The sequence below is a fragment of the Diadema antillarum genome, unplaced genomic scaffold (assembly GCF_040938485.1).
Source record: "Diadema antillarum isolate AM-2024a unplaced genomic scaffold, OU_Dant_1.0 seq00000483_RagTag, whole genome shotgun sequence".
Lineage (NCBI taxonomy): Eukaryota > Metazoa > Echinodermata > Echinoidea > Diadematoida > Diadematidae > Diadema > Diadema antillarum.
In genome coordinates this window covers 651,826-774,728 of record NW_027271446.1, presented here as the reverse complement: position 1 = coordinate 774,728, position 122,903 = coordinate 651,826, and the positions used below count along the sequence as shown (strand labels likewise).

The window sequence follows — 122,903 nt, the reverse complement described above, 5'->3', positions numbered from 1 at the left end:
ATCATTTTCTCTTGAAAACTTCTGTGATGCCTGTAAAATATTTCTTGGCAGATTCATATCAATATTCTAGACTTCAGATTATGACACGAATGGTACAAGTTAAGAAATTTAAAAAGTCTGTAAAAATGGCCTTATTCCCTGTTCAAAGTCCTTAAAGTGTTGGTGTTTACTTTTCCATTCTTTTTTCCCTTTTTATACTGATGAATCCTATTTGTTTCATTTCATAGTATGGCTTTGTGAGCACTATAAATACCCTTTTAGTTAAATGTTCTAATGATGTTATCTGCCCATTGATTACCGGTACTGTCAATTAAATGGTCAGAGCTATGAATCCCAATTAATAGCTACTTTGGCGACAGATCTCCTGAGTACGTACATTAATATACTAAATGAATCCTCAGCCACAAGATTCTGATTGTGGCACTACACCGATAGCCTTTGATAGAGTTGGACTCATCTAGCTTTCACATGTAATGAGAGTGCTTGATTTGAAACATGATTGTAATGCGCGCGGCATCACTAGAATCTTGTTTCAAATTAAGTATTCTTGCCATGTGAGTGCAAACTGGAATTGCGGAGGGTGATTTGAATCGTAATTCCAATCGTATTTCAAATGACGGTCAAGGTGGAGCTGCTTTCCAATCACATTCGCCAGAACTAAGCAGCGAAACGAGTGAGTGTAAGGCCACGTTCATGCAAATTTCGTAGCAAGAATCACAAACATGAATCATGATTCAAAACGGCGTTTCAAATCACGGTCTCAGCGGAAGAGCGTTCATGCGGGCTTTCGCAATGCTGATTCTGGCTCAGCTCATCCTTTGCCATCGCGCAGCGCACTGCGCAGTTTGACCTTGTCTCTGCAACTCGAGCCAGACCTCCTTATTCCAGCTGTACAGGCCTTTACGTTTTTATTTAGGTGAATACTTTCCGATACACTGCGTGGCTATTACTTTTATCAACTCAATCGGAGAGTACTTACATGTATTATTATATTAAACAGTTAACGTTAGATACTAGCATAGAATCGGTGTATGGCGTTGATGTAAACAAACAAGAGCAAGTATGGTACCAAAACACACGATTCACAAGACGTACACAAGCGCGCGAACAGAACTAGAAGCTGTGCATGGGATACTCCATGAGACACGCATGCGCACAGCGCACAATGACGTCATAGAATCATGATTGAAATCACGGTTGCGTTCATGCGGTTTCTGCGATCGTGATTCTGGCAGAATCATGATTCAAAACGCCCTTTTTTCCGTGTTTCAGATCGGCGTTTTGAAACGTGTTTAAATGGAAAAATCGCATGAACGCAACGCAACTAAGCACATTTAGCGACTAAATGTGTTTAGAAACGCAATTCTAGTTTCGCATGAACGCAGCCTAAATTGACCTCTAATCGTGTTTGTGGGGCGGAGCTTACGATGACCTTTCAGCCACTTCCAAAGAAAGACTGCATTCCTCAAACGCTCACACTGCAGTCAAAGTGCGTGCTTCTTACGGCTCAAGAGTGATTGATGGGAAGTATAAGAGAGAAGCCAAACCTCTTCTCACTCTAAAATTCAACCCTGCAGAATCTGCAAAGCCTTCCCCATTCGTATGAAAGGAACGATGATTCAAGTTTTAGTTGCAATCCTGTTTGTAGTTCAGCATTCAAATTAAGCACTCTCAGTATGTGTGAAAGCAAGGATAGAAATTGCAGTTTACTTCAGTATTTGTGTGCAGAATGATTCTGTATTTGCACTAGAGGAGCAGAAAATAACATTGCGGTGGTAGCTGTCTACGTTAAAAAGCTTTGAATGAGACACAATGGCTCTTTTTTGGGGGTCAGCTCTTGTGGTGACCCAGGGAAAGAAGAGACTGGTTTGTTTTGACAAGGGAGGCAAATCAAAGCATTGGTTCAATCTGTGGCACTGTGTGTGTTTGGAAAAATTGCGCATCAATTCATACTTAATGATTGAACACTTGCTCAAATCCATCAGATTGGAAACGAATCTCCTGTTTAGACACAAGCCAGTTTAAATACAATGTACCAAACTCTATATTAAGAGAAACAACGTATAAAGAATCATCGTATGGCTGACAGACCGTTCAGATGCTAATCTTGACTGCTCTGGAAAACGTTGTACAGTATATACAGTTAGATAATTTGCAGTTTCCCACTGTGCATGCTGTCATCAAATTGTCATGAGTGACAGCTATGGGGTCACCTTTCCTGCGCACTCCCATTAAGCCCCACCAAGTTATACCGTTCTATGATTGCCATACGTTCAGACACACAATGGACACCATGGATTGCTGATTCGTTATCGAGTTCTAGTTCGAAATGATGCTCTGACCGTTGTTTATTATACAGCGTATGTTGTTTCGTTAGTCAGTATTCAGATACGTATAAAATTCATGATGAACTGATACCGTTCTAGTAAAAAAAAATTGTGTCTGAACACCCTGTTATGATAAAGCTGAGAACTTGTTGCATGAGTCTGGGACTGACACAAACTTTACAAGGAGCCAAAAATTCATAGAATGCTGCAGCATGTAAAAGTTAACTTACAATCAAACATTTGTTATGATTGGTATGGTGTTATTTCAAAGATTTAATGATGTTTAATGAATTGGTTGTGAAAGAAGTGCTTGACTGGTGGAACAGGTTTCTTTGTACTTTCGAGATATATATTAGAAAATTTTAAAAATCTATTCAGTTAAAATCTTGAGTGGTGTACACTGAATCATGTACTCAACTTTATGAAACCACAAAAGTGCCAGCTATTACTGTAAAAAAAAGTACTTGTTTTGGCTACATTTGACTACAACTGTTGGAGCCATCTCCAGTGTCTTTCTTTTGACTTTTGATTGGCATCTTGATGGAGTTCACAACTCTTTGGTTTGTCATGTGTAACATTAGAGGTGTTCAACTGAAAAACAGCCGTTCTTTCCACTCATGGATACGATTCATTTGACATTTTATTTTAAAGTCGTAGGAAAATTCCATGCAGAAGTTCAGTGTGTATTGTTATCGTGACTTTCATACACCGTACATTGCCACGATAGCACTGATTGTGAAAACCTCCTTTCAGGTCATTGACAGTTAGTAAGTGTACAAAAAAATATTTTGTCAAATAAAAAAAAACAATGAAATGCCTTTGAATGAGAATAAATGCACCCAGTTCATAGACCATAACATTAAGTCATCTTTATTGTCTTTATCTTTAATTTTCATGGCCAGTTCTTTGGCATTCACAACATGTTTCATCATGTGTAACATTAGAGGCGTTCAACTGAAAACAAGTTTTTTAAAAAATTTGTTCAGGAATATTCTGTTTTCTTTCTCTCTGATTTGTTTTACCATTGAAGAAACATTCCACGTAGAAGGTACTTTGTGCATTACATTACTATACACTGCTGTGATGGTGCAGATTTTGAAAACTTCAGTCACTAGGGTGAGTGCAAAATATTTCTTAAAATGAAAACATGTGCCTTTGAAAAAAAAAAAGAACAAAAACAGATAACACCTGGATCATTACTGAAGCTATCTTTATTTTCTTTCATTTCATTTTTGATTGGCATTCCATAGACACCTTGCTTTGTCATATGTCATATTAGAGGTGTTAAACTGAAAAAAATATTTTCCCTTAACTCAGGGTTGTTCATTTTATCATTTAAAATTCGTACCATGAGAGAAAATTCCACGGAGGAGGTCATTGTGCAATGTTATTGCGACATTCACACATTGTCCTACTAATGGTGCAGATTGTTAAATCTTCCCTGTACATTGTAGGTCACTAATCTAAGGTGTGCACAAAATATTTCTCAAAATGATAACGTGATGTCTTTGAAAGAGAATAAATACACCTGGATGGCACAACCATGACGAAAGTCATCCCTGAGGGCTTTCTTTTGATTTTTGATTGACATTTCTTGGACACCTTGGCTTATCACGTGTTATAACACGAGAGATGTTCAACTGCAAACATATTTAACATCAACTCAGGGTTTTTCACGCATGTTATAACACGAGAGGTGTTCAACTGCAAACATATTTACCATCAACTCAGGGTTTTTCACTCTTTTCTTTTTTCTTGAAACATTGGAGAAACTGTCATTGTTGAAATTCAATGTGCATTGTTTTCACAATGCAGTATGTCTCGCAAAAAAATTACAATCAGATTTTTACATTGATAACTCCCAATGTGATTTAACTGTTTAAATGCTACGTTGTACTTTAGGGTCTTGAAGTATAACATCTTATCTCTATTTTGCAGAAAATGTGGATTGTTGTAAAGCATGTCATGGGTCAGATTCTTCAAAGATTCTTCCAAGATAAGCACTTGGATGCTCTTGGAACTGCATATCAATGTGTAAAGATAATGGACAAAACTTGGAGGAAAGAGATTCCTGACATGCTCTACAAAACTCCTTATTTCTCTTTGACCACTGAAGCAAATCGAATGGGGTTTTCTGTAAGATGTGGGCAATGAGTTATAGTTTTATACCCTGAAATTATATTTGGGTTGATTCACTATATGTATCTCAAGTTATCATTGCGGAGATTCCCATTGTAATTTTTTTGGAGACATACGTTGTACGGTATTCCAACATTGCTGTGATGGCAAAGTTTGTGAAAGCCTCCCTGTACAATTGTAGGTCACTAGAGTCATGCACAGAATATTTCTTGAAATAATAATGTGATGCCTTTCAAAGAAAACATTTGAATACACCTGGGGGTGTTTCATAAAGCTGTTCTTAGGCTAAGTTTAAGAATGACTGGTGATCAGTTCTTGTTCTGAATTATTGAATTCATCAGAATGTGTTCCAGTCGTTCTTTCATTCGTAACTTTAAGAACAGCTTTATGAAACACCCCCCTGGGGTCCATTTCATGAAGACATCATGTAAAAGTCGTTACATAAAATTCAGAATGGCCAAAGTCGATCATTTGTAGCTATATGAGACTTTCAAATCCGTTTCATAAAGTCTCTCATAAGCGTGTCCTTTGAGCAAAAAGTCTCTCACAAGACTTTGATGAAACAAACCTCAGGATCATACGACCATGACTCAAATCATCTTTATTGTCTGACTTTCAATCTGTGATTGATGTTTCTTGGACACTTTGGTTCGTCATGTGTAGAGGAGTTCAACTAAAAACATATTTTCCATCATCTCAGGGTTACTCCTTCAATATCTTGTTCTTTTTAAACCTTTTGAGAAATGGTTCGTGCAGGAGTTTAGTGCTCATTGTTATCATGACATTCAACCATTGTCGTGGTGACAAAGATTGTGAAAACTATGTTGTAGGTCATGATGGTGTGCATAAAATATTTCTCAAAAAGATAATTATAACTATTGTGAATGCCTTTGAAAGAGAATGGAATGCACATTAATATGGTTCATGTGACCATAACTTAGGTTGTCTTTATTGTCTTTCATTTGAGGTTTGATTGACATTTCTTTGGAGTTCATTCCACTTTGGGTTGTCATGTGTAACATTGCAGGTGTTCAACTGAAAAACAAATGTTCTATTTACTCAGGGTTATAATTGTATTTTCTTTTCAGTTTTTTTTTTTTTGTACCACTAGAGAAAGAGTCCAATGAATGCAAAAGTTTAGTGTGCATTGTTATTAATGGCACAGATTGTGAAAACACAAAAGATTTCTCATGACGATAACCAAGATTGCTGTGATGCCTTTGAAAAAGAATAAATGAAATACATTGATCTGGTGTTGGGTTACCCAGGTTGTTTTGGGCTGTAGCACAATCACTCCCGATTGTCGCAGCACGTGCCTCTATTTGCATGAGAACGAATCCTTTCAGAAAAGAGTGAGAAACCTAATAAAGAGGTGAAATCAGTGTTTATGTTTTTGTGTTATGCAAAATGCGTGTAAGTGTATAACTGTGTACGTGGAGGTGTGTGGGTCACACACAAACACTATACACACACACACACACACACTTTTTATGTGCGTGTGTGTAGTATTTGGCAATTAAACATCTGAGTAAGCTCATTATGGTGTGGTTCCCCCCCCCCCCCCCCCCCCCCCCGAACACCACCGGCCAGTTGTTCCACCGGTGCCCTTCACCGTGTATCGTTTGCCTCCATTCCTTTGTAGTAATAACCTCTTTGTTGTATGTCTTCATGCGCAGGAGGGGATCTCAAAATAGGAGAGGATTTGGCGGGACTTTTTGTTCGATTCTCTACCTCCATCTGACCTGTGTCTCCATCACCATTTTCTGTTATTTTGTCCTCCACCCTGAAGTCTGACAATGGTCTAGCTCTCGTGCCGATGCAACGTCCATGAAACGGAGAAGGTGAGTGCGTGAGCATGAAACGCTTTGTTTGCGTCTGGCGAGTTGTCCCAGATCGTGTCTTGTGTGTGTCGAATCAATGTGATTGTGGCTGCAATCAAAAAGAGCCTGCAACCTGGCGAAGATTCAGTTCTAAACATGTCAGATTTTTCTTTGTGAAATGCAGTGTTTGTTGAGCCTCTATGAAGAAATGTATCATGTACAATTCATCACTTGTTGAATACCAGTACTCCTCCAGTGTGTTGTGTACAAAAATACATGTATGGCTTTTAGTATCACCACAATACATCAAGGTCCTCATCTTTTTAATTTGCTTGCCAAGCTTTATGAAGAACTGATAAAAGATGGTTATCACCAAGGGATTTGAATTATGTAATATGCAATGCGTCAGCTGTGAGTAATCTCAACATGTACATTGCATCGTGGTGAATGTATTACATTCTAGATTGTAGTGATAATGTTGTCTGGCATGTGAGAGCAGTTTTAAACCATTTTAGTGTTACAATTGTACCATCTTAGTATTCAAAGCCAATGATAATGTATGCTGACAGATTGTCAGTAGCATCAAAAGGGATACAGATGGGGTTGTGGTGGTCATGATGAGTTGATAGCAAATTCCATTTTTGCAGTGATCATATCATGTCATTAAAACCATAGCATTGATAAGGATGACTTGTGGACAAAGAATTTAACAATTGTAATAAACTAGCAGTGATGATGACTTGAGCATGTTTTCGCTCAATGCTGATCTTACTATAATGCATTCAAATCTTGATGCATAGATTATCCCAGAGGACATGGCCACTAGCTGCTGTACATTAACATGTAGTTCCTTGCACCTATCAGAACTATGATACCTGGAATCCAGTTTACATGCATTATATTAGTTGATGCTATGTTGGGCAAACCACAGGCAAGCTTTCTGGTTGTTAGGAGCAACCACCATTGTTATGATAACATGCATACAATTTGAGTATGGTAATGACTACTTTATAGTGAACTGGTCTATATTAAAGATTCTGATCACTATGACAAGTGTAAAGAGTGCTGATGATAAAGCTTGAATGATTATTAATAGTGATGGTATCACTTTAAAGGATAATAGTTTACCTTAATAGTCGTGACTTTTTAGGGTGCAGGAGTGTAAAGATCTTGCATAAATACAGCCTGTAGATAGACCTGTATTTCAAGTCATGGTTACTGACACCACATGTATAATAGAGCTTTGTTGTATGGTACTGCATGACTTTGTACCAGTGATCTATCCTCTGTCCTCTATTCTATGTACATGTATCAGAACACTCCCTTATCACATTCCCTAGAGGCCTGTGTGCATTATGAGTTGCATTATGGAAATTATTCCCTGGGAGTCGGACAGAGCATTAAAACAGCTGACACCATACCGTACATCTCCTCCATGCATCAACCAATATCATGTAGGGCCTGACTGTTCGTAGTACAGTGTACATGTTTTGAATTGACCATCGGACATTTAATGCATATGTACAGTCAACCTCACCTGAGTCGAATTTGTTTGCACTGAAGAAATAGCTTCGACTTTAGATATTAGAGAAAATTTGACTTATGAGGGATAAAAATTGATATAATATAAAGAGAAGAGGACTTGAAAAGACCTTTGACTAGGGTGATTATTCAACTTAATGCAAGGTCGACTTGAGCAAGGTTAACGGACAGACTGTGCCAGTACTCTAGTTTAGTACATTTGTTCACATACATGTACAACATGTACAATTTGTAGGCCTACATCATGTACCATACCCCAGGGTTTCAGGTCTGAACAGAAATTTATTCGGTATAGAAACTGAAGCTATTTTCTTGTGATCAAGAGAGCTACAACTGTACGTGTACAAGAAGTGTGGAAAAAAGCAACATTGAACAATTTTCAGAAATTATATTCAATTATTAGAAATCTGGCCTCCATATGATTTTTTTGTTTTGTTTTCTAAACATCAGCTGTGCACAATTGATATTCATGAGAGGAAAATTCACAATCTGAATTATAAAATTCTGAAAGTAAACTACACGTTTGTATACATTTCAAATGAAAAACCATGTCTGGTGTGGAATGTCTAATGGTCAGTTGACACATTATTCTAGGGCAAAATTTAAGAGAACTGCAACATTACTGGACCACAATGAATCATTTTTACCTCGCATAACCTGAAAGAGCTCTTCTAATAGTCATGAGAACCTGTGACGTACATTGTACGTAACCCTGGTCACTTCATAGTGTGGCTTGTGCGTGTCCAGCTTTGAGGGCCAAACTCACCATTCATCCAGCAATTTCTGAGGAATTTTTAGAATTGCCTGACTGGAGGTTTGTTGGTATCCTGGACACACTGAACAAAAGATCCTCAGAGAAAGACCAAACCAAATGTAGCAATGCAGCCCTGGGTCCATTTCATAAGATTTTTTGCTCATATTATGGCACACTTATGAGAGACTTCATGAAATGGATTTTGCTTCTCTTTAAATGTCTCTCATACATAAAGTGACACTGTACTATACAGACGTACATGTTAAATGTATGTGAGTGAATTTGGCCATTCCGAGATTTATGTACAGTTGTAAAGACTTACAATTGTATGTGATGACTTCATGAAACAGACTCCAGGTGTAAGGAAGGCAATAATAAAGTTTTTGACGGATGCACTTATATTACATGGAGACACTGTTTAACTTTAATATGAAAGAGTAGGCCCTTGATGCATTTTGATCTGTTGATATATTCCTCTGAATATAACACAACAGGCATTAAAATCATGCTTATTAATGCCTTTTTTTTATAGCAAATGTTAATTTGTAGACTACATCATGTCAAAGATAAACTACACGTGTAGGCCCTACATGTATGTGTCCAAGCAGTTTCATGCTTGTCTGCCAGTACTTTATTGTGGACTTGTAGATGATCATGGGCTGATGGATCTGAATTTAAGTTCTATGATTGAAAACATGTACCTCTGACATGTAATTATGCAGTGTTGAGTTGCCTGTGTTGTGCAGCAAGTCCTTAAAAAAAAAGACTGTTTGACATCTTTCAAGAAATCAAGACCCATAAACTTTGAATCCAAAGTTTTCACTGTTTTTCTTTTTTGTTGTTGAAAGTCCCATAATTCCATATAAAAAAGAGTCTGAGTGTTTCAGACAACTTTGAATGTCTGATTGCCAGCATTCAGAATTTGTGAACAAAACCCTACATTGAGACACTTTTGTTCGCTGTACACAAAACATTTCTCACCGAAGTTAGGTTTTGTTGTTGTTATTGTTGTTGTTGTTGTTGTTGTTGTGATTCCCCCATAGTACCTTTCAGGTGTCATGTTTTCTGTGAATAGTGTGATTATTCAAGGAAAGCAGATTCCACAGTAGACTTTCTTTTACAATGGTCAAAAACTCTATCCTGGTTTGGGATGTTTCATGGTCAGTTAGCCCAAACTTTGTCAAAAGAGATGTACATTATATGAAAAAAAGGCTGTGGACCATGATTAATCAGTTAGCCTGAAAGCTTATTCTGAGGATCAACTGGCCTTCTGTTAGAAGTGAGAGGTGTAATTGTGGTCTCTTTGTATTGAGTCACTTGTGTCCTGTATTGAAGGTGAACTTTGTCTTTAAAAAGACAAAAATCTCTGTTTGTTGCTCTTACAAACTTGTAGTCCCCAGCCATTGCTGGAAAGTATTGATTTTCTCTGATATTGCATGGGAGGAGGGGGGGGGGGGGGTGTCCCCTTTTTTATCATGGACAGCCGCTTCGGTGGAAGACAACACAATACATAGTGCAACTTTTAATTATAAACCACAACAGAAACCAGGATGAGGGCATATTCCAGCTCTTTGTGATTAATATTTTTGTTTGGGACAAAATGCATTCAAACTTAATGTTGTGGACTTCCTGTGCTGTTCTTCATCATGAGTGAAAATTTCAAAGAATTTCAGGAGGAATATACAGTGTAGTTTCAGGAGTTGTTGTAAAGTATATAAGCAGGAGCTCTGCGAAACCTGTCCCTAGTTTTTGTGACGAACTGGAGCAAGTCGGAAGCTGCGCGAATTTTTCCTATCCTTTCTCAAAGATGCAACGCTGGCTCCTCTTTGATAGTGCAACCATGTACAAGTAAGTTTTAAAGGGTTGGAGTTATTGAATCATTCTCAGTTTAATTCCTACATTTGTATACTTTGTATCGTATGAAACATGCCTGGATGACTCACTGTCACACAGTGTATTGTCACATGTGCTTTAGTGTAGTTCCTGTCTTTTTTTCTCTCTTTATATTTTGCTGGACATGATACCTTTCACACATTGTTGCCCACTGGAAATGCTCTGCAAGTGATGCGACAGAGCTTAACAGTTTTTCTGTTCCTTTTCTTTCCTTTAAATTTTGGTGTGCAGACATGCATGAAGTGTGCGGACCATACATTGCATCTGCTGGGCCATTACTGTATTAGTGTGTAATTCATTACCACCTTACCTACAGTATTAAGTAATGCATCAATATCAGAGTCATTGACAATTGAGTTAAAAAGTTTGATAATACTTCTTTCTCATGATTTTTGAGCTTTTCTTCTTTCTTTCTTGTATCTTAATCCCTTTTTCTTTGAATGCGTCTTGAGCATTTATTTAATGGATTTACATTTGAATAGCACAATACAAATTGCAACCATTATCATTACTACAAATGTTGTATGGTACATATCATACAGTTAAACAGCATATGATACTGTGAATAAACCTCAATAGTACAGAAGACTTGATATTAGGGAGCTTTTAGATTTTAGACGTGCGGACGTTCAAAGGAAAAAAACATGCTCTGAGCGTGCGCAGAAGCTTGCGTCGCCTGAGTTTTTCACTACGCGTACTGGGCTATTTTTACGTCCGCACAGTTTGCAACGTAGAGAACTACTTCATGCACCGATCATATGGGGTGCGATTTTATTTTTTATACGTTGCGTCCCAGCGTAATCTAAAGCTACTTTCAACGTGACGCAGGGGAGAGGAGAACGTCCAGCGCACTTGTTGTCTCAAAAGTCTGTGCGTCAAAATCTAAAGCTCCCTATTAGATTGTTGCGGTGTCAGTATGACAGAAGTACCGTATGTTACAATTTGTGGACGATAAAGAAATTTTGTTTAGAATCAGTGTTTAAATGCAGCAAGTCAAACATGCAAATTAACACACAATTTTGCTAGGAATTTTTAGAATATCTTTCAATTTCAACCATCAAAACTGAAAAGGTAGTATAGAAATGTATATGCAATAACTGTTGCAGGACTTTTTAATATGTACTGTATAACCAGAAATTTTCATATGTTTGAAACTTTCCCAATCTATGCAAGGAGCCAAGATTTGCAATTAAAATTCATGTTAAAATTTTGCCTACACAATGCATTGAGTCCTAGAGGCAATTTGCAAAAAGTTTTATGCCATGAAAAGGGCCATCAGCTCTAATTATACACGAAAGTTTCATGCCACGAACATTCTTGGTTAGAGTATTTTGTATGCTTACCGTAGATGCTGGTATGATTAATTATATTCTGGCATGTAGTGACCCTTATCATTATGAAATATACAAAACAAATGTGCATTATATTAGGAACAGAAACAGGAAAAAGTAGAAGTGGAAAGGTTGGGAGAATAGTTATGTTCTTAGTGCAATGTCAGAAGTCATGCCTGTAGGATATGATTTATATCTTTGGCAGGAAGGGAAGGATGTTACAAAGATTGCACAGATCTCAGAGGTATAAAATATTTGATGAACTTTCATTTTCAGGAAATTAATATCTGTTTGAGGGTCGGGCCACTGGTGATTTCTTCTTTTCCCTTTTTTGGAAGTTAAGTGTACTGGTACATGTGTACGTGCCCACATTAAAGTACTGTAACTATAAGTGCCCATATTAAAGTATAATATGGATCTGATGAATGGAGTATGTGTGTACTTTGTGATCCTTTATCTAATCTACCCAGATGATCTTGACATGTTTGTAACGTCATATCAGTGGGCCAGGATGCATCTCACACTACATCATCCCCAAACTGATCATGGTATCAGAAGGATAACAGAGGACATCCTCCTCCCCCTTTGGCACTCAATGCCGGTTGCCGTGTGACCCTAACAAGGATGACTCACTGTGTGTGTAGAGGCTGGGCACAGGAGGTGTGTTTTGGTCACATGACCTGCACAAGTACCCTCCCATTTGACAATGTTTACTTGTATATAAATTGATCGGCTGTTTTTGATCATGACTGTTTAATAGTGGGAACTGCAAACACTTTGACAGAGCTGAAGAGTACAAGTTGTTGTAGGACAGAATTTGTCACCGACATGGCACGTGGTGTACATCATGGATAGCCGCATCAGAAATTCAACTTTACCTCTCTGTTGACAAGTAGATGCCATTTTTTGAAGAGATTTTATTTTGCCTCACTGTTTATGACCTGCAGACTTCTTTTTGGATGACAAGATATAGGTGTATAGGAATATATTTTGAAGTATGCCGGAATATATCATCACTGTGTTGAATTAGCGATATAAAGTCTTCAAAGGAATCATGTCATCGTATTATCGCAGACTCAGGTAAGGTGCTAGAACTACCATTATCTCTCAGAAAATTTTGTTTTACTTCACACAATATACAATTTTGTAAAGCATACTGCTTTTGTGTAGTAGCCAGAATAAAATACTTTTTTTTTTTTGTAAAGCAATAAAAAACAAATATAAAAATATCACTTGCATGTTGAAATTTAATCCGTACGACAGTTGTGCTTTGCTGAGTACAATATCAACTAAAATTGCAATTTGATATTGAATGGAAGATTTTCATGTAATATTTAAAAACATGCGATTCTAATGAGTCACCATGGGTGCAAATTCCCTGAAGCCAATCTTTGCAAACTCTGTAAATTAAACATTTATAAATATGAAACTTCAATTCTGTTTTTCCACTTTTGGATTTGATGGTCTTGGGAAAGATTTTAGCATTTATCCATCAGCAGATGATTTTCTTTTTTCCAAGGGAAAAACTGCTCTTTGTTTTAAAGAGCAACAGTGATCTACATTGTATGCTGCTCATAATTGCATTTGTGAAGGTGAAAACTATGATTAATGTGGTAAACATCTCTAGAGAACTTTTATTCTTTGAAGTTGTTATTGCAGCATGTTTTGATCAAGATGATATTGTGTGCGTTTTTCTCTCTCTTTTTTTTTTTTCTTTTTTTTTTTTTGGGGGGGGGGGGCAGACTATTTCCCTGAACCGCAGTTTGTTAAAATTATGGTTTGTTCTTTATTACACCATCTATTGTATAACAGACCAGCTGACGGTGTGTAATTAAGTTTTAACAATAAACCTACCAAATGTGCGTGCATCCATGCGTGGAATCTAGTATCCGGGTGGATCCTGTCATTTCTGACAGTCAACGACCTAACCTTGTTTTTTGCAAAGCTCTTCGCACCGGTGTATTCCCCGCCCACATCCCGAAATTTTGTCAACAAATCCACTTTTGTTTGATCAAATGTGTGATAGACAAAAATGTTGTCATGAGTAGAGCTCAAAATTTACATATAGTTCAAGTATGAATGGCATACCTAAAATATTTGTCAGCTTGGAATTTCATATTTTGAGCTTTTCAAAGCCAAACAAGTCTGATAGGTCACAGTATTCATTTTGATGTTTGTTTTGCAATGAGGAATCAACCATATAAACGGCCGAAAGGTTTTCATCATCTGTGTTTACGACAAATGGTCTACAGAGTCTGCGGACTTGTTTTTCAGTGGAACAGTTGAGGTGAAAGCACTATTCCCTATTGACGACAGACTATATTTAGTGTCGTTGATGCTGGGTTGAAAAGTTCTACTCAAAGCTTTTGCTCCAAGTTTGTGTTCGTATAAATTTGCAATCTTTTTTTATTGGGCTTGAAGTATGCCTGAGATATTTTTTGAAGAGTTGCATGAAATCTACCAAGTTGACATCAGGTGAGTAATATTTTCTTTTTTTTTTAGCAGAAAGTACCATGGAGTACAACTTGTACAGTGTACAAGTACACTGCTGTACTAGTGTAGTGTGTATTTGTACAGTACCGTGGTAAGTCTTAGTCTATGAGAACAATGTTCCAAGGTACCTATATTATGTGACTGTATAAAATCAGTGCATTGCACATAGTGCTAGCATACTACAGCTTCTAAAGGGATCATATAGTTTTGGTTGAGACCTGATTTTAGGTTTCTAACTTTTTTCGGTGAGATAATGAGAAACCCCCTCTTATAAAATATGAAAGAGCGTGTAATTCCATGAGGAATTCAATGTTTATTTGACGAAAATTGGTTTTGAAATGGCTGAGATATCCAAAACAGAGCAATTCTAATATAAAAGTGTGGGATCCACCTTTTATTACTATTGCTTTGTTTTGCTTTGTTTTTGGATGTTTCAGTCATTCCAAACCAGATTTTCATCTAATAAACTTCGAATTCCTCTTAAAATGATATGCTCTGTACTATTTCATAAAGTGTTTTCTTGGTAATCTCGCAAAAAGTTAAAGGCCCAATTCTCATCTCCACCAATACTGTATCATCCCTTTAATAGTATCCTTGGTGTATGAGAACAGAGTACAGAGTACAATGATGTAGGGCCCTATTAGTGTATGAATACAGTGTACAGAGTGGTGATATGTGAATGAGGTTGTGTGCTTGACCTTCTGCTTGCCTGATTTTCCTTTCTACTGGTCAAGCATGGTCACTGTCTTTGTCCAGGATATTCATGGCAATATACAACTGATTTTTTTTTTTTCCTGCATCAAACAGACAATGGTCATCTTCCTCTTGGCAGGGAATATTCAAACAAAGAACAAAAACTTCGATGCGAAAAACAGTGTTTTGAATTGAATCGCACATGTTTTTATGCCTCCGCCACGAAGTGGTGCCGGAGGCATTATGTTTTCGGGTTGTCCGTCCGTCCGTACGTACGTACGTCCGTACGTACGTACGTCCGTCCGTACGTCCGTGCTAACGAGAGTATGCTTGTGTGGCTAGGAGAACAATAGTGCACAATAGATGGCCTTTATTCCGTCAGGCTTGTGTGGCTAAAATTTTTGCTTGTGTGTCTATTTTATTAAACAAAAGGGAGAACAAAGGGGTAGACACACAAGTATATCACCGTAAGGTTGTCCGTCCGTCCGTCCGCTTTCGTTTATGCGATAACTTGAGTAATATTTACTGGAATTTTACCAAACTTGGTCCAAGTATGAAGTATGATGGGGCAATTATTTGATTAGATTTTGGGTGAAACCGGCTAAAGGTCAAAGGTAAAGGTCAAGGTCAAATCATGAAATTCTATCCGTTAACGCGATAACTCAAGACTGGATGGAGCAAATTTTACCAAACTTTGTTGGAGGATGATGTATGATGGGACAATTACTCGATTAGTTTTTCAGTGAAATCGGACAGAGGTCAAAGGTCAAAGATCAAGGTCAAATCCTAAAATGTATCTGTTTACGTGATAACTCAAAACTGGATGAAGCAGCTTTCACCAAACTTGGTCCAAGGATGATGTATGATGGGACAATTAGTTGAGTAGATTTTAGTGACATTGGCAAGAGGTCAAAGGTCAAAAGGTCAAGGTCAAATGCTACAAGTGTTGCAATTTTCCCCATATCTATGCAATGCCCGAAGGTATTTTCTTGAAACTTGGTGTGGACATGTACTACTGCGTAAAGATTCTCCAGAGAGAGTTTCATGTCATAAGGTCAAAGGTCAAAAGGTCAAAGGTTAGGTGAAAATGTTGCAATATCACTTTTCTCGCAAATGGTTCAATGTATCTTCGTGGAACTTAGTACATATGCATGTACTGTCTGGCAGGGATTATCTAGGGAATTTAGGGGTCATGGGTTAATAGTCAGGGGTCAAAGGTCAAGGTCAAGTCCTCTAAATTTTACTATTTCCCTCATATACTAGTATATGCAATGCTTGCATTATTAGTTTTAAAGCTTAAAGGCAATCGGTCGTCGCAGGCGATTCGCAGCTCAGTAGAAAAGCACGACAAGCTGCTCCTCCCGTTATTGTACCCCCGTACGTACCGAATGCCGAACACGACGCTACGCAGCGCACCAGCGAAAACCAGATGGGGCACGAGAGCCGTGCGAGCCGTCCACTGTAATTTCAACATGGACGCCCGAATACCTACCGAATGGGGCCGAATGGGTGCACGCACAAAAGCGCACAACAGCCATGTGCATGAAAATCTCTCCTACGGGTCCCCGTCGCGACACAACAGTAGAGCTGTGTGGTGTATGTACGTACGTATCTGGCTGCAGTCTCTGTTTATTTGCACTATGGTGCCAATTTCAGCAATCTAAGCAATAATATTTTAAAATGTCTGAAAATATTATATAACAATATTTTAAATCATTCATATATTACGTTGTTTAATATTTGGTATTTATAAATATGCTTTGATGAAGAAATATTAAAACTCTAAACTTCATGTATAGCAAGTTGCAATGCTCATGGCCATATGGCGGGTTGTTTTGATCTCATTGGCAATTGTCTGCTGCGTCAGCTGTGTTACAGTATGTTGGGCCGGATCGGAACATAACAAAGTTGGTATAAAGTCGTCGGTACCGGTATGTCAATATCAATAATGTGTGTGGTATGCGTGTACTGTTTCGGATTAGCCTTGGCTTTGGTTTAGTAATGAAACCTCACAATGGAGATCAAAACAGCCGTCCAACTCGAGTAAAACGTATCTACTTGTTTGACGCTATCGACGAGTGGAGAACGCAGAGAGACGTGTTCTTAGCATGCTTAGGACAGGGAGGTTTCCTCTCACCTCCCTGCTTAGGACAAGTAAGAGACCAGTGGCAGAGGGGGAAGCTTCAGCGTCAGCGTGCCGATGAAAAATTTGCATTCCACTTGCTGGAGTTGCATGAACAGTTTTGCAGGAATTTAGAATGTGCAAATTCGTGTTACGGCATGCACGGTGGAATTGTAATGCCACGGCTTACGCCAATCAAGCAACCCCAGCTGACCAAGTCAACAACTTCAAGGAATCCAGATCCAGATGATGTGTAAGTAAAGTTAGAAGTCTATTACATGAATCAATGATTGAAGTGGAATGACTTTTTCTAATCTATCTTTAACTGCTAGGGCCTTTGCGTTTCATCGACAAGTAGGCCTATTTTTCTATGTATAATTCCGCGAAAAACTTCTCTAAGTTCTCATTTATGTCAAATTATGATAACGCCGTAATCGAAATGACATTTGCTGGGTCAGTTTATCGCTTCTTAAAGGACAAGTTCACCTTCATAAACATAAGGATTGAGAGAATGCAACAATATTAGTAGAACACATCAGTGAAAGTTTGAGGAAAATTGGACAATCGATGCAAAAGTTATGAATTTTTAAAATTTTTGTGTTGGAACCGCTGGATGAGGAGACTACTACAGCTTGTGAGTCATATGCGTACAACAGTATAAAGAAAATGTAAAGAAAATTCAACATATTTTCACATTTTTCGCATAATAATAGAGCACTTGACTTGCCTCTTTCTAAAGGCAGGGGGAATAATATTACCCATAACATTTGTAGGTAACGAGTCGGGGGAATGTGTACTTTTTTCAAAAGATGAAATTTTGTGAAATTCTCTTTATATTTTCCTTATATTGTTGTACGCATGTGACATCTAAGTTATTCACACACTGCAGTAGTCTTCTCATCCAGCGGTTACTGCACAAAAACTTCAAAAATTCATAACTTTTGAACGGATTGTCCGATTTTCCTCAAACTTTCAATGATGTGTTCTACTAATATTGCTACATTCTCTCAATCCTTATGTTTATGAAGGTGAACTTGTCCTTTAAAAACTGACCCAGCAGTAGGCAGCAAATGTCATTAGTCAGGGAATCGCAAGTAGTGATAAGTTTTTTGTCATCACAGTATTGAGAATTTAAAGTATTTCATGTGCAAATGTAGAATCTAGATAGATACAGAGAGGTCACTTTCCTGAGCAGCTAGCGTCAACAATCCAGGTTAAATTTGCATAGCCAGATTTCATGGCTGCGATTCAAATACTGTTTGTCCCCATTAATTTAACTGTATAGCAAAGTCTCCTCTTTCATCATATTTAGGGGCCCTACATTTTAAGTTTGGTTAAGGAATTTTGATAAAGATTGTAATTTTCATAAGCTTGGCAAAAGTTTCAGGCATCTATGTTGCATTTATAGTCAAACTTCCAATGCATTTGGTCCAATAATTTGAAACCAAATTCAAGTGATCCAGTGAAGTGTACATCTTTTCATGTGAATTTCTACAAGTATGTTGAAATGTAAATTCTGAAGAAAAAAAAATTGATCCTTTACAGTTGAAATTCGTTAAAGTTTGGTTACACCGACAGTGTCAGGTCAGTGGTAGTAACTACAGAGTTACAGTAGTGTACGTACAATACCCTTGTACGTGAAAGTTACAGTTTTATCTACCTTCACATCTTCATATAGGAGTGTCTAATAGGGGTGTTGATTGGTGTGGAAGTTGTTGATGAACAACAGTTCATAAGAATCCATTGTTTTAATTCTAATACAGATATTGGTCATAGGTCAAGGGGCAATATGAACCTATCAGTTTGTAACATGCTAATATGCACAGGTATGAGCTTCATCAAGTACGATTAATTGGTATCTGTGGCACATCCCTTATTTGTTGATCAAAGGTACGCCTCTGATTGGTATTTTAATCAGTGTTTGGTAGAAAGCTAACCCATTACAATGGCTTTGCGATGTTACACTGAGTTGACTATGGACAAAGGTCTACTGTCCGCGATTTTCATTAATTTGTAGGGCATTTTTCACACATAACCTCAAATACTGATACCTGTGATAGGTTTATTTATAATGGTTATCCTTCACACTGTATTGTTGAGACAATAGTGTTCTGTTTGTTTGTGTAAGAGGGAGATAGACAATAATTTCTTTATGCTCCTGTCTGAAGAAGGCATTACATCTTATTTGTCATGTACTTATCTATGAGTTTTAATGTTCACTTTGTGTGTGTGTGTGTGTCTTTTTTTTAAAGATTATTCACACCAGGCTAAGCTGACAGAACTATAACTGTGAGTTTACCTAGTCAAATGAAAGGGTTTCGGCATTGCTTCTTACATATAGTATATTCCAGGCAGGTGATACAACGCTCACCTTCTTCATATTAGTTAGTAAAACAATGAAGAGTGCAAAAATACTGCATAAATGTGCAGTGCAACTGTGGCCGTTGGCCGTTGGCCCTGCACGGGCACAGTCGCTTCCCCGTCCTGAATTTATGTACACACGCCAGGGCAAGTACATGATACAGGCAGGGTCTCCGACCCAATCGTCCGCGTTCAGAATAGACAACTCGGCGGTAATATCCGCTACCCATGACGATGTGTCATCGTCCATGATGGCCACCCAATCTATTATAATGTGGTCTGCACTCACTAATCTGATCTGATCTGATGATTACAGTATAGTTGACGAGTGACGACGATCGACGATGCGATGAAGAGAATGCGTAGTCGTACGAAGTATACGCAGCTAGCTACTAGCTCATGCGAACATCACTCACATTACACAAAACGTACTGTCCCGCGCTCAGCAAGCGATCGCGAGCAATCGAGATACTATAGCGCGATACATTGCTTTAGGGATGTCTTGCGCACACACACATTTCGCTTCGTAGCAACTTCGGAAGCGAGTTTACGTGCTGCCGCCCGCGGCTGAAATATGTCCATGTATCCTCGCGACTGGGTGTCTTTAATGTATACATGTATTACCTAATTAATGGAGATTCTCTAGGAAATTTCCAGCCAGAAGGTCAAAGGTTAAGGGTCAAAGGCCAGGTTTCAATGCCTCCCCCCCCCCAAAAAAAAAAAAAAAAAAAAAAATCTATTTTGTACCGTCATCACACTCTTTCTTCATACCTTGGAAAGAAATTACTCAATGCATAAACTTCCCCCAAATTCCCCAAATATGTGTACCCGCATTCTTAGAAAATTTTAACAAACCCAGTTCAAGACATTTCTGACAAACCTGTCATTTCAATATTTTGCCAGTTATGTGAAACTGTCATGGATCACACATTGTGAAGACATTGTACTATACGCCTATTGGGAGAATCATGCAATATGGCGGAGGCATCAGTCGCCATAGCGACATTTCTAGTTTTTTTTTTCTTTAAAGGATTTTTCTGTTTGTATTATGTACAAAGGGTATGTTGTCTGATCTATTCTACCCTTCTCAAAAACATGGACATAGATTGCACTGAGTTGATCCAACTTTGGAGCATGCCGTTATTTCTGTTTGTTCGTTTTTATTTTCTGTATTTAATTAACCCTGCTTGTATGTATGTTATAGTTGTTTGAAGTTCCGGTACAACTTGTGTGCATACTATCATGTGGTATTATTGGATAATGGAATTGTGTTAAATTGAATTGATGTAGACTACAGAGAAAAATCAAATTTTTGTCAATGTCCCCAAAGGTAAGAAATGAAAGAAACTATTGTACATTTATGAAGTGTTCACCGTGAGAGGACCGACATATAATAAAAATCAGCATTTCTTCCTATTTATTTCTTGGTCGCAAATTGTGTGTATTGTGATCCATAATGTTGTGTATATTACTTGTATTGAGCATTAATCTTTTTCTTTTATAGAGACTCTTTGATCTTTGTTTGTTGAGACCTTATTTTCTTCATGATAGGGGTATCTTTCAGGAGAAGGGGCCAAGCGAGCTGACATCTTACCCTCGTCCCACTTTTCTGTTCCTAGTCTCGACCTCCTCTTGAGATGACAGATAGTGCCGGTGTTTGGTATTTGTCTGACCTGACCGCAGGCCAGACTTTCCGACAAACTTAAAGTTTAATCCGGAAGCCAAGACTAATGGTTCCCTTGATATCTGAAATGTACTAGGGTTCACCCTGCTGTGCAGATCTCGGTCATTGGACTTCCTGTGTGTTGACCTGTAGATGGAATTCAAAGAATATCAAGTGTTTTGGCTGTTGTTGCTGTTTTTCTGTTTTTTATTGGTTGTTGAGGTCTAAAGATCCATGTGTGCATGGTGAATTGTTTAGCGAAACTACATGCACCCAAAAATATTGTATTTTTGTCACTGTGCACCTACATTGTATGTGTGTGTGTGTGTTTTTCTGCAACTGACCATCTTACCTCATCAGAGTTTCACCTCTTCCAACCAAACTTGCTATGAACAGGTTAATTATTTTCCCCAGCAAATGTTTGTAAAAGACAACTGCTTTGATACCGCAACCATATTGAAGCACTGGATGACATGCCTCTTCAATAGAAAGTCAGAGTTTAACACGCAAAAGGCTTGTGGCCTACACACGTAATGACATCCCAATATAAAGACTTGTACCCTGTTTATACTGCAGCATGCAGGTGGGTTTCAGAGCCTCCTGAGGTGTTTCGAGAGCGCGCTCAAAAAAAACAATCTCTTGTCTATTTATACTGCTTGGGCTGGTTTCGCCCAAGAAAGCCCAACTGGCTCTGTTCCCATGGTAACCGAGCTCCCCTCTGATACACGGCACAGGCTTTTGAATTTCTTACATAACGGCAAACATGATTGAGCACGAAAGTGTGCAAGTTGTGCGTCATTTAGCAGGGTGGTTGGTCATGATGGCTGGTTTGTAAACGTTAGCTGACGATGACCTGTGATAACTTCTGGGTTGGGAAAAAGCCGCTTCTCGAACCCTGTAGCATTTATACTGCTATAGGAGGCTCTAATAAAAACCACCTATTGTAGGTGATTTCAGAACCTTAATATCCGATCGCATCTCCTTTTCTGAATTCTGTGTATACCAAGCTGAAAGGCTGCTATGGAAGGCTTCAGAACCCTCTTTTTGCTTAGTGTAAATGGGATATCGGTTTTAATACAGGCATAGCCTTATGAAGCAGGCACCTTCATATTTTCTTTAGGAGGCAAATTGCCAATCAAACAAAAAATCTGTCTTTTTTTTTCGCCACACAAAATGGGGAAGCTGAGTGGAAGAATCAAGCATTTTGCTTGTACAATTGTACAGTGCTTGCTGTACAAAATTTGTACAATCCCATTTGTATACTGTATCTTGATTGCTGATGTATCCAGGAAAGATAAATTGTGTGTGTGTGTGTGTGTGTTTGTGTGTGTGTATTCTTATGTGTTGACTTTAGTGATTAATACAGGATCCTATTTTCTAGGGAGGGTTTTATTACTCCTGGTTCTGCTTTGAAAACACTGTAGCTCTTCTCATCCCTGATATGGTTAGAAAAAATAATAATCCTACATCTGTCCTTTCTTTGATGTACATAACATATATAAAGATGTGTAATTGCGCAGAAATGTAATAAAATGTTGTGAAATTGATTGTTATCCCTGCCAGGAATCGTACCATGGAGTTGGGGCCACTGCACGTCAACACCACCGGCAACCCCCGCGGGGCGTCGTGCGGCCCGTCGTCGGGGAGTCAACGACCCAGCTCCGTGCTGGGGGTCACGACCCCGTCCCCTCTTAGCCCCACCCACTCCTCCCAGTGCCTCAGCCCAGGCGGCAGCAGTGGTGGCGGCAGTGGGGGAGGGAGCGGCCAGCCCTCTGGGGGTTACACCATCCACCACGCCCAGCGACATACCAATGACTCCTTCCTGGCCATGGACAGGATGCGCCAGCAGGGGGCGCTGTGCGACATCGTGCTCAGGGTCGGCGACCACGAGATCCGGGCGCACAGGCTGGTTCTGGCGTCGTGCAGTGCGTACTTCCACGCCATGTTTACAAGTAAGCGGCAACGTGTGACCTTTGATCGCTGGAATTCAGTCATGCTACGATTATTGATTGGGAAATGTTGACAGATATTTTGATTGAAATTTAGAAGTCAAATTGAGTTCCTGAGTTAATTTTTACAATCTTTAACATCATTTGATGAGATTCGTGAGAAATAGCAACCTGTTTCAAAGTAAGTCAGAATCAGCTATTTATATCGTTGAGAGATTACTGTATGTCATATTTCATTCACAGATTGTAGTAAATAATAAAGGTTGAAACTTAGCATCCCAAGGTTGATAACACTTCTTTTTTAAATTCTCCTTTTTTTTCTTTCTTTTTGACAGATGATATGTCAGAATCTCACAGGTCAGAGGTCACGCTCCATGAAATCGACTCGGATGCCGTGGAGCTGCTGGTCTCCTTTGCCTACACAGCCAAGATCGTGATCGGGGAACGAAATGTCCAGGTATAGTAAACAAGTTGAGGCTGTGAATTTTCATCAATTTGTCTTCCTCTGCAAATGATATTTGTAAGATCGCAACTGCTGATCTGTAATTCATCAAACATGGGGGGGGGGGGGGGGAGGGGAGACACGTTGGGGAAAAAAAAAGAACTATGGGACTCAAATCTGTCATCTACTACTTTCTGGGCAGCGACACTACCACTAGGCTATCCCTGGTTGCTGGCAGTGACACAATGAACCTGGAACAAATACCCAAGCTCAGTTATTTTGACATTGTTATGTCTATAATTAGTCCAAAACGGAGAAGGCATTAATAATGAAAGCAAGAGATTATTAAGCAGGGGGGTGAAGGTTTAATGATATGTGCTCTGTGTGAGTTTTGGCTGTTCCTATTCTTACACATGAGCACAGATGCAGAAATGTTTGGACTTTCTAATAATACTGTACATAATTCTCAAAATTCTTTATGTCACACATGCTCTCTTGTGACTCTTACAATGAAATTGAAAGCTGATAAAATGTATTTATAATCTGACTGTGAAAAGTATACCCTTCAAGAAGTGAGTATGTAAAATTATTTTCCTTGGCAAGGGTGATAATAGTTTGGCTGTATTCAGTTTGTTGTTTGGACATTGTTGTTAAATTGAATCTTCTGTGTGTTAATGGGCTAAATATGTGTTTTATTGATTTGAAGGTTTTTCACAAAATGTTAGTGGTCTCTTGTGTTTGATCTCTCTGTGATAGAGATTTCCTGTAAGATGTCATCATGAATCTGATAATGATTGTATCATTATCAAAATCTTGTCTCTCACTCATATTACTTCATTCATGGTGGTTAAACTGGACTCAATGCTTATATGTATCTAGCAAGTCTAATCTCTTTGTGTATCAGGATTTCCCGACAATGTTGTGAGTGGTTTAATTTGCGATCGTGAAGTATAGCAATGGATAGAAAAATGTACGCAAGTACGTCACATTCATGTGAGGATCGGAGTTAATATTTTCGCCCATTGTTAGATTCACGAATAGCACCCATACTGTGAAATTCGCAAAAATAAAAACCCCTGGTGAAATATATGGTGTATACAGTATCTATCTAAGTCTTTCCCCATTCCCTCCCTACCCATCCCTCTCATCTTGCCCCACCCCTGGATGATGCTCCCAGGCCCTGCTCCCCGCTGCCAGCTTGCTCCAGATGGAGAGTGTGCGGGACGCCTGCTGCAAGTTCCTTGTGGGTCAGCTGGACCCCTCCAACTGCCTGGGCATCCGACGCTTCGCCGACACCCACGGCTGCTTTGACCTGGAGCAGTCCTCCCGACAGTACGCCCTCCACAACTTCTGCCACGTGGTCAACACGGAGGAATTCCTCCAGCTTCCCTTGCAGGAGGTGAGTTCGTTTGAGGAAGAGAGGTTTATGGTAACACCATGGCCCGCATTCACGAAGGTGGTACAAATGAAACCATGGTTTAAACCATGGACAAAAACCATGGAGCGCCAAGTGTCGCAAGGAATATTTTGTGACGAAATTGGTCATTTCGTCGACAAAATGACCGTTTCGTTAACGAAATTATTATTTCGTGGACGAAATATTCATTTAGCTACAAAATGTTATCATTTCATTACAAAATAATAATTTCATCGACGAAATGACTGATTTCGTAACGAAATGTTCCATGCGACACTTGGTGCTCCATGGATTTTGTCCATGGTTTAAACCAGGGTTTCATTTGTACCACCTTCATGAATTCGGGCCCATATGTCTAACTGAGCAATGTTGTATCTAGTCATACGGACCTTTCTGGTAAAGAGGCAAAACACTCTGTCCCTCAGATAGGACATAAAATGGAGTTCCTGTGTGTGAGAAAGTCACAACTCATGCATATAAAAGATTCCACTTCATTCATTCATCACTAAGTGCTGGGTGCATAACCAGGGTTCCCACAGTCATGGAAAATCCTGGAAAATCCTGGAAAGTCAGGGAATTTCGAAAATTTGTGAAAAGTCATGGAAAGGGGATTGTGGTCATGGAAAAGTCATGGAATTGCATTTACCTCTTGGCTATGGCAGCTTTCCAGTTTGTCGCAACTCTCATACTCTGTGATCATACTCTGCTATTATAATTGGTGTTCATGATTTCCATTTTTCCCAGTTTTGTGACATCCCAAATTCTACATAAGTCCCGGGACATAGTTTCCAGTGGAAAGCTGACCCTGGTCAGAAACAGCCCATATACTAATGATAATAGATGTACATGTCATGAGTAAGATAGTGGGTGGAACGGATGGCTTTGAGGGGAGGTGGAGGCCATCATAACGTACTGATTTTGGAAATCGTGCCAGAAAGGAAGTCATGGAAAGCAGCAATTTAGTCATGGAAAAGTCATGGAAAAGTCATGGAATTCTGTTTTCAAATTTCTGTGGGAACCCTGATAACCAGCCCTCACACCCAACTGGACCCTATGGAAGACCAGCTACTGCAGCTGGGCTTGTCCAGCCATTTCTCAGATGAAAAAAGAAATAAACAGTGTGTATGTAGTCCTTCATGAGAATTCTCCTGAAAATATTAAGAACATGCTTGTAGAGTGAAACGTCTAGAGTGGGTAGGCTCTTTCAGGGCTACACACAAACCCAGGAAGGAATACGTGGTGCACCGTAAAGACCTTTTACTACTAATGTTCTACCGCCATGAAAACCTTCAAAGATTTTATCAACTTAAACATGGTGTAGTATTGGACTTTAAAACCTCAGTGTGTCACTTTTCTGTTTACAGAGTGCACTGTTCATATTGTTTTGCAAGCACATGATGGAGTGGCATGTGCATATTTTTCCACGGTTGGTAGGCATTTATTGCCTATGATACCTATTGATACTGATGGAATGAATTGTGCCCATAACTTTTATATTCCCTTGTTATTATTAATGTTGAAAAAAATCTTGTACTGGAGTAAACTACGTGTACTAGTACAACTGTGATTTCTCTGCCGCTTTGAATAATCCAAGCACTGGAACATTAGCAATTTGGCTTTACTGAAAACTCAGTGAGTACATTCAGTGTTAAGCCTAATTAAACCGTAACTTGCCTTGCTTTAATCGAAACCATGCTAAAAATCTGACAATTTTATGAGCCACTACGATGAGTTGACACACAGCATAACCTTGTGAATATCTCCCCAGGATGTCGGCAATGTGTTAATGAGAAAACGGATGGAGCCAACTTCTTTTTCTGCTGCATCCACTCCAGCAGAAATTAAAATATTATAGAATCATTTGAAGAGGTGCTATGATATATGATTGCATGGGATTTCAAATATTTGAAAAGGGGCCAATTGAAAATGATGAAAATTTTGAAAGAAAAATTATTGGAATTTTTGAGGTTGCCAAGAACTACAGTGTAAACTAATTTTTATGCTACCAAAGGCTTGCAGCTCTGCAGTAAAAATTAGGATAAAGATACCTGCTTTTCAGCTTGATATATCTTTTGAAGTAAATTTATTCACTAAAATTCAGCTAGTTTTCGTCTGTTAGCCTTTAACCCTGAGTGTGTTTAGAGTCCTGATTGGCACTAAAAATCCCATAGTCTTGTACACACTGTCCAAAGTCACTGGTACAGAAAGGGTTAACAAGATTTATTCTCTTTGGTGTGATAAAGGTGGAGCAGATGGTCTCCAGTGAGCAGCTGAATGTGACGTCGGAGGAAGAGGTCTTCAATGCCGTCATCCAGTGGATCCAGTTCAACGAGCAGGAGAGGAAGAGCGCCATCAGTCAGGTAATGGCAGCAATTCATTGGGTTCAAAGGTTATAATATGATGCGGTGAGGTCATGGACATGTGTTTGATGATCATTTGGAATGGTCTTTATATGTGCCAGAGCATTAAAATTTACACTCAAATAAATCCATCCACATAGATTCATTTTTTCATTCTTTTTATTTTATTATTATTATTTTTTTATTTTTTTTTTTGGGGGGGGGGGAGAATTGTGTGATAAGGTCATTGCCTTTTATGGTTTACTACCAAAGAAGGCTCACCGAAATTTGGTGAAATTATGTGACTGTCTAAAAACTCCTTATCATATAAAACTGATCTCTGCAATCACTCTATATTTCTATATTTGTTTACTTTAAGTTGTGTGTCCAGTCCTTCACTTAACTCAATGTAATACATTGTGATGTGCATTAACCTGCACTCCTGTACAAAGTGGACCTGTATGTTTTATTAGAAAGTTTACCATGGGCTGGCTCATTCATATATAACATAGCTGTTTCACTGTTGCCAATTTCCAAAGTATTTCATCTTCTTCATGCCCTTTATATGTCTGTCCCCTGTCCTCTAGCTCCTGAGGTATGTACGGCTACCGCTCCTCAACCGTGAGTTCCTGGTGAGCCAGGTGGAGGCCAACCCGCTAGTCCAGGGCTGCAATGGCTGCAAGGACCTGCTGATCGAGGCCATGAAGTACCACCTGCTGCCCGAGCAGAGGTCCAGCATGCAGACCGCTCGGACCAGGCAGCGGCAGAACCCGTCCCAGGTGCCCGTCCTCTTTGCTATCGGTGAGTTTTTGCAAGTCTCAAAGAGTTAACTAGAAAAGCACTCGGAGAACGCAGACCTCAGCCAAGCCACCAATTTATTTCCATCCATACATGCATGCAATTTCAGAATATAGAAGCATTTTGTTTGCCTCATCAGCTTTCAGCTGCACAGCGCCTTGCCCGAGCAGAGCTAGTGCTTTAGTATATGTGTGTAAGCCTCTAGTACCTGCATCTAGAAATCCCAAGTTCATTGACTTTGTACGCTAAAAGAAAAAAAAGATCCTTCAAAAATTCATAACAATTTCTGGATCACAACCAAAATTGAATCATCTGTTCCTTGTGTCATTATGCACTTTTCCTGCAAGTTTCATTCAAATCCGTTCACAACTTTTTGAGTTATTTAGCAAACAGACTAACCACTACCAATGATCAATTAACCTCCTCCTTCCTTGGCAGAGGTACAATGTAATAAGTTTTCTCCTTCTTCGTATGGCACAATGTGCCTGGTTGATACCATTTGCTGACTATTGCTAGTAACCTGGGCGAACCATGAGGGATCGGCATCATTCACATGTTTTCTAGTTTGGGTGTGTGGGTTGGATCACAGCACCCTGCTCTTTGCGGAGGTACTGTCGTGTTTTCGTTTCTTGTATTTTCTTCACACCGACCTGATCTACCCAGCTGTGTTGACGTGAGATCAGGCTAGGGAATACAAGTGTATGCCATCTGCCCTCTTGCAGTGGGCAGAAACTTATTGAGCTCCCCCGATGGCATTTTTCTTTAAATTCCTTAAACTTGGCTATATGGTAAATTATACAAACTCACGCAGATGCTATAATGGCACATACTCATGGGAAGGCAGGACAATTCACAACTCATTGAGGGGTGACTTTCAAAACATCTGACAAGAGAGAAAAAAAAATCTATTATGCTGCGAAATCTCACTATAACAGAGTTTACCTGGTACCTGTAGTCAACTCAAAACATTAAAGGAAATTTACCAAATTTACCATGTTCAAAGCAGTAACTCACAAGCCAGCTCTTTTTAACATGGTTTCTCCATAGAGAAAAAGATAGCATCTTGATGTTAAAGAAACCCTCTTTAAAAAAAAATAAAATTAAAAATTAAAAAAAGATGAATTGATGTATGTGTAACTGGATGGAAGATATTGAATGAATGCTAGGATAAGGTGAATTGTACGAATGAGCAGGGATATGTATGAAGTAATCCACTGAGTCCTACTTTGTTCACCTTTAGATAAGGCTTTCCAGTTTGATGCATCCACATTTACTTTCTCTGCAGGTGGTGGAAGTCTGTTTGCAATACACAATGAGTGCGAGTGTTACGAACCGGCCCTGAATTCCTGGCGTGCCATGCCTACTATGAACACCCGGAGGGCAAGGTTAGGAGCGGCGGCCATCGGAAAGATGATCTACGCCATTGGAGGGTGAGTTTTTTGAAAAAATAATTTAACAAAGTACTTTCAAAGTATAAATCACAGGGATGCCAGTTTTCTGGCAATAGCCGGAATTCTGGCTTTTTCATATTTTGGTGTCCTTTTTCCGGCTTCGTGATATTATTTCCGTCTGTGTGGGAAAGCCGGAAAACACAAGAAAGAAAGAAAGAAAGAAAGAAAGAAAAACGAAAAACTATGATCATCTAAACTTACGGGACAGTCACTTTCACGATTTCCGTAGTATGTTACGCATATACTTGGGCATGAGAATATCACAAAACGACTGTCGTGCAAAACTAGCGCGATGTTGCTGCATGGTGCTAGCTGGGACATGCAACACGTGCGATGATAGCAATCGAACAGTGTGTGGTGTTTCTATGTGATGTACTATGTGCGGTCGCGGTGCATGAATCATACTGCGCTCTGAGACGGTGTGATGAGTCGATTGAGTCAGCCGAACGAAGCAAAACTACGGATTTTACGGCACTAGGACTTCTTTATTTTTGCTACAAATTCCATTTTTTTTCTAGAATACGACCACATTATTGTCTGGAAAGCGTTATACCAGCACGTGCGATCGCGATCGAACAACGTGTGGTGTTTCTAGGCGATGTACTATATGTGCGGTGCATGGATCATGCTGCGCTCTCGCTATAGCTACAGCGCTGAGAGAGTATGGTGAGTCGATCGAGTCAGCTGAACGAAGCAAAACTACGGAGTTTACGCCACTAGGACTTCTTTATTTTTGCGACAAATTCATTTGTCTGGATGAGATTTGAGGGAAGAAGAGCCCTCAGAAATGCTCAGATTGCACCAGAGAGCATCTAAGAACCCCAGAGCTTCCAGGGCCCTTGAGCGGGCCCTGGACCCCGGCCGAAGGGACTTTGCGCTTCGCACTCGTGATGTGCGCTTTGCGCACATCAATTTCGTTCACAAAAAAAAAAATCCGTCCCAAGAGCAATTTGCCACTGGCATCCCTGAAATCATCTTATCTCCTCTCATCGGGCCATTTGTAACCCTGAAAGTAACGTAACATTTCTCAAAACAGAGCACTTTGTGAGTAATACGAAGGTCTTGTTGCCATGGAACATCAAAAAAATGGATAGAAAAACAAGCACTGCAACCCTTGTTTTCTTAAATGATATACTCAATCACAAATGTCATCTTAAGTGTTATACTCAATCACAAATGCCAGCCACATTCTACGATCATTCCTGCGAACCCCTTCCCAATACCCAATCTGGGAACTGTTTCGGCTATTACCAGAATAGGCACTGTGTAATACTTCCCTAGTGACCTTTACAACTAAACTTTTTACCGGTCATTGTGTATTGCCAAAGGGTTACCATGGCAGCACTGATTATTCTGCGGTTTAATATCCATGCAAAGATGATAATCAGGTGTCTCTTTTTGTGTGTACACAAGAACCTTATTTCCGTTTCTAATTTTCATTCTTTCCATGAAGAAACTGGTGTTTGTTACCATAGTATGTTAAAGGGATAGTACAGTATTGGTGGAGATGAGAATTGGGCTTTTAACTTTTTTCGAGATACCAAGAAAACACTTATGATATAGTACATAGCATACCATTTTAAAAGGAATTCAAATTTTGTTTGATGAAAATCAGGTGTTGGAATGACTGAAACATCCAAAAACAAAGTAAAACAAAGCGATCGTAATAAAGTGTGGGTCCCACACTTTATTAGAATCGCTCTTTTTTGGATATCTCAGCCATTTCAAAACCAATTTTCATCAAATAAACGTTGAATTCCTCATAAAATTACATGCCCTTTCATATTTCATCAGAGGTTTCTCAGTATCTCACCAAAAAATGTTAGAAACCTGAAATTAGGTCTCAACCAAAACTGTACGATCCCTTTAATTTTAGTGCTGACTATTAAAGTTGTCCAAGGTATCTGAGAGTTACATAGGTTGCATGACATACATGCATCAATGGAAGTGTGTATGTCAGCAGAGGTTAAAGTTTGCGTTGCTTTCATTCTACAGGTACGACGGATCACATGACCTGGCCTCAGTGGAGTGTTTCAACACCCAGACCCATTCCTGGTTTGACGTGGCCCCCATGGGCACCAAACGGAGCTCTCTCGGCATTGCCGTCCTCAATGGGCTCATTTACGCTGTGGGCGGCTACGACGGCGCGTCTTGCCTGAATAGCGTGGAGCGCTACGATCCTCTCACCAACACGTGGTCGTCGATCACCGCCATGTCGACGAGGAGGAGATATGTAAAAGTAGCTGCACTAGGTAAGGCATTACAATTATAGAATTGATCAAGAATACATGTAGGTATGGTACAACATTCCCACCTGTCCACAAAGTTTGCTGTATTGATGTGTTATGCGTTTCATTTTCTTTTGTCTCCAAAGACCTTGATGTTCATTTTCTGTTCTTCCTTCTTGCCAATTGAAGGTTGTTGTGTACCTGCAATGGGGTGCTCAAGAAAAAGATGCTTCTTTTAGTGTAGTATTTGTATGTTGTTGGGGTTGAGAAATCATGCGGTACCATGTCAGAGCTAAAACATGCTCTTCTTTTAAGTCCAACATCACTGTGATATTGAATACAAGAAATAGGTAGTTCTTCATTTCAAGTGAAACCAAAAAGCTGTCTTCTTAGGTAGACACAATGGGTGAATTCAACTTTGGTGCTACCTCTTAGATCTAGTGCTAGTGTCCTCTCCTAAACAACTGTGTTAAAATCAAACTCCAACACTGATGGTCAGATTAAAGCAAGCGTTATCAATCACAGTTATCGATCCCCATTGCATTCTTTCTTTTTTTTTACTCGAACTTTCATGCCAATTTTGTATCCCCCTTCCTCCCCCCCCCCCCCATGGCCACACAGGTGGTTGTCTCTATGCTGTAGGGGGTTACGATGGTTCCTCACACCTGTCCAGCGTGGAGAAGTACGACCCCCGGACCAACTCCTGGACCTCGGTGCCAAACATGATCAACCGGCGGGTCAGCATGGGCGTGGCCGTCATCGGTAACCAGCTCTTCGTGGTCGGAGGCAGCGACGGGGCGATGTGCCTCAGCAGCGCCGAGAGCTTCAACCCCGAGATCAACCTGTGGGAGCCACTCCCCTCCATGTCCATCCGCAGGTCAGTGTCCAGTCCCTCGGACGGAATTCTTGTATCTTGACCCATCAAATCACACAAAACATGTTTCTGTAGTGTTCATGCTGCATCTTTTTATTGTAATTTTTACTATGTATTGCTAGCGTTTCATCAGGTAAAGTGGGATATCGTCTTGCATTTGAGCCCTGTGCTGTTCATGTATAATTGTCCGTTTTACTTGCGGAATTTCAAAAGCTTATTAATTGCTAAATTTATAACTGATTCTCAAAATTGGCAACACAGTTTAGAAGATCAAAGCTTCTGTTTCTCTCTCAAACTGGCCAAGCTTTCTAGGTTTCTTTTCTGATTTTATGCAGATTTAAAGAATTTAACAATTCCATCTTGTCTCTCTGCAACGAAGGATACACAGTAATAATTAGAGTTGCCAATTTAATCATCAAAATGATAATTTCTGTGCATCTTTCAAACTTGATTGGACAGCACAGTATGTCTTGGATTGTATTCAACCTCACAGAACTTTTCATGGACTTTTCCTAGTATTTTGTATTTTTTTAATTGAATTATAGCAATTTTAGAACTGAAATATAAAGTGTAGAAAATTTATTTCTTAATATTTTCATGGAGCATCAGGGATGATTTTGTTAAGATTATATGATGCTCATTATCAAGAAATTGAAGTTTTGGTTCTATTCATGAATTCTGTTTTCACTTCCTCAGAAGCACACATGACACAATAGCGCTGGATGGTCAACTCTACGTTGTCGGCGGCAACGACGGCAGCAGCAGTCTGAACAGTGCCGAGCGCTACGACCCCAAGACTCACCGGTGGACGACGATATCGGGCATGTCGACCAGGCGGAGCAGCGTGGGAGTCACGGTCGCCGATGTTGTCGTCTCGTGGAGCTCCCACAACAGTATGATGGAGCAGCAGTTATGATTTGGGGCTCAGCGAAAAGAGATGACTTGCAGTTTGTGTGAACGATACTCAAAGAGATACATAGTGGAACAGAAACCATTGCTTGAAGAGTGAACACAGTAAAGTTTTTGTCTATTGGATCAGGACCAAAGTTCCTTCGAATTGCGCGTAACTTGTTCTGCATCATCGTGTGCAAAAGAAGGAGCAGGAACGTCAGCTTTTCAATAGGGGCTCATTCATGATCGCATCAAAATGGTGGCTTTTTCTGCGAGCGAATCTGAACAAACAAATGCCATTGCGTCTTTGTATTTCATTGGAGAGGCCCTGGCGTGACGACACGTGTGTAGCTCGATGGTAAAAGTGCTTGTTGGGAGGGTGGTATTTAAGCTTATGTGCTCTGAGTGTGTTAGTGTCAGCCATTTTATGTGTCGATAATACTGCAGTATGCAATATTAAAACAGTGCAAGCTGTGTTTAAATGAGTGCAAAATAGACTGCCGTAAACAGCGTTAACATAGTGATTGGCGTCGAAAGTCTCAAAGTGTCACTATGTGTTGTCTTCTCGGCATGTGCTTTATGTCATTGTGTCATGTATTGTGTAAAAACATGCTACAAAAGAAGTCATGCCAGTGTATACCCGAATGCGTCTCATACACTAATTAAGTGTATACTCAAATATTGACGCAGAGAAGTTTTTGTTGTTGTTGTTTTTTTTAGTCATGATAAACCTCGTCCGTCACTTGAAATGGGACTAAATTTGCCCTCTCTCCTGGATCTATCAGAGTATTTCTCCTTTCATTTTGTTTTCTCCATGTGATCTATGCATATCGTTTACGGAATAGTGGTAGTATTTGTAGTGTATGTGAGTGCAACACATTCTTCATTGTTATGACACCTCAAGAATTGATAAAGAGTCCAGTTATTTGCACCTTGACTTTTCCCAGAATATATCCAATCGAAAACTTAAATGTGCTTGAAAAGCACTCGTGATAATTGTGCTGGTTTAGTAGCACACCTCACACAGTACTGAGTTTGCAGCTGCCACGCACATGTAATGAAGCTAAATGATAACTGCTGTGATATACTGCCATTTGCAACTAATATCAACAAATACCATCTCTGTTTGTTTGGTTTTTTGATAAAAAAAATAATCAATTCCAGTGTAATCAGTAGAAAACAATTCTTTTCTTTTTTATTTCACACACAGATCATGTTTAAACAGCTCTATTTTATTGTCGGGTGGTGATTCAATAATCATCTTATATTTTTTTCTCATTTGAATTTGAGGCGATGTGATACAATACTTCATGATAATTCAAGATACAGAAAAACAAAATCTGGAATAAGATGATGTTCAGATGTTACAGAATGATAAGATAGTCAAGCATAGTTGACTTTACAAATTTTACTCAGGAGCCGCGCTTGCTATCTTAAAGAAACACAACAGCAAAACCAGAAATGAGAATGACAGGTTCAATGTCAAAGGTTTTTGGACTGTCTGCGATGTCAAAAATATTGCGTGTGTGGTTTGGAGCTTCGTGTATTAGTGAGAACAGCATGCTCGAAACAAAACCTCAGTCAAACCAGTACTCATGCTTTCATTAATGATGTGTGACCTGAAGTCATCTTTTGTGTTTTTCACAACTGGTCTGTCCAGAAAGTTGTCAAAATATTTTTGTCTTTTTTTTCCTTTTGAAAACGTAAGTGATATCCGATTAAATGCAATATTTTTTTGTTCCCTAAATTGAAGTCGTCAGACTGCCTATTAAAGTAAGATGGTCCGCACAGGTCTAAAACAGTGTATATTTTAGAGAATGGTATCCATTGTCATTAAGAATTAAGGGTAATGTGTGTTTCATTAGATTGATGGCAATGTTTTGTTGTAATTTTTTTTTTTTTTCAAACAAGGAAAAAAAGTTTCAGTAAGTATACAATTATATAATAGAGTAACAATTTACAGTGCCTTTAGGGTCAGCCAGTATTTGGGCAGATATAAGTATGCAATCACCTTGCTACTCTGGGTTAAATGTAGGTTACTCCTTATCATTGTATTTGTTTCTGCAGATGGGTCTTTTAATGCTGTCTCTGTTTGGTTTTTTTTTTTTTTGTGTGTGTATTTTTGTTTAAAGTGCAAATACCATTCCCTCGACTCTCATTCCGCACATCATGCGTACCATGTCCTCTTTTCCTTTTTTTTTTTTGGGGGGGGGGGGGGGAGGGGAGGGGGGTTCATCCATAGGATTCGCACAATGGGAAGAACATCTTCACCAGTTGTGATGGAATGAACCATTGATTGGACCATGGAATCTAGTAACTTACACCAGCTATTGCCACGGTGTAGATAGTCCAGCACTCTCGTGTGGCATTTCCTTACCTCATGCATCTTACCTCTGTGCAGTAGTATACAACGCCTCCCTGCTCTCAATGTTTTGTTTATGTTTTGTTTTTGTTTTTTTACATAGAATCTGTATTTAAGTAGAGATTCAAAGACTGTCAACCACATGGCACATGAAAGTTATTGGCAAGCATAGCAAAGATTTCATGACATATGGAAAAGCTACAATGGTAGTTCACAAAAAATGATGTCTTGTCCATCCCATGAACATCAGTATGAATATGATGATATGTGCACTATGTAAGCTTTTATTTTTGCTATCTTACTATTATTGCTGCTGTTATTGTAATCATTGCCATCGTTATTATTATTATTATTATTATCATTATTGTTATTATTATCATCATTATCATTTTCATCATCATTACATTCATCACTTCTGTATTTCCTCTTGTTGATGTAGTTGCCACTTTGTACTGCCAAACTTCTAGTTCTTTCTAGTTTTGTTTTGTTTTTTTCTTTTACCATGTGACTGGGGATTTGTGTAATACGTAAGGCCATTTCCTCACTTGAGAGGGCAAACCCTTATTGTAATGCTCCGTTGTAATGTTAATCCTTGCGCTGTACCGACTAGCTGAAATTATATGTGACCCTGCATCACAAAACCACCAAAGAGTGGCCAGACATGGATTTTTAGTTAAGGCAGATTCTGAAAGAGCAGATTCTGAGCTTTAAAATGATATATAGATAAATCCAAATCCAAATAGACTTTTCTCACCTATCTAAATGTAAATGGAAAGCAAGTACACTGTCTGGAAGAGTGTGTGCTGAGAAGAGAAGCTTTAAATTTAATGGTCTTTTCAAGTACTGAATCTCACCCAGCGGGACTCTATAAAATGAATGGGACAAAGAATAGGATGTACACATATAAAACTCCATGTTATAGTAATCACTATGAAGGGATTATCAGATTACGCTGAAATTTTGCATACTCTCTGAGTGTGATGACTAATGCGGAATAAGAGTGTATAAAGGGTTCTCATGCTCTGAATTTTTAGATTCTAGAAAGCCTATGTATAACTGAAGAGAAAAAAATGTTCATTAAAACAATTGAAAAAGAGATAATTTCCCATTCATTTAATGATCCCAAACTTCAGAATCATGTAGAAGAATTGCTCTTTCAGAATATATAGAAATCTAAATATTTACCTGATTGATCTATTTCACCTATTTTGAGTCCTCACAAATAGGGTTGTGCAACGCCATTGGTTTTGTGATGCAGGGTTACATATCATTGTTGGATATGGCATGTGTGCGCTCCCCCTGGGGGTGGCGTGAGTGTACTGTAAGTACAGATATAACCCCTTCTTTGCCAGGGACTTTTGACAATGTGTACAATTCTATGAATTTGAATGTTATATGATGCTCAAAGTACACAAGAGGTTAAATCCAGTGATGACCAGGGTACCACTGGTGAAAATTTGTTGCCACAACAACTTTCCAGCAACCATTATAATCACTTCCTCCGTCAAGGAGAACACAAAACACCGACAGTCCTGGGGGGGAAAAAATGCAGACCACTGCACTTTGACATTTGTTGTCTCGTTGATAGAGAAGAAAAAAAAATCACTCTGTTGAAGGTTGAATCATTTTTCAATGTTTTCAACTTTTTTTTTAAAAAATGAAAGTGTTCATGGGCTTGTAGAATTTGTGAGTATTTGAGGCTCTAGTATTTTTCCCTACGTACATTCAGCAACTTGTAAATTTGGCACGCAGGAATGCAGTTTCCATTTCAAGGGCCAAAATATGTAATTTGTCAAGGATGAAAAGTGACATTCACTTTCACTGACATTGATTTTATAAGATGGGACCAAGTCAACTGGAGTGTAAATATGTATGTATGTTTGAGGTCAGACATTGAAGATATTTTACAGATACAGAGTGTACCATTGAAATGATCATAAACAGATCATGACAGAAACATTGAATAAACAGATTTGTTTGTGTCCTTTCAGAGCTCTGTCTATACCTTTGCCAGGCCCACACAATCAATTGATGATGATATGTATAAATAACTGTTTTCAAATAAGAATTGTTGGTAGGGAAAACAATGAGGTTGGCGAGTCGCTTTTCCTCTCTTATTTCCAGCTCATGGAGTGAAATCAAGTAGACATAATTTGTACAATGCCAAGTATCACAATGTGAGATAATGACTCATGCTTTTGATAAATGGAACATGAAATACCAAGGTTGAGATTTAAAGGATACATCAAGATGTGACCTTGGGATGCTATGTGAAAAATGAAATGAAATCCTCAGCCTCTTTCGTAGCTCATCAAATCTTTCAGCGCAAACTGCCCTGAATGTAGATGCTGCTTCGCTGGTGCCAAGGGTGTCCTGCTGTTGAGGTTATAGTATGGTGCTGTCTTAGTGCATGTTAACTCTCTTCAATGTTTTGTGCCATAGTCAACTGCGACTGCAATCTTATTTGAGAGAGGAAAACAGGAGACCTGTGTATGTCAGTTTGTATGTTTTTCTGAAGATGAATTGTTAATAGTTTTGTGCTGCAGGGTTGTGTGAATCTGATCTGATCTGACCAGTACAAAAGGGTGTGCATTTTACATGTGCAGGGACACATGTTTGTGTTCTAAAATTCTTACATGTTCTTGATGTCTGTCCACTTGTGTCGTAGTCTTGTATAAAGAGCGAGGGAGATTTGTTTTTATGGGTATGCTGCTGTAATCGCTACGCTTTTCAGCCAAGTCTCTGGTTAGTAGATACCTTGTAAGTGTAACCTGGTATATTGTGGTAAATTTTCTGCTTGTATCTTTGACTCACTGAAGCTGTAGCCGTGCAGTAACATTTTGGGACAGTGTCCGTAATATATTTATCGTGCAAGTTGCCAGGCGAGCGTGCGAAAATATTTCGCGAAAAGAAAGCTGTTTGACAAGTGCCATATGTCAGTATGTTTTGTTTGAATTGGCCATAGTAATGCCCCATCACTGGTTGATGGGGGGAGGAGGATAAGTATCCACAGGGCAAGTTGCAATAGTCCAATATTTATTTCGGGAGATAGGTTGCTTTTCCATTTTTTAAAAAATTTTTTCATGTACATACGTGTGTATGAATCATCGTACTCTTCTAAGACATTGTTAACATCTCATATTACCTGCCCTGGAGTAAGATACCATGTACCATTGCCACTACTGCCATGGTTTGGTGGGATTTCCATCTAAGATGATAACCAACAGTAAAAATGGTTGTATGAGGGAGATCGCCATTGATTGTACTTTTTACAGAGTATTTACTCTGAGCTAAAAAGGACGCTATTGACTAGGGTAATAGGAATGCCATTATGACTTTATGTTTTTACCCCCACTGTAGTCCAGATGTCCTTCAGTTCAGGGTACAATTGGATCTGTGTGCAATGCACCCCATGTTTCTCAGCTGGAATCAAAGTGAGAACACAGATAACCGTAGGTGGGACTACACATGGATTGGTATGGCAATATATAGTCCTGTATTCTCTATATCTCTTCATTGCAGTGGATATAGGGACTTTCTGCCTTCTGTTAAATTAAAAAAAAATAAAACCTACAATGCTGCTTGGCAGGAAGAACTGTATATGCTATGATATTTCACAAATTTGGACTTGTAAATCAACTTCAAGAGTGGTTAAAAATGCACAGTGATGGAATGAGAAGACAGTGAATATTACATTTTCAAAAGGAAAAGTACTGAGTTTCCCACCTTGGAAATGATATACAGCACATTTGTGTTGTTAGGAGGCAATATTTTGTTGCGAGTTGTTAGTTTTGCAAATATCAATTGGTTCGCAAATTTAACTGAAACTTAAAAACCTTGAAATATATTACATATACGGTACTTCCTATCAGCCCAAAGCATGCAGTCGATAGTAATAATGCTGATAACACTATCAGACAATATACAAAAAATATTTTTGCCACAGTGGTTTACTCAAGAATTATGCAACTGTATCAATTTGAGACATGGGTAAGCCTATGATTATTCCAAATTGTATTTTTAGTTTTTATTTTTTTCTTTTTTTTTTGGCCTCAATTGAAAGTACAACATGTGGAACAATTGCAATCATACATGCCCTTCTGGTAGATGTGTCTGTGTATTTCTAACCCATCTCTCTGTGAATATCTCTATGTTTGTCCACACTTGAATCTACTTTGTTGAATGTATTTTCTGTGTACAGTGTACAGTGTATCAGTAGTACGAGCTATGTGGTGTAAATACTGTATTTATAAAGCATAGGTGAGTGTCATCTTCATCATTACACTACTGTACTACACGTGTATCAATGTTTGTGTACTTGTACAAATGTTGAGTATGATAATTTCTGATAGTATTACCTCCATTTTTCCTTTGTGTATATGTTCAGGGGTTTCCCCCCTTCTCTCAGTCCATGGTCAGTCTCGGCATGTTAAAAACTATTTAGAAGTACATAAGGGGTGTGGTTTTTGTCCAATGAAAACTCCATTGCCTTGGCATAACTGAGTTAGCCCTTGGAGTTGTCAAGGCGGTAATGAAATGAATGGCATTCAAATTCATGAATTACTTCCGTCAAGTTACTTTTATTGCAACTGATTAACAAATTTGCCCTACACTGATGTAAATAAGCACTGAATTGCTCAGTGTTTTAGTAGTAGCCATGACAAAAGAAATCATGTGTGTACGTACTTGGGCAGGATTTGAACCTATGACCTCCTGATCTCCGTATTTGTGTCGATGTGGGGCAGTTTGTTAATCACTTGCAAATGAATGGCATGCTGTAAAAAAATATGGTGTAGATTTCAACACCATACACTGTATATTTGTTATTTATTTTGTTTCATTGTTTGTTTGTTTGTTTGAAGTCAATTTGGAGTTTCTCCATACACACTGCTGCAAGATCATCAACCAGTTTCTGTCGCTTGGAGAGGTTGCGAATTCATAGTCGCCAAACATAAATTGACCTCTGCACTTATTGGTACACTAGTTTGTGTTTCACCAAACTCCTGTTTTTACTGATGACCAACCTGAGGTGGGTTTAGCCTGACAGAAGCAGACGCAGGGGAAGAGAAAGATTAAAAAAAAAAAAAAAAACGAAATTGGGAGTGTTGCCCTTCTTTCATTAAACTTTCTCTCAAGTACAGGGCAGAATAGTTGTGGAGCAACGTTGTGCTTCCTCACCTATCAAATATAAACGGAGAAATGTTGATGCAGATTAAAGTATTAAGTATTTTGATTGATAATATTGAAGAAAGGTATGCCTAATGGGTCACTAAATCACCCACATTCCGTCCGTGTGTGACCATAACAAATATGCAGTATGGCATAGAGGAGATTTAGAAGCAGTATTTTGCGACTTATATGTATTTATTTTTCATTTTAGTTTTGGTTTTGGTTTTTAAAGACAGACTGGTCATCTTCATATCCTTCATGTAACTTGTAACATGCTTATCTCCCTTTGCGGAAAAAGGATGTGTGTGTGTCTCAAGAAAAATGATGGGAAAGAAAAAATATTAGAATTGACAGGTTGCTTCAGTAGGTTCCTCTTTAATAATTGAGTATCGCAGCACACAATAATTGCAGACTGTTCTGTCAGAAGAAGCCTATCTACAAGCAATCAGCTGCCAGAATTTGGATATAATGATGTAGTAAATACCGCACTTATGTAGTTATGGCATTATACAATGAATGCAAATTGTTCTACTACTGTGAAGGGACACCCTTTTTTTTGTTTATGCTGTGAAAAGGAAGACAAGAAAGACAACATGGTATTGGTATTTGATGTACCAAAGATGAGGATCTTGCTATTATAAGATTGATATTTTTAGTTTTCTGACAAATTAACTGAATCACCAGTTTGTTGCACATAAATGTGCTAAATGTGAAATGTCAAATGACATTCAAGATGACTTCAACAGGCAAAGTGACATTTCAAGAGAAGTTTCATCAAAATCAGACATTTATAAAGTAGAAAGTTACACGATTATTTTAGCTTCTTATGTTTTCAGTGAACACCTACAAGTTGGAAAGGATGCCATAATGGTTTCATCATCTCACAAACTTTCATGTTTTTTGTACACACACAGGCACACACACATACACAGACAGACAGACAGACAGACAGACAGACACACACACATGCATGGTAAATTCATGTTTCAATAATTCATCAACTCCAGACTCTATCCTACTTCAAAACCCTTGTTTGCCAGGGTTTCACAGGACTATACTTATTTAATGCAAAGGATAACATCTTATTTTCATAGATCTCATCTCTGAAGGAGAGGAAAACTGAATGAAGATTTTTGAAGTTAATGGGAGGATAGGAAGGTGATGACATCATTTCCTTTGCCAATTTGAGTATGTGGTTTGCAGCTTAATAACACTGATTTGTGATGACATGGGAAAACTTGAAAATTCTGTAACTTTCTTCTGTTTTGGTCTGTGAGATTCTACTCTATTCATGAAAGCCAACTTATCAAATGTGGTGTGAATTTGCTATATGTATATTCAAGTGTGTATAATTTCCAATACATTAATTTTTCTTATACACTGCCCACATCCTGTCTTCACGGCATAAATACAAAGATTATATATGCATATAGCATAAATTAGTAAGAAGATGTTTCTATATTCTAAGAAAGTTAATCATGTGAGCATTGTCAGTGAGAAATTAACAATGCTTGGTCCCATCAGTTCAAAATGGGGTTGCTCAACAATCACTGGGTTCTTGTTCAATCATGGGTGTCATGTAATGAGTGAAGTATGATAGAATGATATCTGAATTATGACTTTAAAGATCTCTAAGCTTCCGCTAGAACCATACATCATAGGGCATTGTCTTCTTGGTACTGTTCTATGTGTATGTGTATGTTTATGTGTATGTAAGTATTTTGTGTTGTTGGAAATTAAGTAAAATGAAAATGAAAATGAAATGTTGCCATTTGATGTAAGAAAGATAATACAATGCTTGTAAAGAAATGTTGAAAATCATGAATGAAAGCATAGGCTGTGATTTAGCAATGAAGCGTCATACAACCCGAAAGGCAAACTTTACCCTGACCTCATCTTGTCAGTTACCTGATTATATGGCCAAAGATGAAATTCAGTATCTTCTATTGATGTGAAGCTCAAAATTTGATGTCTTGTCATGTAATGATCGCATTTGTCCTCCATTGTACATGTATGATTATTACTGGTGGTATCGGCTTGCCTCGTTATTATTTGATATGCTCGTATTGTGATGCACATGGCAATTACGCAGACTGTATAATTTATCTGATTTCTGGAGAGATGCTTCCCTTAAATGTGAAATGATAGGAAAGAGTCACCTCTGTTCGCACAAAGAGAGGAAGGAGAGATTTTTTTTTTAAATGAGAGAGAGAGAGAGAGAGAGAGTGAGAGAGAGAGAGGGAGGGAGAGAAAGAAAGATGGGGGCACAATAGCTCAAAAGGTCAAAACATCAAAGGTAAAGGAATGTAGGTCCTATAACCATCACGGTGATATGAGCAAGAATTGTAAGAGAAAGAGAGAGAGAGAGAGATAGACACATAGAATATATTTAATTGTGCATCAAGGGTAAAGGAATATATAACCATCAAGATGATGAGAGTATAAGGATTGTGAGAGAAAGAGAGAAAGAGAGATGGACACACACAATATATTTGATTGTGCATCAAAGGTAAAGGAATATGTAACCATCACTATGATAAGAGTAAGGGTTGTGAGAGAAAGAGAGAGAGATAGACACACATGATATATTTAATTGTGCATCAAAGGTAAAGAAATATATAACCATCAAGATGATAAGAGTAAGGGTTGTGAGAGAAAGAGAGAGAGATAGACACATAGAATATATTTAATTGTGCATCAAGGGTAAAGGAATATATAACCATCAAGATGATAAGAGTAAGGATTGTGAGAGAAAGAGAGAGATAGACACAGCTTATATATTTAATTGTGCATCAAAGGTAGAGGAATATATAACCATCAAGATGAGGAGATACAAAAGATGCATAGAGAGATGGACCCCCATCTATTGGTGCCATAAAAAATAGCATCTGTCAGGGATGATGATGTTTGAATGCTGCCGACATTCCTGAAGCTGTAGATGTACAGTATATGAGGATAATGTTACATTATCCGTCAACCATCCATTGCTCGATTGTCAATTTGTGTACTTTTGATGACAGGTTGTCATTTCTTTACTTTTTGTTTCGTTTTGTTCAAGTGATGAGTCAATTGATTAATTGTGTGTGCTTGCAGCTGTATTGCTGTAAAACTGTTGTCATTCTCTTTTCCTTGTAAATGCTGTCAAAGTACATGTATACTTGTAATGAATAAATAGGCAACGAGTACAACAAAATTCTGTGTATTGTTTGAATTAATGAGCTGTATCGGCTATATTATTCTGTATGCTTTCCTTGTAAATGTAACAGAGGAAAATATCCAAAAACAGTGTAAAGCATAATATAGTGATTTTACTAAAAGGTGAATCGCTTTGTTTTGGATATCCCAGCCATTTCAAAATCAATTTTCATCAGATAAACTTTAAATTTCTCTAGGAATTGCATGTTCTATAATATTTTGTAAGAGATTTCTCATTATCTCATAAATAAGTTGGAAACCTGAATCCCCATCTCAACCAAAACTATATCGTCCCTTTAAGAGAGATAAGTTGATGAATGAATGAGAGAAAGAGAGGATGAGGGAGGGGAACTTCCCTGCTATGGGATCCATCAGGTGATCAAAAAGAAACTTTTTACACTCTTCTCTTCCTCCTTCTTTCTTTAAATCAAGATTTTATCTATTTGTTTGTTTATTTATCTATTTATTTATTTATCTATCTATCTATTTATTCATTTATTCATTTATTTATTCATTTATTTGTTAATTAATCAAGTAATTCATCTATTTGTTTATGTATGTATGTATTCATCTATTTGTTTATTCATTTATTTTTTTATTTATTTACTTATCTATGTATCTATGTATCTATTCATTCTGTTTTCTTTTAGCATGATATAGCTCTTTCAGCTAACTCGGGACTGCTCTACCAAGGGGCCCTGCATCACATACAAATTACAATTTAACTTTAAAAAATACAAACTTACAGACATGGTAATAAAGAAAAAACAAGAACACAAAATTATACAGATATGAAAACTGTACGCGAGAATCAAACGGTTAGACATGCAAGATAACTGAAAAAAAAAATAAATTGAACTTCACGTCTTTAACTTTAGTCAATGCCATTTATTATTATTTTTTTAAAGATATTTTATACTTTCTCATGAGGGACATCTGACAGAATTTGAATACTACGAGACATAGTATACATAGTTTAATAACTTTTCTTCCATTTTAATTTTCTTCTTAATATTGGTTTCATGTTAGATTATGGTGTGAGAAGCTGCTCAATTAGCTATACTGCCAAATGCACAGTGAACTTGATTAATATTACTTGTGTGGAAGAGCAATATTAACCGTGTTCACTGTGCAACAACCAAAAATAACGAAATATTCACGATGCAACAACCAGAGATAACAAAATAATGTGTGTATTCATGTATAATAATAGCAAGAAAAATATGGAACCAAACCAGTGACAAAAGAAAATTAATTCAATAGAAACAATCCAAAATGTAAAAGAGAAAAATCTTTATGACAGTCGGGCATGACATAGTAATCTCAAGATAAATACAAAATACATATAAGGGCCTACGGAGGAGGACAATGCTTTGTATTTCATAGGAAAATTTTTCTATCAGCAGCCAATTCAACATGATTATGAAAGCTTGCACCAACGACCAAGTTAAAGAAAGTGCAAGTACTTTGTTATTCTTATCGTCAATGATCTGTTGCTTTAGCTTGGGAGAGTTGAGAGTTGTAGTCACTGCAAAATGCACACGATATACCTTCGCCCACACGAACACGCAAATACACACGCACACACACATACACGAGCAGAAATCTTGAAATCTTCAACTTGAAACAAATTGATTTTCATTCCTTTTCATCAAAAACACGGCCATTCAAAGTTCAGCGATAGCCGTTCTTTTGCAAATCCGTGAATGCGTGAATCTGTAAACACTACACCTTACGACAATTACGCGACTACTTTCTATACCAAATTCTGCGATGAAGACAAAAAGAAAACACTTAAAAAGTAATGAATTACCCTTTTTCTTGACCCACATTAAACCTATCCCTCTAGACATACACACAAGTAAATGTCAATTCTTGCTGCCCCTCTGACACTTTAAAGTGAAAAAAAGTGAAAAACAAAGCCCGGCGGAAGTGGTTTCTGACATATCATTGCCCCACTTCCGGGCCGAGGAAGTCTTACTCGTGAAACCGTATGTCTCTCGAGAAAAGGCCTGTATCCCCACTGAATGCACGGAACTATTGTTCGTGAAACTCTCGACCAGACATTGCAAGAAGCACCTTTACTTTCTTCTGCTATTGGGAAGCTTCCCTTAATAATGAAACTGGAATATTGTCGTGATATCATGTAAAACTTTGGCATTTTTGGTCACTCCTTGGTACTTCGGAAATGAGATGGAGAAACCTCTCTACACCTTCTGTGATCCGGTGACTGACCTCCGGAAAATGAGCATTCCTCTTCAGAAAGAATTACCTTGACAATCATTTGAATTGTATATATTACATATCATTTCTGCATTGACCTTTAAACCACTTTAAACTCAGAGAAAGATCGGAATATATCTCATATTTCGATAATCGATGTTTCATCTTTAACGAACATCGCAGATCACCATCACAAATACACACAAACATAACACACACAGTCACACACACACCCTTTTTTCAAATAATATCTGTTCACTTCCAATCAAATAATACAAATACATCAATTTTCTTTGGTTTTACTCGGCTAAAAAAATAATTAAATAATAATTCTTTTAAAGATGAATGAAATAATTATACATTTTCATGTTTCAATGTAACAAATAAAATGGCAATAGTATAGCAATGACCGAATGAAAAAAATGAAAGTATATTACAGATAAAACCCATCCCACTCCTCGATCACTAACCCTTCCCAGCCATATAATAATTACATACTGTATTACTTTAATACACCCCCAAAAGAGAGAGAGAAAAAAGAAATAAAGGGAAACCCCACTCCCCCATACATAATTACCCATCCTTTCCTCCGTTGTTATGATAAAAAAAGACAAATTATAAAACTACTTAAAAACCTATACCTGTCAAAAAGAGATATCAGGTTCGCCGCTGTTATAATAAAAACACACATACACACGCACACACACACACACACACACAGTAACACACACACCTTACACACGCACACACCGCACACACACACAACAGATGCACACACACACAATGCTCGGAGTTTTTCCTCAAAGATGCGATTGATCAGTAACATACGAAATGGATATATAGGCCTATTATTACCTTAACATGAACCCGTGTTATGCGGAGTATATATCTGGGGGGCATTTCATGCAGCGTTTTGGTCGGATATTTTTCTGACAAACTGTTACAAGCTACTGAAATCCTTGCATCTGATTGATGGCTGAGAGCAAATTTGTCTGACAACTTTGTCGGACAAAATGCTTCATGAAATGCCCCCTTGATCTTGCTTGTATTAAGTAAGTAGGACATGGTCATGCTTTATAATTTGAGCAAAATTGCTATCAGCAGCACATTTAACACAATTTAAATCACTATTCAATTCTGTGCTTTCATATTGCAACCTCACGACATATTCAATTAAAAATTAAAAATGTTAATTTAATAAGCATTTAGAAAGTATCACTTGATCAGAAATGAAGAGGCGCGGGGTGGGGAGCCTATAAATAGTCTGTCTGTACTTTTCCCCCTTTTTTCGGCTGAGAACTTTTTCATTTTTTATCTTTTAAACACCCTCATTTTATTCTTATTTTGTCCCTATCTTTCAGATCATTGTAACAAAGTTGCCTTGAGTATCTGGGTTAAGCTCTCTAATTTTGGGGCGAACTCATCTGTAACTGCAAGATGATCTCAGAGTTCGTCCAAAAATTAGAGATTTTTCAATGTACTTCAGAAAGGAATTTACTGTTACCATTATTTGCCATTACGAAACAGCATTTACAGAGGATTTTTTTCATCCTGAAAGATTCAGAAGAGAGCAAAAAGCTAAGAAAACAGAAAGGGGGAGTCTGGTTTTGCAGACATGGTCAGCTCATCGTTCTCATCCGACGTCGACGGGCTCTACAACACACGATAAATTTCTCCTACGTGGTACGGTGGGAATTTACGACAGGTGCAATGATAACCACAGTGCTGAGTAGATTCCGCTGCAATTCCAGAAAGCAAATGCTCATTGGATGAAATGTAGCCATGTGTCAACTCTTGGCCAATGGTGTTACTTGTCTGATAATGATCTATCAAAATAGAGGTCGTGCTCCGCACTTCCGCCATCTCCGCGGCGTACGTACGTAAGCAATACATGATACACGTACTGTATGTGCGTATGAATCTTCTTCACACTGACTGCTGTACTTGTCATTGCCACAGTTTAGTCTGCGTTTCGACGGACTACACTGCGCAAAGGGACGAAACTTTTTATGTTTTCAGTATAACTGAAAATCGCAAAAAGTGGAGCGATTAAAGGGGAGAAGAAAACACTAGGACGGATTCCCCGGCAAACAGTAACCACTTTCGTGTAAGTTGTGTGCGATTTGTGACAATGTTCATCTTCCAGATTTTCTTCGAAGAATGTTTCTTTACAGTGACGAAGTGCCTGTGTTCCTGTGTGTGTTTGCGTGTATATAACATTGACAGCGTTCACTGCTCATACGCACCACTGCCTCTCGCGTGAGAATGAATGGGGGTGACACGCCACGTTGACACATAACCTGGCCTAGGCCCTTTACATGTACAGTAGCTGCATCTCCAATGTATAATTATAGTTTAGCCATCGGCATTATCGCCTTGCCTTGTTCCTCAGGAGAACGTTAGAACATCACGTTTGTTTGACGAATTTACATGATGATATGATTAGTTGATTATAGATGTAGGTAGAAATATGTTCTAGATTCTAATGAAAATAAATGATAAATCAACTGCTCAGTAGTCAGTGCTAAATTGGTTTTTGGATCCCTGGCTGACCCTGGAGTCGCTCGATCGAGATTCCAGAAATTTTCTTAGGAAGACATCCACAAATGGCACAATCTTTCTTTTCATTCTTTTTTAATTTCAGATTTTCATCACCTGCTCACAGAGCCACCTGAAATTTCATGGCAACCATGCACTTTAAAGTCCTTTATTATTTTAAATATCAGTACTGCTGGCAGTGCTGCTATGCTACTGCGTACTACCTTTACATTTATTCACAAATGTCGCATCGCATAAAATTGCCATGATCATGTGTGAGAAAGTTGGCAGTAAGTCTGCGATACAATAGCTTCCATTTTTTAACATCCTTGCTAGCCACAACAGTTATGTGAATATTTTTATGCCTCCTTTATCCATCCTGACCCCATAAATCACGCAAACCACCCACGCAGGCGAGGCTTGGGTGTGTGTCCACGTAGTTCGGTTAGTATCGGTTACTATACACAGCCCTGTCGCTGAACGCAAGTGCGTCCTTCGCACGGCGTCTGGTCAGGCTAGTAAATCGGTAACTGTGTAGATGATATAATAAAAGACTGATGAAACGGGATAAGATTTTATAGGGGGTTTTTTGTGGCTGAATGTCTTTAATGTGATAGCATTTACAGTACTTGGTTGGTCCTATGATAAACTGCACAGTAAGTTGCTCTCCAAAAATAAGTGTCAAGATTTCATTGTCCTTCAGTGACAAAAAAACAACAACAGACGTTGAGTGAGGGAGCCAAATATTGCTTTCTTGTCCTTTACCTGCTTTGAAGACCACCTACATGTACTGTAAGGGGGAGTCTGCATTTTGCCTTTTGTTGACATCTTGCATTTTATAAGCAGATATCTGTTTGCCTTGCTATTGACAACTGTACGTACATTGGTACAATGAAGTATTGACACGATCCAATCTATATTCCACAATGTGTATATTTGCCATGATAAAAGCATAAATCCTAGATGATTGATTTAAAGTGTCTATGTCTGTCCAATATGATGATATTGTTTGCAGCATCATGGATTTAAACAAACAAAAAAAACAACAAGAAACACAACCATTTGTACCGTTCTGTATGCAAAAAGCGTTAAGTTTGCAGCAATGAAAGAATGGAATGTGCGCGCAAAAGTGTAATAACTAGTGGTCCATGAGGGGTTTCAGCATGTTGCTGCAACATGCTCAGATTCTTGTGCAACATCAAGAATTTGCAACAAGCTCAAAATAAATTTTATGTATTCACACGTATGTGAAAAACATGTGCAAAACATAAAAAAGCATCATGCTACCTAGTGCTGACATATTTGTGTGCAAACAAGAGAGAGAACATTGAATATAAGCAGCAAAAAGAGAGATAAGTCGTGAAATATTGCGCACTACATGCTCGTGATGTGCGCTCTCAGATTTTGAGCTTGCAACATGCTCAAATTTCAAGTTGTGGACCACCTTGATGTACTATTTCCTACAGCAATATGAACTTCTCTCATACATACATGTAGGCCTACTGTATAGCATGCAGATAAACTGCATCAAGTACAATGTGCTGAAAGACTCACTTGAAACACTCGATACCAGTTAAAAAATAAATGCAGTTTTCAGCATGTACTGTGATACTGTTGGAACGGATGCTCCGCTTCAGTAAGTACTTTCAAACAACCTACTTCAAATGACACGATTGTAACCTAATGACCCAATAGTCTAGTGTGTCATCAGAGTTCAATTTGCATGGTACCCTATCCTAATCAAAATGAAACCAAAGATCTTGTTGTTTGATCGAGTGTTGCTACGCATTTCACTTGTTAAGTTTTCCTTGTTTTTATTTTCAAGCAAATGTGCACTGCCCTGTCTATTGTCTTCAAAGTAGTTCACGTACAACAGCAGAGCTGCCAAGTCTACATGGCTCAACAATACTACAAATACATGGCTCAACAACTCCTGAAAACTTTAAAGGGAAGATAAACCCTAAATGCAATGTGGATTGAGTAAAAGCAGCAACATTAGTAGAACGCATCAGTGAAAGTTTGAAGAAAATCGGACAATCGATGCAAAAGTTATGAATTTTTAAAGTTTTGGTGTTGGGACAGCTGGATGAGGAGACTACTAGAAGTTATGACGTATGAGTGGACAACAATACAAAGAAAATATAAAGAAAATTCTACAAAAATCCATTTTTCATGAAAATTACAAAGTCCGTCAACTTGATACTGACATACATTAAGGGTAACAATTATTCCCCCTGCTTTCTGAAAGCGGTTAGTCAAGTGTTCTTTCATAATGCTAGAAAAATGAAATTTTGTTGAATTTCTTTTATATTTTCTTTGTATTGTTGTCCTCTCATACGTCATAACCTCTAGTAGTCTCCTCATCCAGGGGTTCCAACACCAAAACTTTAAAAACTCATAACTTTTGCATCGATTGTCCGATTTTCCTCAAACTTTCACTGATGTGTTTTACTAATGTTGCTGCTTTCACTCAATCCACATTGCTATTTGGGTTTACCTTCCCTTTAATGTCTTTCATGTCTTGAAAAGAGAATATCTTCACCGTCTTAACTAATTTACACAATGCACACAGCCCGGATGTCTGCAACAGCAGCGCTGCACACTGGCACTGGTCCAACTGTCCAGACCAGTAAAGACCACTGTCTGACCAGTGACCAGTGACTCTTTCAGGAATGGACCAGTAAAAGATGGAAAAACTGGGCACCTAGTCTGGTCTGACAGACAGGTCAGACCAGTAGAAAAACTGGGTTGGTGTGCAGCCCTGGCAACAGTGTCAGCACAATTTATGGAATAGGGAAAAAAGAACTTTGCCTCTTCATGTACACATGTATGGAAGAGTGAAATCAGAATGTGTAACTACATGTACAGAAGCCAAATGAAATCAGGGATTGAATAGACTCCTATGGGAATTTACAAGTGTCACATTATTTGTAGAAAGTGGATATTAGTTACAGATGTACACTGACTGCACTTAAAATGCAAAAAGTACATACAAGTAGTGCAAATGTACATGTACAGTTGAACCTCTCTTATCCGGCCTCCCTTTATCCGGATCTCTCTATTATACGGACGCAATCTCGCCGTGATTTTTTTTTTTTTTTAATAATTACGGGAGGAAAGGGGGATTCCCAACTCCTTGAGAACTCCTACACAAACACACATGAATTACATATACTTGATACATTTCTTAATAATTATTTAGGTAAATCATCCCAAGAATTTATAAAAGAAAATGATTTCATTCTTGCAAACACGAACCTCTATTTTGGGGGCTGTTACTGAGTGTAACAATGAAAAGGTTGCAGTATACACATTACTACATGTGGTACTACAATGGGCTACATCAGTACATGTGTATGTATATGTACATGTATAAAGCATTGAGTCTCCCGTATCCGGCCAAATCCCTTATCCGGATGAGCCCCGGTCCCGACTTGTCCGGATACGAGAGTTTCAACTGTATAGAGTTTAAAATGCAAAAAGTACGTAGTGCAAATCTACATATTGGTATAGAGTTTAAAATGCCTTTGTTTCATAGTCTCTCATTGACCTTTTGAACTGCTGTTACACCATCTTCAGGTTGCGAATTTCTCAAAACGCTTTATTTACATTGTGTACGTGTGTGCAGGTACAGCTGTACTTGCTTCAGATTGTGTGTTTGATAATTTGTTTGAAGTACTGGTACACATGTCTCTTATCTCAAGGTCTTTTTTTTCCCCCCTTCAGTGAAGCTTATACTACTGGCAGAGCTTGGTAAAGTCTTTCTAGTTCTACAAGTACACGAGGCTTCCTGATTACTAGTAATTGGATGTCATCTCTTCTTGCCCTGACTAGAAAATTAAAGTTTCCCTGAATTATGGATATATTTTTGAATTCAAATTGGGAGACGTCTTTAGCACACAAGTATAAATATCCCTGATTGAGAGGTGTTACAGTACATCTCTGAAGCCTTTCATACTTTCCGTATATGTTTTAAAGGGAATCTCTCCCCTAAAATGTAAATTTGAGAGGTGTGAGAGCATGTCCTAAGAACTCTAGAGAAAATTCTATTCCATCACAAAAACTGCCCAAAACTGTGAAATATTAATTTTAATAAATCAGCACGCACTAGTGCGCGCTGCAATAGTAGCGTGTAGACCATCGGTGTGTGCACATTTCCTTCGTTCGCCTCCGTCTGCACACAGCTATATCGTATACTGCTTATCGGTATTGCCTCATCGAGCCATATATGCATCCGCATGAGTAGACGCTGCCGCGGCTGCCTGGTCAGTGGCCCGGCGCGGCGTGGCAGCACCAACCTAGCTGCGTACGTGGACATTTGCGTGCATTTGCGTGTTTTGAGAGTATCGTAGTACACTGTACACTGATCGTACAGAAGATTATTGAACTACGCAATTGAATGCAGTCGATAACGCCAGACGACTACTCTGAGATCAAGGCGTATGTAATTTTTGCCATTCTGATAACAATGCCATATCATGATGTTGCCCATTAACACTTGGCATCTGTTTTTTTTTTTTCTGTCTTCTTCTTTTCACCTCTTTTCTCTTCCAGTGGTACTGTCTGACTTTGATCACGACCCTAGACCATGAGTACGGATCCTCAATACTTGCCCGATGGCAGTGCCCATTACGGGCCGGGTCAGTCGCCCGTCGACCCCAACGGTTTCACCATTGAGGCAGAAGCCTACGAGCCCCAGGAACCGCCCACCTACGATGAGGCCTTCCCACCCATGCCGCCCATGGACAATGCCAGCGCGGGGGGCAGAGCCAGCCGGGGTGTCAGTGGACGCGGCCGCGGACCCTCCTATGCCAAAATGGCAGTCAAGTCTTCCACAATTACTCAGGTGAGTGGTTCGTCCATCAGTCAACAGAATGCAGTAACGAAATAAAGGACATAATGACTGCAACCTCATGGCTTCTATGGGGCGCTACCCTAACTTTTTGCTTTTGTGGCCGTGTAGTCCACTAAAATTTTAGACTCTGAAACTTTGGTGACCTGAAAATTAAATGTAATGACAGGGAGAGGAAAAAAAAACCAACAACATAAAAATCCTTTTTTAATCTTGGTTGCCCGAACATAAATGTAACCTTTTCTGAAGTTTGGTGGCCTGAAATATTTGTATTTAATTAATTAATTTTTTTTTCTCCGAACCACCAGGCCACCTCCGCTGTTATATCATAGCTGTTTCAAATGCTCTATTTTGTGCAAACAACCTCCCTATGGTACATGTAGGAGTAGAGTTCGCTGGTGCTTGATGGATTTCAAGTGATTCATGACCTTGCCACAGATTGATTAGATGTGAGGAGGAAGAGGCAATTTGGAAATAATTTGACTTGTTGGTAGTATTTGTTGTGAGCAGTGAAATGCCATTTATTGACATTTACATTTAACCCTAAAGGGGCCGGGGGGGGGGGGGGGGCAGAATCCACCCCCCCTCGATGTTTCGCGATATAATTCTGTAACTTGAGAAGGCCTCGTTGCGAGGCTTCTTGACTTTCTTTGTTCAAGTCTCGCGCAACTTTTGAGACCAAATTTACAACGTACGCATGTACTTTTTCGATGCCACGCCCATTTTTGTAATGGCATGTCACCCCAAAACGGGCACAATTTTGTGATTTTGTGTACATTTCCTATGGAAAACTGTGCTCTGTCATGAAAGTCATAAAAACCTGATTATTTTTACAATTAATCACTTTTATTGATTGATTTTATGCTAATTATGGTAGTAAAGTGGTCAGCGACAATTTCCAATAAAAAACAAAGAAATTCATAAGAAATTCTCAAAACAATAAAATACATAAGAACTGAAATGACTTTGGAAGTTTTTATGATGTACAATCGTTGAATATGCTCAAACAGATCTACTACAAACCAAAAAGGAGACTCTCAATGCTTTTAATTAGGCTAAAATGTGATCTGTAGCTAAATTTGAGTAATTAATTAATTAAAATTAATAATTGATTGTTTCAAAAAATCTTTTGACACAATCTTGTAGATTTTGATGTGGGTGTCACGCGTGACAAATTTCGTAGCGATCGCACCTCTGATGGCCGGGGGGGGGGGGGGGGGGGGGGGGGGGGCCTAATTTGCCCCCCTCCGGTTTTAGCATAGCCAAAAAAGCCCAATCTGATTAGGGTTAAATGATCTTGCTCAAGTTTTTGTAGAGACATCGCTTCTCTCTATATGAAATATTCTCTCGGGGGGGGGGGGGGGGGGGGGGGTAGATTCTTGTGAATTCATATGTAACACTGTGTCCACTCCTTTGACAGGTGTTCCATGTGCCTTTAGAAGAGCGCCGCTACAAGGAGATGAACCAAGGCTTTGGCGAGAGCGGAAGCCAATCCAGCAAGATCTGTGCCGACATCATGAAAAACTACAGTAAGTGACCTGCTGATGCTGATGCTTTTACCTGTACTCTACACGATGGGTACAAGTATAACCATTTTAAATCCCAAACGAAGGCAAAAGAACATGATACGTTATAATCTAACGTAAAATTATATGTTTATAGGACCCATTGTTCATATCATGATTTTTGATTGGCTAAATGGCCACTATGCAACAGACTTTCTTTTCATTGGAAGTGCAATGCCGTGTGCTATAACCAAGAATACTTGGCATGGGCATTCATGTGTCCCTACAGTGCTAGAAATAAACTGCCATTGCATACTTGACACATATTGCATGCTCTTTCATGCCTTTGCTCTTGACTGTGTATTCCAAATGCATTTATCAGATCCTGTGCAATTCTGTACTGCACTTAGGCTAAAATTGCATTGTGTATGAGATCATGCACTATTCATGTAGTATGAAATTTACATTGATTTGTTCCTGGTCAGGAACATTCAGAAACCTGGATGCTGCATTTATTTTAATAATTTTTGCTCAAAGCAGAATTTCGTACCGAATAGTGGACTGGATGGAGTTACGTTTGTACATAAAGTTCCTTTAGTTATCAGAATGACCAGAAAAGTAGGATGTACATGTTTCTTGTGTGTTCAGGAACCATTTGTCGCAGTCGCCCGTGGACACTGGGAAAGGTTAAGTCATAGCCTTTAGAACTTTACCATTATTACAGTACAAATATGAGGAATAGACTAAAAGATGCTTTCTTATCAATAATTCAAAAACTTTGTTATTCCCTTTGAAAGGTAAGCACCATTGATAGGATTCTGAAGAGCAGTTCAATGTAAAAGATAAATTTCTCCTCTTCACATCATTGATAGAAACAGGAGTTAAAGGGGAAGTCCAGACAAATTTCATAATTTCACAGCATATAGTACTTAAAGGACAAGTTCGCCTTCATAGACATGTGGGTTGAGTGAATGCAGCAATATTAGTAGATCACATCAGTGAGAGTTTGAGGAAAATCGGACAATTCGTTCAACAGTTATGAATTTTTGAAGTTTCTGCTCAGTCATGGCTGGATGAAAAGACTAAGTAAGCTTGTGATGTCACATGAGTACAACGATATAAAGAAAGAATAAAGAAAAGTCAACATATTTCCATTTTTCTTGCATAACAAAAGAACACTCGACTTCTCTCTTTCAGAAAGCAGGGGGAATAATATTACCCTTAACATACTTCAGTAGCAAGTCGAAGAAATGTGCAATTTATTCAAAAAGTAAAGTTTTGTGAAATTCTCTTTTTATTTTCCTTATATACATTGTAGTTGTATGCATGTGACATCATACACTGTAGTAGTCTTCTCATCCAGCAGTGACTGCGCAGATACTTAAAATATTCATAACTTTTGAACGGATTGTCCGATTTTCATCAAACTTTCACTGATGTGTTCTGCTAATATTGCTGCATTCTCTCAATCCTAATGTGAATGGAGGTGGACTTGTCCTTTAAATCGACAGCTCCATGTTTAGATTTCAGGAATTAATCAGTGATCAAATCCTTGAGCAGAGAAACCAATACTCTGAAAACCCCCAAACAAATTGCACTGAACAAGGCACCAGCTTCACCATAAGAATGCATGAGTGGGGGCTCACCGTAAGAATCTATAAGGAGGCTCACATATTTCAGCAATGTAGCAATGTAATCCATTACAATACCGCTTACTTACAATGTAATAAGGTCACCTGTGTAGAATTTATGTATGCTTTCTTTTTCTTATTCTGCTTCATTGAGCCCACACTCATACATTCTTACGTTAAAGCTGCTATGTTATTATCCTTGTTCATTGTGATTTGTTATAGATTTTGAAAAAAAACCCTTATTATTCTTTATCCCAATCAGTATAGATTCTGAAACTCTGTACTCAGTATAACCAGGGCTCGACACTAACGGTGGCCCGGTGGCCCGGGGCCACCAAAAATGAAAGTCGGGCCACCAAATTTAAAAAAAGGGCAAATTTGGTGGCCCGCCTCGGGCCACCAAAATTTTGTGAAAAGTATGTCAATAAATTCGTAACTTTTTGCGCCGGAAATTAGCATTTAGATTTGTTCAAAGGATGGATGAAAAGGACTGAATGAATGCCTGAGAGTGAGTGTTGCAAGTTTGTTGAAGTTTATTTATGAGTAGATATGTCCAACTTCTAATTCTTACTATCAGAAATCTTAAATATTTGACTCATTAAAAAAAAGGACTTGTAATGTTTTTTATTGTTGTTTTTTTTTTTCGGGACACCAAATTTTTCTCTCGGGCCACCAAAAATTTGAAATTTAGCATTTTGGTGGTCCCATCGGGCCACCAAACAAAAAATTTAGTGTCGAGCCATGGTATAACCAATTTATAGCTCAGTGTAAAAATCTGAAAATCAGCTGGAGTTCTCCTAAAAGGAAAATCTGTTTCTAGTTCATGGATATTATACAACTGTTATGAGTCTTCCAGTGTTGAATGAGCTTTTATGCTTTTCGTATCATATGTAATGCATTAATAGCAAACTCAAAGCAAGCATCTGCCGCCTATTGCATAAAAGTTACTTTTGTGGTAACTTTGCCATCCAATGGTAACTACCATGGTAACAATACTCAACAGCCAATCAAAATCAAGAATTCTATGGAAGTTACCATTGGATGGCAAAGCTACCATAATAGTAACTTTTATGCAATGGGCCCCTGGTATCTGGGTGTCTATCTGTAAATAGAAATATGGAAACAATGCTGTTCTGATTCTCTCTCAGATGCCAGCATTGAGATGAGTCTGGCCAAGGACCAGAGCTTGACCATCGTAGTGACCGGTAAGGAGGATGCGGTCATGAAAGCCAGGAGAGAAGTGATGAACAAACTGCAGACCCAGGTACTTTAAACGGGCATTCCGGACGATTTTCATAATTTCACATCATGTAGTACATAAATCGACAGCTCCATGTGTAGATTTGTGGAATTTATTGTGGTCCATGAGCAGAGAAACAATACTTTGAAAAACCTTAAACAAATTACACTGAACAGTGTTGATGACATAGGAGCCTCACATATTTCAGAAATGTGGCAGTGTAATTCCATTACAATACTGCTTGCTTGCAAGTTCACCTGTGTATCATCTATGCATACATGTACCTTCTTTTTTTGTTGTGCTTCCGTGAGCCTCAACTCATGCATTCTTATAGTGAGGCTGCCATGTCATCATCCTTGTTCATTGCGATTTGTTTAAATTTTGAAAACATTCTAATTCCTCATCCCAATCACTATAGATTCTGAAACTCTGTATTCAGTAAAACTACAAGGAGTAATTTATAGTTGTTCAAATGTAAAAGTCTGAAAATCAGGTCCCCTTTAAACACCTCATGGAATCAATGCCAAACAGGATATGATTGTTAGTCTTTGTTTCAGACCTATGCACTGATATTCTTGACAAAATTCATGTAGGGCTATCTAATGTAATAGCATGAGAAGAAAACTATTCTTTTTCCCGACCAGTTTGTCAATTTAGAGCATAAAGGACACCATTGTTTAGAATTTGTTGAGAGGGGTGATGTCATTTGAATACAAAGATTCACCACAGGATATCGCTTGATGAGTTTATATAAGCAGTATTAGATTCTATGAGCAGAGTATATATGCATGGAAACTGGACTACATGGGAAATTGAAAGTACAATTGTGACCCTGCACCACAAAACCAACAAAAAAGTGGCCAGACATGGATTTTTAGTGTAGGGCAGATTCTGAAAGAGCAGACTCTAAACTTTAAAATGATGTATAACTCAGTTGAAATGGACTCTGCTAACCCATCTAAATATTGGAAAGAAATCACACACTCTGGAAAAGTGTAAACTGAGAAAAGAGGCTCTTAAGTACAGGGTCTATTCAAGCGCTTTATCTTTACTAAGCCTTGCTGCCTGTGCGATGAGTGGGACAAAAAACAGGAAGTAAACCACTGCAGCAACAACAATGAAGGGATTATCAGATTAAGCTGAAATTGAGCATGCTCTATCAACACATTATGTCCATGAGTAATGTCAACTTTCAAAGCAGTAGTGTTATCCTTTCAAAAGTTATTAGAGTTGAAAGTGAAGAACGTTTTCAGGAAATGAAAAGTGGCCTCTTAAGCCTAACCAGGCCAGGCTTTTTTTGGTGTTCTGTGGCCGGGGAGGGGTTGATTCAACCCCCCCCCCCGAGATCTCTGCCGTTGATCGCGCAATCGCCATGAAATTTGGCACGTGCATTACCTGTGGCATAATCTACCAAGCTATACAAAAAGAAATGGAAATTTTCGTCATGATAATTAATTATGCTAATGCATGCATAAAAATCATACATTTTGCTCTAAATCAGAAAGTAAAGCTAGAATCCTACTTTTTGTTGAAAACATTCTTTGTAGCATTCCTAACAATGTACTTGAAAAAAAAATTGGTCAATTTCTTATAATTGTATTGTTTTATGAATTTCTTATGTATTTCTCTGTTTTTACGACCTTTTGTTTTATCATTTTTTTTCCACAAAATTTATGACAGAACCTATATCAAGCATAATTATGCTAAATTTAATTAGTTTCAGCCTTTAAAAGTGAAAATAATTTTATCTTTATGAATAAGAAAAGAAAACTCAATTGCATAGACTTTATACACAAAATCACGTTTTTGAGCCATTTTCGGTCTGACAGACATGTATAAAACGTTATGCAGCATCGTAACGGTATGTACGATTTTCGCAAAAATGGTGTCAAAAGATGCGCGAGACTTGAAAGTACAAAGTCAGCGAACGGCGCGGTCAAAAAATTTCGCGCGGCGGAGTAGTTGCGAAAAATGTCGAGGGGGGGTTGATTCAAACCCCTCCCCCCCCCCCCCCCCCCCCCCCCCCCCCGGCCTTTTTAGGGTTAAGACATACCTGATCACTTTACTCTAAGAAAAAAGGGCTGTAGAGAAACCGCTGAAAACCCACTTTCCCATTCATTTTATTATCCCAAACTCAAGAATGGTGTAGAGGAAGAATGGCTCTTACAGAAAATTTGAAAAACTCAAAATTGGCTTGGTTGACCCGCTTCACCTTTTTTTGAGTCCTCACGTAAAATCAAGAGGTGTGACTTTTTGTTGGTTCTGTGATGCACGGTCACAATTGAGAAGAAAAAAAAACAAACAGCAAAACTAATGTTGAGGGTGTAGGTTTATGACAGAGATGCCAGCTGTCTCTTGTTTTAGTATTTTGTAGGGTATTTGTCCAAAAATACTTGGGTTTTGTGAAAATAGGATCTTTCACAAATTGTCATATGTTCCGTATATGTCTATTGCAGGACAGGGTAAAAATACTGATTTTCCACCAAAAATATGCCCTTTTTTGCCTTTAGACTACTGCAGCAATGTTTACAAGGTTGATATCCCTGTTATGATAGAGAATGTATCTTGTCTTGGTGTGATGTTGTAGGCCAACATCCAGATTGCCAATACTGCTGTGATGTTTACAAGGTTGACATTCCTGTTCAAATGAAAGAGAATGTATCTTGTCTTGGTTCGTTGTGGTAGGCCAACATCCAGATCGCCATCCCAAAAGACCACCACCGCTTCATCATCGGCAAGGAAGGGAAGAAGCTGAAGGAGCTGGAGACGATCACGATGACGAAGATCACCATCCCCAACACTGAGGACAGCTCAGACCTCATCCGCATCCAGGGCCCCAAGGAGGGCATCGACCAGGCTAAGCATGAGCTGCAGCTCATCTCCGACGAACAGGTTTGTAAAGAGCTGCCAAAACCTGCCCAGATTTTGTTGGGAGGGGGCACTATCAACAACCCTTCCCTTTGTTAGCAATATTTGTGCATCCATATAGAGTTTTACATTTAGAACTTATATTCACAAGTCCTGATACTGACTTTTCCTCTAGTTGACTTCACCTTCTTACCCTAGTATTGCAGACTTCCATGTAGTGACATCAATGCATGTAATTGGTCACACATGACATCCCAAAATGAAGTATCAATATTTAGACTTTATGAAAAGTGAACATTAAAGGCATAATTTACCAAGTTTGCAGATGAAACAAAAACCCAGCATTAGTGCTTCAAAATAGTTCTAAAATGTGAGTTAGGGATAGAAACAACCAATGTGAAATTTTGAATCAGTATGATTAATGTTAAGTGTTATATACAAAATGTGAACAATAGTTATAATAAAAATGTTTCTAGACTAAACCATCTACAGTTATGGTTTATTGAGAAAAATAGTGATATCTCCTCATATTTTAGGCTTTATTGCAAATTTTTTACATGGTAGGATGTTTTGTGATACAACTGACCTACATATATGCATCAAATGTGATATCTCGAACATTTTGTAAATCACTGCTCCCAGAGGTAAACTGTACCTTTAAGTTCTCTTGCATGGCATAAAGAAGTTTACCACATGAAAACCAAAAAGTGCATGGAGCAGTGGACACACACATGACTCATGCTGACCAGGAATGATCAGTAGTCATCTGGTTATTTTCATCCCTTATTGGTGCAGTGGCTCTTTCAAATGAGCAATGAGTGAGAGAATATAAATGAAATTTCAGATGTTAGCATTCATGAGGATATGTACTGCAATCATATGGTGTCAAGTTTGCAAGATGAGAGTATTTACAAATGAATTGAGTCATCATGTTTGTCATTTGAAAGCTGAGGTTCCACTGGGGACCATGAATGCATTGAGAATTAGAAAAGCACTCTGAGAGCGCAGACCTCCGCCAAGCATGCAGCTCATTTCCACCACTGATCTTGTTCTTCCATAGAGATATCAGTGATTTCCACCCATACATACTTATAACATTGTGTGCTGAAAGTTGCCCGATTTCCCAATATCGAAGCCTTTGTTACGTCATAAACCCTCAGCTGCACGGCGCGCCTCGCCCTAGCACAAACTAGAGCACGCACTTCGGTGCGCGCATGCAAACCTCAAGTATGCGCAGCCTGAACTCCCAAGCTCATTGACCCTACCTGCCAAAATATCAAAAATCCTTCATAAATTCCCCCAAAATTCTCGGATCACTACCAAAATTTAGTCATCTGTTACTTGTATCATTCTAAACTTTTCCTGCAAGTTTCATTCAAATCAGTTAACTACTTTTTGAGTTATTTTGCACACGGAAAAACTAACTAACTAACAAACAAACAAACAAACCAACAGTAACGAAAACATAACCTCCTCCCTTGACGGGGGTAAAATATATCTGATACACTCTTTGTGTTTTGAAAATGCACCCCAGATTATGTTTGCTTGCTTTTGCAGATATCTTTATATTCTATCGTTGTCATCTCAAGAAGATTGAAAGGTATTTTTGTTCATTTTTAAATTTTAGGCCAAGAGGGCCTTTGAGCGCCTCATCGTCCCCTACAAGTACCACCCCTTCATCTGCGGGCCAGAGAACTGCTTCATCCAGGAACTGTCGGCCAGGACCGGAGCCAAGATCAGCGTCCCGCCCCTCAGCGCTCGCAAGGACGAGATCGTCGTCGCTGGCGAGAAGGACGGGGTGCACGAGGCCAAGGCTGTCATTTTGAGGACTTACGAGGAGAAGGCAAGTTGTCGGAACCGATCAAGGCTCGTGGCCGATTCTTTGTTACCCACACCACTTTGACGTTCTCATTCACACTGCAATTATCCACCTATGTATTGAATGGACAGAGTGCAGAAGATATGCAAATTGTATGTAGAGGCAGGGGAGTGTTTTCAAGTTAGGATACAGTAGTGCATAATAGTATAGCATAACACTATAGTAGTGCAGAATCATGTTCAGTGCCAGTTGAAGACTTAAGCAATACGAGCAGTGACAGTTTAAAGAGAGCATGTTTTAGGGAGATTACAAAGACTCTGTATTTTGGACATACGATGTATTGTATAAGCTGTTATTTTCGCGAATGAGGAGATCATGGATATTTTCGGGAGATGTTGTTTTCGCATATCGTAAGTGCGCTATTACCCAAGTACATGGCGACATTTTCACGTGTTGTTAAATTCACGGTCCAACAATGATTCGCGAAATTCACAAAAACTAAAACCTTGTGAAAATAACAGCTTATATACAGAATCATTTGATTATGCTAGACTGAGACAGTCACCCTGTACCTGCTAGGAGACTCAATGAAAGTGAACAGTCATTATTCTTGGATTTACAGAAGCTGAAGACCACCACAGTTTCTCTCGAGGTGCGCAAGTCACAGCACCGCTACGTTATCGGGCCCCGCGGCTCCAACTTGGCCGACATCCTGAAGGAGACGGGTGTGTCCGTGGAGGTTCCTCCGACGGACAGCACCTCTGAGACCATCACCCTCAGGGGTGAGCAGAACCAGCTTGGACCGGCCATCACCCAGGTCTACGCCAAGGTGAGGACTCTCCTCTGACGTTTTGTCGAAGGACAACATTTGAATAACAAAGCAGTACCCGCTGCATGCTATAAGGATTAGAACCAACACTTGCTGTCGGGCGAAAGCTCGGTGGTCTAGTGGAGATGACGCCTGTCCGGTGATCAGGAGGTCGTAGGTTCGAATCCTGCTCGAGTATGTACGCCCATGATTTTTTATCATGGCTACTACTAAAACACTGATCAATTCAGTGCTTATTTACGTTGATGTAGGGCAATTTGTCAATCAGTTGCAAACATTGTCAAAGTTTTATAATGCTTCACCATGGTATAAAACATCAGTGGAACGTTGTGATATTTCCTGTCATTTTCTCAGACAAGTTCTCTAGTATCTGTCTTCTTATTCGTCAGTGTAATGCGTGATTGTTCATGGAGATCAAATTATCAACCTATTTTGCACATTCCCAAGAACATTTTCTCGAAAGTATAACTCTAGTGTTTACAAACACTGATACAAAATGGGTTTTGCCCCTATATTTTGCCTTTTGAGTACACATTTAAAGGTTGTGTACAGTTCTGGTTGAGGTGAGGATTTAGCTTTTAACATTTTGCGAGATATTAAAAAACCACTCTATGAGATGTCAAAGAGCATGCAATTCTAAGGGGTATCAAAAGTTTATTCAATGAAAATTGGTTTTGAAATGGCTGAGATATCCAAAAACAAGGTGAAACAAAGAGATCCTAATAAAAGGCGTGGCCTGTCGCCTTTTATCATTATCACTTTTTTTTTGGATATCTCAGCCATTTGAAAACCAATTTTCATCAAATAAATAATGAATTCTTCTTAAAATTACATGCTCTTTCACATTTCATAAGAGGTTTCTCATTATCTCACTTAGAAATGTTCAAAACATGAATCCCCACCTCAACCAGTACTATACAGTCCCTTTAAAGGGGTACAATTTGTATATTATTTCTAGGGAAAGTGGGTACATGCTGTCTATTTAATGGCTAGAGAAGTGGTTATGGCTCAGTGGAAAGAAACATCAACTCTCAATCATGAAGTGCTAGGGTCAATCCCCTGGTTGCGATGATTGCGCCCCTAGGTAGGACACTTTATCCTCTTTGCCTAGACCATTAGAGGAGATTATAAGCCATTAGACCATATGTGACTTGCTTTCAAGCATTCATTGCTTCCTTTGCAGTCATGTAAAATAAATTGATTCTAACCAAATAAAATTAAATGCAGCCTTCTTACTACTTCGTTCAAGATAGCCATCTCACGCCATGTGGGTGCCCCCCATTTTATACCTAAGATTTTAATTACCTTTTAATAGCTTGGTTCTTATTTTAGTTTGTACATTCTTTCTGATGGAAATGGTTAATTCCAGAGACACCAGTGCCAATATATTGAATATTTTCCGTCTTTTGCTTTGCTCTTGTGACTGTCAGGCTAACAGTATCAAGTTGGAGGAGGTGTATGCACCCGCCTGGCTGCACAGGTTTATCATCGGTAGGCAGGGCAAGAATGTGAAGAACATCACTCAGAATCTGCCGAAGGTTGGTTCCTCTTCTTCAGAATTGTCCCCATCAAAAAAAATTGCTGAATGAGTATGATTTGGAACCTTTGTGTTTAAGTGCGTGATGAAGGCACCATATTTTGATGCTGAGGTGTGTATGTGATATTTCGGTATGTGAAAGATGATTACAAACTTTGATACTTGATTTTGCTGAGTTTCAATTGTGTATGCAGTAATATCTGAAGTCCATATGGAGTGATTGTTATATTTTTTTTAATTATGAAATGTAGTTAATTGTTGATGTAGTTGTCTTCTTTGCTTGCCTTTCTGTTTGTTTCTGCTCAGAGAATTGGTAGCATGCAGGCACTTCTGGCAGGATGACTGATAATAGGTACCGGAGCTCAACTCTAACTTTTTTGTCTGGTGGTTGGTTCAGGCCACTAAGATCTTGAAGTCTGAAATTTTGGTGCCCCCCCCCCAAAAAAAAAAAAACAACAAAAAAAAACAACAACAACAACAAAAAACAACACAACAAATTGAAGTGGCCCAAAAATAAAAACAGTTATAACAACCACTTTAAATCTCAGTTGCCCAATTGGCCACTAAAAGTGAGCCAGTTTCAAAAATTGGTGGCGCGACATCAATTTTTAGTGGCCTTGGGCCACTGCTTCTGTCCAGCCATGGTTAAACAATGATGTTTTATCACATATGTCAGGTCCATGTGGAGTTCCAGGAAGGGCGTGACGTCATCGCCATCGAAGGCCCTCCGGAAGAAGTCGAAAAGGCCCGCTCGGCCCTGGAGGAGATCTCCCGCGACCTCCAGAGCCGACTCTCCTTCGACGAGATTGACATCGACCCCAAGTACCACAAGCACATCATTGGGAAGGCCGGCGCCAACAGTGAGTCATGATGCACCCATCATGCAGCCCTTGTGTTACCAAATAGAGCGGCACTCTGCTGTCATTCCTGGTCATGCCAACTTTTTCTGACGCTAAAATATGTTTGTTACTGTAGGCAGTGAATATTTCGCAGTTATAGGCAGGAATTGCACACAGATGCCGCCATTACTACTGCACATGCTTATTTGCTAAGTGCATGCAAGCAGATAGATATTCGTGTTCCTGATCATGAATTCAGCCACCCACAAAATTGTCTCACAACTCTCGATTTGTAAGTCGTCATGCCTGCGAAATATTTGGCATCCAAAATATTTGGCATCCGAAAAATTAAACCTATGTAGCCTAGAATATGGTAAGAGAGTAGTTTGTTCAGTGAGATACCCCCTCCTAAAAATTAAGGGCCTGTTTGACAAGGCAACAGCCGAAATATTGTCGTTCCCATTTGAAAACACTTGATGATAAATGCACTTTATGTTTTTTTCTTTGTATTTCTACTGCTACAGATTATTGTAGTTGATTATAGTCTGAAGAAATTTGAGGTTGAAAAGAGTAAATTGATGCATGGCTCTCGACCAAAGAGATTGCAGAATTTTCACAACTTGCTCCAAAACAAGTCATAGTTGATCCGGGCAAGCTAGTAGGTTGGTTTATACCACTGTAGATGTGTTCATCAAAGCACAATAAGCCAGTTTGCAGTTCCACTTTGGGCATGAGCAGAAGAAAGGTCATTTGTACCAACAGGCATGTTGGTTTTTAAATTCACTGGGATAAGCATCTGTGATGTAATGATTATTCATGGAATCCTTAGAAATATTGCTTGCCAGCACATCCACTTGACAGCAAAAGTGGTATTTGGCAATATCAGTAGAAAGAGATTGTTAAATACATTCAATGCAAAGTAATGAAATGGATGCTTTCCCATGTGTTAATTGACGGATCATTCTGGTCATCTGGGCCCTGTTGCATAAAACCCTTACCGCTGGACTTACCGCTCCTTTCTAGCGGTAAGTCTTCAAATTAGCGGTAAATTTTATAATCCTTGATGCTGATTGGCTGTGACGCCTAATTTTGATGGTAGTTACCATTGAAATTCAACGGTAAGTTTTATGCAACGGGCCCCAGGTCTGTGCAAGTTCATTCTTTATTTGAACAGGATCAATGAATCCCATAAATTGTTACGTAAAGCTTAGGCATTATGTCGCTCTAAAAAGAGTGAAGTGCCTCTAACTGACTGAGGAAAAACAGAAGGGTCATTCGGCCCAATGTGCCGATGAGCTAACTCCGAACTGGCTTATTCATCATCATTGTCATCTCTCCGTTTCCAGTCACTCGAATCAAGAAGGAGACAGGCGTGTCCATCCGTATCCCTAGCGACGAGGAGAAGAGCAGCAAGATCCGCATTGAGGGAAGCCCCGAGGGCATTGACCAGGCCAAGAAGGAGCTTCTTGAGATTGCCCAGCGACTGGTGAGATCATTTGTGCTTGGGTACTCAGTGGGGGAGGTCATGAATATGCATTTGCATTTTTGTTGAATATTCATATTCAAAAGGTAATTCTTATAGTGTGCATTTCCTTTACAATTGAATATTCATTTTCGTAATTGTTCAATATTCGTAACTGGATTGAGATTGCCAGAAAACTTTCATGAACCTGTTTCACAAGTCAAGAAAGACATTTTGTCCTAAATTGAAAATTCAATTTCTGAAATTCAATCCTAATTTTGAACCACGCTAACATGCTGCCATGGCTGTGAAATGTCTTATTGTTTGCATGAAATCTATACAAGCCATTTAAACCTGTAGCTGTGAATGTGTCTCAGAAGATTCAGAGGTGTATCTGTGAATACATTTTGCTATTGTTGTTGCAAGTCCTTTTGGTGGATTCTGGAGAAATGTCTGAACATGCAGGTGTGAATGCAGTGTAGGAGATTTTAGATACACGTACAACTCATTACTGCTCTAAAACATGATATTTTCACGGCATGAAATTTTCGCGAATTGGAGCTGATGGCCTTCTTCACACCATGAAATTTTCGCTAGTTGCCTCTAACATTCAATGTATATAGTGTAGATAAGAACTTTCATGTGCATTTTAATTTCGCGAATCTTGGCTCTCGCGAAATTCGCAAATTTGCGAAATTAAAATGCATGCAAACATTTGTTTTACAGTATACATCGCTATTGTTGAATATTCATTTTTTTGAATGAAATCTGTCTAGAAATCTATACATGTGACTGTTTGTGCATGTGGCTGGGATTCTGTTAACACAAAATGTTTGAAATGCCTTCCTGTCTCCTCTGACAATGAATTGAGGAATCCGACATGATTTACTTGCAGGAAAATGAGAAGTCGAGGGACATTCTCATCGAGCACCGGTTCCATCGTACCATCATTGGAACCAAGGGAGAATATATCAAGGATATCAGGGACAAATTCAAACAGGTGAACTTCAAGGACTTGGCTTATCTCTCGTAATAATCAATGTGTGCCATGTGGTAGATTTCATTGATTAATTTCATTGATTTTATGCTGTATTTTTGAAGATAATATTTATTTTGTACCTCCGCCAAGGAAGGAGGAGGTTAAGTGATCATCGGTATTGGTTTGTGTGTTTGCAAAATAACTCAAAAAAAATGTGTATGGATTAAAATGAAACTTGCATGAAAAGTCGATATTGACACAAGGAACACCTCATTCAATGTTGTTTAGTGATCCGGGAATTTTTATGGATTTTTGAAGGACTTTTCATTTTTGGGGGGCATATAAGGTCTATGAATTTGGAGTTCAAGCTGCGCGTACTGGAGGTTTACGTACCCGCACTAAAGTGCGTGCTCTGCTCGAGCAAGGCGCCGTGCAATGTCGTGAACAAAAGGCTTCTATTTTGGGAAATTGCATGCGTGTAAGGGGGGAAATGAGAAAGAGATTGTGGTGTAATCCCTTTGGAAGTGGGTTGCTGGATTGGAGGAGGTTTGTGCTCTCCAAGTGCTTTTCTAGTTTTTAATTACGTTTCTGTTTGAATGAAAGAAAATGCAAGATTTCAAAACTCGGTTGTTGATGTTAGACGCTGTTCAATGCACATCCTCAGCATTATTTTACCCTGCGAATGCTTTCTCTCCGCCAGGTTCAAATCGCATTCCCAGACCCAGGCAGACAGAGTGATGTGGTGACTCTGCGTGGACCCAAACAGGAAGTAGATCTCTGCTTCAGATTCCTCAAAGAACTCAGCAAGGAACTGGTGAGTTCTTTCTTGTTTCCTGCTTCTTTATTTCTTTCTTTCTTTTTTCTTCAAAGCAATATTTTCCCCTAAATGCAATATTTTTCCCCCGACAAAGTGATTCCCCCCTTCATTTTATTCTCTTTGTGCCCTTCGAGCTCTCCAAATACATCCAGGTGAACTAGCAATTTCTCAAGTTCTCAAACATAGGCTTCTAACATCCTGTCGTTGCTGGTGAATGTTGCCTGAATTAGTACATGATCATATGACCTAGCTCATGCTTACTGTTATAGCATTCCATGATAATTTGATGAAAAATGCTCAGTTTTGTGGACTTGCTGAAAGTGTACAGGCACACATAGTGTATACACAATGTAGTTGATCTAGTTGACATACTGTGTGAATATTGTCATTTTTATTCAGCAAATATATGTGATAGTATGCAATAATGCACCATGATTCATATGCAAAGTTCCCATCAAACCTCCCTAGAAAAATAAAATGCAATGTAGACCCACTTTGACCAGAGCATGTCCTCCTATTTACGTGGATTCTTAATTGCATCTCCACAAGACTGTGTATTATCTTTACACTTATGCCCTGCACTTTGCAAGACTACTTTAGGTTTGTTGAGCGCGGATGGTGTGACATGTTCTTAATGGACTTGATTTTTTTTTTTTTTTTTTTTGTGCAGGTTGAAAACAACTACCAAATCTCACTGCCAATCTTCAAGAAGTTCCACAAGAACATCATTGGCAAGGGTGGTTCAACCATCAACAAGGTACGGATAGTGGTTCCCTTTTACAAATTGGATGCTTTTAACAATATTTTCTCCTTGCATGGCGAGGTGTTGCATAATATGTTTGTTTGCTTTGTCAAATCGTATTTCCAAGAATGTTTGCCAATTTCCTCTGGCATAATCATGATGTCTTTCTATGCCCCCTTGTGTATGTAGTGTGTGTATGTTTGTGTGTGTGTGTGTGTGTGTGTGTGTGTGTGTGTGTGTGTGTGTGTGTGTGTGTGTTTTGTGTGTGAGAGAGAGAGAGAAGAGAGGGAGAGAGAGAGAGAGATAAGGATGGTGAGCAAGCACACAATTTAGTCTCAAAGACATGGCTAAAGTTATCACCGCAAGTATAGTCATCTTTCAACCTTTCAAATTATGAGGTTTGTGACTCTATATCAGAAGAAAAATCTTCAGAACTTTTGAAAAACATTAATTCTGTATTTTTGCACACATAATTGAGATGAGACCTCTTGTGTAATCACTTAATGAAATGAAATGGCAATTCAGGAATGTTGCGTCCACTGTTCTCTTATTATGTTCTAAGTGAAGTATCCCTACACAAGACTGGGCAGTGGTTTGGAACTGGGTATGAGAAAGGTTAGCAGCGGTTGTGATCACAGGTGTTTGGGCTCTGTGAGGTTGTTAAGGACCACTGGTTGAAAGTTCATGTTGTCACAATCAGTTTACCTTTGCTTGATGAGACTTTCGCTTCCTGGATCTGTAGGCTTCTTTAGATTGAACGCTGTGGGAGAGACTTCCCACTAGCCGACGTAGCTGGCGCGATTCCAATCTTTTCAGTGTGTTAGGGACCAATTTCCATGGTGGTGAATGGCAATGATCTCACAATTGAGCTGCTGATCCCATCACTTTATCCAAACTTCTTCTCTCTTTTGCTTGCAGATCAAGGAAGAGACGGACACTAGGATTGAGATCCCCACTGAGAGCAGTGACAGCGATGCCATCGTCATCACCGGCAAGAAGGCCAACGTGGAGAAAGCCAAGCAGAGGATTTTGGCCATCGAAGGAGAGCTGGTGAGAGTCCTCCGTTGCTATGGAAACTGGAGACGTGGGAAGCCATGTGGGAACGGGGATTTAAAGAATTTATCGATTTGTGGAAGTTGTTGTAATGATACTGTATCTAGAGTGTGGGTTGTTTAGGTATGGAGACCAAAAAGGTTTCTGCAGTAACTAACCCTGCATTCACATTAGTCCCCGCGATGCAGGAAAAGTCCCGCGCCGTGGTACTTTCTCCTCAAAAACCATTAAGTGAACTCTCACTGGGACTTGTCCCCTTGAAGCAAGTTGGGTACGGGAACAAGATTTGGAGGGGAGAGTGACCTTTGGGTAAAATTGATGGCGTCCAGCTGTGGTCATCAAGTGCGGGGAGTAATGTGAACACGGGAACTGAGAATAAATCATTTCATACTTGTCATTTGTCGAGCTGATGACATGGGTAAAACTTGTATTCAAGAGTTATGAAGAAGGCAAGATGTACATCTCTTCAATGTAGAAGTGCCCTTGAAGTCTTACCGCTTTGGCATGATTAAATGAACCTCTCGTTTCATCTGCTTTTTGCTCGTTATCATCCTGACTGCTTTCACTACTGAATTAAAAGTGTCTTTAAAAGTCATGATTAGTCATTATCACTGTTATCATTATTACCATGATCATCTTTTGTTACCACTCTTCAGGCCAACATCACAGAAGTGGAAGTCCGCATTCCTAGCAAGCATCACCAGTCCCTGATTGGCTCCAAGGGGCGCCTGATCCGCGCCATCATGGAGGAATGCGGGGGTGTCCACATCCACTTCCCCAATGAGGGCTCCGGCAGCGACCGGGTCACCATCCGCGGACCAAAGGAAGAGGTGGACAAGGCCAAGAAACAGCTCTTGGACCTCACCAATGAACGGGTGAGAGCGCCCTGCCCCCCTCCTGACCAAGAAAGAGTTGTACTTTCTGTGTGCTAGGCACGAGAATAAGATGGCAAATATTTTATCCTGACATAATGTGGCATCTTGTGCAGTGAATACATACAGATTATAAACTGATGATATGTGAGAATGCCCCTCCCCCCTCCTGACCAAGACAGAGTCGTACTTTCTGTGTGCTAGGCACGAGAATAAGATGGCAAATAGTTTATCCTGACATAATGTGGCATCCTGTACAGTGAATACATACATGTACAGATTATAAACTGATGATTTGTGACCTTGTTTGTTTCTGTCCTGAAGTGAACTTCAACCCTCACACTCAAAAAGGCACTTTGACTCAAACTTACAGAATAGATTTAATCCATTGACCAAGACAGGCGCAAAACGTGAACTGTGCCTATGCGCACATGCGTGTGCATTTGTAGATGATTGTTGACTTACAGGATGTGTCATGCACATTTACTCAGTCGAAATTTGCACAATTCTTGGGACGAGATTTAAACAGTGATTCTGGATTCTGGCCACACTTCAAGCTTTCTCTTCAGCTTGCATGAAGCAAGTTAACTTCTTTGGCCTTCTGGCTTTAGTCATCTAGAGGGTTCACAAATTTAACAAGAGATGAGGGATGAATACACGACCAGTGCTTTTCTAGTTTTTCATTTGTGGTCAAGAGTAATCCAAGAAGGAGCACATGATTCCTTTTTGCAGCGAGATGAATGTGTGTATTCGCTTTGGGATACATGCCTCAGCAGCAATCTTCACTGCAAAGTTGTCATTTAAAGTGCAGAGCCTTATTGTATGTAACATTCATGAATATTCAGTGATTAGTTGTAACTAATACCCCCATTCTACAGAGATTTTCTGTGTTGGTTGACTATCAGGTTAGTGTCAAACATGTCGGGCTATCTGATGAGGCAAGATTGTCCGATTGAGTATGATGCGCGACATGTCTGACACTCACATGATAGTCAACCAACCAAGTCGGATTCATCAGGCTGCGATCGGATACACTTTTATGGGTGTCCGGCACCAACATACTTCGCTTCCGATGAGCAACCGACGAGAGAAAATCTCTGTAGAATGGGGATATAACTGATTACTTGTAACAGTCGATAGGTCCTGTTTACCTTTGAGAACAGTGATTTAAAAAATTTTCAAGATATGACATTTAATGCATATGTGTAGGTCTGTTGTACCACAAAACATCCTTATCATATAGAATTTTCACGATAGAGCCTGAAATATAAAGAGATATCTGTATTTTTCTCAATAAACCGTAACTGTAGACAGTTTAGTCTGGAAACATTTTTGTCATAACTATTGTTCACATTTTGTATATTTAGCAATACTTGACATCGATTTTATCAATTCAAAATTTTACAGTGGTTGTTTCTATCCCTAACTCACATTTTTACAATAGAACTATTTTGAAGCACTAATGCTGGGTTTTTGTTTCATCTGCGAATGGTAAATTATACCTTTAAAATCTGCCTGTCTCCCATCTGTAGGAGCAAGCTAGCTTCACTGCAGACGTGCACGCCAAGCGAGAGTACCATCGCTTCCTCATCGGGCGAGGCGGCGCCAACATCCGCAAAGTGCGGGAGGAGACCGGTGCCAGAGTGGTCTTCCCCAATGACAAGGACGAGGACCAGACCCTCATTCAGATCATCGGCACCAAGGAAGCTGTGGAGGAGGCTAAGAAGAGACTTTCCAGCCTCATCAAGGATCTGGTGAGTGGATAGATAACAAGCATTTAGCCAGGGTTCGACATTAGCAGCGGCCCTGTGGGGATCTGGTCTACTAGCCATTTAGTCTCAACCCACATGGTCTTATTCCCGTTTCATCTACAACCAGTTTGTTGAATGACCACCATTTGGATTCATTTCCAGTTTGTCTACTTTCAGATGGGATATTCCCATTTTGTCTAATACCCAAAGTTTATTAGACAAAATGGGAAATACTCCAAGAAGACTATATTGCAATTAGACCATCTGGTCATTAGATGAAACGAAAGGAATATTAGCCAAACTGGGCATTAGACCGAGTGAGGATTAGACCAACCGGGCATTAGACGAAATTGATAGCAGACCAAATGAGTTTAGTCTTGGTGGTGTTAGATGACCTGGGAAGTAGACCATCATTCTGATATTAGACCAAGTGGCAATAAACCGCCCTGTGGCCCGGGGCAACTGAAAAAAAAGTCTAGTTTACTTGCATGTTCACCTGCAATTCCATATTTTTCATTGTGCTACCAGAATAATAAAATGTTTTGGCAGACTCGGTTAACATAAAAAGTGGACAGCACTGCAGCATGTTAGAGACTTATATTTTATATTTCATTGTGTTATGTACCACCAGGACAACATCGTCGAGGCGGAGATCGACGTGGACACCAAGTACCATCGCCACTTCGTGGCCCGCCGCGGCCAGGTCCTGCGGGAGATCGGTGACGAGTACGGCGGCGTGACGGTCAGCTTCCCCCGCAACGGCTCCAGCAGCACCAAAGTGGCCATCAAGGGAGCGAAGAACTGTGTCGAGGGCGCCAAGAACCGCATCCTGCAGATTGTCTCCGATCTGGTGAGTGCAGATGACTTCATCCTGAGGGTGATGACCTCGGAGATGTCTTTTCCTTATGATCAGGAAGAAAAACTATACTGCAAACGTGAAAATTTTTGCAGTTTTTGAATTTTCACGCATTGCGCGCAGCCAGACACTAGCGCGAAAAAATAAAAGCACGCAAATATTTTTGCTTGCCATATGTTCCCGTATTACTGTCTTGATTCCGCGGAATTAAAAACATGTGAAACTCTTCTTACTGGGCTAGTGCGAAAAATTAGTCGCGCAGAAATATCCACTTTTGCGGTACTTTTAAGTTCAACTTATGATGAAAAGGAGGAGAAAATGTAACAACTACCTAACGATGTGACCTTAACCCTAAAAAGACTGGGCTATTTTGGTAGCTCGAAAGACTGGGGGGGGGGCCTAAAGGGCCCCCCCCCTTAAGATCTCGGCCGTGGATCGCGCGATCGCCGCGGAAATTTGCACAATGGTAGTGTGCGATGTAATCTACAAGATCGTATATTTAAATTTTCCAAAATAGTCTTCTTTTATTTTATTTTGATTAATTATGCTAATTTATGCAAGAAATCATACTTTTTTATCTTAATCAGTAAATAAAGCTCCAAAAGTGCTCATTTTTGGTCTAGATATTCTTTGTAGCATTCTTAGCAAATGTACTTGAAAAAAAATTCGGTATCAAAATTAATTTCTTATTTATTTTATTGTTTTATGAATTTCTTATGTATTTCCTTGTTTTTTCGACCTTTTGTTTTTGTTGTTTTTTTCAGCAAAATTTGTGGCAGACCCTTTTTGAAGCATAATACTACTAAAACAAATTGATTTTAGCCATTGAGAGTAAAAATAGGCATATTTATATGAACCATGTGATAAAACTCAATTTGTATTGACTTTGTACACAAAATCACATTTTTGAGCCATTTTCGGTCTCACGTGCATGTACAAAAAGTTATGTAACTTCAGAACCGTACCCCCGGGCATCACAAATTTGGTGTCAAAATGTGCGGGAAACTTGAAAGAAAAAAGTCATAGAGCATCGCGGCGAGAGCATTGCGTGTTGCTGAGTAATCGCGCGAAATGTCGAGGGGGGGGGCCTTTTAGGCCCCCCCCCCAGTCTTTTTAGGGTTAAACAGAAGACATTGTGGAGTGTTCTAGTTTTTTTTTTTTGTATTTCCATGATACAGATGTAGATTACACTCACCTGATATGTGAATCAGATGATACGACTAAGTCATCATATAACAACTCTCCCAATGGTTTGTTATGTAACCAAAATTCAGACTTTAGTAAGTTCAGTTGCTGTGCACCTTTAGGTATGAAGTCATTGCTGAATATTTACTACGTTTAGTAATTTCATGATATGGAAGTCATTTATGTTTGTTTTCTGTAGACACACTAAACGGAAATATTAGTGAAGAAAAATATGTGTGTAAATCTCTGAATGTCTATCTTTACATCACAGGGCTTAGCTTTATGCTCACCCAAACCATAATCTCTTGAAGAAATATAAGAGCTAGGTGTTTCTATTGATGTCATAGCAATTTTTTTTTCGTAACATTTGTTTGCAGTGGGCAAGCTCAACGGCTGAAGTTGGAAGAGTCTGTAATGGACAAAAATGATACATTTGGAGAATGAATTGTAGGGCATAATGCGTGAACGGAGCCAGATCCTTAGCTTGAAATGTATCACTCCATTTGCATGCTCCCTCGTGCACTAACATACGAACTCCGGTAAAGGCAAAGTGCAAATAGGTGAAATCTTTTGAATGAAGTTTAGTTGAAAAAATATTCTCCTGTTCAGTTGGTGGCTTATCAATGAAAGTCTTGATTCTTTGTACCATGCTTGTTTTCGTAACAGGAGCAACAAGTCTCGATTGAGTGTGTGATCCCGCAGCGTTTCCACGGCACAGTAATGGGGCAGAAGGGTTCCCGCATCCAGAGCATCACCAGGGAGCATGAAGTGAACATCAAGTTCCCCGATAGGAATGCCCCTGCCAGTGAGTTTTGGATGTTTTGCTTCCTTTTTTACTTTTTTTGTTTTTGCCATACTTGCAAAGCACCGAGATGAAAGATCTGGAACAGTGTTTTCAATGAAGTTGGCATTCTCCTCAAAGACAGGCCTACTTGTCCTGTAGTATGCCATTTTTAAAGTTGTATATTATATGTGTGCTTCTGATGGTTGCAAAAATCGTCATATCCTTTGATCAGCCCCATAGGCGTGGCGGCTAAAGCATTCAAATTATGTAATGTGAATTAAGAGTTGCAATTTTCTGAGAATAAGCCTTGTCAACATGCATACATTTACATCACAATGACTGCATGCTTTGGAGGCACTGCCAGTAAGCAGATGGTGTACAGGTCACGTGATAAACTTTGTGAAGTTTCAGTCGCTGGCGTTCACACTGCCCAAAGATTGAGAAGGTTGTCTGGGATGGGAAGTTTCACGAAAAGTTTCACACACAAGAAGTTTTTTTGAAGTTTGCAGTCACACTGCCAAACCTTTGGATCTTAAACTTCGCAATCTTTTGCCAATGTGACCATCATTTCAATAATGGAGTAACTCAAGGGTCTTTGTAAAGGGAAGATATCACTGGCAATGCGATGCCCCACATATCCATATCTGTGTAAGTAGCATGAATCACATCAATATTGCAGCTAGATTCTCTGACGGAATCTTAGAATAAATGAAAGCCACTGTAACGACAAATGCATCGACCAATCTCTTATTCAGGGATTAATGGTTCAACCTTCCTTTTTTTTAATATCCCTCACTGTGCCTTCTGAAGAGGTGCCTTTCTTTCCCCTCGAAGCCCTCCCATCTCCACCTCTTGTGGTTGGCCAGTCAAAGTTGTAAAAATTTACCGTTCTATGCATTTTTTGATGCGATTCTAGGTGAGCCGGTGAATGGTGAGACCAACGGAGACAAAGATGGCGCCCCTCTGAAGCAGGACATCATTATTATTACTGGCAAGAAGGAGAACTGTGAGAATGCCAAGGAAGCCCTGAAGGTATGAAGTCTCTTATTTCTTCAGCTTCAAAGGAAATTGTAACCCCAGAAAAAACAGAAACTGGGAATCTGTGCCAACAAAAACTCGATCGAGTAGCTTTGCATATTTAACCAAGTAAAGTGTCTGTGTCTCTGTTAGTAGAAGATGGATGTGTGTTTTTGTTTCATTTTTGCTATGATAGGTTGTTCTCATGTTTGGCTTGGATTTTCATTTTTGTTTTGTAATGAAAGTTTTAATTTAACCACCAGTGAAGAAATTACTCCTAATTCAGATCATGTCAGGTGAGAAGGACTTGTGCTATAAACCTGTGATGGACCTGTATTTTTTCAAATGTATTGTGCCGTGTAATTTTATGTGATATTCTTTAATTTTCTTAATCTTTTGTTAGTCGCGCTGCACAGAAATGCAAAGTTTTTTTTTCACTCATGTCTGTTGCTCATGGACAAAAGAAACAATTGCTTTCCTAGAATCAAGTTGCTTTAAAGGCACTCTAAAAAAAAACATAAGTTACTCAAATTTTTCAAGGAAAGTTTGGAAGATTTGAATTAAGAGGTAATTGTGCGTAATGTGCAGTAGTACATTTACCGTGTTCCTGGTAGTTGAGAGGTCCCTAATGCTGTGTTACCAGTTTTACTTTACATGATTGAAGAAGGTGTTTTGTTTTTTTTTCTTGAGAGAATTAAAGATATTTCTCTGACTCTTCCTTATTAAGGTCATGCAGAAGATACAGGTTCAAATCCCAGGCTGGTTTCTTCCTCCTTTTCACTTGATCTTCCAACTGATATGCAATCTGACTTGCCCATAGTGACAACAAAGGACAATTTTGAACCGATGCTTCAATTTATGAAAACAACAGCAGTTGAAATCACTTTAAGATGATTATGCAAGCTCTAGACAAGGCTAGAAAAAGTTTGTGTCTGTTGTTCTGATTTTTTGGTTTTCTCTCATTGCTCTCTCCTGTGCAGGCTTTGGTTCCGATCGTAGAGGAAGTGATGGTTCCCTTTGACTACCACCGCTATGTCATCGGCGCTAAGGGAGCTGGAGTCAGACGTATGATGGAGGATAATGATGTGAGGAATGAATAAGTTAACTCTTTATGTGTCACATTCGCATGCTCGACTCGGTCGACGATGTGCCAAGTTTGCTTATATTGCTTGAACGCACAAACCCGCCCCAACAGAACGATGAATCACCAAATGCCACTGTACAATGAAAGCTTCACGCACAATTTAATTCCTCACACATGTACATGTAGCTGGCACTGCCTTGTGATAGAATAGTGGTGTTTCATAGAGGTTTTTCAAGTAAATTGTAACTTTCTGCAGTGGTCGTGCCTGCAGAAGTCATGCCTTCCAGACCTGAACATTAATGAAGCTACTGGCCATTTGCAAGAACAATAATCATAGCTTTGTCATTAAATTTACATCACAACAAAGCTTAGAAACTGTTCTACAATTTTGCCCACTACATATATGTCTAGCATAAACATTTCTATAAAAACTTACATGGCCTTGGAAAAACGGAATGTTTTTCTAAAGCATGCAAGACATACTTCTCTAAATACTATGGCACACAGGGGGTTTACACCATGGCACACAGGGGGTTTACACCATGGCACACAGGGGGTTTACACCATGGCACACAGGGGGTTTACACCATGGCACACATGGGGTTTACACCATGGCACACAGGGGGTTTACACCATGGCACACAGGGGGCTTACACCATGGCGCACATAGAGTTAGTTATTACTTGGAATTTACCTGTGAAGGTATTAAGGTTGTAGGGCTGCTTGGCCCTCAAGAATCAACGAGTTCATTATTGTGTGCACTTTACCCTGGTAGGGATTGGACTTTACTGTTGCCTTGCCTTCTGAGATTCAAGGAGTTAATCATTGCTTGCACTTTGCCCTTAGTGGGATAAGGGTTTTACTGCTTGATGTCCCATGAGAATCAGCAAGTTAATTATTGCTTTCACTTAACCCATGAAAGGGTTGGGATTGTACTGCTGCCTGTCTCTTAGTAATCATTGAGTAAAGTATTGTTTAAATTTAACCGTCCATGCTTCCTGGGAATCAATGAGTTAATGAGTGTATACACTGAATCTGGAAAGGGATAGGGCTCCTGCAGTACATCCAAGAATTTGATGTGGGAATGTCAGCAGCTGTCCACAGTGCCATGCTAACATCGAGGACTACAAACTACCCGGTGTCTAAACATGAGACAATGTGATGTCTTAACTGTGATACATATGACACCCACAATTTCATGGAGATGAGAAGCTGTTGTAAAAGTTTTTTGTGATGTTGATCCCGTTGAACATGACTGTATTCTGTTGTTCAAAATAATGCCGACAGTTGTGAAGTCACATGAAGCAGTTCAATCCGTTGAGGACGGATTGATTTTGCTACAACGCGCATTTCCCATAGACACCTGCCCGAGTATACTCGGGACTCGTCCTCAACGGGTTAACGAAGATTTCCCCTGTACTGATGTTTTGTAATTTTTGCGTGATCTTGTTCCAGGTGAACATCACCATACCGCCAGCGAGTGAGCAGTCAGACATCGTGAGAGTCAGGGGCACCCCATCCAATGTGGCCCGGGCCGTCCAGGCCCTCAAGGACAGGGTCAGGGAGCTGGATGATGAGCAAGAAGACCGGGTAAGCTGATACAAACATTTTTTTATATTGAATGGTCTCCATAAATACTGGTTTGTGATTGGTCCTGATGTAGTCATGTGACTAATGGCGCTAGGATTGAAAATGTTATATCAGTTGCAGCGATGACACGTCAGGCAATGTAATTCCAGAATTTGGCTGCCTATGGGGCTAGAATGAAATATTGTGTATTTATGTAGACCATATTATATCACAAATATTGCCTTTTTTGTTGTAATATGATACTTGACAGTCCCTCAGGAATCATATTTTCTCCTTGAGACAAAAACTTCCCCCAGCACTGAGTGCTGGGAAAAGATTTCTCCTGTGGTGAGGTGAAGTGTTACATTACACCTCAAAAAAGGCAATATTTGTATAATATCTGTCCAGTTATCTCTCATGACTTTTTCATGAAGCATTGCTGTCTGGTCTTGCCCTGCTGAAATCTCTCCATCGATGAGTTGGTAGGCTGATGTTGAAAACTGAATTTCAGATGCATGATCTATCACTGACCCCCTTTACCCCCTATTTCTGACAATGGTGAATTTTCGTCGTAATATTGGAAAGCAAATTGACCTTCACTTCATTTAGATGATGTTGTGATTTTCAAATTTTTGTTTGTTTGTTTTTTCTAGCGTCTGCGGGCTTTCACCCTTGAGATCTCTGTGGACCCCAAGTACCACCCCAAGATCATCGGACGCAAGGGGGCGGTGGTTGGCAAGATCCGCACCAAGCATGAAGTCAACATCCAGTTCCCCGCCCGGGACCATGAGAACCAGGACTGCATCACCATCCAGGGATACGAAGCCAATGCTGAGGCAGCCAAGGAGGACATTTTGGCCATCGTCAAGGAGTTGGTACGTGGTGACATACAAATTTCCAGTGCCCCATTTCATAAAAGTTGTTCAGATAGCAAACTCTTGTTGGAATGACAACTTTCCCCTGCAACTGCCAATCAGAAAACTGGATTCGTCGTTCCCATGACAATTGCCATTCCAGGAAGAGTTGCTGTCATATCAACTTTTTTTGAAATGGGACCCGGATGTGTGTACTGTATGTGTGTGTGTGTGTGTGTGTGTGTGTGTGTGTGTGTGCACATTTACCTGATTAAAATGAGTTTCATATGTGAAATATTATTGTTAGTTTGTATGATTTGTAGTTAAAATTAATTGTAATGCAATGGCCATGATGCCTGTGCAAAGTTACTGTTTGTACTGTGCTTTGTGTCTGAGACTGTTTAGTCTTACCAAAACTGGCACAAAAACAACACCTATATGTAGGCAGTTTACTTAATAAGACCCCACCAAAACAAATTAATTATGCATTTTTGTTTTCTACTCTAAATTCGACATGACCAAAAATGGACTATGAACCACTAAATAAAGCGCACTGGCATGCCATAATGCGGGGCAGGGCGGAAGTCAAATTTGCGCAAGTGTCTGGTCGGCTGTTGGCATAGGTGCATGCTGTCAGTGTAAGAGTGAGTTTGTTTAGATTACAGAGATGCTATGCTGGTCCTGTGTTTAGGGTCAGAGTTAGATTCTTTGTAAAATCATTATTTTTACAAGATAATCAGACATGAATTTTAGCTCCTGCTAAACCCTCACCATATTTTGGCCCTAGTCCCTCAAAGAAATCAAACATATTGTTGGGTGAGAATGATAAGGGTGTTAAGTTGCCACTAAACCCATAGTGTTCGAGGCAACTAAACCCTAACTAGGCCGGGGGGGGCCTCCGAGGCCCCCCCTCGATGTTCCGCGCGATGTGTCGCATTCGCAAAAAGCTATCGCCGCGACGTTTCATGACTTTTTTCTTTCGAGTCTCCCGCATCTTTTGACACCAAATTTGCGACGCCCGGGCGTGCGGTTCCAAAGTTACGCATAAATATGTACATGCATGTCAGACCAAAAATTGCTCAAAAACGTTAATTCGTGTACAATTTCAATGCAAACTGTGCTTACTGGCAAATTTCATAAAAGCATGATTATTTGGGTGTTTTATTGATTAAAATCAATGAATAACATATTTTCTTGTTCGGAGCGATGTCGCGGACAAATTTCATCGAAAAAACAATGAAAAACATAAAGTCCAAAAACAGAGAAATACATAAGAAATTCAAAAAACAATAAAATACTTAAGAATTTTTTCTGATATCACAATTTTTTTTAATTACATTTGCTAAGGACACTAAAAAGAATATTTACACAAAAAATGTGCCTGTTTTGAGCTTATTTTTGTGATTTATGCCAAATAGTCTGATTTTATGCATCATCATGCATAAATTAGCATAATTTAGCATAAATGATGATTTTTTTGAAAAATTAACTTCATGGTATTTTAGATTACATCATAAGCAGTGTGTGTGCCAATTTTCGTCGCGATCGCGCGGTCGATGGCCGAGATCTGGAGGGGGGGCCTGGGAGGCCCCCCTCCCGGCTCTATCAACTACCTAAATAGCCCGGCCTAGTTAGGGTTAACGCCCTTCTCATTCTCAACCAAAGAATGCATGTCAGTGGAGGTTTTGTATGCATCACATGGTAGTAAATTATCTCAGTTGGGAGAAATATTATCTTCCTAATTTTACATTCCCTCATTCTCTGTTCTCACCTCCCCCCAAACCTTCCGCCGCACTTCAGGAGGAGCAGGTAGTGCAGAAATTGACCATCGATCACCGCATCCACAGGCGGCTGATCGGTACCAGGGGCAAGGCCATCAACCGAATCATGGACACGTACAAAGTGGACATCCGCTTCCCGCGGGAGGACGACCCCGATCCCAATCTGGTCGTCGTCTCGGGAGAGGCGGAGGCCGTGGACGAATGCTGCGACTATCTGAAGAACCTGGAGGAGGAATATGTGAGTTTCAAGAAGAGTTCAAGCAGAGATGCTAACTGTTACTTTTATGTTGTATTTGTGCTGTTCTTCTGGCCAAAAATACAGCTTGAGAAATGCTGGTTTGTATTATGACACATTTCTATTTCATATAGGGTAAGGATACTGCTTCTCCACCAAAAATACTCCTTTTAAGCCAGCAGAATGCCACAATGCTGTTTACAAGGTTGGCGTCTCTGTTAAAGGGATAGTACAGTTTTGGTGGAGATGAGAATTGGGTTTTTAACTTTTTGCGAGATACCAAGAAAACACTTATGATATAGTACAGAACATACCATTTTAAGAGGAATTCAAAGTTTATTTGACGAAGATCAGGTTTGGAATGACTGAAACATCAAAAAACAAAGTAAAACAAAGCGATCGTAATAAAGTGTGGGTCCCACACTTTATTAGAATCGCTCTTTTTTGATATCTCAGCCATTTCAAAACCAATTTTCATCAAATAAACGTTGAATTCCTCATAGAATTACATGCTCTTTCACATTTGATAAGAGGTTTCTCATTATCTCACCAAAAAATGTTAGAAACCTGAAATCAGGTCTCAACCATAACTGTACAATCCCTTTAAGAGTGTGTGGCTGATTGATACTGGCAAAGAATATGAAGCTTATATTTCCATAGGATGTTTCTGTTGGTTGGTCAATTTGATGTTTGTACTGTTGGTTGGTCAATTTGATGTTTGTACAGTTTGTCTCATCTGCATTTTCTTTATACAAAATGTAACAAAATATTTGGAGAACCTTATTGGGAAGAGGTAGGTTTGTTTTTCAGAGAGTGTGTTGCAAGACTGTAATAATTTGCCAAGGCTGAGTGGATTTATCTGTGAGAGAGCTCACTGCAAAATATATAAAATTGTATACAAGGGGGATACTGTAATCTGTCTTTTAAGCTGCGGCCACACTAGCAACATTGTTCTTGAAGGTTAAGCTCTTGAAGTTTTGCCAGTGTGACCACAAAATTCCTGAAAACTTGCAAAACTTCCCACTAAAACTGGGGCAATTGTACCAAACCTCCACAAATCTTCTTGAAGCATGTCTAGTCTGAACACATAGAACTAAATTCCGTGAAGTTTGTCACTCGACCAGTCCACTTCCCGTTTGCAGTGCCCCTGAAGCTGTCAAGTCAGATAGCGCGTACCTTCTTTGTTGCGCATGCACACCAGTGACCATAAGTTACAAAATTTATTATAGAATGGGTAATGAGAATCCTGCGATCTCATTGGTCAAGAGCTATGTGTTGATTTTGTACTGGTTGCACGCTGAGTCACAGTGGTAAACATGTTATCGCGCACTTGTAACAAAAGTTCGCGCACTAAGCAAGCGTTCGCGCACTCAGTACGAGACACCTATTGGCTAAAAAATCATGCATCCAGTAAATACTGGATGCATGATTTTTCGGGCTCTTGTCTATGGCAAGCCAAAAGGAAATGCATCCAGTGAATTTGTCATAGGATAGCATGATCAAAAAATTCATTTTTGGTAAGAAACTTACCCATTCTATAACACAAATGATGCACATGTCTCTTTGTGCGACAGTCGGAATGTAGTGCGCGTGCGGTAACTATGGAATTAAGCCTAAACCCGCTCAGCTTTGCCTCATGGGTTAAGCATTCCATAGCTACCTTATGCACACAATTCCGACTGAAGCACTCAGACCTGTGGGTCATTTGTATACTAAGCACTGAAACTTTGAGAAGTTTACCTGCCAGTGTGAGTGGATAAGCAAATTTCCAAGACGTGTTCCAGAAGTTTAAAACATTGTGAAATTACAGGGTTACGGCAGCTTTAGAGAGCTCAATCTAGTTCTTGTTGTCACACCTTCACAGCTCTTTGATGTCCAGGAAGAAGAGGAGACTCAGCGATACACCAAAGCGCCGAGCCGCTCAACTGAGGAGCAACCCAAGAGGCAGGACACAGGCTTTGTCATCCGTGACGCCCCCTGGAGCAAGCCACCGGACACCTCCAACATCAACGACTTCCCCACCATCGGGGGTCCTGGCTCCGCCTCGAATCCGGCAGCCTCGGCCCCCCGCTGGGGCCCTTCTTTCAAACGCTAGAATATGGCCCACGCCCCTCCTCCTTTTCCCATTTCATGTAATCATTTTGAGATGCCTTTTGCTGTGCATTGCATTAAAAAAATCTGCTAGATGATAATAGATGAGGAAGTGTGACCTTTGTGATGTCCCTACAGTTATCCACATGAGCATTTCAGATTGCTTCGGAGAGAAGAAAATGTTTTGTTCAATCCTCAAGTCCTATTAAAATGTCTCCACCTTGCCATTCATTCATAGGAGTTCCTTGTTGGAAATAGTCACTTTCCTCCGCTTGGCTAAATCATTAGTGTAAGGCTACTCCAAGCTAGTTTGAAGGCATCTCAAAGAGCATTAAAAGATGTTTTGAAACAATTTGTAATGCCGTTAGAATTCATAAGATATGAAACTCGGAAGAAGAAAAGAGGGTTTTTGGTGGAGTTATAGTTTATTCTTGCTTCATTTCCATCTTTCATGTTATTCCTTGAACATGACTTTGACAATATGTAGATTAAGTAGATTAAGTTTATTTAGAACACTGGGGATTGCTCTTTTAATTTATGTTGACATGTTCTATTTCACTAGTGCTGTAAATTGAAAAATAAGAAAATATATATACATATTTTTCTGTATTATCCATGTGGTATTTCACAACTTTTTAAAGTCTGTCTTTAGCAGGAATGTGTGTTATAGCAAGTTCTTTGAGTATATTTAGTCCTTATCTTTGTTTAGGTTATGTACAGTTTTAAGATTTTTTTGTTTTTGTTTCATCAAAGTCATTGATTTCTTTGTCTCTTGATTTGCACAAGGGTTCTTAATGTACGTATAGCCAGTGAGTATTGGGTATGAAGTTAATCTTGTCATATCAAAGTATTGAATTAACTGCCACATTGGTCTCTGTTTTTATTATATGAATTGTATTTAACTGTCTAGGGAAGAGTATAATTGTTTTATTTATTATAATTATTTTTTTTTTTTTGGTAATCATCCACACTTATTTCTATTCATTATTTCTATTCATGCAAATGTTTCTACAAATTTTCCTTGGCAATATGTATCAAGTTTCAGGACGTGGCATGTGTAGTATACACTGAATTACTGTAATGTATGCCATGTTTTGTTTGTGATATCAAGGGCTACAGTGACTGTAAGGTTCTAACATGTAATAAGAAGTTAGCAGCTCTTGTAACAAAATTTGTTGGTTTACATTATATTCTTTTGTGAGTCGACCAAATCAGCCAATGTGAAGTGTTAACGTACCTTTCATGCTGCATCCATGTGTAGTATAAGAAAGGAAACGGGCACACAAAAGTATCGTAATGCTGTTGTTTGACTACAGGGTTGGTAGTATGATAAAAGTAGATCCCTATGAGTGCAAAACCCAGTTTCTGCAGTTCAGTGAATGCTTGGGTAACCCTGTCTGTTCCATTGACATTAGACAGTGTGTACAATACTGTTAGGTTTTCTGCTCTCAAAACTCACAGTGGGTTTTAATCCCTCTGCTCTGGAGGATGCCAGCAGCATTCATTTATTTTTTATATTGAGGGGAAAATTTTGGTGTATGTTAGGCATAGTTAAGCAAGTGCCTAGGACCTGTACAGCGTGTACAACCACCTTAATGTCTACAAGACTTTGACAGTTTCAAATTGATTCTTGATAGTATACCTTGATCTAGATGGTAATAGATTCCAGCAAATTTGGACAGAAACTGGAATGGTGTTTTCAGGTCAGTATACTTAATGATATTTCTATATATGCCTTGGCTCTCCTCTGTTCATGTGTTCTACTTTTTTTTTTTTTCTTTCTTTCCTCTTTCTTGAATATATTACCCCTTGGTTATGCTTGTGGACACTGTAGGGGAGGTGTCTCGGCCGACCGGCAAATTTGCGCCAGTGTTCAAGTTTGATGGCAGACCGTATGTGCGATAGCATGTCTCCTTATTTGTGTGGTGGGTCAAATGTTTTATAAACACGTTGGCAGGCAGTGCAATGCATGGCTGCGAATGAGGAGTGCGCTTGGCACAGTAATAGCATTGATAATCGGAGATTGCCACAGTAATTCAGTGATCTTTCTTTCAATGCAGCCACAATTATGAGGGAGATAAGAGAATGTCTGTCTAAGATGACACTTAACGTTGTTTTCTGTGATATTAAAGGGCAACTCTGCATCTCTCACTTCATGTGGTAAACTTGTCTCTTGAGGAGCATTTCTGATGTTTGGGGAAATATGGTAACTTGTCAATTGCATTCTGAACTAATCTCGACTTTTCATTTTGTTGTTATTGTTGTTGTAAGGGGGCATTCTAACATAAAGGATTATATTTCCCATGAATTCATAACTTTCACAAGATACGCCCCTATGTTTGTTGACACACCATGATGGGGTGGTGAAACAATGTTACTTGAATGCTAGGGGAGTTTCCTCAGCAAATCAGTCTGATGGTGTGTTTGATTGTAAGAAGATTAAAAGAAACCTGTGTTTCTCTTGTACTTACTATTTCTACAAAGTATACATGAACATGTAATTGGCATAAATGCAGTTGTAGGTTTATTTTTTTGTGTTGTTTTCTTGTTTATCTCTGTTCGTTGTAATCAATAATACAAATTTTTATACCATTGCTCCATTGAGGAAGCTCTGGCATGTGCTCTACGTGATTTTTACAAAAAATAATAAGTTCTATCTTATGGAGGGCTGTGTACAACTGAAAGTGTGGAGTTTGTTCAAGGAAATGTATTCCACATATCATTACCATCGTGGAAATCATGTTGACAGACAAATTGCAGTTCTTGATTATGATATGATTTTGTATGAAATATGCCAAATGGTTAGAATTTGAACAATAAAAGATAAAAATTGCCGCTGTCAACACCAAAAAAAAAAAAAAAAAAAAAGCTTCTAGTGGACTGTATTTTTGTCAGACTGGTTTGTATTGTGATGCTTGTGTCCAAAGAATGTTAATAGTTGAACTTCTTTGGAAGGGGAGTTTCACGATAATCGTGTTATAACAGGAGTGCACTGTACAGTGCACTTCTGTTATCCATCAATCAATCTCATCCATCAATCTTCTATCGATATGGGTACGTATGTACATACGTATGTATGTATGTAGTGTGTTTATGTATGTATGTATATATGTATGTATGTATCTATCTACCTATATCCATCCATCCATCCATCCATCCATCCATCCATCCATCCATCCATCCATCCATCCATCCATCCACACATACATGAATATTACCGGTATGTATCCTTCTTTCTACAAAATGTTTCTATCACATGAAGACCCTTGGTGTTAGACTTCACAGTCCAGAGTAAAACAGTAGTGGAAATGGAATCTGCTCAGTGGAGAAATGGTCTCACAACTGCATGTTTGTACATGTATGCAAGATGTCTGGGAACAGCATTAAAGCAATACAGTGTAGAGACTGCCATCTCTCTTTGTATTGTGCTGTCTTGACATGTTGTACACATGTACTGCAATGTATTAAAACTTTGCTACATATCTACTTGTGACGCAAAAGCAAGAAAGTTCAGGCACACTTCCCAAAAGAATGCATGTACAACTTGTTTGTATTCAATTTTCCGTTGTTTTATTGATAAATGCTGTGTTCTTGTCAAGCTCATTGTAATATACAGCCAGGGGGTGGGAGGTCCCTGATATACATGTAGCTACCATAATCATATATATTGTATGTATATACAAATGTTCCATATGCATGTATACAGGCTAAAAATATTACATGCTTACACCAACAGTCAATAAATACAAGTTTGCATAGCATAGAATACACACAAGCTGCCACATAGCGGACAAACATGTTCGTATCAGAAGTCAGGCGGGTTGTTCAGATCACTTTGTTGCATAATAATGCTTGATTTTGCATAAACTTTATCAGAAGCAGAGTATACATGCAGAAATAGTTCCGACATAATTTTCATGAAAATAACATACGGTGGTAACTCAATACATTGTATAAAGAGATCTAATATAACGAAATACCTGATATAACAAATCAATTTCTCTGGTCCCCATGAATTAAGTTCCTTTGTTTGTATTGTTGTTGACTAAAAATATCTGATATGAAGAACAAATTGTCTTGGTCCCAAGGATCTTATTATTAACTGATTTTCCACTGAATTTGACTGGATCTTGGCATTCAAGATAAAATCATGTGACTTCTTATAGTTACAATGTAGGTAATGCAGCAAAGAAAGTGAAACTGAAAATCTGTTTTTATAGCTTCAATTCACATCATCAATCATTCACTACATGATTTCACCAAAGTTACATATCTGATGTCAGATGCAATAATCTGTCACATCTATGTTTTACATGATTTCATGGAATGAATCCAGATTCAGGAACAAACCATTATTTGTCACCACCATCAGACATGTTGCATTTGGAAGAAAGATTTAACACAGAACGACCAGCTAATTACTAAAACAATTTTATCGTTTGCATAAACCTTTATCATGATACCAGCCTTGGACAGACAATTACATTACTGAATAATCTACAGATCTGACACTACTGAAGTCACAGGTGATTCTTTATTGATGAATACCCGGTAAGAATACAAAAGAAATATAAAGAGAAACCTCATTTTGCATAGATCATTAGCACACAGGTAAGAGTTACATGGACTGATGTGATTGGCCAAAAGCACAACCAAAAAACAACCCACAAAAAAATAAAACCATCCACGTAAACTTATAATGCCAATTTCTGTGGACGGATTTCAGCATGCTTTACATAAACATGGATAATATTGCATGTTTCATGAAGTCATCCTGTACTCTAGTGATGAACAGAACACACTGAGGAAGGACAGGACATATTTCTCTTGTATGTTCAATGTCAGTGTTACATATGGACAGAAAACACTGAGGAAGGACAGGACATATTTCTCTTGTGTGTTCAACATCAGTGTTACATATGGACAGAAAACACTGAGGAAAGAGGACATATTTCTCTTGTGTGTTCAATGTCAGTGTCACATATGGACAGAAAACACTGAGGAAGGACAGGACATATTTCTCCTGTGTGTTCAATGTCAGTGATACATATGGACAGAAAACACTGAGGAAGGAGAGGACATATTTCTCTCGTTTGTTCAATGTCAGTGTTACAAAATTTCTACCGGTAATCCCTTGCATTCATCATCATGAAATGTGCTTCCTTGGATGATAACATCTACATGATCCATCATGTGACCGCCATCAAAGTTGGTCAAGCAAAAAATTTTCCACAAAAAACTGCATGTCACTGGTCAGAAGTGTTTTGTTTTGTTCGGCAAGTTCATCATGAGAAAGAAACAATTTCAAACAACAGCAATGTCATCATACAGAGACAGGGGGAGGTCCGTGGTGACGCGTCACAGCCTCTGCACGCGTCTTGAGGTGAACGTCCTCGGGTGTCTGGAGAATCGACGTGCTCCGCAGATTTAAGTCCTTGTTGATTTTGTTCACTGGGTGCATGCGCGATGATAGCGCCCTCTGTGGCGCATAATGCTGCCTGACGAGTGCGGAGGCGGGCTTGTTCTTGTAGTCAAGACCGTAGGTCGTGTGATACTCGCCGAGTTTCTTTGCAGCCTCTTCTTCGTACCATTTCTTCTGCAGCTTAGACTTCAATCCAAAGTTGGTAGGCTCCCCTACAAAGGGCAAGAAAATAATTGACAAGAGAAATGAAATTTCATATCTAAATTTGGTACATGTAAATACACAATACAGACATTGATAGGTTGACCAATGCTTGTGTGAAAATAGGACACAGTTTTAATTGTGTAAGCTTCTGTAAGACATGTTCAAGAAGCCTTCAATGAAAAAAAAAATGCCAACAAAACCAGAAATCTAAAGTTTCAGGGCAGATTGGAGATGCGTCAATAACATTGTTGTGATAGGTAGAGCAACGTAGCTGACATAATACCACCTCATCTGTGCATACACGCATCACCTATTTCTAATTATCTTAAAAAACATTTGAAACAAGGATCTCTATCCTCTCAGTAACTGACTTGATATGACCTTCCATTAGCTGATGAAAAGTTAAATCACAACAGTGAGAGGTTTTCTATATCACGCATAGTTACCAAAAATAGTGCTCTTAAGAGCAATCCACAGAACTTGTTGAGTACCAATGGTACTACTACAGTAAGCAATGGAATCAACCAAGAAATGCCCTGGTATTGACTTCAAAATCAAAAAGAAAGACCAAAAAAAAAAAAAAAGAGTTGGTGGGTGTATGTACCTTTGAGAGGATGATCCGACTTCTCGGGCTCCCAGGCCAGTTTCTGCCCATCCCAGTGCCTGAGCTCTGGCAGGGTGTCCTCTGCTGACCTCTCGCGCTTGTTGAACTGTTCGTCATACCAGGAGATGAGGTTGTTCTTCAAGTCTTTGTTGTGGTGGGCAAAGACTAGCGTCTGATCAAGACCCTGAAAAAAAGTGATTGTAACAAACTGTTAATCACCTGCAGGAGGATTCAAGTGTCGATTGGAACAGATGGGTGAAGTTGTACACACCGTCTAAAGTCCATGGCCAGAAAGGGTTGAAAACAGGTCTGTGACTGAGTGACCACATGTCTCTGAAGGTACTGTACATAGTGAATTTACTTACAATGTATGTGAACTTTTATGGTTGGACATTGTCTGTTTAAATGGCAGTAATTTCTAAGCTTCAGGAGCAAATCTGGTTTCTACTGAAAAAATTCTACAAAACTGGAATAACAAATAAGAATTCATAGATCTTCAATTGGTACAACATGTATGAATACATGTAGGGTCCTATTTAAAATTAAGATAATCTATTTTTATTTTTAAACTCTACATTAGCCAATTCAAATCAATAAAATTCTAGAAACAACAGATAGATAATCAAAACTGTTTGATATGAAACGGAGATAAAAGTATTTGATTAAAATTTTGATTGAAAATAATCTTTGTCTGGTGACAAAAATGTCACACCTCCGCCCAGTAACATTTAATAAGTAAAAATAGTAAAGTAGAAAACCCTAGTGTAGTGCACAGCATTGTTAATCTTGTGGAAATATTATGCTCTTTATTTGCAGGTGATTCTGACGAATTTCAAAACTCACTTCATTCTTCATTTTAGCTGCTCTTCTTGTCATGATATCAGGCTGGAAGTTCCTATTGTGGACATAATCCATTCGCTGAGTTGATGTATTCCGGTGTGCTCCTTTCTCGAACTGCAAATAAGAATAAGATGACATACATTGTGATAATCTAATATGAAGGCTCCATTGAACTGAACTGTCAGACCAGTTTATACAATCCATGGACTTGTTTTAGTACTTTTACGAATAAAATTTAAAGCGACCTTCTTCTTCTTCTTTGCTGACTTCTTGTGAAGTAGCAGTTACAGTCTTCCTTCACATTCAGGTGTGTATTACGTACTGTTTGGAAACCTTCCGTGGTTGTCATAATGTTGGTCATTTGTTTGTGTCACATTTTACTGTGGGATCTTAAAGGTTAGTCCGACGTTAACGTTACACATGTAGATCTATGATGTAGATTCTAACACAGTAACACTAACCGTTACAGGTTACACTTTAAATCTGACTTGTTAGAATCTTATATTCTGCCATTCTCAGGCTAGAAAATAGAACCCAAATTGGAGAACACGTTCTACAGTTCTGGGGGAATTGTCCAGTTTCCATCTAGATTCTTAAATCTTACACAGATCTACTGGGAGAAACTAAAAAATATTCTTATTTTAAGTAGGGTATGTACAGATTCAGAACTCCCACTTACCAGTGGTACATATAGAAACGCAATCGTTGATCTTATTTGGGGAACCCCAAAATTTGACATGACCAATTCAACTGGAAAAGTTTTTCAAACTTTATGACAACTTTGCACAAGAAGACTGTGAAGAGTATCAGTAACATCGACGAAAAGATATTCCTGTAAAATTTATATCGCACAATTTCTTTGATACAAGATTTTGAAAAATGGACATGAATAACCATTATTAAATCCAACAACTTAAGTTACAAATATTCACTGTTTTCTAGTTGTTATGCTTGAGTGTTGGAGGTATTACTATAGCCGATAGGCGTCTTCCGCACAAATTAAGCCAACACCGGTAACTAGGCAAATACCAGCGGGGCAGCGTCGGCTGCACGCAAACACCAAACATGCGACAGGTGCAGGTATCTCGTGCACAGTACCAAGAAACTCGAAAAACATTACAGAAACTTACCTTATGTCTCTCTTCGGACCAGTTGCCAATGAGGACACCCCCTGAGTATCTTTGCTCTATTCTCCATCCAGGAAGCGACCACTTTTTAGGATCTCCGTGTGCCATTTTTGTATTCTAAAAACTTCAAATATTGCAGAGAAGAGGGCAGCAGGTGTACGTGTGTCCAAACTCACAAGGATGGAATGACTGATTGTTGTACAGCTACAACAGGTAGGTACGTCCATGTATACAGTACACTAGACAATTGTGTGTTGGAGATCGCCGATAAACAATGTCAACGTGTACGGAATTGGGTGTGTGTGTACGTACGTGTGGTATCCGAGCGCTGCACGAGTCGCATTGTTGATGCGGCCGCTGTGTTGGTCGTCAAGGTGACGGACACCCATTGTTGCCGCACAGGGAGTTATTCGGCGCGCCCGCCATACATGTGGTGTATAGCTACATGGAGGTTGGTTTGTTTACAAACAGCATTTTGATTCATCCTTTCTTTATTCATCGCAAAAATTTTCTTTCAACTCATTTATTGTGTAACGTTCGGTCTTTCAGTGTGCTACAGTGATAATTGCTTTTCATAAAATAACAAAATACCAACTTAACAAGTTCACCTTCAAAGACCTTTTTTTTTTTTTTTTTTTTTTTTTTTTTTTTTGCTTGTATCGGACAATCCGTTCAAAAGTTATGAATTTTTACATTATCTGTGCAGTAACTGCTGGATGAGAAGACTACTACAGTGTATGATGTCACATGCATACAACGATATAAGGAAAATATCAAGAGAATTTCACAAAATTTCATTTTTTGAAAAAAGTGCATATTTCCTCAACCTGTCACTGATGTATGTTGAAGGTAATATCATTCCCCCTGCCTTCTAAAAGAGGCAAGTCAAGCGTTCATTTATTATACGAAAAAAGTGAAAATATGTTGAATTTTCTTTACGTTTTCTTTATATAGTGGTCTATCGTTGTATACATGTGACATCACAAGCTGTTGTAGTCTTCTCATCAAGCAGTGACTGAGCAGAAACTTTAAAAATTCATAACTTTTGAACGGATTGTCCAATTTTCCTCAAACTCTCACTGATATGTTCTACCAATATTGCTGCATTCACTCAATCCACATGTCTATGAAGGTGAACTTGTCCTTTAGAAGTGAAGAGGTCCAGTTTATGGGTACAGGGACGTCGATTCATTTTTAGGATGGAAAGAAGACATCGTAGATGACAGCAAATTGTGCCCCAAAATCGGCTTACAAAAAACAAAAAAAAGAAATCAACTCCTCTTACAACATATGGGCTGCTGAATAACAATTAAAGATAAACAACAAAAAGTAAAACCCTCCTTTGCGAAAAAGTGTGTGTGGGAGGGGGGAGGGGGCAAGTAGCAAGACCCTATGTAGTATGCAAAAAAAAAAGTGGGGGTGGGGGTGGCGCCTGCCCAATCCACCCCCCCCCCTTCCCGGTTGCGCAGGCCCTGTAGACATTTCAAATATATACTGGTCAATTTTTTTGTTGTTAACATACTGAGTGTGGATGTTAGTGCTACTTTATGGGGGGGGGGGGTTCGCTCTCAAACAACATTATTATACATCCATAACCCAAGGCCAAACACAACAGAAATAAGCTCTAGATTTGTGACTTGTCACGGACACAGTTTTTTTTCCATCATGCCTCATGTTCCTGATAAGGTGCTAGGGGTGTCACATATTTCGTTAAGGTAACCAATCTTAATATCCTTATAATGATAATGGAGTAGAATGAATGCTTCTTATATGAGATGGAAAACAACCTGAACAACGGTACTAGTAATACTTTCCTGAAATACATGTACAATATAATTTATGATTAAGATAAGCAGATGGCAGGTTTAATAGTATTCATAATTCAGACCTTTGATAGCGATCATCGCGATTATTCTTTTAAATTTTGATATCTCAATAAATTTATGTCTAAGAGAGCCTTTCAACACTCTTTTTGGTTTTGTATTTGTTTTTGCTTTTTAAGGGTGCGCTGGCAAGTCATGCAGAGAACCGAACCGGGTGCTGTTCGTTATTCCGAAGGTTCGCTATTCCGAAGGTTCGTTATTCCGAAGGTTCGTTAATCCGAAACACACACAAACTCCCTATATACCTATATTAGAGATTTGTTAATCCGAAAATGAAAAAGGGTTCGTTAATCTAACATTTGTGGCGTTATTCCGAAGGTTCGTTATGCCGGAGATTCGGTAATCCGAAAATGAAATTCGGAATAACGAACCTTCGGAATAACGAATCTTCGGACTACTGAGCCTTCGGAATTACAAACCTTCGGAATAATGAGCTGTAACCCAGAGAACCACGTACTCTGCTCCCTTAATTGGTTTCACACCATGTTTAGGCTCTTAATTTTTCCCAATGTTGTCCTTATCTTATATGCGTCAACATGATAATAAATAACACTATTGAAATGAACCTCACAGAAGCAAAGAAGAATTAGACTATGGAATTTCAAGTAATCTTGCTTCTGGAAGAAGCAATCTTAGAACTTCTCGTCCCCTTTTTGCTGTTGTTGGTGATGATGATGGGATCTTGCCTTTAAATTTGGCTATCAGTCCACTTCAAAACTTCAATTCCATGTTCTGTGAATTGCTGTCAATAGAAAGAATACAATCGGACAGTCAGAAAGGTGAAAGTTTTGAGAAAAGTAAGCAGGTTAGAGAATCTTAAATTTGTATTTTGTTGTTGTTGTTGTTGTTTTTTTTTTTGGGGGGGGGCACCTAAAAATGTCATTATTCTTGCAACCACAAATGCAAGTTACGGCTTAGTTGATAATACATTGTAGTAGGCCTATCAAATTTAAAATCTCACAGTGATCGTACATATCATAGGCCTACAAAACTAAAATAAGATACTGTATAAAAGTCCTGTTCTCGTTCCATTCCCCCTTAAGTTTACTAGAGATAGCCACGTTATTGGCATTAGGAGCCTAAACATTATTTGATCATTGCAGAAAATATGAACACAGCTAGTCCAGAAAGTCACATTCAATATCGCGGTTGTTAAATTGAGTTTAATATTAAGTCCATTCGTGTTCTTTTCTCTCTCTCTCTCTCTTTTTTTTTTTTTTTGGTTTTTTTGGTTTTTAAAGACCAGCTCTTGTCTATCACGTCTAAAGCATGCATAAATGATGGTAATCAAGTTAATAGTTATAATGATAATGATGGTGATAACAATGATTACGATAAGAAATAATAATGGTAATTTCAAAGAATAATTAACAAATACTAATTTGTTTGTTTTGTTTGTTTTATATTGTTCGTTTTAATTTGAAAGTCTATTATTATACTGTAGATGATATAGAACTTCCTTAAAAAGCAGGTCTGCTGGATATCAGCAGAAATGAATGTTGGTGGGTTTAAATGAATAAGTAAATGAATAAATGAATGAATATATAAATACATGAATAAACAAACAAATGAATGAATAAACAAATGAATATATAGGTAAATAAATAAATCGATAAATAAATAAATAAATTAATTAATTAATTGATAATCAAACGAGTGAATAGATAAATAAAATAAATCCGAATAATGATTCTGAAGCTCAGTCCCAATAAAAATGGACCTAGAAAACGTCATGAATAAATATTGCGAGGAAAAAAAAAAAAAAAAGAATCACAGTCTGCAGAAATGCCATTGGGTTACGCGTATTACCTTTGACTATTACCGCAGCAGCGACCCCAATTCGTACCGTATGTTACAGCGCCCCCCGCGCCGGGGTTAACCTTTGACCTACATATTCCCTTGTCAACATGACGCTATCCTTCAAGATTGAAGACGGGCTTTGCGAAGACTTCGTGAGGTGAGTTATGGACTAGATCTAGTAACGTATTAACTTTTTAGTTGACTTGATACCTAATTTAGTTTCGAGTGATTGTAGAATCAAGATGCCTTGAGGCTGAACACGCCTTTTGATTTTTATAGTAACCTCCTGTCCTAACTTCTCCCGATCCCGTTATGACTCCCGACGAGCAAGAATGACGGCCCCACTTACTGCAAATCATGTTAGTTATTAACCCCGGCGCGGGGCGCTGTAACCAGTGTTGGAGTCGCTGCTGCGGTTAGTTAGACCTAGTTGTCATCTGTTGTATGGTTGGACCTACTACTCATCGACCGCCTAATTCTTATTTACTTGATAAGAATATTTAACACTGAAATTCACGTAAAAACATGACCTACGTGATTGAGAAAATCCAGCACTATCAAATGCTGTTGTTCCCTTTTCAATTCGAAGTTCCAGTGCAAAAATATCGCCGTCGAACTTAAGTTGAGGTTGTTGAGTGGCCTCTTTTCAGCTCCCCGCGGTGCCGCTCCTTTTTTAGATCGACAGCTGTTTTTGCATTGACAATGCAAATGCACACAAACCGAGTTGTATTGAACACCGTGTTGTACGAAGCTTTTTAAAAAATGCATTGACGTTACATTACGATTCGGTTAAAGTATTCATTCGAAATTTTGTCCTTGATTAAAACCAATCATTAAATAACAGTGAATTTTCGCGTCTTCCCACACATCCTCATCAACGGTCAAAGCCAATACATTTTTATGTGCTCTGCGCGCAGTGCGTACTAAGCGTTCTGTGCGCCAAAACTACGTGGTCGGTTTAAAAAAGGGTGGTCGATGTGTAGTAGAGCTACCATACTTGTAGACCTAGCTAGCAGGGTACCTGCGTACAGTGCTAGTGTTGTGAAATGCAGGAAAGTTGAAAGATACTGTAGACCTCCGTTACACACCGCGATAGCACATCTGAGACTGAAGAGTTACTGAAGGAGGAAGAGAACTACGTACTGCATAAATTAAATCCAAACTGATGTTGCTGATATTGACTTCCAAGTTTTCTGTGTCAAAAAAAAACAAAAGAAAGGAAAACAACCCCGGCGTAGTAGTAGGCCTACATTTTACTAGAAATATAGTGGTTGTTCTATAAGACTAAGTATAAGTAAAAGCACTAACAGTTAACGTGTTCACTTACGCGTAGAGGTCTAGTCAGTAGTCTCATGTAGTCATGATTCCTTGAGGCCTGACACTTGTAATGACTGTGTCAGTGTAGTAGTAATGTAGATTATAACCCCGGACCGCTCCATTGTACAGCTGTAAATTTAATGTCGTGTTCGGCGAGTCACAGTTACTTGAACATAAACTACTTAAGACCTCTGAACTGGTTATGGGCAGGTGGGCACTAATGGGGTCTTAATGCGGCGCTCGGAAATGACAAACCTCTTGCTCACATCATGCAGGGGCTACTGCTGTGCTCTGAATGCAACCCTGTTGGTTGGAAGTTTTGGAGAAACTATTGTTTTTAAAGCGGATAGACTTTTATAGAGGTCTATAGATAACCTTATATACCTGGGACCTGGGCTGATCAAAGTTGAAAATCATTATGAAATACATTGTATGCATGTACCTATGTAGTGTGAAGACACATTTCATTGTTCCCTCTAAACAAACCAAAATAATTTATTAGTGGGCTTAAACTTTAGTGTAGGTCTGCATGAACAATTTGCAGTAGATGAAAGTTATCAGATACTGTTAACTGATAGGAAAATTATCAGCCATAAATTGTATGTGCACATTTAGATATGAAATGGTTGTTTTGACAGTGGTGTAGCTAGCACTGCCAAAAACTTTGGCACTTTGATGTTAAAAAAAAAGATGTATACAATGTTTTTTTTTTCTTGAAGTCATAGAGTACTCTCACAACTAACTTTTGATAAGATTTATATCTTGAAGAATCACCGAGATCCTGGATATATCTTAAGCAGAGTAAACAAAGTTTTGATGTTTGTTTGTTTTTTTTTTTCAAGATACTTTTGTAATGTGAAAAAGAAACATTTGTCATGGAGAACAACGGCGTAGCATACAATTTATATTGTACAAGCATGACAACTACTTGTTAGGTCATAGGAAGTAAGATAACGTATCTGCATTACTGTGTTTAAATGTTTTTATATCATCTTGTAGTATTTAGCAGCTGTGTTAAATTTTGCATCTGTCCATCTGTTTGTTTTCTTTCTTCTGTATGAGCGTGATAGTTATATAACAGAACACTCCCTTTTTTTCTTTCTTCCTTCTCGTAGGGCAGAAATCAAAAAAGGAAATATGGAGAAAGATTGTTGAACATCAGCATCTGCAAGTCACTGTGGGAAACGTATTAGGGTTGGCATCAGATAGCAGCAGTGTTTTTGACAGTAATGATTCCTTCATTTTCAGCAACCATAATAACTGAAGTGATACTTCAGAGAAGCTCTCGAGACAAATTTGTTTGCTGATCATCTGCTTCCTTCATTTTCAGCAACCATAATAACTGACATGATTCTGCAGAGAAGTTCTCGAGACAAATTTGTTTGCTGATCATCCACAATTGCTTCATTTGCACGGGGGACAGCGATATTTCACAGAGTCATTCCTGATGTCTCTAACATGCCACACTTTACACAAAATGTCAACGGTCCAACATGGAAGCTAAGCAGTCTGAACAGCGAGCATCAGCCAAGTTACCACTAGAGACGAAGGATAGCGGTATCTCGTGCTACACTCCATCTCCCCCACCCAAGAAATCCTCAGTGCTGCAGCAGCACAGTTATAAACCAAAGCCCAAGGAGTTGCGTCGCAGGGTGCCGTCAAGAGAATCACCTGTTGGAGAGCCATCATTACCGAGAGACTCTCCAATTGAGCATCGAGGCATTTTTCCTCCGAGACTTGACCTTTCGAGTATCGTAGGGGATGGGTCAGACGATGAGTATCATTCTGCTGAAACTATGTCTTCAGAGAGGACATCAGGCAGTGATGATCGTCCTCATCCCGAGCTTGCAGTTGCTGTGGAGACCCCATCAACGAGAAGTTGCTCTCGACTGAGCAATCCAGTATCCACACCAGAAGGCTATCAAACAGATGCTGAGTGCAGTTCATCCTCTTCAGTATTGTCTGGAGCTTCTAGTCCCAAACCTGATGGATTACGTGGTCTCAGGAGCTGCGGAAGCGATGGCCTAGAGGATGAGAGTGAAGGGAATATTTTGAAGGTGAAGCTGAAACTGAAATCCTCTCAGCCAGTGGAAAGTAGCCATAGCGGTAGAAATAGAGAGAGCAAGAGCGGTGAAGCTGTCGCATCCATTTCCAAGGCAATGTCGAAAGACCTTCACACTAGCCAGCAAGCCCACAGGGAAGTGTTGGCTAGAAGTTCTATTGCCAAATATATGCCTCTTCCAGGAATTGGTCAGGAGAAGGACACCCACCCACCAAGTGATCATGGAGAACATGGATCACCTCGAGGTAGTCCGAGCTTGCCAACAAATGTTGACAGAGAGAGCAGTGAAATCAGGGAGCAAAGGATTAAAGTGCTCGAGCGATCATCGTCGCAGATGGAGATAAAGACAGCACCACGGCCAGTACCTCCCCCTCAGTCGGCCAAGAGCGTGTCGCGGAGAGCCATTCGTATGCAGCAGTTTGCCAGACGTAAAAGCGCGAGTCATGCGGAGGCCTCATCGAGATCAAGCGTAGTAAGCAGTTCAGAGCCCGAGGATCCATCTGCAAATGTACTTCTGGCAGTTCGCCTGCCAAACGGAGCCAGGGTCCAAAACCTCTTTCGGAATTCAGAACAGCTGAGGAGCATAGTCCAGTTTGCTCTCAATGAGGGGAAATGTTCAGTGAGCATTGATGATGTGCTCCTTGTAACAAATGACATGCCTAAAAAGGAACTCACTGATCTGAAGCAGACAATAGAGGGCGCTAAACTGAGAGACAGAACATTATTGCATTTACAAGAGTTAAACTGATATGATACTGTACTGCTACGATCTGTATTTGAAAATGGAACCAAAATATTTTGTCAGTGCGGCAGCAGCATCATCAGTTTGATTCTTTTCTAAGTGAGCATGGTGCTTATTTGATCATTATCCAAAGAAAATTAATGGACAAACTTTTAGTGCACTACATATACATGTGATTCCTTCTATTGAGTCATGTTATAAGGAATTTACATCACCGTCCCTATTGTCCGTTCATACTGTATATTCAGTTTACAGTGTAGCTTTGTTTGTATATGGTGGGAACTGAAATATTTGTGTACTGGCAATTTAAAACACAAAGCAGTGTCTTTTGGATGATATTGGAAAGTGATTAGAATTAAATTTTGACTGTTGGCACCCCAAGGTTTTTTGTTAATATCATTGTCTACACACTGATGGAGGCCAGTGTATTTTACATAATCTAGTATTCGTAAAGACTAGTTTATGTGTGTGCAGAGATGTAAGTTGCAGGGTAGGATGATTTGTGGATGATATCAGCAAAGAAACATAGACACCAGCACATGCATACAAACACACATTGGTAATTCAAGATGTGTACAGCGGTAGGTTTCATGTACAATGTAAGACTTACAAACTTGGTTATGATTTGTAATTTTTATGAATATACCAGTGACATGTTGATGGCCTTGATGACATCTGAAGTTTGGTGTTCTCAGCCAGACATGCAGACCTGGTTAGCCTTGCTCTTAAAGGGACAGCAAAGTATTGGTTGAGATGAGGATTCAGCTTTTAACTTTTTATGAGATACTTAGAAACCAGTTTATGATATGTTAAAGAGCATACAATTTGAAGAGAAATTCAAAATATATGTGATGAGAATTGGTCTTACATTTGTGGAACAGCTGAGATGTAAAAAAAAGTAAAACAAAGCAATCCTACTAAAAGGTGGGTCCCACCTTTTATTAAGATCCCATTGTTTTTGGATATCTCAGCCATTTCAAAACCAATTTTCATCAAATAACCTTTGAATTCCCTTTGGAATTATACTATTATTTCATATTTCATTAGAGGTTTCACATCATGTAAAAAAAAAGAAAATGGCCATAAAAAAGTTGGAATCCTGAAAGCCCATCTCAACAAAAGTATACCAACCCTTTAAAAAACGTGTGCCAGACTTTTCAACTAGTGTGCGTAATGCTTACTGTTCTCCTGCTGTGTGAAATCTACAATGATGTCTGTACTCTATGCTATTGGTGAATAAGTTGAAGTTTGTCGTAAGTTTCAAAATGCTACAGAATATGCTCAGTGTGATTATTACCCTTTAGGCCTGAAGGATAATTTAATCCAAATATGTGTGGATTGAGTGAATGCAGTCAATTATAATAGAACATGTAAGAAGGTCTGAGGAAAATCATACAATTGGTTCAAAAGTTATGAATTTTGAAAATTTGGTGCAGCCATCACTTTACTGCAGTTTGTGACACCACACATAAAGAACAATGTAAAGAAAACATAAAGAAAGTTCAAAAAAATTTCATTTTAATAAAAAATGGAAAGTACACATTGTACGCCTTCCCTCAATTTTTTTACTGACATAAGTTAGGGTGATTTTATTTCCCCTACTTTGTGGAATAGGTAAGTCAAGTGCTCCTTCGTTATGCTAGAAAAGTCAAAATATTTCAGTGTTAGAATATTCAACTAATATTGCTGTAATCCACTCAAGCCACATGTATATTTGGGTTTCATTCCCTTTTAAGTAAACTGATCATCATAGTCTTGCCATGTGCCGCAGTCTTTCATTTCTTACCAAACTTTAATTTTAAATGCATGATTATCCCTCTTGTGATTTAACTCTGACAAACTGTGAGAACAGCAATACTTCCATGCTGGAATCTGTATCCAGAAGAGCCCACATCATCTCATATATATTAGGGAGCTTTAGATTTTAGACGCGCGGACGTTCAGAGGGAAAAAAAAAAAAACATGTTCTGAGCGTGCGCAGAAGCGTGCGTCAACTTGACCATGTTGACCCGCGCTACTGCGCACGCTCAGATCATGTTTTTTTCCCTTTGAACGTCCGCGCGTCTAAAATCTAAAGCTCCCTATTAAGAGCATCATGGCTTGCTATACATGATATGATTTAGGGACTGTGGTATACGTTGTATAAGCTTACATATTTGTATAAAGGCCCATTTACACACCGAACACAGTAACAGCAACGGTTTTTTTTTTGTTTTTTTTTGTTTTTTTTGTTACTGTTGTGCGCCAAAAGGAATACTTTCTGGTTCTGTAATTTTTGTGAATTCCCCACTAATAATTTTGTTACAAAATCAATCTTCAACTGGTGATTTTGTTGCTCTCAAGTTGATTTTGACATAAGAATAACATTTTGGATGACCTTGTACCGACGTACGGATTTTTTTTATTTATTTATTTTTTTAAACAGAACCAGACATGATTCCTTTTGGCGCATCATAGCAAAAACATGCCTGTTGCCGTTACACTGCAAAAAGTCCGGTGTTAGATATGAAACACCGAGCTGGTGTTAAATTTTCGGTGCTCATTTATGGTGTAAGATTAACATCTCCGGGTGTCATTTCGAAATATGAAATTGTTGTTTGAAGAGTTTCTTAGTAACTGCACTTCTTGTTGATTTCTGAGCTTCAACAAAACGATCAAGAATTTTCCGATAAAGTACTTGATTTATGAAAAAAATGTGCGAACACTTTTACACCACAGTAACACCAGTTGGTGTGGTCTCCTATTGAAGCTGGACGGGTGTTATACCATTGACATTAACACCAGCAATATCAAATCAACACCATGCGGTGTCATTATTGAATTAACACCAGCACAGTGTCAAAAATATCACCAGAAGCAGTGTCAAATTAACACCACGAAGTGCCAGGTGAACACTTTTCAACACCATCACAAATACATTTTCTACACCTTTGGGTGTGGTCCTCTATCAACACTTGATCGGTGTTTGATTTAACACCCATGGTGTTAAATCTAACACCGATGTTTTTACAGTGTGCCATGCTGGGTGTTAACGCGCCCTTATTTGTTATTTTCTTGGCAGGCTCCTTCTTTGAAAGTGTGCAATCAATTTTTAGATGTTGTGCAGTAAGTATCCAGTCATGTACTGTTTTATTCAGCCATAATCGTAAATACTATAAAGCCGGAAAACAAAGGGCCAAAAGAACTTTACGACCAATGCAATTCTTTTTGCAAGTTTTTGTGCATGTATCATCTTAAAACTAGTGGGATGGTTGCCCTGATATACAAGGTTGTATCTTTAAATACCTTAAATCAGATCACACTTTTGATAACATCTCATAATACTATTGATGTTCGCACGAGAATGTATCATCGGGGAAAATGAGGGAGATCAGATAAAAGCCGTGGATAAAAGCAGTAAAAATATGTTTTTGACAGGTCTTTCAAATCCATAGATCAAGGTCGTTCCGTTGAATCCAACTTGCAGATCACCATAGTGGATTACTCAAGTGAAGTCTTCCCATTATCTTATGTTTTAAGTGCATTACATTTGCTTAATGATGGGTCTACTATTCAAGTTGGATTAGGATACTGATTATTGTTTTGTAATTAGGCTATGAAACGAAACTGGCGTCTTCAGAGTGCGTCGAAGAAAAAGGAAACAACAGCAACAATAACACATGTGAGTAAATATCTGCTACCACGCCAGAAATCGCAAAACGGCACGCAAGCATTTTGAATCATGACTTCGTCCATGGTCATGGAAATTTTTTGAAAGTTTTCACCATCAATTATCACATAATGTGCTCAATGCATTATGCATGTACATGTATTCATTGCAATTACAATATAGTGTTTGCTTCATTATGCTCAAAATGCTTTCTAAACATGTTTTTGGTGTAGTTGATTGCGTTATGCTCATGGCATAGAAGACGCCTGGTTTTTATTAATCAGACAAACGCGTAACATATTGGATGTATTTGTGTAGCGTATTTAAAGACATGCAGGCCTCTTTTCTCGAGATAGAAGCCAAAACCCTTTTTGTCTTAATATTATCAAACTCTAATTATCCTTACATGGAAGATATCCTGGAAATATCAGTACCACATAGGTTAGCAAGTGATTATGTATTGATCCATGAGCATAATATCCCCAGCTAAAAGTTGAGGCATACCAAATCACCTTTGGAAAGTTGAATCCTTTGACTTACGATCTTAGTATAACGGGACTTTGATAAAAGCCAGACAGTCAGGTTTATTTCCAGCGTGTGGTTATCTATATATACACTGTGTCCTCCCAAATTGTGTCATAAATCCAAAGTAGTCGCCAAAAGGATTATGAACTTCCATGTACCCAACACTATTACTGTGTACATCAATATTCTACGAGAGCATTCATCCCATTCCCTAATTTCCATTTTTATCGGGTGCTGCCATGTTAACTTAAGCTGGAGGTTTGTCTTCATATCATAATGGTCTATCTTTACATAATGAACGAACTACAACTGTAGTTTTGCGTGTGGATTAATTTAGCCGTTGTTTATTCCATTCCAGGGATATATCGGCGAAGGAGGAGAGAAAAGAATGCTTGTCTATAATTTGAAAGTAATATTGCGAGATTTGATCGCAAGAAATATCAGGGTTATTTTCAAAGCTTTGTGTTTCACTAGCATTCACACCAGAAATGCCGCATATTGCCAAAATAGGACGTACATGTTCAAGGTTACAAGAAAATGGTTTCAACATTGTATACATATTCATGGAATGATATCATTTTATATTCAAACGACTTGTTGAAAGCATATCTGCTCTGAATTTTTTGAGACATTCTGTATCATCTGATCCGTCGAAAGGATTGTTTTAATCATTCCAGCTTTTGTAAATTTGCACTTGAATCGCCAGGAAAGTGGATTAAGTTTGTACAATGTGTGTAAAGAGGATGCCGTTGTTCTTTCAGTTGAGTTTGACGTTGGACTGTGCAGTGTGCAACAAATTCGTCTGTAATGGTATTGTGAAAAAGTGAAATTATAATACAATGTATAATACAATACTAGTAGTCTACGTCTCTAATGGACCTGCGGACATCACACTGATCTTCACACTGTGTGTGTGCATGTGTGTGTGTGTGTGTGTGTGTGTGTGTGTGTGTGCGTGTGTGTGTGTGTGCGCGTTTTATATGACGTGCATTGTACATCTACTGTGTGTGCTGTGTGCCAAATCATTTTCAAATTATTTAAAAGTGCATGCTGTCTATCACGATGTTCGTGGAATAAACGTACAAACGACAGATGGCGTACTCACTAACTGATCCAATGATAGGTATCAGATTCACAAGAAGGTAAGTTATTTGTTTATACATATATATATATATATATTATGAAATAATGAAGCAGATCTTAATCAAACGATTGATTGAAAGCGGACACGTGGCCAGGCATTTATTTTGCTTATGAAAGACATACTGTAGTCTGCTTACAACCGGTCGTAAGTAAAGTATAATGACCAGTCAGCAGCACTTTCATGTCAAGATGGTGACCATAAAAGGTTTCATCGTTTCATTTACCCATGAAAATGGCCGCTGCAGAATGTAATGCGCCTGTGTTTGAAATCTTTCGGCTGGACTTTGACATGAGGGTGATTTACGAAACGACAAGGATCTGCTTCATCGTTTTATAAAACAAATAATGTACGTCATTATTTTGTGAAAGCATGGTTATCCACACTCCCAGATACCAATTAAACACTCAATCCAAATTTGTCACGGCTATCGCCTCGGGCGTTTAAGACAGTCCCAAAGGTATCTTGTGTGGGTAATTCTTACCTGTCCTCACTAATGTTTAGCATTGTTACCCAATACATCGATTAATTTGTTAAACTCCGGATATGTGTCCTATGTTGTTTTGAGCGTACGCCGAAAACTTTGAGTTGTTCATGATTCATTCATGGTTCTTTGAAATAAGTCCAGAAAATGGCGCCTCATCCGCGTATTTGCCTCCTGGACAACACGATGATACAAACATCTATTACAGGGGCGGATCCAGGAATTCCGTAAAGAGGGGGCGCGTTTACAAAATTAAAGAAAAAATTTAAAGAAAAGTTGACTGTCTTTGGATTTGACTCCACTGTTGTGAATTGGTTCGAAAATTATTTCTATAAAAGAGAGCAACTGACTGTGCTAAATGGCAATAGCTCTACCAGCCAAGCAGTCCTCAGTGGCGTGCCCCAGGGCAGCATTCTCGGGCCGTTGTTGTTTATCCTTACGCTAAATGACATATATAAATCTGTTAAGAATTGTTCCCTTTCACTCTACGCGGACGACACTTGTTTATATTTTGCCGCCAAAGACCCAAGAGTATTAGAAAAGGTTATGAATGATGATTTAAAGTCGATGTCAAAATGGTTCTTAGATAATCATTTCCTCCTTAATATAGAAAAATGTCATTTTATGTTGGTCGGTTCAAAGGGATTGTTACGCAAGTTTGAAAATGTGCATCTTTCCATTCAAAACAGTAAATTGCAAAGAGTTTCCAAGTGCAAATATCTTGGCGTTATCCTTGACAGCAGTTTAACGTGGACACCCCAAATAGAAGAAGTGAAGAAAAAGACTTTGAAAACGTTTCATGCGGTAAAACGTGTCCGTCAATACCTCGACCAGAGAACCTCATTGATACTTTACCAAACATTGATTCAGCCACAGCTGGACTATTGTAGTATGGTTTGGATGAATGGTCATGCTTCCCAACTTGCAAAGCTTCAAACTTTACAAAACAGGTGTCTCCGCTTAATCGTGGGAGTTGATGGTCGCTTCAATAGAGAAGCTCTGTATAGTACCACCGATGTTAAACCATTGAAAAATCGACGGGAGATTCAGGCTTTGACAATCATCTTTAAATTGCTCCATAACCTCGCCCCTGATTCACTGTCTTCCAGGATTCAGTTTAGATCTCGGTCTTATTACAATCTCCGAAACGATAACACCACTGTTGTTCTCCCAAAACCACGAACCAATCTTTTAAGAAAAAGCGCACTATATTCAGCTTCTAAGCTCTTTAACGATCTCCCTTTGAGTCTCAGGACAATTAATGACATCAAATTATTTATAACAGAAATAAAGAAAAGATTTGTATGATTGAAACAATTTATATTCAACTTATATCCAAGTGTTAATTTTGTATAATCAAATATTTGCTCACAGAACAGGTGTGTCAATTCATCCCCCCCCCCTTTCGTTAGAAGCTCGTCTGTTATTTTCAAACGTTTAAATCTGTTTGCAATGTGATATTATGATTATCAATTTCTTCAAACCTTTGTGTATTTCTGTATAATTCTTTTCCTCAATTCTCATTTTGATTTCTTGTGTTTATTGTATATAATTTTTATGTCACACTTTGCATACTTTGTGACTTTTTCACTTTTTTTCGTTCTTATGTAATTATTATGGTTTTTTTTGTATTTCTCTTCATTGTATGATTTGATGTTTTTGTTATCATTTCACGGCCTTGCTGAAAAACAGCTTTTAGCTGATAGCAAGCTTTTTACCGTGGTAAAATAAATAAACTCAAACTCTAACTCAAACCCCTCCCCCATTTTTACTTTTTATTTCTTTTGTTTCAACGAAAAATAAAGGGCGGTGAGCTTGCGCCGGTTGCGGTCCTCCTTGGATCCGCCCCTGTATTATGTAGGCCTACATATTTTTGATTGTCTTCCTGCTTCCATATTGTCGTCGCCATGGATACTAATACACTCGTATGAATGGATTGAATCGTACTTATTCGTTCAATTGAGTCTTGTTTTCTATCGCCCCTATACTACCAAGACGAAACTGGAGAGGTACCTACTAATATGGACATCGAGGATATTATTGTGGTTATAATATGTTAATATGGGTAATTGATGTTGACATTTCGCTTACATTAAACTTGGAGCAGAATGAATCGCTCGCTCTCTCTCTTCTCCTATTAGCGTATATAATTATATTATATTATATATATATATATATATATATATATATATGTATATATATATATACATATATATAAATATATATATATATATATATATATATATATATATATATATATAAATATATACATATATATATATATATATATATATATATATATATACACAAATAAGGAAGTTCATGGTTGGTACAGACTTTGAAATAACATGGACATGTGTTGCGATCAAGAATTCCTTCTTGAAGCATGTCATCTTGTATTAAATCATTAGGCGTTTTCACATCAGCCCGATGTTGCCAGATAGCGCTCTATTTTCTGACTTGGGAAATTAACCCAATAACGAAATAGCGCGCTATTTGATAATGTGAACACAAATTAGCGCGCTAATTGTATCGCTCTGGTCGAGAAAATTTCTCGAGTCCAACTCGGGAAATTTCTGAAATAGCAGGATAGTAGCGCGCTATTTGATAATGTGAAAACGACTCGAGAAATTAGCGCGATGCTTCCCATCATGCCTAGCGTGTGTGACCCGATCGATGGAGTGAAACTGCACACAAATCATGAGGAATTTTTGAGAGGGCATACACATTACTGATGCTGTTTGTACATACTCAGCTTTCGAATTAGCTCGATAAAAATTCGGGCTAATTCTCTTCGGGCTGATGTGAACAAGAAATGAAATAGCGCTCTAATTCGCAATCGTGATTTTGCGATCGAGGGAAAGCGAGTCAATGTTTGATGTTTGCAATTCAGTTAATGTTCCATGCGAGGTCGTAGCCCGGTGGCGGCAGCCCGGTGATACGGCAATGAAAGGGGCGGACGAGGTCGAAATGAAGAGGACAGAGCATGCTAAGGGCATGAACACAACCAAGGCTAACGCGCTCTTCATTTTGAATGTCGAAAGCTGATATGCTCTTTCATTACGTGGGCTATCGTATATCACTATCACCAGGGCCGGCGTGGTTTCATGAGCTAACAAAAAGAAAAAGAAAAAAAAAAGATCTTCAGCTCATCTCTCCCCTTCCACTTCCGGGTTTGCTGAGAAGCAAAAAAAAAAAAATAATAATAATGATAAATAAAAAAAGGTCTTTAGTGGAAAAACATAACCTTACCGCGCTCACACTTTAAGATCTCTATTTTTTTCTTTTTAGACCCACTTACGTAATTCCAAATAAAAAAAGAAGTGTGTGTGTGGGGGGGGGGGGGGGAGGGGGTACGACCCAAAATGATGACACCTTATGTTCTCTTTTGTATGATGCACAAAACGGAACCATGTTCACTACGTTTTACAATTCAGAATCCACATAATATTATGTGTGTGTGCCAAGATGTACATTGAAATGATAGATGTTTGTGTGTGTGTATGAACATGTATTATAATGAGATGTACAATATAATTATGCACATAATACAAATGAACATTCTTCCTCTTGCTCTTTAATGAAAATGATAATAATCATAATAATAATAATGAATAGCACTTATATAGCGCTTAATTGTTTCTAAGCGCATTGTAATCCGGGGAAAAATATTGAAGTAAGATACAGCATTATGTACATAATGATAATACAACAACAACAGCAATTATTAGGATTGAGTAAATGGAAACGTCTACATGATTTTTTTTTTGTTTTTGGTTTTTTGGTTGTGTATATGTGTGTGTTTGTGGTATGCGAGTAAGAATAAACAATAGTGCTACCCTGATGACAGAGAAAAAAGTGGTACAATGAAATATAAGTCGACATCTTCTTAAGGATTCCTGCAATCAAGGATATTAGTCACCAGACCTACTCCTGGTGCTTCTACCTTTATAACTTATTTTCCATTATGAAAAACAATAGTGCTACCCTGATGACAGAGAAAAAAGTGGTACAATGAAATATAAGTCGACATCTTATTAAGGATTCCTGCAATCAAGGATATTAGTCACCAGACCTACCCCTGGTGCTTCTACCTTTATAACTTATTTTCCATTATGAAAAACCGCGAAAATTTTACGAACAGCCCATACTGCTGTATTCAAAACTTTTCACACGTGCATACGTGTGTGTGTGTGTGTGTGTGTGTGTATTTGTTTGTCTTTTCCTCGTCAAGGTAGACAAGATCACGTTCACATAATGTCCGCCCGGAGGCGCCCACACAGAAATCCACACATCCACACGAAATTGTGTCAGCATTCGGCATTGCATCTTCCCAGCAGAACAAAATCATCAAAAGGAGAGAGAAAATTAGCGAAAATCACTTAAAACCCATCAAATTGGGAAAATGTCGTATAACTACCCACATGGGGTTATTTTTGTAAATATGTTGCGCGTTTAAACTGACCATATTGGTTTTGTTAGTGAAAAAAAGAAATTAAAAATATCAAACACTAAGAGGAGATAGGGTCGAACGGAATAGATCATTTACACATTCAGTTGCAATCATCGATCAATGCGCGCGTCCGCAAGCTGCGCACAGTCACACGCACGGCATGTTATGCACACTACAGGGCCGGTGGAGGAGGAGAAGGAGGGGGGGGGGGGGGGCGCAAAGGGGCTCGTGGCTCGGACCCACAGAACTCTAATGAACCCGACCTTTTTCCACAATATACATAAGAATACATAGGGTGTACCCACTTTGGGAAAGCCTTCTTCAAAGGCCCCAGCAGCAGCCATCGGGAACGAAGCTACAGCTTATCGGAAGGTGAAGGAGGGGCTGGCTCTCACACGTGATTTCATTCTGACAACGGGGTCTAGGGAAATTACCCCTGGGCAATTACCCCGGACCCTTCCCTGACCTCAACCCTAATCCTAATCCTGAACCCAATCCTAACCTTCACCCAAACTTTAAGGCCTATAAGTAAGCCTAACCCTAATATTTACTCTAACGTTATCACTAACCAGAATTTAGCCGGGTTTAATTGCCCTATTCCACTAAAAAGCCAATTCGCAATTAAATTTTGCGCACGTGCAGAAAAAAAAATCGTGTATACCAACACACATTATGGCTTCTTTCGTTTGTTTGTTTGTTGTTTTTTATTCACTGATATATGCGTCTGTGGTGTAAAGATTATCCATGCATGCCATATCCTCGTAAATGGTGTTCGCCAGCACATCCACCTGGCATGTACAATTTCTTCATGAAAGCCTGGTATTTAACAACAATGTAATATTCCATTATTGCCAAATACATGTACCAGGCTTTCATGAACGACTTGTTGATGTCAGATGGATGTGGTGCACCATTAAAAAAATGTTAACGCAGTCAATGCAAAGCACTGGTGAACTTAAATTCAGAGTTTTTTATTTGTCATGTACAAAAGCATACACCAAAAAAAAGGATCCTCAGACTCTTCCTTTAGACACAAGCAATAAACATATTACACGAAATATACATTGTTAAAAACAATGCACTCATAAACACAAACACACAACCACAGGAGAAACTAAAAACTTTCTCTCGGCTTCCCAAATTGTTAATGACAGACCATTAAGGTCAAGTTCATCCTTTGTTTGAACATGAATCCATGAAAGTCAGACAGGGCAAGCTTAATGCATTATAATGTCGCTTTGAAAACGAGTGGAGTGCCTGATCAATTAACTGAGAAATGTAGAAAGGCTGTTTGTACCAACATGCGCACGGGTAATTACAAAGTGGCTTAAAGTTACACCTATACGAAGTCCTTGGCAAAGGTCACGGCATCGGGAGATGTTCATCCATTAAAAGTCACGAACAATCATTCCAGCCTGAAGCTCCGTACATCACGACAGTACTCTGGGGAGAGTCTGAGGGGAAGAGGGAGGGTGAGAGCGATGACTGGGTAAAAACAAAACAAAAAACATATAAGAAGACAGAGACCACAACAAGAAAAAGTCATCCTGCCTCAGCGACCAATTTGTTTGATGGCCCTAGATAACACTCAACCTACTCATATACACCTATCTGCTCATCCAATCTCTTACAGTCAACTCACCTTCATACGGATATTTTGCACAAACAAATTCGAATAACGAACAGTTCAATGTTATCCATGTGCGAAAAGAGCAGCGAGACAGTAGATTGAATTGTGGAAACGAATTTATCGCGTCGACGTGGGTTTCAAGTTTTTTAATCGAATCATTCCAATATGATCTGATTGTTGCGACGAAATCCGTACAGAGTGCATTAGTGTTGCTGCTGTGTTAGTAAAATATATCTACACGAAAGGTCTTCTATGCAGTTATTTCAGTATTACAAATCATCGTGATCGGTGATCTAACGTTTTTAAACTCAACGAACTCTGGACATTAACAAGCATTATGTGTGATGCCAAGCGTTGCCTCTCAAGACTCACCTAGAAATTGATGAGAACTGATTCAATAAAGAAGTAAACTGCAATGAACTCTCCACGGAAGATTATATAGTCATTCGTTTGGAAGAGTCGCAATCTAATAGATAAAGAAAGAAAACTTGTCTGAAAACTTTTGAAGAAAATATAGCGGGAGGTAATCACGTATAAGGTCACTGATTTCGAAGCAGAGGTGTTAGGAAGAGCCTCGGGGTTTGTGGACGCTCTATTAGTCAGTATCACTTCGAGTATAATTAATTGGGTAGAGGCAAGAGGAGAATTTCAAAATAACTTCTGCCTTGTTGCAGTTATCTGGCGTGCACACTCTATCAAGCAAATTGATCCTCTGTCGATGTTTCAATCTCTGTATGTATATAAAGGCGCCATCTTGGTTATCCCTGCGCGTTCTGGACACATTACTCGCATGCTGCAACCACGAGCACGCACACGCGCACATGACGATCATATTTTCCATTTGGAGGTGAACTTCACGGCAGCAGACTATCAATTTATGAACGGATCGTACGTTTCTGGTCGGTCTGTTCTCTCCTTCTCACAGTTTTATAGATGGAATCATTTTCTCCATGAAGACAATTTCTTTCTACTGAGTAGGAACACTGAACTTCAGGCGAATCACATCTGATGTAAACTGAGCTGAGCTTCACTGTGTCGACGTCTTCGATCATTGCTAAATACCGTTGAGGAATTTTGAACCTAAGAAACGTCGCTCAGACAGGAGAACTGCAAGGGACACCTTGATATAAAAAACGAGATAACTATAAGAACAAGGAATTGATAATTAGAAAGGTTCTAGAAGAGAATGGATATCGTTACAGTCATAAATGTCTTCATGGAGGTTGTGCTCGTAGTGTTTTCAATCCCAGGAAACCTCCTTATCATCCTGGTGTGCTACTGCTACAATCGCCGATCGAGCACCGATCTCTTGATCGGCTTCCAAGCCGTGATCGATTTGTTGGCAGCAATTCCAGCTCTCTTCGCCATCCTCATGCTGCTCACGCCCGAGTACGTCGATAGCTCCTTCTGCAAGTGCAAGGCCTTCTCCGTCCGCTACGTCCGCTACACGTCCCTCTTTCTGATGGCGGCAATCGCGCTCGATCGATACCGTGTCGTCTGTCATGCGCTCGATCACAGATGGGCCTGGAAACCCGGGAAATTGTTGTGCCTTGTCCTCGCCTGCAACGTTCTGGGCTTTGTCATCAGTTTCCCCAATGCAATGGTCACCATTCCACATCGACTTATCGGAGGGGTTCGGTGCATTCGCTCTGTGAAACAACTCCCCTATTTCAACGAGGTATATTCTGCAGCGACCACGTTGCTGTTTTTCCTTTCACTGCTCGTGACAAGCGTCTTCTACTTCAAAATATATTTGGTCATCCGGAACCAGAACAGGATCCGCGAGGCCATGACAGGACGACCGGCTCCAGCGTCCGAGACGGCCATCACAGCTGATGTATCGTCGTCACGCGATAGTCGAAACGGTGACTTCAACATGTCCACGATTAGCACCATCTCTGCTGGGAACCCAACTCTAAACGGTCGTACAGATACTCAAATGGGAAAGATGAAAAATCTTGATTCTCCCGTTCCTGAAGCAAGCAACGAGCTTCCTAAATTGGATGGCATCAAAGCAGCTCCATCAAATGGGGAAGAAGAAGAGGGGGAGCGTCTACAACAATCCGTACGGAACGTTTTCCCACTAGTTTTACCCCCATTAACTTCTCCAATACCCGAACGACAGTCCCAGAGCCTCACTGCAGAGTCCGCGAAGAGTTCGGAGCTAAAGCCGAAGGAGCAGAATCATGATTCCCTACAGGTACCAAGCTTTTCGGAAAACAGTCGTCGACCAATTCAGGCTGCAGGGGATCAATCTCAGAAAGACCAGAAGAAACCGACCAACAAGGTAAAAAGTGAGCGACAAACCACCAAGATGCTTCTTCTTGTCACGATCATATTCTTCATCTCTTGGTTTCCCGGCATCATTACCACGCACATCAGCAGTCAGCGACTTCGAGCCTTTCGCACCACACCCTTCAACAATCTGGTCGTCATCGTCGGTTACGCCATCCGTAACGTCAACCACATCGTCAATGTGTTCATTTACACTTTGATGAGCAAAAGATTTAAAAGACAGGGTGCGGAAGTCATCGGGAAAATTTGCCGGAGGAGAAGATAGACCACTACCTCTGCCGAATGTCTGCTACTACCCTGGCCATGACAACCATCTGACACTTCGTTATCTCACAAGCCTAAGATGATGATCGTGATTTGGTCAGGTATATTGAAATGAATAGAATATGTTGAGATATTGAATGTAGATAATTTTGTTGCCTTTAGCCCTTAGCAAGTTGGTTTGACGACATTAAGAAGTGCACGGCAACAAACATTGTTGGCGCTACTAGAATGGCAGCCGACCGCGCACTCGGTGGAGAACTCTTTTGCGGACCACACCAGCATACTATGTATGCAACGTGACGAAGAAGAAGAAGAAGCTCAAGAACTAAACAGACCGTGTATACATTCTTCACGTCTGTACCACTATGATTGTAGACAAAAAGTAGGCCTACATTATACTGAATCATTATTTTGATCACTATATAGACATAAAATTGACACACGTCAAAAATCGAGCGTGTGATCGAGACGTATCCATCGCCATCGCCTTTTAAAATGTGAATCATCATGGTAAATACATTGTATTTAGGTTCTGATGAGCAACGCAAGCACAAACTACACACTGATTTTGTATTCTCTTATTATACCCCCACCCACACATAGTGTGTAGGGGGGGGGGGGTATATAGGAATCACCCTGAGGTCGGGTGGCCGGTCGGTCGGTCGGTCGGTCGGTTGGGCGGTCGGTCGGTCGGGCGGTCGGTCCGTTGCAAAATCTTGTGGGTCGAACTCCTCTCTCATTTTTTGAGCAATTGACCCCAAATTTGGCATGTGTGACCGCTATCAAAGGTAGATGTGCAAGACACCATTTTCGTTAGTATCGCATAATGCGTTGCCATGGCAAAGGCATATTTTCGTAAAAACTTGTGGATCGAACTACTCTCTAATTTTTTGAGCAATTATCCCCAAATTTAGCATGTGTGACTGCTATCAAAGGGAGATTTGCAAGACGCCTTTTTCGTTAGTATTGCATAATGAGTTGCCATGGCAACGGCAAATTTTTAAAAAATCTAACAAAATGTTGTGGATCGAACCTCTCTCTCATTTTTTGAGCAATTGACTCCAAATTTGGCATGTGTGACTGCTATCAAAGGTAGATGTGCAAGACACCTTTTTCATTAGTATCGCATAATGCGTTGCCATGGCAACGGCATATTTTCATAAAAACTTGTGGATCTTCTTCTTCTGATTAAGTCTGCCTCCTTCAATAGACTGAAGATTCTTGCAGACTGGTGCTATTTACATTATAATACAATTTATTTACAGATATTTACAAGCACATAGAAAATTTGACGAAAATACTAGCCACTGTGATCAACCGTTAGACGGTTTCGAAATGATCCCACAGATGGCGCTGAAACAATTTCTGACGACAGGGAATTCCAGTTCCTTACAGTTCTTGGGAAGAACGAATGGCGATGCGATTCAGTTCTCGAATATGGTACCTGATAGGAGTGTGGTTGCGAGGCTCTCGTTAACTGAGTAGCCTGTTTGATGATATAGTCCTGTGCTGAAAGAGGAGTGAGATTATTGTGTATTTTGTACATCATAATTAGCCTGTCATTTTCTCTGCGCTGTTCCAGAGTGGTCCAATTAAGTTCTTGTAGCATTTTGGTGACACTCGAGGTGTTATGGTAGCGATTTAAAGTGAATCGCGCAGCTCTTCTCTGGACCATTTCCACTTGGTGGATTAGGTTCTTGGTAGATGGGTCCCAAACTGTGGAAGCATACTCAACAATTGGTCGAACCAACGTTTTGTAAGCTGTGGCTTTAACATCAGAAGATTTTATGCAAAGATTGCGTTTTAGAAATGCAAGCACGTTATTGGCTTTATTGACAGTATTGTTGATGTGTTGGGTCCACTTCAAATCAGAAGTTATGGTTACACCCAAGTGCTTCACGGATTCAACAGATTCAAGAGGGGCGTTATTTAGATGATACACGTGTTGCACCTTACTTCTTTTCCTGGATATTGTCAAAACCTTACACTTATCTGTGTTCAAATCCATCATCCATTTTTCGCCCAGTCACCAATTTTGTTTAGGTCCTCTTGAAGATTTTGCGTATGATGTTGATTGTCGATGGTCATGTAAGAAATTGCATCATCGGCAAAAAGGCGAACCTTTGACGCGAGACCATCAGGCAAGTCATTGATGTAAAGTAGAAAGAGGCAAGGCCCAAGAACCGACCCCTGAGGCACTCCAGATCCTACCGCTACTGAAGAAGATTTAATACCATTCAAAATCGAGCAACTTTCTTAGTTTTTGAGCAATTAACTTCAAATTTGGCATGTTTGACCGCTATCACAGGCAGATGTGCAAGAGACCTCTTTCATGAGTATTTCATAATGCGTTGCCATGGCAACGGGAGATTTTCATAAAAATCTTACAAAATGTTGTGGATTGCTCTCCTCTCTTAGTTTTGTAGCAATTCAGTTTGAATTTGGGATATGCGATGAGTGTAATGTATATTTGTGCAAAACACAATTCTCGCTATCGCCAATGACGTAAAAAGTACCCGGATGTTGATTTAAGCGTCATTTACGGTGCATTATGGGATAGTCCGGTAGCAAAGTCACTTCCGTTCGTACGCGCGTGATACGTGACTAATGCGATTTACACACACAACCGACTGTATTCTACGTGTACTTCCGGTTTTCTCGACTTGAATTACAGCTTTAATATGATTTGAAATTTCTCCATTCTTAAGAAATTGCTGTTACTACAACTATTGGTTGTTGCTGCGAAGCTGCCATGTGTTGTTCGCACGACAATAAATGAAAAAAATCTGCAGAAATAGGACCCTTACTGGCATGCGAGACGTGACGTGGCAGCGTGGGTGAAGTTTGCGGGTGACTCCACAGCGCAGTACGTGCACGCGCGACTTACTAGTAGTGGTAGTAGCATTAGGTAGTAGGCCTAGTACAGTGCCTACGTACATTGTACGTACTTACTTGGAAGAAATTGCTTTGGAGACAGGATAAGTTCGAGATCACTGTTCGTTCCCGATTGTGTTCGCGACATTTCGACAGAGAACAAACAAAGAAAAAAGATGGGCATTCCATGACGATATACTGTATATCCAGGTGGGTGAATATTTTCCAGCATATTTTCAGCGTATGCAGAGATGACTGATCTGTGATGTACGCCGTACCGGTATGTGTTAGCTTATGCGCTGCGTGCAGTGAGCTGTGGTACTATGGTGCATGCATGCTAGCTATAGCAAGAAAGGCCGGCCGCGCCGGCGGCGGGGACTACAGTGTACGAGTATGACAGGCCTGGCCACTCGCTGGCTCGGGCAGTACAGCGGCCTACTGTACTAGTACTAGTATCCGTGGTCGGCGCTGCGCTATAGGTAAGGTACACGTACGCGCACGCTAGCGTTGTGCAAATTATGCCCCGCGCCGGAAGTGCCCTTGCTACCAAGTGAACTAAATCTTGACGAGAAAGCCACATCCGGGTACTTTTTACGTCATTGGCGATAGCGAGAATTGATGTATGTGGTAATGAATCTGTTGCCATGGCAACAGTATTTTTTTACCAATCATACAAAAATGTGTGGATTAGCCTAATTCCTTCAGTTTTCGAGCATTTGGCTTAAAAATTGGCACATGTGACCACTATTGTATGTAGATGTGCATACTTACTCTTTCGTCATTGTTGATCAATGTGTTACCATGGCAACAGCATAGTTTCAATGAAAATCATACGAAAATATTGTGGATTCAGTTAACTCCCTCAGTCTTAGAGCATTTGACTTGAAATTTGGCACAGATGACCACTATAGTATATAGATGTGCAAACTTAATCTTTCGTGAGTGGTAAGCAATGTGTTGCCATGGTAACAGCTTTTGTTTACCAAAAAACATACAAAAATATTGTGGATTCAGCTAACTTCCTTTAGTCTTCGAGCATTTAGCTAGAAATTTGGCACACATGACCACTGTGGTACGTAGATGTGAAAAGGTAATCTTTCGTCAGTGGTGATAAATGCGTTGCCATGGTAACGGCATATTTTGAATGAAAATCATACAAAAATATTGTGAATTCAGTTAATTCCCTCACTCTTTGAGCATTTGGCTTGAAATTTGGCACATGCAACCACCATAGCATATAGATGTGCAAACTTAATCTTTCGTCAGTGGTGAACAATGGGTTGCCATGGTAACAGCAGCTTTTCACTAAAATGCATACAAAAATATTGTGGATTCAGGTAACTACCTCAGTCTTAGAGCATTTAGCTTGAAATTTGGCACATGTGATCACTATAGTACGTAGATGAGAATACATAGTCCTTGGTCATTGTTGATCAATGTATTGCCATGGTAACAGTATATTTTGAATGAAAATCATGCAAAAATATTGTGGATTCAGTTATCTCCCTCAGTCTTTGAGCATTTGGCTTGAAATTTGGCACATGTGACCACTATAGCATATAGATGTTCAAACTTAATCTGTCATTATTGTTGAACAATGCGTTGCCATGGTAACAACATTTTTTCACCAAAAAGCGTGTGGATTCCGCCAACTCCCTCAGTCGTTGAGCATTTAGCTTGAAATTTGGCACACCTGACCACTATGGTACGTAGATGTGCAAACTTAACCTTTCGTCATTGTTGATCATTGTGTTGCCATGGTAACAGCATAGTTTGAATGAAAATCATATAAAAATGTTGTGGATTCAGGTAACTCCCTCAGTCTTTGAGCATTTGGCTTGAAATTTGGCACATGCAACCAATGTAGAACAGAGATATGCAAACTTTGTATTTCATCATTGTTGAACAATGTGTTGCCATGGTAACAGTGCATTTTGAATGGAAATCATATAAACATTTCGATTAGATCCTAACTCTCTCTGTTTAGAGCATTTTGGCTTCATATTTGGCACATGTTACCTCTGCATTACCTAGATGTGCAAAAACTCTTTTGTCAGTGTGGAAAATGTGTTGCCTTGGTAACAGTATATTTTGAATGAAAATGATACACTAATATTGTGAATTCAATTAAGCCCCTCATCCTGTTAGCATTTGGCTTGAAATTTGGCACATGTGACTGCATGATATATAGTTGTGCAAACTTCATTAATTTTCTTAATATCCAACATTGTGTTGCCATGGTTACACAATTTTTAATAAAAACCATAGAAATCGTCAGTTTATTTATCTTGCTCACTCAGTTTTTGAGCACTTGACTTGAGATGTGGGACATTTGACTGACAGTGAGCAATACATTTATTTACTGTTGGACAGTGCATTTCCGTGGTATTGTTGTTTTCATTAAAAAGTAAAAAAAAAATCCTGGTTGAGCTAATATCCTCAGTTGTGGGTGGGGGTATATTAATCACAATGAGTGATAGTTCTAGTTATGATATGCGATTTTAGTAGAAGAAATTGTTTGTTTCCTATTCGCTGTACCATATTTGTCTACTTGATGATTTTCTAGAAAGAATGAAAAAATATATATGATTATAATTTTTCTCATTTTGTTGCAGGAAGATGCGTTGATACCCTTGTTTTGCATTGAGGACGAAGCTCTCAAACATGATATATTTACTTGTGGAATAAGAAAGATCTTGCATGTATGAAGATTAAGTGATATCTACCTTTGTTGGTGATAGAAACATAATCAATTTACACAGTGTACCTCACGGAATAACAGCTTCGCATCTGAAACATCGTATTATATCTTCGGGGGCACGTCACTAGTCCGACATCCACGAGTCGAACAACCCACGAGTCATACAGAACACGAGCTCGACACCATGCAGGCAAATAAGGCCCACGAGTCCGACACTAGGCAAACAAGGCTCACTAGTCGGCACCCGGATTACATCGCGGGGCTTAAAGGGATGGTACAGTATTGGTGGAGCTGAGGATTTGGCTTTTAACTTTTTGTGAGATACCAAGAAACCACTTATGAAATGGTACAGAGCATGCCATTCTAAGAGGAATTCAAAGTTTATTTGATGAAAATCGGTTTTGGAATGGCTGAGACATCCAAAAACAAAGTAAAACAAAGCGATTGTAATAAACTGTGGGTCCCACATTTTATTAGTATTGCTCTGTTTTGGGTACGGTACCTCAGCCATTTCATAACCAATTTTCATCAAATAAACGTTGAATTCCTCTTGGAAACACATGCTCTTTCATATTTCATAAGGGGTTTCTAATTATCTCACCCAAAAATGTTAAAAACCTGAAGTTAGGTCTCAACCAAAACTACGAGCCCTTTAATGTGCGCAGTGTCGGTCTGGTGGGCCTCGTTTGATTTGTGTCTGACTCATGTGCCCTAATTGCCTAGTGTCGGATTCATGGGGTCTTATTTGCCTAGTGTTGAGCTCATGGGTTGTATGACTCGTGGGTGTCGGGCTTGTGGAATGACCTCATATTTTCTTATCTATGGCTCAACAAACTACACACGGGATGATCAAACCTCCTTACCGTGGTGTGTAGTAAAGCAATTTACGGAACATTTCGTATTGGTAGAAAGATTCTTATTATTTTGCATGATCTCTTCCGTCCTTTATACCCAGTAGTAGTAGGTATTTAAAAAAAATCCCACTTTTGATCCTTAATAGTTCGAAAACTACACATCAGATAACACTGTCATTGATATGAGTATTAGCTGAATAGTGTACAATTTAGTTGTAGGTGTTAGTTAGTTGGATTTGAATATGACGGCATGAATCAGTTTCGTTAATATGATTAATTTTAAAGTTAAGTTCCAGATTTTGGTCAAATTTGAACCCTCTGTACACAATTAAGCTTTACACAAGAACTAATGATGTGTATGCATGTGAGTGTGTGCTTGCAATGACCCTGGACAATAGACCTGAATACCACGAATACCATCTTTTCAGAGCTCTGCTGACTAGGCTTCTGGACTCTTGCTCCAAGGCACATGAATGCTTTACTGATAATTCATGATGGATTACCCTGGGCACTGTCTAGTCTGAATTCATGGCAAAGAGTAAAATGCATGCACAGTAAAAAAAAAAAATAAGCATATTTTTCATGTGCTTGCACACACTACATTCCAGGATGAATAAAGACTAGCTGTGATAGTGGAATTTCTCATGAATATGTATATAGAGCATTCCAATCCTGGCCATTGTTCATGACCATTGTCAAGGTGTTAACCACACACTCCCATACACACCACTGACCCCTGTGCAAAATTAAAATTTTGTACGGAGGG

The 122,903-nt window shown here is 39.1% G+C and overlaps 3 protein-coding genes across 3 annotated transcripts; 2 read left to right on the top strand and 1 right to left on the bottom strand.

Annotated features, from left to right (window-relative positions):
• Window positions 1-22,834: 22,834 nt before the first annotated feature.
• Window positions 22,835-35,471, top strand: LOC139733557 (kelch-like protein 17). Its single transcript, XM_071644367.1, has 9 exons — window positions 22,835-23,090; window positions 23,423-23,544; window positions 24,707-24,928; window positions 27,190-27,306; window positions 27,873-28,086; window positions 29,369-29,513; window positions 31,530-31,786; window positions 32,384-32,639; window positions 33,333-35,471. The coding sequence occupies exons 1-9, from the start codon at window positions 22,967-22,969 to the stop codon at window positions 33,550-33,552; spliced, it is 1,677 nt and encodes a 558-aa protein (XP_071500468.1). The 5' UTR covers window positions 22,835-22,966; the 3' UTR covers window positions 33,553-35,471.
• Window positions 35,472-48,425: 12,954 nt separating this feature from the next.
• LOC139733579 (vigilin-like) lies at window positions 48,426-85,806 on the top strand. The gene is made up of 24 exons (XM_071644389.1): window positions 48,426-48,583; window positions 53,569-53,860; window positions 55,287-55,395; window positions 58,151-58,266; window positions 60,928-61,134; window positions 62,738-62,953; window positions 63,552-63,758; window positions 65,189-65,296; window positions 65,972-66,155; window positions 67,481-67,620; window positions 68,492-68,596; window positions 69,276-69,389; window positions 70,063-70,149; window positions 71,053-71,184; window positions 71,844-72,062; window positions 73,592-73,813; window positions 74,442-74,660; window positions 76,518-76,656; window positions 77,552-77,667; window positions 78,633-78,737; window positions 80,192-80,326; window positions 80,959-81,180; window positions 82,960-83,178; window positions 85,040-85,806. Exons 2-24 carry the CDS (start codon window positions 53,603-53,605, stop codon window positions 85,268-85,270), a joined length of 3,810 nt encoding a protein of 1,269 aa, XP_071500490.1. The 5' UTR covers window positions 48,426-48,583; window positions 53,569-53,602; the 3' UTR covers window positions 85,271-85,806.
• Window positions 85,807-90,589: 4,783 nt separating this feature from the next.
• On the bottom strand, window positions 90,590-93,622 carry LOC139733556 (cilia- and flagella-associated protein 107-like). The gene is made up of 4 exons (XM_071644366.1): window positions 93,467-93,622; window positions 92,340-92,450; window positions 91,497-91,680; window positions 90,590-90,900 (listed from the first exon to the last, which is right to left on the bottom strand). The coding sequence occupies exons 1-4, from the start codon at window positions 93,569-93,571 to the stop codon at window positions 90,590-90,592; spliced, it is 711 nt and encodes a 236-aa protein (XP_071500467.1). The 5' UTR covers window positions 93,572-93,622.
• Window positions 93,623-122,903: the final 29,281 nt, after the last annotated feature.

What these genes read in the sequence shown, in the direction of transcription:
- LOC139733557 (XM_071644367.1), top strand. Translation starts at nt 22,967, where the DNA reads ATGGACAGGATGCGCCAGCAGGGGGCGCTGTGCGACATCGTGCTCAGG. An exon ending in TCGGGGAACGAAATGTCCAG is followed by an intron (nt 23,545 to 24,706) that starts GTATAGTAAACA and finishes TGATGCTCCCAG; the next exon opens with GCCCTGCTCCCCGCTGCCAG. An exon ending in GCCCGTCCTCTTTGCTATCG is followed by an intron (nt 28,087 to 29,368) that starts GTGAGTTTTTGC and finishes CTTTCTCTGCAG; the next exon opens with GTGGTGGAAGTCTGTTTGCA.
- LOC139733579 (XM_071644389.1), top strand. Translation starts at nt 53,603, where the DNA reads ATGAGTACGGATCCTCAATACTTGCCCGATGGCAGTGCCCATTACGGG. An exon ending in TCAGGGACAAATTCAAACAG is followed by an intron (nt 68,597 to 69,275) that starts GTGAACTTCAAG and finishes TCTCTCCGCCAG; the next exon opens with GTTCAAATCGCATTCCCAGA. An exon ending in TGGCCATCGTCAAGGAGTTG is followed by an intron (nt 81,181 to 82,959) that starts GTACGTGGTGAC and finishes GCCGCACTTCAG; the next exon opens with GAGGAGCAGGTAGTGCAGAA.
- LOC139733556 (XM_071644366.1), bottom strand. Translation starts at nt 93,571, where the DNA reads ATGGCACACGGAGATCCTAAAAAGTGGTCGCTTCCTGGATGGAGAATA. An exon ending in GGTCCGAAGAGAGACATAAG is followed by an intron (nt 92,451 to 93,466) that starts GTAAGTTTCTGT and finishes TCTTATTTGCAG; the next exon opens with TTCGAGAAAGGAGCACACCG. An exon ending in GTCGGATCATCCTCTCAAAG is followed by an intron (nt 90,901 to 91,496) that starts GTACATACACCC and finishes TGCCCTTTGTAG; the next exon opens with GGGAGCCTACCAACTTTGGA.